The sequence below is a fragment of the Rana temporaria genome, chromosome 2, assembly GCF_905171775.1.
Source record: "Rana temporaria chromosome 2, aRanTem1.1, whole genome shotgun sequence".
Taxonomy (NCBI): domain Eukaryota; kingdom Metazoa; phylum Chordata; class Amphibia; order Anura; family Ranidae; genus Rana; species Rana temporaria.
The window spans coordinates 379,048,835-379,193,013 of record NC_053490.1 but is presented as its reverse complement, the minus strand read 5'-3'; the positions used below and the strand labels follow the sequence as shown (position 1 = coordinate 379,193,013).

At 45.2% G+C, this 144,179-nt stretch overlaps 1 protein-coding gene across 3 annotated transcripts; it reads right to left on the bottom strand.

The window, feature by feature from the left end:
- Positions 1-49,250: 49,250 nt before the first annotated feature.
- ADIPOR1 (adiponectin receptor 1) lies at positions 49,251-94,630 on the bottom strand. 3 transcript variants are annotated; one of them, XM_040337832.1, is made up of 9 exons: positions 94,525-94,616; positions 84,033-84,090; positions 81,055-81,269; positions 74,364-74,489; positions 63,784-63,955; positions 63,040-63,226; positions 53,785-53,972; positions 50,250-50,443; positions 49,251-49,994 (listed from the first exon to the last, which is right to left on the bottom strand). In XM_040337832.1, exons 3-9 carry the CDS (start codon positions 81,190-81,192, stop codon positions 49,866-49,868), a joined length of 1,134 nt encoding a protein of 377 aa, XP_040193766.1. In that variant the 5' UTR covers positions 81,193-81,269; positions 84,033-84,090; positions 94,525-94,616; the 3' UTR covers positions 49,251-49,865. The 3 variants fall into 3 exon arrangements, with proteins under 3 accessions (XP_040193766.1, XP_040193767.1, XP_040193765.1); XM_040337833.1 differs by lacking the exon at positions 84,033-84,090 and adding an exon at positions 85,750-85,755 and having other exon boundaries at positions 81,055-81,230; positions 94,518-94,612; XM_040337831.1 differs by lacking the exon at positions 84,033-84,090 and having other exon boundaries at positions 94,525-94,630.
- Positions 94,631-144,179: the final 49,549 nt, after the last annotated feature.

Genomic DNA, 144,179 nt, shown 5'->3' with positions numbered 1-144,179 from the left:
CAGAATTCCGCCCTGTAACGGTCTTGAATGAAACTGGGCGTAAGGGACAGCCTCGAATGAGGCTACCATCTTTTCCAATAATCTCATGCATAGACGGATGGAAGGCCTTCTTTTTGCCTTTACCACTCGGACCATGTCTCCTATGGCTTTTGTCTTTGGATTGGGAAGTAATACCTTGCTTAGGGACATGTCTATAATCGTGCCCAAGTACTCTAGCCTTTTTTGAGGCTGCAAGGAAGATTTCTTCAGATTGAGGACCCAGCCTAGGTATTCTAAATATTCCACTGTGCTGTGCACATTGTGGCCCAAGTGTGCGGCGGACTGATCTATGATCAATAGATCGTCCAGGTAGGCTGTTACTGCTATGCATAGGCGTTCGCACAGGGTGTGCCAGGTGTGCCCAGGCACACCCTAATCACCCTGTGCAGAACAGATTCCCCCTACTGACATGGCTCCCCTTCCTTTCCCCCACAGCACTGCCAGCTTCCCCCCTCTCCCACCGGTTGTTGCTGTAGATGTTTTAGGATGAGTGGGGGAAGGGGCCAGTAAATATGCCATTTACCGGCCCCCTTCCCTTTTTTGAATGAGCATCATGAGTGATTAGTAGAGTTTAAGCTTTGGGGTGCACACCCTAATGCCAAGGGCTGCACACACCTATGCCTCGTGCCCTTAGCCTTGCTAGGGCCGGGGTCAGTATTTTTGTGAACAATCGAGGTGCTGTAGCAGGCCGAAAGGAAGGGCCACAAAACTGAAATTGGCGCTGATCCACCGCAAACCTTCGAAACCTTTGGTGAGTGGGAAATATTGGCACATGTAGATACAGTGCCTTGCGAAAGTATTCGGCCCCCTTGAACTTTGCGACCTTTTGCCACATTTCAGGCTTCAAACATAAAGATATGAAACTGTATTTTTTTTTTTTTAAGAATCAACAACAAGTGAGATACGATCCTAAAGTGAAACGAAATTTATTGGATATTCCAAACTTTTTTAACAAATAAAAAACTGAAAAATTGGGCGTGCAAAATTATTCAGCCCCTTTACTTTCAGTGCAGCAAACTCTCTCCAGAAGTTGTGAGGATCTCTGAATGATCCAATGTTGACCTAAATGACTAATGATGATAAATAGAATCCACCTGTGTGTAATCAAGTCCTCCGTATAAAATGCACCTGCACTGTGATAGTCTCAGAGGTCCATTTAAAGAGCAGAGAGCTTCATGAAGAACAAGGAACACACCAGGCAGGTCCGAGATACTGTTGTGGAGAATTTTAAAGCCAGATTTGGATACAAAAAGATTTCCCAAGCTTTAAACATCCCAAGGAGCACAGTGCAAGCGATAATATTACAATGGAAGGAGTATCAGACCACTGCAAATCTACGAAGACCTGGCCGTCCCTCTAAACTTTCAGCTCATACAAGGAGAAGACTGATCAGAGATGCAGCCAAGAGGCCCATGATCACTCTGGATGAACTGCAATGATCTACAGCTGAGGTGGGAGACTCTGTCCATAGGACAACAATTAGTCGTATACTGCACAAATCTGGCCTTTATGGAACAGTGGCAAGAGAAAGCCATTTCTTATGCCGCGTACACACCATCACTTTATGTGATGAAAAAAACAACACTTTCTGTGAAGTAAAAAATGATGTTTTTGAAACTTCAATTTTCAAAGACGAAGTTGCCTACACACCATCGTTTTCTCACAATGATCTTGCAAAGTGAGGTTACGTTCCACCACGTTTTTCCATTGAAGCTCGCTTCATAAGTATCTTCTGGGCATGCGTGGATGAAAAAACGTCTTAGAAAACGACGTTTTTTGCTACACACGGTCAATTTCTGTGAAGTAAAAAGTGCACTTTTGAAAAACGACACATAAAATTGAAGCATGCTTCAATTTTTTTTGGTCGTTTTTTAGAAGACATAAAACAACGTTTTCCCCCACACACGGTCAATTAAAGTGACGTTTTTAAAAACGTCATTTTTTTTCATCACATAAAGTGATGGTGTGTATGCGGCATTAGATATCCATAAAAAGTGTTGTTTAAAGTTTGCCACAAGCCACCTGGGAGACACACCAAACATGTGGAAGAAGGTGCTCTGGTCAGATGAAACCAAAATTGAACTTTTTGGCAACAATGCAAAATGTTATGTTTGGCGTAAAAGCAACACAGCTCATCACCCTGAACACACCATCCCCACTGTCAAACATGGTGGTGGCAGCATCATGGTTTGGGCCTGCTTTTCTTCAGCAGGGACAGGGAAGATGGTTAAAATTGATGGGAAGATGGAGCCAAATGGAAGAAAACCTGATGGAGTCTGCAAAAGACCTGAGACTGGGACGGAGATTTGTCTTCCAACAAGACAATGATCCAAAACATAAAGCAAAATCTACAATGGAATGGTTCACAAATAAACATATCCAGGTGTTAGAATGGCCAAGTCAAAGTCCAGACCTGAATCTGTGGAAAGAACTGAAAACTGCTGTTCACAAACGCTCCCCATCCAACCTCGCTGAGCTCGAGCTGTTTTGCAAGGAGGAATGGGCAAAAATGTCAGTCTCTCGATGTGCAAAACTGATAGAGACATACCCCAAGCGACTTACAGCTGTAATCGCAGCAAAAGGTGGCGCTACAAAGTATTAACTTAAGGGGGCTTAATAATTTTGCACGCCCAATTTTTTAGTTTTTTATTTGTTTAAAAAAGTTTGACATATCCAATAAATTTCGTTCCACTTCATGATTGTGTCCCACTTGTTGATTCTTCAAAAGAAATTACAGTTTTACATCTTTATGTTTGAAGCCTGAAATGTGGCAAAAGGTCACAAAGTTCAAGGGGGCCGAATACTTTCGCAAGGCACTGTATGCATCTCTGATGTCTACTGATGCCAGGAATTATCCTCCCTGAAGGGTGTAAACAACTAAACAGACATACTCCATGCGGAAGGAGCGAATGTTCAGAAACTGATTCAGACTTTTTAGATCTAGGATTTTTCTGACATCCCTGTTTGGTTTTGGAACTGTAAACGGGTTTGAATAGAATGGCAAAAGGTTGTACTGCGCTAATTCAAAAACCTAAATGAAGCGGCAACAGGAAGTGTTATACAACACCAATGAACAATTTATAAAAAGAAACGGCTGCGCTATAAATTAACCTTTATGACATTGACTACCCTACGTCAATGGATAAACTTATAAACAAGTGAAAGTGAAAAAAATGAATATTGAAAAAGGTATGTGTATAACACATATCCAGTGATCAAATAGATCAGTGTAACTTGTTCTGTGTAACTGTGAATATAGTAAACAAAACAAATGATAATGACTAACTCCAGGACCGGTGAGGTCAGAGAAATATAAAAAAAAAAATATTATGTAAATAAATAAATATGCATATATGAATTCAGTCAATGCGAAAAAATGAAAAATTTGAAATCATAAAAAAAGTAAATAATAAAATATGTAGAAAACAATCCTCCGTGTTCTCAAATAGCAGTCAATGATGATGACAAGAAAAGTCCATAAATCATTAATGGTGCAAAACCTAATCCACAACTTAAGAAAGGAGTGATGATAGAAAAGTGCCTCCACCTGGGTATACACTGCCGCTTACCAGATAGGTGTGATCTCTTGTTACAGGAGATCAATAATCGCATAGGCTGATAACCCAGCCTAGTGTCTCTTTATTATGCAGTAAACACTTCAGCTCCCATAGATGTATGTCTTGACCAGCATAACGAATCCAGGGTATCACCACATAAGGACAAGATAAGCGAATAAAGCATAAAACCCTCTAAAGTTTATTTAAGTAACAGAAAGGTGCGCACTTACAGTTACGACGTGTTAAAACGGCATAAAAAAAAAACAATCGGGGGAGCTGCGGTGGCTCAACGCGATTGGCACTGCGCTGATAAGCCATTCACCTCTGCAGCTAGGGGTTCGGATCCCGGTCTCGGCTACATGTGAATTGAGTTTGGTGGTCTCAGCCCGTCTCCCGGTGGGTGTGCTATGCGAGGTAAGCCTGCGCTTAGTACGCCCACCCCCTCCCACAAAAACCACCACACTTACACGCACTCGAAATTGGGTTAACATGCACGCACTTAGTCCTTCGCCTCTTTTTTAGAGACCGCGTGATCAAACGGGGCTGGTTGAGCGGGCAAATTCTCTTACTCCCTTATAGGGAGTCCCTCTGCCCCGTTGGGCTTCAAAGCGGAGCAGGTAGGGCGGGCTGTGTGGGAGGACCCCCTCACACACCCGCCATTGCCACCCGGGGCATGGAGAAAGGTGGCAGATTGCCTCTGGGGGAGGCCTGCCTACTCACAACTCCTGCAGTCCGGCTCCTCTCTCGAGTACACGCACAAAAAAATACACTTAAAAAAAAAAAAAAAATCCAGCCGGCCGGCTCTTCGATTAGCAGCCCGTATCTTCTGGGTCTAGCGCGCAACGCAGTGACGTCAGAACATCGTTTCCTCCCAACGTTTTGTCACTAAAGGGACGTGGTCACGTATGTTTTTTATGCTGTTTTAACACATCGTAACTAGTGCGCACCTTTGTTACTTGAATAAACTTTAAAGGGTTTTATGCTATATTAGTTTATCTTGTCCTTATGTGGTGATACCCTGGATTCATACATCTATGCGAGACATACATCTATGGGAGCTGAGGTGTTTACTGCATAATACAGAGACCCTAGGCTGGGTTATCAGCCTATGCGATTATTGGTCTCCTGTAACAAGAGATCACACCTATCTGGTAAGCGGCAGTGTGTACCCAGTTGGAGGCACTTTTCTATCATTACTCCTTTCTTAAGTTCTGGATTAAGTTTTGCACCGTGGATGATTTATGGACTTTTCTTGTCATCATCATTGACTGCTATTTGAGATATATTTTTTTATATTATTTACTTTTTTATTGTTTCAAATTTTTCAAATGTTTTATTTTTTCGCATATATGCTTATTTATTTATTTATATACATTTTTTTTCTATCTTTCTCTGACCTCACCGGTCCTGGAGTTAGTCATTATCACTTGTTTTGTTTACTATATTCACAGTTACACAGAACAAGTTACACTGATCTATTTGATCACTGGATATGTGTTATATACATACCTTTTTCAATATTGATTTTTTCACTTTCACTTGTTTATAAGTTTATCCATTGACATATGGTAGTCAATGTCATATAGATTCATTTATAGGTTTGAATAGAATCCTGACCCCCTGATCCTCTGGGGCGAGCGCCAAGATTACCCCTTGGGACACAGGTGTTCTAAGGCCATCAGTAAAGGCCTTATTTTTTCTGGATCTTTGGCAACTCTTGATCTCAGAAAACTGGGTGGTGGAAGTTCTCTGAACTCTAGCTTGTAGCCTGAGGACACTGTGGCGATGACCCACTTGTCCTGAACTTTGTTCCGCCAGGTGTTTGCAAAATGCAACAGCCTTTCCCACATTTGGCCGAGCGGGGGCAATTAGGGAAGTTTTTGGGGTCTCTTTAGACTTTGAAGCTCAAGTTCTCTTCTGCTCGTGGGTTTGGCTCTGGGCTTTTCCCCCTAGTGTTAGACTAGGGAGGTTGTCGCCACTGCCTGGAGACTGAGTTTCCAGGGGCTGGAGAAAGAGTATGTTTAAATGTGGGACAATTACTCTTCTTCGTAACCAGCAACAGAGTAGACTTGCCTCCGGTAATCTTTTGGATATATTTATCCAGCTCATCCCCAAACAGGCGTTCTCCCCAAAGGGGAAGGCTGCCAAGTATTTCTTGCAAGAAGCCTCGGCTTTCCAATGTTTTAACCAAAGAGACCTGCACCTGCAGGAGATTCAAGCGAGATGCTTGTTGAACAGAGTCCATAATCGCATCAATCGCAAAGCACAAGGCCTTAGAAAGGTCCTCATAAACCTCAATCTCCTCTGTAGGGAGGAGGTTAATCATCTGCTTCATTTGTTCCTTGAGGAACTGACATACACCAATGGCTGCAACTGCAGGTTGTACTACAGCACCAGCCATGGAAGAGGAGGCTTTTAGTAGGGACTCCAGCTTTTTATCAGTTGGATCCTTAAAACCCTGCACGTTGTCTAAAGGACAGGTCAGGTTTTTGTTTGCACAAGAAATAGCTGCATCAATAGCAGGTACCCCCCATTTTTTAGTGAAACCTTCCTCCATAGGATAAAGGAGGGAAAACTGCCTAGGAGGAGACAACTGTTTATCTGGGCGAACCCAGTCATCATACATCAGTTTATCCAGCAAGGGATAAACTGGAAAGGTGCATGCAGCCTGCAGGGATTTCCGGGATCCCAAAGAGGAAACAGAGGGCCTAGAAGCTTCAACAGGAGGCAATTTGTAAGTGGCACGCACCATCTCTGCATAATATTGCACCTGCATCTTTAGCGACTGAGAAGTCGTAGGAATCCTCTCATCTTCTGAGTCCTCAGACTGCACATGATCCTCATCTCCAGAAAGGGATTTTTCACCCTCAGAAGGCTCATCTGAAAAAAAGAGACAGAGCAGATGAAGAGGATCTACCCCGTTTTCTGCTATCTCTCAATGAGGTTGCGACAATATTAGCGATCCTTCCTTCTAAGCCATCCAAAGCAACTTTTAAAGCATTCTCAGTGACGTATACAGAAGCTGCCATAAGAGAAGCTGCAAAACCAGACTGGGGCTCATCCTGTTAGGCTGCTATCAGACTGACAGAGGGGGATGGTAAACTGCAGGCAAGCTCAGAATCCTTAGCCGTACGCAGGGATTTTCTGGTGCCTCTTTTACTTGCCCTAGACCAGGCATGCCCAAAGTCCGGCCCGGGGGCCAAATGCGGCCCTCCTGTTGATTTAATATGGCCCCCCTGGGGATTTGGATATATGTATTGTTTGTGGCCCCCAGGGCCACAAAAGATATATACTGTATTTATTGGCGCTGCCTTGGAGGGGACAGGGAGGGGGCAGGACGAGCGCCATCAGATTACATGAAGAGAATCTCCTGTTTACTCAGCAGCGTCTCTATTGGAAGTCCCGTCTCCTGGGATGCCATTGGACGACTGTTCTGTCTATCATAGGAGGCGGGACTTTGTATAAAAGAGGCCACAGGGTAAACAAGAGATTCTCCTGTTTGTAATCTGTCGGCACTCTTCCCGCCCCCCCTCCCTCTGCCCTCCGAGGCTGCAGATGGGCATCGTTCAGGCTGCACTGATGGCAATGGTAAGGCTGCATTCATGGCACATGTGAGGCTGCATTTATGGCACATGTGAGGCTGCATTGATTGCAATGCTAAGGCTGCATTCATGGCACATATAACACGCCCAAGTTCATCCTTAGTCCTAAGCAGCGCTCTGGGATTCGTTGGGGCCACAAAAGAAATATATACAGTATATCCAAATAACACGCCCAAGCTCATCTCTTCACCACACACAGCCACAAAGGCAAGAGAATTCTTGTTGGCCAGTGTATTAGTGCTCAGACGAACACACTTAGACCGAATTTTAATGGTTCAAAGAATGTCAGGCAAAATAGTCAGCCCTCACGCATGTTCACTTAATCAAATCTGGCCCTCTTTGAAAAAAGTTTGGACACCCCTGCCCTAGACCCTCTTCTCTGGGACATAGTCCTTACTGCAAAGCAAAGGTACTATCCACAAATACAAATGCAATTACTGTTGTGCTATAGTCTTACAATACAAAAAATATCATCTCACTGCACAACCTGATGCCGAGTAGGAGTCTTAGATTTGCCTGCTTCAATTCACAGGGATGTTTACAGCCCACATGTGTCCATGCCGCTTACAGAAGGCTCTGGCATGCTGGACTTTTGAACCAACCTCTTGGCGCCTGCACACAGGTGTCCTGTGTTGCGCATGGATCACTAGCAACCACTTGGCCCTCCATGTCTCATTAGACAGCAAAAGCGCGCTCCCGGTGACGAGGAAGAGGGGGGAGAGATTACTGGGGGGGGGGGGGCATCATTGTGGACCCCTGTATGCGTATTGTGGCAGAGCCTGCAGCGGAAGGAGGTGAGTTGTGTTATATTTGACCGACTTCACTGAGCATGTATTCTGAAAGGCTATGTAAGAAAAACACCAGGTTTGCACTTATTCCCTCCAGTGGTGAGAACCAGGAAAGACATCCTACTCAAAAGAAGATAATACATAAATAAAATTATCCTTTTCTTACCTTATCCACGCCGCAGGAAAGCTACTAAAAGTAGTTTCAGCTTTCACCCATCACGGCAGGCAAGTTTTGCCAACCTTCAGGTTTACCAAGGGTTTTATTAGAGAAAACCTCATACCTGGACCTGTAGAAGACTCTCCTAGAAACTTTTCGTGCCACAGATGTATTGGTACACCAAAGTCTGAATCCCAGATTCTAGACCTCGGCAGAGAGACATTACAGGCAAACTTTGTTTCTTCTTACACAAGGCCCGGGCACCAACCATCTTAGGCCTTTGATATTAGCCCGAGGAATGGATCCGGTTATAGCTCATAGGTCTCCGCAGCCAGACTATCAAAAGAGCATTTTTCTTGGGGGCGTGGCCAGGCCGACAGAGAAGATGGACGTGTAGCTCCACAGCTCCTGTCACCTCAGACAAGCACACTGGCTTGAGCGACAGGAACCGCAACTTTTCGGAGCAGAGGACACCTCACCCACCTGGGACACCCTCCCTGCTTGTGCCCACGGAAAACCGGACCAAAGGGACGCAGCCCGAGACCGCCGCGGACGTATTTCCCGGACCGGGGGAGACGCCCTGGGAAAGACCGCGGCTTCGGCCTAGTTGTGGAGCGGCGGCCATATTGGTCGCGGGGACGGCGCTCAGCGGCTACAACGGAGCTCCTTCTCTCCTCACCGCCCCACTACCTTCCGGTCCGGAGACCGAGTGGCCTGGGGACACTGGAACTGCCCACCGCTCCCTGCATTAGCTGCCTGAGGGACCGTGAAACCAGCCTGGACACTGGGTCGGCGGCCATCTTGGGCCTCCCAGCAGCAGCCACCGGCGGAGATATCGGCTCCCCCTCACCCCAAAACACCTCACCACCTTCTGGACTGGGGATTGAACGGCCTTATAACGCCACGGAGGTACAACACAGCGGGCATTACTCTACTTGAGGGGTTGTGAAGGGGGTTTGAACTGATTCTCGGCGGCCATCTTGGTCCTCTCTGTGAGGGCTCCAAACGGTCATTTAGGCTCCCCCTGTGCTCCTTAACACCCCATCTCCTCACAGAGTGGATATCAATAGACCTAGAGACAGTACTGAAGATCATTACAGCCAGTAATTAGCGGCCCCGGTGGTAACAATTCCAGTTTATGCCCTGTATCGATAGCCATACTGGTCCTCTCAGAAGTTGCCCCTGGCTCCTATTCTTGCTCACTTAGATCCTTTAAACCTTGCAGGGAGATCTAGACGGCAAGGAGATGCTACAGTTATATGCCGCTCCTGGTTTGAACTGTGGAAAAAAAAAAAAAAAAAACAATCCGCAAGGTATACCCAGAGCCTAAGCTTGACTACCACTTTGGCCCACCCAAAGATAATATAAATTGTCTCTGGCGAACTTGGCAGACTCATATACATTGCAGCAACACTCCCTCCCATAACCTACTGTAAGTAGAGACGACAGTATACAGTTTACAGATTGCCCAATAAGTTACCTGTCGGGTGTTGGATAGTATGGTGACGTCATCTCGCTCCTCCTCAGCCTCTCGCTCCCGGTCCCCCAGAGAAAATACCAGAGGGTCAGTGCCTAACAACATGGACCAGCCCCGTGCCCCCCGCGGGAACTCGGCACCCACCCGCAGGAGCTCTTCTCAGAGTACATCCCAGGTACCCTCACAAAACGCCGCAGACATTGTGCTAACGGCTCCGGAACCGGAGATACCCCCCCAACTGACAAGGGGAATGGCAGATACGGGGAGTGCTGTATTACCACAGCTTAGCATATTAGATTTAAGAGCAGTGGCCGCAGACATCTAGGACACTCTTGCTGCAGCAATAGCTGAACTACGCATAGATCTGCGCTCCCTTGCTGATAGGGTGTCTTCCACTGAACAGATAACAGAGGAACATGAAGTAACCCTCCAAAAATCTACCAGAAAGATAGATGACCATACCCTCCAACTGAGGGAAGTTAACCGGCAGCTGGAAGACCTAGACAACAGAGGCCGACGCCGAAATCTTCGTGTGAGGGGAGTGCCTGAGATAATTGAAGGCGACCAGATCCAAAAGGAGGTCACTATCCTATTCAACTCCATTTTGGGTAAACCCCCTCAAACCTTTATTGATTTTGAGAGAATACACCGGGCCCTGCGCCCAAGGGGTAGAGATACAGATCCCCCTAGGGACATAATATGCTGTTTAACAAATTTCAAATTAAAAGAAGAAATTCTGAACCGGGCCAGGGGACAGAGATTGCATTGCGGTGAAGCTCAGGTCCAGTTGTACCAAGATCTTTCAGGGATTACCCTGCAACACAGGCGTGATCTTAAACCATTGTTGGAAGCCTTGCGGTCAAGAGACATTAGGTACAAGTGGAAATTTCCCTTTTGTTTGTCAGCTACCAACCAAGGCCGCAATGCATCTTTAAGAGTACCAGAAGACCTGCCTAAATTTTGTGAAACTCTTGGTCTGCCACCGATCTCAGTGCCCGATTGGTATGCACCCTACCGCAGGTCCGTCGGGAGAAGAGGGAAGCCACCTGAGACGCCCATGGAAACTCAGGCTACCAGGTTCCGCAGGATGAGGTCACCCTCCAACTCGAGAATTCCGCAAAATTCCCCCGGAGCAAGAAGAGAGCAAGAGTACATCACCCCACCGGAGGCCAGAAGGGCCAGAAGAGACCATAATGAGTGAGCGGGTTGACACACATACTCATATCTAACAGACCTCATACGTTTTATTGATCCCGGTTTGAGGGGTTATGTTTTCCCATTTTTCTGAGTTCATATTAGACGCCCGCATCCCCAGGCCAGGAAGCTGTATGGTCTCCACAACGGTCCCACCGCTGAAGGACGTGTTTCCATTTCCGGGTAACACCGCATCACTCAACTCCTGAGGGACACAGAGTCTGATGGCCATGGAAACTGACCCCGAGTACTGGGTTGGTCTAAAAACTTTTAGCTGATCACTATACTTGGATGCCTTGACACCCAGGAGTAATTATGGTGGTAGGTGGGGGATCTTGCTGAGCGGTTTGGTATCACACCTATGCTAATGTTAAACTCTCCAGATGGGTGGTTGCCAAACATTATAGTCTAATACTTAGATAGTGGGGATAATGTTAGTACTAAGAGTGAACAGATAGTAATTGTCTAATAGTTGAAAAGTTTTTCGATTTAACCTGTCTTGTTATACAGTATAAGTATAGATTCTTGAAGTGACAGAAATGGGAGATCCACACTGAGAGTCCTTATACTATCTACCTTTATCTAGTCCTCACGTTCCACATTTGGACAAATGGCGTTTTTGACATAAGAGGCGTCTTAATCAGTCACCCTGTCTTCTCTCAGTCTGAATCTACTCTGGGGTGTCACGGCTAAATTAGTCACATTTCATTTCCTCACTAAGAAACTTAGATATAGTGGTATAGATTTAACTTGATTTATAGCGTTCTGTTTTCCTGTGTTGGTTCTGGCCAACCCCACAACAGTGGTGTACTGGTACTTCTAGGGCTCTGTTAAGGCCCTGGGGGTCTGGTGCCCACTGTACCTTTCCGATTGTCCTCTGTAAATAGAAAGTGAGCGAAGTATACTTCATCACTTAATCGGTATTTAGTTATATCAAGCTTTGTTGCCTTGCGCCAACAGTGTTGTGCTTTGCCCCGTAAACCAATTCGGAGGTTTGTAATCTTTTTATAGCGACCTTTTTCCGAGCATACACCTCTTTCTTTCCGTATCGGGTAAAGCTCCCAACAGATATGACACAGGCAACATCCCCCTTACCCACCTCTCAGAGGAGGGGACCTTTAAACCACATTAAATTATACTCCTTAAATATCAGGGGACTGAATATCCCTGAGAAGCGTTCACGCTTACTTTTCGCGCTACACAAAGAAAAAGTACACATAGCCCTCATTCAAGAGACACATTTCCGTGCGGACGGAATCCCCAAACTGACTGACAAGAATTTCCCAGTAGTATTCCACGCCCCGAATATCGAGGCGAAATCTAAAGGAGTCTCTGTTTTAATTTCGAAACATTGTCCTTTTCAAGTCACGGATGTCCAGAGGGACCCACAGGGACGATATATATTTCTACGTGGTACCATACACAATGTAGTGTACACGATAGCTAATATATTTGCTCCTAACACAAAACAAGTTTCCTTTTTTAGTTCAACCCTCTACCAATTAACATCATTCCAAAAGGGCTCCCTTGTTTTAGGCGGAGATTTTAATGTTCCTCTACAACCAGACCTTGACACTTCCAATGGTTCTACCTGTTTGAAATTTAGCGCTTTAAAAGCGATAAAGTCCGCCCTCTCCACTTTGACCTTACATGATACTTGGAGAACCCTTCATCCAAATGTGAAAGATTTCACCTACTTTTCACCACTTCACAAAAAGTACTCTCGAATAGACCACTTCTTTCTTACACAAAAGGACCTTACCTCCCTAGCTGACGCCACGATCGACCCAATGCTATTGTCAGACCATCACCCGATCACGATTCGGCTCTCGATCCCCACTAGTCGTCCTAGATCGTCCATCTGGAGACTAGACGACTCCATTTTGCTGGACAATATTAATACCACTGAAATCTCTACAGTCCTGTCGAATTATTTTTCTGAAAACATAACTGAAGACACCTCTGCACCATTAGTCTGGGCTGCCCATAAGTGCGTGGTTAGGGGACATTTTATTTCAATAATGGCCAAACGAGCCAAGTTGCGGAAAGCACGCATTCTTGAGTTGTCAGATAAAGTTAAGGCCCTGGAACAAACACATAAACAAACGTTAGCTACCCAAACACATGAGGATTTACTGAAAGCCCGTGAAGAACTCCTAGGGGAAATCAAGAAAGGGCTTGCCCGCAAACACACACTCACCAGTAAGCTTTTCTATGAATATGGGAATAAGTCAGGTAAACTTTTGGCAACGGCCTTGCAAAAAAAAAAGGCATCCCACACCATCAATAATGTTACTGCCACGTCTGGGGAGTCTATTGTTACCAACAATGGAATCGCAGACCAATTTGTAAAATACCTTTCGGGGCTATACAATCTGCAAAAACCATGTCAACCAGATACTGCCCCTGACAGGAAGACCTTAATAGAAGAATTCTTGTCAGAATTCTGCCCATCGTATTCTACCCCTGAGGACATTGCAGACCTGGGCTCCCCAATCACCACTGAGGAAGCTACTTTAGCATTAAGTCAACTTAAACCGAGGAAAAGTCCTGGTCCTGACGGCTTGCCAGTTAGCTACTACAAAACCTTTTCTGACACTTTAATCCCCAACTTCCTCTCAACCTTTAACACTCTTCCGGATTCTCCTTCACGCACTAAAGATTTTTTAGAGGCCCACATATCGCTGATTCCCAAACCCGGCAAAGATGCCACGCTGGTTTCCAACTATAGGCCAATATCGTTACTAAATGTAGACATTAAATTATATGCCAAAATAATCTCCAACCGTGTTCTCCCATTGCTCCCCAAACTTATCACAACCGATCAAGTTGGGTTTGTCCCTGGCAGGGAAGCAAGGGACAATACCATTAAAGCCCTCAACATACATCATTGGCTGTCCTCCTCAAAAACAAGTGGCTTTTTTCTGTCACTGGATGCTGAGAAGGCGTTCGATAGAGTGGCCTGGGATTATATGCTGGCAGTTTTAACTAAATTGGGCTTACCACCACGCCTCACCCAAATGATCCAATTGCTTTACTCTGTTCCCACTGCCCAGGTTAGGGTTAATGGCCACCTATCGAACGCCTTCTCCATAGCCAATGGAACCCGTCAGGGTTGCCCCCTATCCCCCCTTATTTTCATCCTCACGATGGAACCCTTTCTCAGAAAGCTTCGGGCGAATGAAGCCATTAAGGGCGTCGAGATCCGGGGAAGGCAGTACAAGACAGCGGCTTACGCGGATGATGTTCTGCTGTTCCTATCGGATCCGATAACCACAATCCCCAACCTTTTGAAAGACTTCAAACTGTTTAAGACCCTGTCTAATTTACAAATTAATTTTGACAAATCGCTAGCCCTAAATATCTCTTTATCATCTTCAGTAGTCAACTTATGTAAACAAAACTTCCCTTTTAGGTGGGAACCTGATTACGTTACTTACCTGGGTATTAAGATCCCTAAAGACCTGAGTAAGTTGTTTGCTCTAAATTTCCTACCGGTTCTTTCAAAGATTAAGTCTGACCTATCAGACTGGAACAACGGCAGATTTTCATGGTTTGGTAGATCAGCTATCCTCAAGATGAACATCCTCCCGAGGGTCTTATACCTTCTTCAGGCGGTCCCGATCACAATCCCACAGACCTTTTTTGCAACATTTAAAAAACATTGTAGAACATTCCTATGGGCGGGCCAAGCCCCCAGACTGAGCTGGTCCAAACTGATCCAACCAAAACACAGGGGAGGCTTGGGAATACCTGACCTAGCCCTATATCACAAGGCCTGTTTACTCACAAGGTTGGTAGACTGGCATCTACACTGTTGTAACAAGGACTGGATTGCCCTGGAGAACGCATTCATCCCCTTTCCAATTACCCATTTATCATGGATAGAATACCATTCGATACCTATAGAATGTCTGAACCACCCTTTAATAGGCCCGACGCTTAAAAATTTCAAGATAATATGTCGATCACTTAAAATAACTCCCTCCCCGGGCCCGTTGACTCCTTTATCCCATAATCCGGATTTCATACCAAACATATCCTACAAACATCCAGTATTGGATCCCAATTCTCAGGCTATTCGAGCTCATCAATTTTTCCACAATGGTATCTTATTAACCTATCCGGAACTAACTAAATCTCTCCCTCAGGTGAACATGTCCGTATTCAAATATCTCCTGATTAAGCATATTTTAGGCCCTATCCAGACACATCGGAAATGGTGCAGAGATCTCTCCTCCCTAGAACAAATATGTACAGCGGGTGAACCAAAGCGCCATCTGATATCCACATTGCACACACTACTGACGCCGGAGCTTGCTCCATCGTCAAATACTCGTTCAGCCTGGGATAGGGATCTTTCCATATCCTTATCTGACGATGATTGGGACCGGATCTGGGACCACACACATAAGGGTTCGATTAATGTCTCAGCACAAGAAAATCGATACAAGCTCTGTACTAGGTGGTACCGAACACCAGAGAAACTTCATAAAATCTTTCCGGCAGTTTCATCATCTTGTTGGAGGTGTGATGAAGCAGAAGGATCACTTTTACATATCTGGTGGGAATGCCCTCATTTAGCCCGATTTTGGAAAGAGGTGCATGAACGTATTGTACAAATAACAACAATGCCAATTAACCTTGATCCAGCACAGTTCTTACTACACCACACGCCCATTCCTAGAATGCAATATCGGAAATCACTTACTCTCCACCTTGTGAATGCAGCCACCCAATGTATCCCCAGGTGGTGGAAATCTAAATCGGTTCCAACAGTTGAGGATTGGCATGCTCGTGTTGACAGGGTGGAGGAAATGGAGCGCCTAATCCATCAAGCCAAAGATACGCACGAGAATTACAGACAAACATGGTCAAGCTGGGCACGGTATAGAGATCCCCCTACATAAGCAATACCCGGTACCTAGAGAATTTCTAACATAACATCAGGGGGTATACTCACTAAGAAACCTAACAATTAGATAATTTTGACCCCCCCTTCTCTCATACAGGGTCATATACTTCCTTAAAGATATAGAATCCGATTGACCTCAGTTAGCGGGGAAATGTGGGACTAAAGCCATTTGTGGTATGCCAAATATTCGCTGTTGCCTCTCTTGCCTTTTTTTTTTTTTTTTTTTCTCACTTTTGGGAGTTAAACCTATTCCGCTCCGACCTCCACCCGTCCTCTCTCTGTGCTGCCCACAGAAAGTCCCCGTTAAGGGGTGGGTAGGGCAGAGGGGGGCCCCTGACGCAGATGTCTGGTGGAGGGTTACGGAGCCCGCATTCCTCTGCTAGGGTGGGACTTGAGGGTTGCTCCGCGACGCTTGAGCTCTCGTCCTGATTCACTCATTTATAGTTAACGATGTTGTTGTAATGTCGCATAGGAAAGTATATGTTCGTGTAGGATAATTTGTTAATATAAGATTCTGTCAAGAAAATATTTGTAACATGTCTGAAGTATTTATGGCCTGGATTACGCTGTACTGTTGAAAATATTCAATAAAATGTTTATTCAAAAGAGCATTTTTCTTCTTAGCACATGTTGAACGTGACCAACCACCTTAAACACTGGCGAAAAAACTCAGGTGCTCTCCATTTGGGAGGGGGTTATATAGGGGAGGAACTCAATTTTAATTGGGTTTGCCAGTGTCCAATCACCTGTGGTGATCACGCAATTGTCATTTAAAGTGTGAGAGCGCTGAAAGCTGAAAATTAGCCTGGGCAGGAAGGGGGTTTAGGTGCTTATTGAGCAAGTGGTTAATAGATTAGTCTGGCACGAACGATTCTTTATGAATCTATTTATGTGATCTCTCATGGTGTGGTGATCACGCAATTGTCATTTAAAGTGTGAGAGCGCTGAAAGCTGAAAATTAGCCTGGGCAGGAATGTTGAGCCCATTGAATATATTTTTTTTTCCCAAGTGATTGAATAATGACAAAAAAAGTTGTCACTAAATGATATATTGCTCACACATGCCATGGTTATATGTGGAGTTGCACCCCAAAATACATTTTGCTGCTTCTCCTGAGTACGGGGATACCACGTGTGTGGGACTTTTTGGGAGCCTAGCCGCGTATGGGAGCCCAAAAACCAAGTACTGCCTTCAGGATTTCTAAGGGCGCAAATTTTTGATTTCACTCCTCGCTACCTATCACAGTTTCGAAAGCATAAAATGCCAAAATAGCACAACCCCCCCCCCCCCCCCAAATGACTTCATTTTAGAAAGTAGACACCCCAAGCTATTTGCTGAGAGGCATGGTGAGTATTTTACAGCTCTCATTTGTTTTTGAAAATGAAGAAAGCAAAGAAAACATTTATTTTTTCAATTTTCAAAACTTTGTGACAAGAAGCGAGATCTGCAAAATACTCATCATACCTCTCAGCAAATAGCTTGGGGTGTCTACTTTCCAAAATTGAATAATTTTGAGGGGGGGGGGGTGCCATCTGCATTCCATGGCCTCTGAAACTGTGATAGGCAGTGAGGAGTGAAATCTAAAATTTACACCCTTCTTAGGATGTCCTAGGTGGGAAGGGTTAATCTTATAAAGATGATTTTCATGCCCCAGCTCTTATATCTCCTGCACAACACACCTCTGGTTATCCCTCTAAAAATGTTCAGGATTATTAATTCTCTTTTTAGGGCCTTCATATGGCAAGACAAGTCTGGAACAGCTACAAAAGCCCAAGGCAGCGGGTGGCCCTGCCCTCCCTAACACTTGGGTCTATTATTTGGCGGCTCAGGCGCAGCATATTGCCCGGGCTATGCCGGAAGAGAAGGATCTTGAGGGGGCAGCATGCAATCAGACCCCATTAGTGCCCTAATGTGTTACGCCACTGGCCTTGACAGCGTACCCACTGGTATGGAGGCCTTGGGGTATGCAATGTCCAACAAACGATTTCCCACGTATGTATTGATGCAAAGAATTTGGAATAAACATAGGCAGCTGCAGGAGGTAGAGGGATTCACTGGTTACAGCCCAATATGGGACACTGGGTACTATGAGGAGCTGCTCTTATTGGATTGCGGAGCGTGGTGGAGGAGATACGGTATCACACATATTAGACATATTTTCGCAGCAGGTAAACTGATCCCCTTCCCAGAACTGAAGGAGCAATTTCACCTCCCACAGTCCATGCTCTTCTATTACATGCAGTTGTAACATGCAGTTGCAACATGCAGTGAGGGCACAGGCAGGGGGGGACCCCGTGGGTTCTTTCTCAGACACCAATATTCAAATATATGGCTGAAGTGTCTCAGTTTAAGGGCTTAATTTCTAGAACCTACTCCATGATTCTCAATGTATACCTGGAGTGTTTTCCCCTTACAGCTTCCAACAAATGGGAGAGGAATGTGGGGACATTCGAGGATGAATAGTGGGAGGAGGCACTCCAGGCAGTGCAACTTTGCTCCTTAAACGTGGCCCAACGGTTATCACAACTGTACATTGTTCTTAGAGTACATTATACACCCAACAGATTGTTTAGGATGGGAGTGAGACCGGGCTTCAACTGCCCCCAGATGTGCGAGAGATCATGGGGACCTAATCCATTTGCTGTGGCGGTGTCCCAAACTTCATTTCTTCTGGTCAGGGGTGTTAGGCTGTGGGAACCTTGGTTGGATACCCCTGGCCTGTCCCCGGCTGATCTGGTAATGGATAGGCTGTTTAGATAGGTGGTGGGTGAGTGGTTGAGATAGAGCGAGGGCGGGGAATATGATCTATTAAATATATGCATTTCAGATGGTAAGGCGGACCTTTGAAGGAGCGGCTCCTTTAGAAGCATTTTTTGACATGTAATTTGTGATGGCCAAGGAAGATGTGCATACTGTCTTGTGACGGTATTACAATGATATCCCCGTCAACGTTCCCTTCTTCCCATAACGAAAATCACCCCAATATTCCACGAGGAGGAATATTCCTGGAGTCGCCCAGAAAGCCACACATGAGACAAGCTTACTGCTGGAACAACACAGACTTTAATGGTTTTCTTCTCAGCTTTTTATACAGTCCAAGACATTGAAGCAACAATGAAATCTCCACCCCCCCCCTAATCACACACTAAGGCTAATTACTAAAACATTCTAGACAGGTCGGCACCGACTGATAATCATCATGTCTAATCACTGCACATTCCTTAAACAGCATAACAACAAACCACCTTCACACCCTTGAGTTTCTTAGGCAGACGTTTCGTCTGCATCCAGTTTGACACCTAGTAACACCTCTGAGCATCATTAGGTTGTAGACAGCGTTGTCACACAATTAAAGGCCTTTCAAAAGCTAGCCTTATTTAACATATGAACAGTCTTTACAGAAAGAGATGAATCACACATGAAAACACCGGTTACCTCTAACCCACAGCATTAAATTAGCAGGGAGAATTAAACTGGAGCATATATAGGCAATTGCATCACAATTCCCCCCCTTTTTCTCCCTGCTCCGGCAAACCCGGTTGGACCTTTCCTGGTCCAGTAGGGTTGACGGGTTCAGAGCTTTCAGTCCGAGGTTAACGTGACTGACCTCCCTTGGCAACTGCTTCCGACTTAGGTATGTCACAGGGTCGTCAGATCACACGCCGGTCAGTCCCCAAGTCTTTGTGCGATCTGCAGAGTCACCAGAAGTCAGTGTGAAGACGGCGAATGGGTCTGTGCGCCGCCGTCTAGGTGTCCCGCTATGGGAGGGGGGGGGATCAGTGCCCCATAGGGTCAGCCACCCTCTGCTCCCTCCGCAGCCGCCGGTTCTCCTCTTTGAGCTTCTCCAGCTCCATCTCCAGTTCATGGAGCCTGGGGGGGTCAGCCTGCTGTGACCTCAGATGGTTGTTCTCCTCCTCCATGCGGCTTATGCACTCCTCCAGCTCCATGTACTCACGGATCAGCTCCTGCTTGCTCATGTCCTGCAGGCTCTCCACGTAATCCTTCATCATTAGGAACTGGGTGGTGGTGTAAGGGGCCACCGGTGGGCCCTTGGCGAACATCTCGGCCCGCATCTGGGACGCCCGCTGCGACTCCCTCTCCTCCAGTCGCTTCTTCTCCTCCCAGGTCAGCTTGTTATACGGCTTCCAGGACCTCTTCTTCTTGGAGGGTGGCTGGCGGTGCCTCTTTCTGCCCAGCTCCCTCCAGGGCCCCTCCGGCTCAGGGCTGGCGCCCATGACCAGCTGACAATGGTGTTCCCTGTTGTCCGTAATAACAGATTGTACCATGAGGGCTTCGTAAGGGGTGCCCAATGGTTCTTCCCGACCCAGCTCCTGGGGATCCCAAGCCGAGTCTACACAATGGGCTGCTGCTGGTGGGCGGTACCCAGGTTGAGACCAATTTGACCTGGTGTTGTCATTCATGAGGCAATTCTGCTTGAAGTGACCCAGCTGTTTGCACCGGAAGCAGCGTTGTTCGTTGTCCTCCTGGCGTGGATAGCGAGGGCTAGATGTCACCGGTCTGTTAGGAGGTTGGTATCTAGCGGTTGGTGGGTGTGAGGGCACCGTTGGTCATGGAGGTTGTTCCTGTGGTGTGACCTGGTTCGTCTTGCGAGTATCCGCATATTCATCCGCCAACTTAGCGGCCTCTGGTAGAGTCATGGGCCTGCGATCTCTCACCCAGTCTTTGACGTCCGTCTGGATGTGATTGTAAAATTGCTCCAGGAGCATTAGTTGCAAAATGTCCTCTGTGGTGGTGGCCTGGCTGCTGTTAGCCCAGTTAGAGGCCGACAGGGACAACTGGCATGCCCATTCCGCGTAAGAGTCTTTCGTGGTTTTGCGTGAGTCCCTGAACTTCTGTCGGTGGGACTCTGGGGTTACTGCATAACGAGCCAGGAGCACTTCTTTAACCCGGGCGTAGCTATGGATATCCTGATCTGGCACGGTCCGGAAAGCATCAGAAGCTTTGCCTGACAGTTTGCCTGACAATATTGCGACCCACTCTCTTCTAGCTATTCGGTGCAGGTTACATTGTCGCTCAAAATCTGCCAGGTAGTTATCAATCTCACAGTCCTTTTCATCAAAAGCTTTAAAAGCGCTAAACGGAATCTTCCTTGTGTCTGCTGTGCTGTACTCACTGTTTGGAGAATGTGCGGCTGCTTGTTGGACTGCTGCCAGTTTTAACTGTAGCTCTGCGTCTCTTATTTGTTTAGCCTCCTGTAGTTCTGCGTCTCTTATTTGTTTATCCTTCTGTAGTTCTGCGTTTCTTATTTGTTTAGCCTCCTGTAGTTCTGCGTCTCTTATTTGTTTAGCCTCCTCCGCTAACAGGTCCATCACTTTCAGTAACACATCCGCCGTTGGGTTCGGACCGAACCATGCTAGCTTCTCTCTCATTACTTTGTTGGCTGGCGATTCCTCCTCCTGAATCACTGGTGTCTCCATCTCTTGTACTGCTGGCGTTGCTGCAATCCCGTCCTCCTGGTCTAGCTCCATTAATTCTGCTATGATGACCCGCTTGGTTTTGTTGCTAGCAATCCTTCCACGAACTTCCAGTAGTTCTTCCAGTGTCTGCTTGGAATCCGGGTGTAAAGGGGAATAGAAGGGAAAATCCCGCTGCTGCCAACCAGTTGTGACGGTATTACAATGATATCCCCGTCAACGTTCCCTTCTTCCCATAACGAAAATCACCCCAATATTCCACGAGGAGGAATATTCCTGGAGTCGCCCAGAAAGCCACACATGAGACACGCTTACTGCTGGAACAACACAGACTTTAATGGTTTTCTTCTCAGCTTTTTATACAGTCCAAGACATTGAAGCAACAATGAAATCTCCACCCCCCCCTAATCACACACTAAGGCTAATTACTAAAACATTCTAGACAGGTCGGCACCGACTGATAATCATCATGTCTAATCACTGCACATTCCTTAAACAGCATAACAACAAACCACCTTCACACCCTTGAGTTTCTTAGGCAGACGTTTCGTCTGCATCCAGTTTGACACCTAGTAACACCTCTGAGCATCACTAGGTTGTAGACAGCGTTGTCACACAATTAAAGGCCTTTCAAAAGCTAGCCTTATTTAACATATGAACAGTCTTTACAGAAAGAGATGAATCACACATGAAAACACCTGTTACCTCTAACCCACAGCATTAAATTAGCAGGGAGAATTAAACTGGAGCATATATAGGCAATTGCATCACATGTCTGAATGTACCTTTTGAGCTGTAGATCTTAGCCATTACTTTTGGTCCCTTAAAAAGTGGGAGGCACATATATAAACTGTTGCAATTTCTACACTGTTCACCTGATTTGAATGTAAATACCCTCAAATTAAAGCTGAAAGTCTGCAGTTAAAGCACATCTTGTTTGTTTCATTTCAAATCCATTGTGGTGGTGTATAGAGCCAAAAAGATTAGAATTCTGTCGATGTCCCAATATTTATGGACCTGACTGTATATATCTTATATTACAGGCCTCAAAATTTCAAGTCCTGAGCTACTAGCCAGGCCTTAAGAGTTTCTCGCCACCTTTTGCCCCACCCAAACCCTATCTTGCTCCGCCCCTAAACACGCCCCTGCAACGCCTCCCCCCGTACACCTCTACCTGCAACGCCGCCCCCCAGTACACCTCTATCTGCAACGCCGCCCCCCAGTACACCTCTACCTGCAACACCTCCCCCCAGTACACCTCTACCTGCAACGCCTCCCCCCCAGTAAACCTCTACCTGCAAAGCCTCCCCCCAGTACACCTCTACCTGCAACGCCTCCCCCCCAGTACACCTCTACCTGCAACGCCTCCCCCCAGTACACCTCTACCTGCAACGCCTCCTCCCCAGTACACCTCTACCTGCAACGCCTCCCCCCAGTACACCTCTACCTGAAACGCCTCCCCACAGTAAACCTCTACCTGGAACGCCTCCCCCCAGTACACCTCTACCTGCAACGCCTCCCCCCAGTACACCTTTACCTGCAACGCCTCCCCCCAGTACACCTCTACCTGCAACGCCTCCCACCAGTACACCTCTACCTGCAACGCCTCCCCCCAGTACACCTCTACCTGCAACGCCTCCCCCCAGTACACCTCTACCTGCAACGCCTCCCACATTGCACCTAGTCTTCCAACCTCCCCTCACCAGCGTACCTATGCCTCCAATTCTGCCCCCCCTCCCCCATTCTATCATACCTTCATACCTATGCCTCCAATTCCGCCACCCTCCCCCCATTCTATCATACCTTCATATCAATGCCTCATATTCCGCCACCCTCCCCCCATTTTATCATAGCTATGCCTCCAATTCCACTGCCCCCCCCATCTATCATATGGTATGATAGATGGGGGGGGCCGAATTGGAGGCATAGGTATGAAGGTATGATAGAATGGGGGGAGGGGGGGGGGCAGAATTGGGGGCATAGGTATAATGGGTTGTGGGGGGGGGTGATTCAGACCTATGCCTCCCCCCACCAATCCAGCACATATGTTCTCTCAATTCCCCCTTACGCCCACCAAACGTCTTGTTCAATCCCCCAATGCCTCCAGAACATCACAACAGACTGTCACATTATCACATATGATTGTCCTGCAGCCAGGGGGGTCAGGCATCAGTGCACTCCTTGGATGTGTGGAGAGGGGCGGTCCCAAGTGGCTGGTACACTTGTTGCAAAGCTGTTAGCCTGTGGGAGGTGGAGAGGGGCAGTCCCAAACGGCGGGCTGTTCTATAGGAGCTGTTTCTGAAGCACATGTTGAAAGACAGTTAAGGACTGTTGCATAGGTACTGGTCCGGAAACACAGGTTGGGAAGCGACACGCGCTTAGACCGTTATGGACTGTTCCATAGAAGCTGTTTCTAAAGCACATGTTGAAAAACACAATACGTTAAGACAGTTAAGGACTGTTCCAGAGGTACTGGTTCAGAAACACGTTGGGCGGTAAGACCATATGGACTGTTCAATATTAGCTATGTCCCTTTAGGCGCAAAGTGGCATATGTTGGAGGGCAACATGGTCTAATGTTTTATTTCTGAAGTTTCTACACATCTGTTTTTACAACCAAGATTAGCCATGCTGACACTTGCAGTCCCATGGTTTTAAAAGGTACAGAGGAATTTGGCACCAGGCAGAATCTGCATAGCAGGGGGGCCTGGCTCATGTGTGTGTAAAACAATACCATTCTACAAGCAAGCTTGAGAAAGACTGCCCTGTGAACACTGATTGGTCCAGAAGCAAAGGGGGTTGGCAATGGGGGGGGGGAGTTTAAATGAGTCTGAGTTTTGTAAAAATGAGTGTTTGGGAGTGCTCTGTCTCTTTTTTTTTTGCTGCAAGCCTGTGCATGAGCCTGATAGCTTGGGCCTAAACTATGAGGCCCAGACTCTCTTGGGGCTAAGCCATGTGGCCCAGACCTTTCTCTTTTCCATATGAGCTCCATATGAGCTCAGCCAGCAAGGTTTACCTAGAGGAGGGGATAAGTATCTTTTATTATTATCATTATTGTTATAGGCTTTATAGATATCTGTTGTTAGTATATGATATTCCTATTTTTAAAGGAAATAAATGTTAATTACTTAGGTTATGTAGTCACCACAGGTGATTGGACACTCGCAAACCCAATTAGAATTTAATTCCTCCCCTATATAACCCCTCTCAAATGGAGAGTACCTCAGTTTTTTCTCCAGTGTCTAAGGTGGTTGGTCACGTTGAACATGTACTAAAGAGGAGTTCCACCTAAAAATGGACCTCCGCTTAACCCACTCCTCGCCCCCTTACATGCCACATGTAATTTTTTTTGGGGGGGAGAAGGGGACTTCCTGTCCCACTTCCTCTGTCCGCCGAGGGGTTGGAAAGGCGATTAGCTTAATCGCCTTTTCACAGCCTCTCCCTGTAGGCGAGCGCCTGTCCAACCTTAAGAAGAAAAAGCTCTTTTGATGGTCTTCTGCGGGGGGCCTAGGAGATATAACCATATCCATACCTCAGACCGATATCAAAGGCCAAAGATGGGTGGTATCCTGGCCTTGTGTAAAGAAGAAAACTGAAAATTGTATACTCACCTTTCCGTAATGTTCCTTTACTGATGCATCTTTATGGCAGCACACACTGGGTTGTGACTCCGCCCCCACAACCTGACAGGATTGGTTAGCTATAAATTTGAAGGGGAGACGCCCCGCATCATTCTCTGTATTTATCATCTTTGTGTGCTGCCATGAAGATGCGTCAGGAAAGGAAAATTACGGAAAGGTGAGTATACAATTTTCCGTTTTCCTGACGCATTTATGGAAGCACACACTGGGAAATAACTCGCCAGTCCGGAGGGTGCAAGAAAACAATTTTATTCCTTATAGTGCTGAGGAATTGGCTCTAACAAGTGATCTACCGAAGTCGGCTGTAGCCAAGTGAGAGGAGTCCACTCTGTAGTGGGAGATGAAGGTATGTCTGGAAGACCAAGTTGCTGCTCTGCATATGGTCTCTGGTGAAATCCCACAATATGCCGCCCATGAGGTAGCCACTGCCCTGGTCGAGTGAGCCCTAATGCCCTCCAGAACCGTTAGCTGCTGAATGGAATAGGCCTTTTTGATAGATTTGACTAGCCAGGAGGCTATGGTATGGGAAGTAGCTGCTTGGCCTCGTCTGCTCCCGTGTGGGATAACCATGAGGGAATCCGTCTTCCTAAGGTGAGTTGTGGCTGTCAGGTAACTGGAGATGGTTTATTTGACATCCAAGGCATGAGGCTCGCCCCTTTCATTAGTGAAGGATGGGAGGACGATGTACCTTTGGTATAAATCGGTCTGAAGGTTTCAGCACTACTCTGTCGGGAAAAAAAGACTAAGTAGGGTTCCGTAGCCATAAGTGCTTGTATTTCTGACACCCTTCTTGCTCATGTAATTGCTATGAGGAAAGCCATTTTCAGAGTTATAGGTAGATTCAGTAAGAGTTAGGCCGACTTATCAGTAGATAAGTCCACCTAACTCAGAATCTACGCCGACCTATGTTTAAGCGTATGCTCAAACAGAGATGCGCTTAAACATATCTAAGATACGACGGCTTGCGCCGTCCTATCTTAGATTGCAATATTTCGGATGGCCGCTAGGTGGCGGCTCCATTGCGGTCGGCGTAGAATATGTAAATGAGGAGATACGCCGATTCACGAACGTACGCCCGGCCGACGCAGTACTTTTACACCGTTTACGTAAGAGATAGGCCGCGTAAAGTTAGAGCTGGGCCCTAGTTGGAATAGTAATGTCAAGTATGGCCGCCGTTCCCGCCGCGAAATTCGAAATTTTTACGTCGTTTGCGTAAGTCGTCCGCGAATTCGGGATTTACGTCGTTTACGTCCACGTCGAAATCAATAGGCCCGTGCCGCAATGCACATTGGGAAATGTAGGCGCCCGGCGCATGCGCAGTAACAAAGAAGCGTCAAAAACGTAAGGTCAAGCCTCATTACCATTAAACACGCCCCCTAACACACATTTGAATTCAGCGCCCTTACGCCCGCCCGCTTTAGGCTACGCCGCCGTATATTAGCAGGCAAGTACATTGAGAATCATTACTTGCCTAGCTAACTTACGGCGGCGTAGCCTAAACACGCTAAGCTACACCGCCGTAACTTTAGTCCATTGTACCTGAATCTAGCTATTAGATTCCACAGCGAAACTGAATCAAATGGAAAAAAGAGTGGATTGGAAAAGGCCTCTAGTACTACTGAGAGATCCCATGCAGGAAAGGTTGGTTTCCTAGGGGGTCTGATCTTCATGCAGGCTTTCAGAAATTGGGTGACCAGAGGATGAAGAGCCCATCTAGTACCTGTCTTAGCCGACAGGGCGGACACCTGAACCTTCAGGGTACTCGAGCTTAGACCTTTGTCGAGGCCTGACTGAAGGAATTCTAGAATTTGAGATGGTTCTGGTGAGATAGGATTCCAATCTCTTTGTTGTGTGATCAAGATTCTTGTGTAGGTGGTATTAGTGGTGCTTTTTCTGGCTTGCATTAGGGTCGATATTACTTCCTGGGAACATCCTTGCTCCCTTAGCCTAACCCTCTCAACTTCCATGCTGTCAGATGCAGCTTCTCTGGAGCTGGATGGAAGAATTGACCTTGATATAGATGATCCCTGGTTACTGGTAGATGAATTGGAGGTTGAGTACCGAGTTGTAACAGGGTCGCAAACCACGGTCTTCTCGGTCACCGTGGTTAAGGATTTCCAAGCCGGGACAGGAACCTCGCGATTAAGGGAGTTGGAGGAAAAATGTACCCCAGCTCGAAATTCCATGGGTGGACTAGGCAGTCTGTTCCCTCGGCTGAATGAAAGGGGGCCCTGGACAGGAACCTCTGACATCTCGTGGCTCAGGTAGTCGGCCAACATATTCTGTGCTGCCGAGACGTACACTGCCCTCAGATCTAATAGATGCGTTTGGGCCCATTCCAATATGGGGCGAACTTCCTCCAGAAGCGTGCGACTTCTGGTACCTCCCTGTCTCTGGATATAGGATACCGCTACTTTGTTGTCCGTTTGGATAAGGACACTCTTCCCCCTCTAGAAGAGGTGCAAATGCTATGAGAGCCTGAAAGGCTGCCCTGAGCTCTAATATATTTGACAATATGCCCTGAGCTTGGAAGGGCCATAGGTCTTGGGCTGCTTGGTCCAGATAATGTGCTCCCCATCCCCTCTGGCTGGCATCCGATGTTACTACTTCTGGACTTGGGGGAACTATCGGTCTGAATTTCATGAGGTTGGATGAGTGTGTCCACCACCATACCGATTGTTTCACCCAACTGGGAATAAGAATGGTCTGAAGCACTGACTTTCCATTCCATTGCCCGAGAAAGGAATTCTGTAGAATTCTCATGTGCCATTGGGACTACTGTACCATGGGTATGGTCGCAGACATGGAACCCAGGACACTGAGACATGCCCTGGCCGGTAGGCGTCTGGATGATAACAGATTCCGCATCTTCTGGACTAAGGGTCTCACTTTCTCCTGAGGAAGCTGTACCCTGTTCAGCTTGGTATTCAACTCTGCCCCTAGGAACACCATGACTTGTGTGGGTTGAAGACTGCTCTTTTTCCAGTTCACGACCCTTCAAGACTTTGGCTGGTTAGTCAGCAAGATCTTCCGATGATGGATCAAGGTTTCCTGATTTTCTGCTAAGAGGAGAATATCGTCCAAATATATGTGTACTCGCAACCCATTCTCCCTGAGGAGTGCGATCAGGGGTAGGAGAAGTTTGGTGAACGTTCTGGGTGCTGAGGAGATGCCGAATGGGAGGCACCAGAATTGGAAATGGCACTGGTTGATTGAGAAGCGGAGAAACTTCTGGAAAGCAGGATGGATCGGGACGTGAAGATAAGCGTCCGATAAATCTACCGATAGCATCCAGTCTCCCAAGTTCACCGCCAACAAAATGGACTGGAGGCTTTCCATTTTGAAGGCCTCTACCTTGATCTACTTGTTGAGCCTTTTTAAGTCCAAGACTGGACGTAGGTTTTCTTTCGTACTAAAAATAAAGGGGAATAGAACCCCTCCCTTTTTGGTGCGACAATACTTCTATGATTGCCCCCTTTTGTTTTAATTCTGTGACGTATTGCAGAAGTAACCTTCTCTTGTCTGGAGAAGATGGTATTTTGGTAGGCTGGAAAACGTTCCCTGGCAATGTGCCCATGAATCTCTATCTGTGGCAGAGTTTGATAGTGGATAATGTCCATGGATCTATTATGTGATTTGATTTTGATGCCGCGTCAGCTATCCAGGGCTTCAGCCATAAGGCTCTTCCTGCCATAACTGAGGCTAGCATTGTTCTTGCTAAGGATCTGATGATGTCGACTGAAGCCCCTGCCATGAAGTCGCCGGCCAATTTGATTTCCTGCAAAGAGGAAATTATTTTTTCCTGGTCAGTTCTGTCTGGAAGGGACCTCTCAATGTTATGTCAAAATGGTACTACAGCTCTACTACTAAATAATTCAAGAAAAAATATATACAACAAATAAATAAATAATATAGCGGCAAACACAAAAGTGTACAAAACCAATGTGAGAAGTGAAAAAATAGGTGCTGCGCTGATATTAACTTGTTATAAATATACAATAGTGCATACGAGATCCCCAAATAGATATAGGGGCATCAAGGTGCAAATAAACATTGATAAAAATGAATATAATTGAAGAAATAGTGAATGCTAGTGCCAGATAATATAACAGTCCCGTGAAAGGATCAGCATAAAGACTTCCTTGGAAAAAAACACTGCACAATCACTGTGGAAAAAAAGAGACAAAAACAATCCTGTGAGAAGAGAAGAGAAACCAAATATGGTGCAAATAACGTTTTTAGAGAGATAAATAAATAATGCAATACAGCGATTGCACTCACGATACTTCTAGTCAAACAGGCTCAGCTGTAGAGTCAAACGCCGCTCAGTGCTTGCGATCTCCTCACTGGGACGATTCTCCCATCAATCGCGTCACTTAGGCTCCTCCCCCACGCGTATCGTCACTGGACACGTGACTTATTCATGGGTTGCCATGTGACCATGTCAGCTGTCTATTTATACACGCTGGCGATGGAGGCAAGAGCGGAGGATAGATCTTTCACATCATTGTCGGCTAACTTCCACAGTATATGACAAATTGTAAAACATTACAAACTTTTAATATTACAACATGTGAAAAAACTTTTAAAATACCAAATAGGCTATGTTATACATTGAAACACTTCTTTAATATGCTAAACCAAGCAATGTATGTATACTGCCTCAAGTGGTAAAAAACCATATCCAAAGAAGCAAAAATCTATTTGGTAGATACACACCACCACCTAGTGGATAACTATAGTAATGCATATATTATATTAAGAGGACATACATTGTATAAAAAAATTATATATACATGTGGATAAAATCCTAATACATGGATCATTCATGGTTCTGCCCAATCCATATTGGGAGCCACTCATATAATAACCAAGAATTCCAAAAATCATTATATTTACATAAAAGGATACATATTCCCATATCCCAAGTAAAATATATAAAAATATAAAATTTTAAAAATTCTAAAATATCAAAAATTACTCCAAAAAACAATATATAGTAGCCTATACTCAGAAATCAGCAATGAAGCAATTGAGATCGAACTCAATATTGAGGCCATTGGGGGACAGGGTAGCCATCTCATGTATCCACCGAGATTCGCATTTGCTAAGCTCCCTGACTTTATGACTCCCCCTCCAATGAGGTGTATATTTGTCAATGGCCCAAAATTGGAGTCCTTTGGGGTCTTTCTGGTGGCACTTTTCAAAATGTCGTGAGACATTGTGCTCCAAAAAACCTTTCTCAATGTTTTGTATGTGCTCCCTTATTCGCTTCCACATCGGTCTTTTTGTGCGTCCCACGTACTGCAAAGAACATGGGCACTGGAGCACATAAACAACTCCCTCAGTTTTACAGGTTATACGATTTTTTATTTTATACTCTTTTTTAGTTGTATTAGATGAAAAACTGGAACACTTTTGTCCGTTTTGATTTGTTTTTCTGCACGCATAACAGCGTTTGCAAGGATAGAAACCTTTTCCTTGCCAGAAAGTCAAAACATCCGCTTTGTTGGGTGGATCAGGGACACTTTTTGCCACCAAATCTCTTAATGTGGGGGCTCTTCGGTATACCACCCTAGGCACATTGGGTAATATACTCTGAAGTTGTCTATCAGCTTTAAGTATCGGCCAATATTTTTTGAATATCGACTCAAGTTGCCTATGTTGTACATTGTAGTTCAGGATGATAGGTACTTCCTGTTCTAATTTAGCAATCTTCTTTTTATCTAGGATAAGGTTCTCCCTTGGGATATTATGAACTTCCTTAATTTTTTCTTGAATAAATTCATTACTATAGCCTTTTTGTATGAACTTGGCACCAATAAGATTTGCCTGATCAAGGAACGTTTGAGTGTCCAAACAATTTCTCCTAATTCGTGTCATTTGTCCTTTTGGTATATTTATCAGCCATGGATCGTAATGACAGCTATCTGTAGGGATGTAGCTGTTACGATCCACTGGCTTAAAGAACGTTTTGGTACTTAACCTTTGACTCTCCAATGAGATTTCTAAATCTAGAAATTTAATGGTCTTGTCACTTATTATATAAGTGAGCTTTATGTTTTTTCCATTCTCATTTAGTTTGTCAAAGAATTGTTTAAATGAGGGCTCATCACCTTTCCATAGTACTTTGCAGTCATCAATAAATCTTTTGTACATCACCAACGATTCTGGTGTGTTGGTATATATGGCCGTCTCCTCCCACTCTGACATATAGATATTGGCGATACTGGGTGAATATTTTGCGCCCATAGCTATTCCGTTTAGCTGTCTAAAATACTGTGATTTATGCCAAAAATAGTTGTGTTGCAACCCATAGGCTAGGCTTCTCAAAATGAAGCATTTTTGCTTTGAGACCAGTTTACTGAAACTGTTTAGAGCCCATTTGGACGCATCAATGGCCTCCTTGTGGTTAATCACTGTATACAGTGAAGCCACATTGCTGTGGCTAGCAGATATGTATCACAAGTATCTATATTGATTGTTTCCAAAATCTGTATAAGATGTTTTGTATCCCTCAGATATGCTCGAGTTTGGGGAACCAATGGTTGCATGAAACGATCCACGTATTCACCCAACCTGGAATTAATGGATTGTATTCCATTTATGATTGGTCACCTGGGAGGTTTTTGGGCATCTTTGTGAATCTTCGGTATTGTATATATGATGGGCACCCTGCATGTATCTGGTACCAAGTAATTATATTATTTTTTGTTCAGGACTCCTTTCATTCTTCCACTGAAAATCAAGTCGGATAATTCTTCTTTATATTTTCCTGTTGGATTACATCTCAACTTGATATACGTATTGGTATCTTCCAATTGGTTGTCCAGTTCTGCATAATAGTAGTTTTTTGATAGAACCACAATGGCCCCACCTTTGTCGGCGGGCCTTATAATAATTTCTTTATTCTTCTCTAATTCTTTGATCCCTTTATGTATGTTCCTTGGGTCAGGTACTCGTTTAACCTTTAAATTTTCCAAATCCTTCAGTACCATTTTGCTAAAAACCTCTACGTGCTGATTGTTCCGCACCTGCGGGTTAAACAGGGATTTATTTTTAAGAGTACTATATTGGACTCTACCTTCATCCATATTCCTGTTGGCTTGATTCCTTATAGGCTGATTCAGCATATATTTTTTGATGTTTAGTTTGCGCACAAATTTCCGAACATCAACATATGCATCAAATGTATTTAAATTCCTTTTAGGAGCAAATTTTAAACCCTTATCCAGTGTCATTAGTTCCGTTGGGGTAAGGTCAATTCCACTTAAATTATAAATTCCTTCTCCTATTGTACTTTTTGCCTTTTTGGCCTTCTGTCCCCCTCGGCATCCCCGTGTTCGTTGGGGCTTCGGGCGTAATTCATCTGTTCGTACCGGGGTGGAGTTTTGTCGCTCCTGCGGTAGTCTAAAAAAGAGCGTGAGTCTGTTTCATTTCTATAAGTACTGAGTGGTACTTTGGGCCATTGACAAATATACACCTCATTGGAGGGGGAGTCATAAAGTCAGGGAGCTTAGCAAATACGAATCTCGGTGGATACATGAGATGGCTACCCTGTCCCCCAATGGCCTCAATATTGAGTTTGATCTCAATTGCTTCATTGCTGATTTCTGAGTATAGGCTACTATATATTGTTTTTTGGAGTAATTTTTTTAATTTTAGAATTTTTTTAATTTAATATTTTTATATATGGGATATGGGAATATGTATCCTTTTATGTAAATATAATGATTTTTGGAATTCTTGGTTATTATATGAGTGGCCCCCAATATGGATTGGGCAGAACCATGAATGATCCATGTATTAGGATTTTATCCACATGTATATATAATTTTTTATACAATGTATGTCCTCTTAATATAATATATGCATTACTATAGTTATCCACTAGGTGGTGGTGTGTATCTACCAAATAGATTTTTGCTTCTTTGGATATGGTTTTTTACCATTTGATGCAGTATACATACATTGCTTGGTTTAGCATATTAAAGAAGTGTTTCAATGTATAACATAGCCTATTTGGTATTTTAAAAGTTTTTTCACATGTTGTAATATTAAAAGTTTGTAATGTTTTACAATTTGTCATATACTGTGGATGTCAGCCGACAATGATGTGAAAGATCTATCCTCCGCTCTTGCCTCCATCGCCAGCGTGTATAAATAGACAGCTGACATGGTCACATGGCGACCCATGAATAAGTCACGTGTCCAGTGACGATACGCGTGGGGGAGGAGCCTAAGTGACGCGATTGATGGGAGAATCGTCCCAGTGAGGAGATCGCAAGCACTGAGCGGCGTTTGACTCTACAGCTGAGCCTGTTTGACTAGAAGTATCGTGAGTGCAATCGCTGTATTGCATTATTTATTTATCTCTCTAAAAACGTTATTTGCACCATATTTGGTTTCTCTTTTTTTCTCCCTTTATGAGCGGTATTGTGCTGAAGGAAAAAGGAAACCTAGGGGGTGAAGTATAAACATATTGAATTGTCTGCTACAGGATTCCTTATCACAGGATTGTTTTTGTCTCTTTTTTTCCACAGTGATTGTGCAGTGTTTTTTTCCAAGGAAGTCTTTATGCTGATCCTTTCACGGGACTGTTATATTATCTGGCACTAGCATTCACTATTTCCTCAATTATATTCATTTTTATCAATGTTAATTTGCACCTTGATGCCCCTATATCTATTTGGCGATCTATTATGCACTATTGTATATTTATAACAAGTTAATATCAGAGCAGCACCTATTTTTTCACTTTGACCTCTCAATGTTAGCCGCCAATGCAGAGATGGCTTTAGCTACTGCGGCTGTGGTGATAGCCGGCCTACAAGCGCCTCCTGCCATGGAATAAGCCTTTTTTAATTCTAGATCAATTTTAAGATCGAGTACGTTCCGAAAGGTAACTGCGTCTTCGATCAGTAGAGTAACGTGTCTGGCAAGACGCATTAAGGATGAGTGCGTTAATCAGGGAATTGATCTTAGACTCCTTTAAGGGATACATATTTGCAAGTTTGTTGCTAAGACTAGGTTGTTTATCTGATCTCTCCCATTCGTCTTTTATGCGGTCTTCCAGTTCTTCGATAAGGGGAAACGATTCGGGATCCCTCTTTAGTTCTGGAAAGTATTTCCGAATCTTTTGAGGTTCCTCCTTATCCTCTTCCCAGCCGATCGCTTCTTTGACTGAACGGGCGAACGGTTCAACTAAGCAGAAGTCGAATCCTGATGCCACCTCACGCTCTTCGTTTTCAGAGTGGGTTTCTGAAACCTAGGCGTAATGACAGGGTGCTGGTGAAGTGCTTGGGGTAGGGTTGTCTATTAAAGGAGCCGTTGTTTCCGAAATTGACTCCCGCACTGACTCCCTTATGAGCTCTGTAGCTACTGGCGTCCGATTCCTTCTCCTTGGTTGCTTCGTTGCAGCAAGAACGGCAGGCCAATTTACCTGGCAAGGCTGGAGCCCCTCATACCCAGCAAGCATTTGCTGCGGGTGGGTATGGTAGCTCTGTTCACGATGAGATGAAGTGACCGTCTGCGGTGGGACCGACTATACCGGGAACGGCTGTGACGCGAGCGGCTATGTCTTGATCGATGATAGCGGGAGGGTGACCTTGAGCGGCTTCTGCGTGATCTTCTGCTTGAAGCATGACTTGATCTCCCTCTATGCCGTGAACTTGCGTCTCTTGACCTGATAGGGCTGCCAGAAACGCAGTGTTAGTGGTCAGGCTCTCTTTTTTTGTCTCTTCTCTACTTACCTATTTGTTTTGGACAGCCTCTTACCTAGTTTGCTGGTGGTGGTCTGCGAGGGCAGTGGTCTCCATGAAGGGTGCCGGAGGACAGCTTCATAGAGTCTGGAGGGAGAGGAGGAGAGAGGAAAAAAAAAAGGGAGAGCCAGTTATAAACAGACAGTGGAGACTGGTCAGGGGGAGAATGGGCTGGGATATAAACCTACTTATGCATAAATTCCTCTAATTTTGATGCAGAGCAGCCGCCTGTAAGCCCAAACAATAGGGCTGTGCTTTTAAATTTGGCGCCGCCGTTGCGGTGCTGATGTCGCGCACGTGCAGAAGCATACCGCGCGTCCCGGCGCCATCTTGTATAAGGGTAGAGGACTGCCGACGTCATCATCCTGCTGCGCGCATTCGCAGAGCGGCGGAAAGAGATGCGGCGGCGCTGGAAACATAGCAGGGAAGCTCCTCGAGGACAGCAAGGCTCAGAAAGACCACAAAGTGGTCTAAGGAAACAAATTAGAAATATTTGAACACAGGGCATAATGTGAGAAAGAAAAATAAGTAAAAGTGGGACCACTGCAATAATTTTAAGCTTCTTTAAAGCTTGTTCAACAATGCCAGAAGAGGTTGCTCCTTAAGCCCCGAGACCACCATAGAAGCTCCTTTAGAGACTGTACAGGAGGGACTTCCAAACAGGAGAGGCTTGAATCTGCTGGGGCTATTGCGGTAAGAGGCATGCTGTTGTCCGTCCAATCTGTCAGATGAGGATAAAAAAAAGAGAATGATGCGGGGCGTCTCCCCTTCAAATTTATAGCTAACCAATCCTGTCAGGTTGTGGGGGCGGAGTCACAACCCAATGTGTGCTGCCATGAATGCGTCAGGAAACAAGGTTTGCCTGTAATGTCTCTCTGCGGAGGTCTGGGCTCTGGGATTCAGGCTTTGGTGTACTAATGCAACTGTGGCACAAAAAGTTACTGGCAGAGTCTTCTACAGGTCCAGGTGTGAGGCTCCTCCAAGTAGGAACCCATGGAAACCTGAAGGTTGGCACAACATACCCACCGTGATGGGTGAAGGCTGGATCTACTATTTTTTAGTAGCTTTCCTGCGGCAGAGATAAAGGTAAGAGAGGATCATTTTTAAACAAATGTTATCTTCTGTGAGTAGGATGTCTTACCTGGTTTTCACCACTAGAGGGAGTAAGTACATACCTGGTGTATTCTTACAAAGCCATCCAGGACACGCTCAGTGAAATCGGTCAGAGCCACTCACCTCCTCCCAGGCTCTGCCACAAAAACACATACAGAGGTCCCCTGAAGAAGCCCCAAGTGATCTGCTCTCCTCCCTCTTTCGCCTTAGGGTGCCGCCATGACGGTCGGCGCACGCTTATCACTGTCGATAGGCAGGTGGAGAGGGGGAGGGCGGTGGTTGCTCGTGCCCGGCGCACCTGTGTGCAGGCCCCAAGGGGCTTGTTTAAAAGGCCCAGCACGCCAGAGCCTTCTCTAAAGCGGCATGGACACAGAGCTGTGGGCTGTAAGCATTCCTGTGGATTGAACCAGGCAAACCTAAGACTCCTACTCGGCATCAGGTTGTGTAGTGAGCCAATATTTGTGTATTGTAAGACTATAGCACAACAGTGATTGCATTTTTGTGATAGTACCTCTGCTTTGCAGTAAGGATAGTGTCCCCCAGAAGAGGTACAAGGGCTAGTAAAAGAGGCACTAGGAAATCCCCGCTTATGGCTAAGGATTCTGAGCATGCCTGCAGTTTACCATCCCCCTCTGTCAGTCTGGTAGCAGCCTCACATGATGATCACGTGCCCGTCTGGTTTTGCAGCTTCTCCTATGGCAGCTCCTGTATACATCACTGAGGACGCTTTAAAAGTTGCTTTTGATGGCCAAGGAAGGAGGGATTGCTACTATAAATCGCAACCTCCTTAAAAGGTGGCAGAAAACGGGGAAGATCCCCTTCATCTGCTCTGGCTCTCTCATCAGATGAGCATTTTGAGGGCGAAAAATCCCTCTCTGGAGATGAGGATCAGGTGCAGTCTGAGGACTCAAGAGGATGAAAGGATTCCTTCTACCTCTCGGTCGCTAAAGATGCAGGTGCAATATTATGCAGAGATGGTGCGTGCCACTTACAAATTGCCTCCTGTTGAAGCTTCTATGTCCTCTGGGATCCCGGAAATCCCCACAGGCTGCATGCTCCTTTTCAGTTCATCCCTTGCTGGATAAACTGATGTATGATGACTGGGTTCACTCAGATAAACTGTTTTCTCCTCCTAAGCAGTTTTCCCTCCTTTATCCTATGGAGGAAGGTTTCACTAAGAAATTAAAGGTACCTGCTATAGACAGGGCCGTCTTTACCGCAGGGCAAATGGGGAAGGTGCCCTGGGCCCTGTCACTGTTGGGGGCCCAAAGCAACCCCCCAGGGCCCCAGATGGCAACCCCCCAATGTTTTATTTATTTTTTAATATATTTTTATTTTTTGTTAAAGGGACAATTTTTTAGGGGCCCCCAGGGCCCCAGATGGCAACGCCCCTTTTTTTATGTATTTTTAAATAAAAAAATATTTTTTTTAATATATTTTTATTTTATTTTTTATTAAAGGGCCATTTTTTTTTAGAGGTCTGGGGGTCCCCAGGGGCCCGTAGTTCCCCAGGGCCCCGGATGACAACCCCCCCTTTTTTTTATATATATATATATATATATATATATATTATATAAATGTTATTATTATTATTAAAGGACCCAGAGGTCTCCAGGGCCCCCCGGATGACAACCCCCCTTTTTTTTCTAAAAAAAATATTTTTTTATATATTTCTTTATTTCTTATATATATATTTATATATATATATATATATATATATATATATATATATATATAAAAAATATAATATAAATGTTATTATTATTAAAGGACCCAGAGGTCTCCAGGGCCCCCGGATGGCAACCCCCCTTTTTTTTTATAAAAAACATTTTTTTTTAAAAAAATTTCTTATATATATATATATATATATATATTATATATATAATTTTTTTATTAAAGGGCTCAGAGGTCCCCAGGGCCCCATGTGGCAAACACCCTTTATTTAATTTATTTTTTTTATAAATGTTTATTTTTTTATTTTTGTATATATATTTTTTTTATTGAAGGGCCCAGAGGTCCCCAGGGCCCTGGATGGCAACCCCCCTTTTTTTAATTTGTTTTATAAATGTTTCTTTTTTATATATTTTTTATTAAAGGGCCCAGAGGTCCCGGATGGCAACCCCCTTTTTTTTGTAATTTATTTTTATTAAAAAAAAAATTATTAAAGGGCCCAGAGGTCCCCATGGCCCCAGATTGCAACCCCCTTTTTAAAATATATTTTTTATTTCTTTTTATTAAAGGGCCCAGATGGCTACACCCCTTTTTTTATATATATTTTTGTTTATTTTTTTTGTAAAGGGCCCCCGCTTCTAAATTCGCGGCAGCCACCCCCCCTGCTTCTCAATTTCAGGCGGCAGCACCCCCCCATCCCGGTTCTCTGCTCCAGGGGGCCCATGCCTGAAGATGTGTAAGTGGCCCCCTAATTCCTGATGGCGGCCCTGCTGCCCACAAATCAGGCTGAAAATCATCAGCGGCACGCAGCCATTGACAGTACTGCTTACCTTCCCAGTGTTTTAAAATGTACAGCACCCCTGGCTTCCCTTTAGACGTGCACTTCTCCCTTCCTGCCACTGGGTGCTGCTTTAATATAAAAGTGAATTAGAATGTGATTTTATAACATCCCCAGTTTGCTCTTCCCGAGGCTGACTTCTTCATGTCCTGCTCCTCAAGGTATGTCACGGTTTGCTAATCTATATTGTAAATATAAGTTTTCTGTAGAGTGTGCCCAAAGTCTTTATAATATTTGATGATTCACTGCAGGTCTGGTCAGTGATTTAAAAAGTGCCTCTATTTTACACATGGCATGGCATGGGGGTCACAGCACCATCTGTCCATTCTGCTTTAGCACCATGGGACCCCATGCCATGCCATGTGTAAAATAGAGGAACTCTTTAAATCACAGACCAGACCTGCAGTCCAGGCTGAGTAAGGCCTCAGAGCACATGGCATTACTGTCTGTATTTAACTGCTTGATGGGCTTATTTTGGGCCTGGCTGGTTCACATGTATGTGTTTTGGCGGCCCACATTTGCGCAGGCATAGCAGTCCATTCATTTGAATGGGCCGCCATGCCTGCGTTTCCTGCAAAGAAAAGCGCATGCCTCATGTAATAGGCACGCCTATGCCCATCAAGCACTGAAATACAGCACTGTCTGTCCATTCTGCTGTCTGCTGTGACTTATCTGCAGTTCCCGCACTGTCAAACTTGCTGCATTTTTAGACGTTTAGGTCACGCTTTTAAAAACACAGTGCGTTTGTGTGTGCAAGAACTGCAGGTAAGTAGCATGGTGCAAAAGCAGAATGGATTTCAAGGCAACTGTATTTTTAAAATGCTGAATGCACCTTTTTTCTGCAGGAAACAAAGGCATGGCGGCCCATTCAAATCAATGGACTGCTGTCCCTGCACGAATGAGGACCGCCAAAACATACATGTGAACCAGCCAGGCCCAAAATAAGCTGGAGGGGGGGCCCAAAAAAAATGTTTGCCCAGGGCCCAAACCATATTAAAGACGGCCCTGGCTATAGATGCAGCTATTTCTTGTGCAAACAAAAGCCTGATCTGTCCTATAGACTATATATAGGTCCTATGCTCAGGGCTTTAAGGATCCAACTGATAAAAAGCTAGAATCTTTATTGAAAGCCTCCTCCTCTATGGCCGGTGCTGTAGTACAACCTGCAGTTGCCGCGATTGGCATGTGTCATTTCCTCAAGGAACAAATTAAGCAGATGGTCCCTACAGAGGAGATTGAGGTTTATGCAGACCTTCTTAAGGCCCTGTGTTTTACGATTGATGCGATTATGGACTCTGTTGAGTAAGCATCCCGCTTGAATCTCCTGCTGGTACACATGCGCAGGTCCCTTTGGTTGAAACATTGGGAAGCCGAGGTTTCTTGCAAAAGATACTTGGCGGCGTTCCCCTGTTTGGGGATGATTTGGATAAATACATTCAAAAGATTACCAGAGGCAAGTATACTCGGTTGCCGGTTAAAAAGAAGAGTAAAACGTCCTTCATTTAAGCGTTCTCTTTCCCCATGCCCTGGAACCTCATTCTCCAGGCCGTGGCAATGGCCTCCCCAGTCTAACACTAGGGGAAAGGCCCAAAGCCAAGCCCAAGGGCAGAAAAGGACTTGGGGTACAAAATCTTCCAAGCAGAACCCCAAAACTTTCCTATGAAGGGACGCCCCCCACTCGGCCGAGTGGGGGGGAAGGCTGCTGCAATTTGCAAGCGCCTGGCGAGAAGAAGTTCAGGACAAGTGTGTCATCTCCTCAGGCTACAAGCTGGAATTCAGAGAACTTCCGCCACCCCGTTTTTTGAGATTAAGAATTGCCAAAGATCTGGAAAAGAGGCGGCCTTTGTTTTTGGTCTTGGATTGCATGTTGTGCCAAGTGGTATTCATAGAGTTAGACCCAGAAGATCAGGGATCAGAGTTTTACTCAAACCTTTTCACAGTTCCAAAACGGGGACGTCAGACCTATTCTAGATCTGAAAAGCCTGAATCAGTTTCTGAACATCCGTTCCTTTCACATGGCGTCTGTCCGTTCAGTTGTCTCCATCCTCCAGGGAGGAGAATTCCAGGCATCAGAGATGCATATCTACATGTGCCAATGTTCCCCACTCACCCACGATTTCTGAGGTTTGCGGTGGATCAGCGCCACTTTGTTTGTGGCCCTTTCGTTCGGGTTGGCTACTGCACTTTGAGGATTCACGAAAATACTTGCCTCGGCCCTGGCAAGGCTGAGGGCACGGAGCATAGCAGTAACAGCCTATCTGGACGATCTGTTGCTCATAGATCAGTCCGCTGCACTCTTGGGCCACAATGTGCGCAGCTCAGGAGTATTTAGAGTACCTAGGCTGTGTCCTCAATCTGAAAAAATCCTCCTTACAGCCTCAGGAAAGGCTGGAATATTTGGGCATGATTATAGACACATCCCAAAGCAAGGTATTACTTTCCAAGCCAAAGGCAAAAGCCATACGAAACTTGGTCTAAATGATAAGAGCAAAAAGAAGGCCTTCCATCCATCTATGCATGAAATTATTGGGAAAGATGGTAGCCTCATTCGAGGATGTCCCTTATGCCCAGTTTCACTCAAGGTTGTTATTGGGCAGAATTCTGTCCGCTTGGAACAAAGATGTTCAGGCCCTGGACCTTCCTATGATCTTATATCCAAAGGTTCGCCAGAGCCTGAATTGGTGGTTGCTCCCCCAAAATCTATCAAAAGGAAGATCCTTTACTCCGGTTACCTGGAAAATGGTAACCACAGACGCCAGCCTTCTAGGCTGGGGGGCAGTTCTGGAAGGAGGCATCTGCCCAGGGGAAGTGGTCCGGAGCCGAAAAGCTCCTACCCATCAACATTCTGGAGATTCGAGCAATTCATCTGGCCCTCAGAGTCTGGTCTTACAGACTGCAGGGTTGTCCTGTTTGGATACAGTCCGACAATGCTACAGCTGTGGCCTATATCAATTGCCGAGGGGGCACCAGAAGTCTGGATGCCCAAAGAGGTGAATCACATCCTGTCCTGGGCAGAAAGGCATATTCCTTGCCTGTCTGCGGTCTTCATTCCAGGGGTAGAAAATTGGCAGGTGGATTTTTTAAGCCACCAGCAACTGAGTCCAGGAGAATGGTCTCTACACCCCGACATATTTCAAATCATATGTCAGAGATGGGGTACCCCAGATGTGGACCTGTTGGCTTCCAGGTTCAACACAAAACTGGACAACTTTGTGTCAAGGACAAGAGATCCTTTTGCTCAAGGGTCGGATGCCCTGACAATTTCATGCGATCAATATTCTCTGATTTATGCATTCCCTCCAGTTCTGCTTCTCCCACGATTCCTTCAGAGTCAAGAGGGAAGGAAAGTCAGTGATTTTGGTTGCCCCGGCTTGGCCCAGGAGACCCTGGCACGCAGAAATCGTAAGGATGGCAGAAGGAAGACCTTGGGTTCTCCCACTACGCTTAGACCTACTATCGCAGGGTCCAATATTGTATGGACTGAAGACCAATATTTCATCCTGCCTTACAAAGTCTAAATTTGACAGTTTGGCTGTTGAGACCAACATTCTGAGAAAATGTGGGCTCTCAGGCTCAGTCCTATACACTCTGGTTAATGCTAGGAAGCTGGCCTCCAGGCTCATCTACTACAGAATCTTGAAGGCATATGTTTCCTGGTGTGAACCCAGAAGATGGCATCCTAGGAAGTATGTCATTAATAGGATTCTTGCCTTTCTTCAGTTGGGCTTAAATGTGAAGTTGGCCCTGAGCACAATCAAGGGCCATATCTCGGCCTTTTCGGTATCCTTTCAAAGACCACTTGCCTCATTACCTAGTCCGGGCCTTTGTTCAGGGAGCACTGCGCTTGAATCTGCCGGTTAAGTCTCCCGTGTGCCCAAGGGATTTGAATTTGGTATTGTCTGTTTTACAGAAACTACCTTTTGAACCATTGCACCATGCTGCTTTAAGTCTTTGGACAAAGAAACTGTTTTTTCTCATAGCCATATCCTCAGTAAGGAGGGCATCGGAATTGGCAGCTCTTTCGTGAAAAGAACCGTATATGATTATTCATGATGACAGGGTGGTGCTGCGTCCTCACCTGACTTTTTTACCTAAGGTGGTTTCAGGATTTCATCTGAATCAAGATATAGTCCTACTGTGTTTTTTTCCAGATCCGCAGTCTGCGGAAGAAGAGAGTCTACACTCTCTAGATGTTGTAAGAGTGGTAAAAGTTTATCTGCAAGCTACGGCTCGGATACAAAAGACTGATTTGTCTATTCATTCTGCCACAGGGCTCAAGGAAGGGCCAGGCAGTGTCGAAATCTATTGCATGTTGGATTCGACAAGTCATTATTCAGGCCTATGGTTTAGAAAAGAAGATTCCTCCTTTTCAGGTGAAAGCGCACTCGACTAAAACAGTTGATGCTTCATGGGTAGTGCATCACCAGGCCTCCATGGCTCAGACCTGTAAGGCTGCTACTTGGTCTTCAGTCCATACATTTACTAAGTTCTACCAGGTAGATGCGAGAGGGTACGAGGATGCCGCCTTTGGGCGTAGTGTACTGCAGGAAGCAGTTTAGATCCTCTAGCCCAATGGCGGTCTTATTTCTGATCTGTGTCTCCCTTCCCTCAATTTAAGCATTGCTATGGAACATCCCATTAAAGCGGTTGTAAACCGCATAAACTTTTTTTTTTTTCCCCAAACCTGCAATGCAAAAGGCATAATAGGCTAGTATGCACCACATACTAGCCTATTATGAAATACTTACCTCGGAACGAGGTGTGTACCACTTACCTGGTCCACGCCGAGCAGGATGTCATCTTGCTCCGGCGTGTCTTCCGGGTATCGCCGCTCCAGCGCTGTGATTGGCTGGAGCGGCGATGACGTCACTCCCGCGCGTGCGCGCGGGAGATTTAAAATCGGCAGGGTCCGGCGGATGCCGGTCCTTCAGCCGTGGATTCCCCCCTGCGCATGTGCCGCCCGCATTGCGGGGGTAATATCTCCTAAACCGTGCAGGTTTAGGAGATATTCTCCTTACCTACAGGTAAGCCTTGTTGTAGGCTTACCTGTAGGTAAAAGTCCAAATAGTGGGTTTACAACCACTTAAGTAATTAAGGCTCCGTGTCCTGCGATGCATGAGCAAGAAAATAGGATTTTTATTACAGCTTACCTGTAAAATCCTTTTCTTGGGAATACATCATGGGACACAGAGCTCCTGCCCCTCTTCAGAGTTAAAAACATGGGTCACTTATTGCTTTGCTACAAAACTGAGGTACTCTCCATTTGGGAGGGGTTATATAGGGAAGGAACTCAATTCTAATTGGGTTTGCCAGTGTCCAATCACCTGTGGTGACTACATAACCCATTAAGTAATTAAGGCTCTGTGTCCTGTGATGTATTCCAAAACAAAAGGATTTTTACCGGTAAGATGTATTAAAAAATTCTATTTTTTTTTCCTTCAATACAGCCAGGTTCCTCGTGCCTTCTTGATTGATATACGGCACCATGTTTGGCATTGTCTCACTGCACTGATTAAGTATCCCTCCAGAAGCAGGATCCTGTGCTGCTGGGACAACCTGACTTCTCTGAACTCCAGGGTGTTGATGGGGAGCTTGGTTTTCTCTCTTGACCATGTTCCTTAAACTGTCAAGGATTAGGACACTCCTGCCTAGCCTGACAGACTTGCATCTGTTTGGGATGTATCCAGAGCTAGACCCAAGTATTCTGGGTGAAGAGAAGGTTGGAGAGAAGATTTCCCTAAATTGATTACCCAGCCAAAAATCTGGAGCAACTGAAATCGTCCTATGTATTTTGTTTTTGACAACTGATCTGGAGAGTATTTCAGAAGGAGTTCATCTAGACAGCCTGTGACTTGAATTCCCTGGGTTCCGAGCAGGGTCAGCAGAGGTGCTAAGATGTGAGAGCGATGATGAGAAAAACTGGAACTGTCACTGCAAAAAGCAGAAAATGCAGATGAGATGGGTAAATGGGAAACAGAGATCAGCATCTTTGATATCTATTGATGTCAGATGTTCCCTTGTCTCAGAGAGGCAATTATTGCCTTTGTTGAGTCCATGCAGAATTTGGGAGTTTGAATTAATCGGTTGAGGGATTTTATGTTTTATGTTGCTTGAGTAGAAACCTTTGAACCTGTCTTGTGGGAATACTAGCACAACAACTCTCTGGGGAAATAGGTGTTCAAGGGCCTTCTGCAAATCTAACTGCTTGGGCAATCTTTGGATGATCTGAAAGAAGAAAGTGGTGATGGTGCAGGTTTGAACTCTATTTTGTACCCTCTTGAATCTACCTATTGAATCCACCAGTCTGGGATGTCTGTGACTCAGAGAAAGGCAGACTGTAAGTGAAGTCCACCCACTTAGGAGTGAGGGTGCCCTTTTGTTGTGAAGATGGGCTTTGGGGAAGGCTCTGTGGCTTTTGTGGACCATGTCTTGTGCTGAAAGGAATGGCATAGCTTAGGCTTGGAGGCTGAAATTTGTCATGGAATGCACATCTTATCAGTTCTTAAACAGGGATTTGTTTGTAAGATATTGCAGGACTCTAACCAAAAAGAGGGAAACAGCGAGACGGAGGAGTTAGGTTGCATAATTCCAAGGCTTTTGCAGACAAAATGCAAAAAGGTTCTCAGTGTTAGAAAGCATGTTGTGTGAAAATCCCTCTTTAACATAATAGCAGTTTATTGAAGAAAAAACTTCCACAGCTTCGGGAGTAAGAGTAGAGGCAGGGGATTTATAAGCCCTGGACATGGCCGTATTAAAGCGGGGGTTCACCCGAAAAACACATTTTTAACATTAGATTGAGGCGAATTGTGGGAAGCACAATCGGGTGTTTTTTTTTTTAAATCAATGCAGTACTTACCGTTTTAGAGATAATGTTCTCCGCCGCTTCCGGGTATGGTCTGCGGGACTGGGCGTTCCTATTTGATTGACAGCCTTCCGACCGTCGCATACAGCGCGTCACGAGTTGCCGAAAGTCGGAAGGCTGTCAATCAAATAGGAACGCCCAGTCCCGAAGACCATACCCGGAAGCGGCGGAGAACATCTCTCTCTAAAACGGTAGGTACTGCATCGATTTAAAAAAAAAAAAACACCGATTGTGCTTCCCACAATTAGCCTCAATCTAATGTCAAAATTTTTTTTTCCGGGTGAACCCCCGCTTTAAGGACACAATCTTTCCAATGAATTGTGACATAGATGCAGGAAATTCTGCTTTTGTTAGGGAGGCTGCATGTTGTGAGCCTGAAACAGAGCTAGAATCAGATGCAGACATCTGTGTTGGAACCAGGTCCTGCTTTGGTGAAAGGCAAGCATCGTCATTTTGAAGGTCAGTGTTGTGCAGGCCTTCTGCAGAGCGAATGTTTGCCTGTATTTTTGAATTGGCTCCCTTTCACCTGGCCTTCGCTATAGTTACAAGTAAGGGTATTCTCCTGGGGAAATACTTCTGAAGTACAGGAGTGGGGATGAGGCGTGTAGTAGTAATCCAGATGTAGACAGTCCTGTAATGAATCTTCATGGCAAAAGGGTGGGAGGCAGAGTCATTTATGAGGGCTCTGGATGGAAGTCGCATTCAAGTGGTCGACCAGTGGTGTCATGCAACACCTTGTCATCCAAGACTAAGCTCCGAGAGCTTAAAAATTTAGCACAAAGTTTTTACAGTAACCGTCAGTGATACAGGCTGGCTCTGTCCTACCTGGTGCTGGGCTGCATATAAAGCCCAGACTTTGCCCATCATACCCCCAAAAGGGTCGTCAGGGATTGGGTTCCATAGCGATGGACCGCAGCCCTGGACCTGTAAAGAACCTTGTGGTCGACTAAGAACCAGGTGCTAGGGTGAACAACCATGCAGGATCAAGCGCCAGAAGCAAGATTAAAGGCCATCCCCACAGCATGGGGCTTGAGTACAGCTGTCAAGATTTTACCAAGGTTTCAGCGATCAAGTTACACTGTTTCTGTGTAGACATTAGAAGACAGTGAAGTGTGGACAGTAAGATTCAAAGAAAATAATAAACTAGTGAAGCCAATTTCTCTGTCAAGCAGAAGAGGTCCACCATCACATTCAGACCCTAGTAAGGAGTCACGGGATGGGGGTAGGATTATAGGGGAGTTGCCCCAGGAAGGTGTCCTCAAAAAAAAGCTTGCCAATGTCCAGTCACCTGAAGGCACAAGCCTATATCTCATGGTGTATGAATATGTTGCCTGCGCCATGTACTGTATAAATAAAGATACCTCCTTCCTGGATTACCTATAGGCTTTGTAGCTTCTCCTCTGCTGTTTACTTTCAAGTACAAAGCAGTATATAGCCCAGAGTACCTTTCTGCCGGCAAGCTGTGATTTCTGAAAAAATTCCACCTCCTGAAACTTCCGGCAGGCTCTTTGAAATGTGTGACACAGCAGTACCTACCCACAGGGCACAGCAAATATATGTCATAGAATTCAAGTTATTACATTTGTGGGATCTTCACAGTTTACAAACGTCAAGATCATTCAGATTAATAGGAGTAGGCTAGAACAAATTGAAATGCAATACTATCAAGAAATAAGGTTCATAGTAAAGCAGCTGGGAACAATAACAGAGAAATCCTTGTAAGGCTATGGAACTTGCATGAAGGAAGGTACACAATGAATTAAACTAAATTGGACAGTTACAGAGTCCATATATGAAAAGGTACATGCTTCTCAACACCAGGCAGCAAGTGTCTTAGAGACAAAGGAGGCCAAAGAAAAAGACAAGGACTCCAGGCAGCCAGTTGCTAGCAGTAGTAGTCTTACAGTGAATCTCCAGATTTAGTAGTATGATGCAAAACTGCGAAGGGAGCCCCTTTAACTAGCACAGAAAGAGCAACGACAGTCTGCATCGACTGTAAAATAACCAGTAGGCGATATTGTTAAAAATCTTCTTTAGAAGTCTCTTTACAAAGCACAAAAACAGTCTGCCACATCGAACCTCTAGAACACTAACTTGCAACTGGGGTTTAACTCCTTGTTCTAGAAAAGTATAGCCCAAGGGAAGGAGAAACGTTTTAATCACCGTCAATCCTTCTAACCACTGTGTAGTCCAATAAACTATAAGAGAAAACTACTTTCTGGCAAGCACCACAACAATGACTAAAATGATGTTGACATTAGAATTTCCATTATATTTAATTAAATTACGTTTTTGCTGCATGGAAAAAAGTCTATTCAAGCTACGTTTTCTACTAAGCTACAGCGTTCGTACAGAGGTGCATCATAGTATCCAGAACTAAAGACATCTGCAATCACTGATGCCTTGTACACACGATCGGAATTTCCAAAGGAAAAAGTCAGACAGACTTTTTCCATCGGAAATTCCGATCGTGTGTATGTCACATCAGATTTTTTCCATCGAAAAATCAGAGGAATTCCATTGGAGTTTAGATAGAACAAAAGTCCGACCATGTGTACGGGGCTTAAGGAGTTTACTCACACACATGAACATTCTGGGTGAGGTTAACAAGTGCAGTAATTATCAAGTTCTAGGATTTATTTGCAAGCCTGAGAGGTATGTGCCAACAGACCACCAAGCCAGAGGGTACACTGCAATAAGTCACCATAAAATGATCCTGTGAATATACCAATATGACCACACATTCACACTGGTCTTCTATATTTGATTTATTTTAACACAAGAGAAATTGTTGGGGGAGGAATAAACAAACTTTATTCATCCCAGATCAAGTTCTCCTGCCTTTAAATGTACGTGAATTTCTGTGTTTAAACATGTTCCGAGTATCTAATCTGCCCCTGGATGCAAAGAGTTCAATTTTCTTAGCTAGATTCCGGTAGGGCGGCTTATCTATCAGGCGGCGTAGCGTATCGTATTTACGCTACGCCGCCGTAAGTCAGAGAGGCAAGTGCTGTATTCACAAAGCACTTGCCTCCTAAGTTACGGCGGCGTAGCGTAAATGGGGCCGGCGTAAGCGCGCCCAATTCAAATGAGGATGGTGTGTTTTATGTAAATGGTTGGTGACCCGACGTGATTGACGTTTTTTACGAACGGCGCAAGCGCCGTCCGTGTACATATCCCAGTGTGCATTGCTCCAAAGTACGCCGCAAGGACGTATTGGTTTCGACGTGAACGTAAATTACGTCCAGCCCCATTCACGGACGACTTATGCAAACGACTTAAAAATGTCAAATTTCGGCGCAGGAATGACGGCCATACATAACATTGACTAGGCCAGCTATTTGTTCGACTAACTTTACGCCGGAAAAGGCCATACGTAAACGACGTAAAAAAAAAATGCGCCGGGCGCACGTACGTTTCTGAATCGGCGTATCTAGTCATTTGCATATTCTACACCAATCTCAACGGAAGCGCCACCTAGCGGCCAGCGTAAATATTGCATCCTAGGATACGACGGCGTAGGAGACTTGCGCCACTCGTATCTTAGCCTAATTTAAGCATATCTGGTTTCCAGAATACGCTTAAATTTAGGACGGCGTAGATTCAGAGTTACGTCAGCGTATCTACTGATACGCTGGCGTAAAGCTATCTGAATCCAGCTATCTCTAAACACAGCTAAAATGAATGCACCTAAACATGGTGTGAAATTAACCATTTAAAATAATTTCCTGCATTTAGAAATGTCCTACAAATGCATATAGGTCGTTGAATGAGGTGTTGGCTCCATCACGTCATCCTGATCCAGATTCAGTAAATTACGGATCTAGGACAAGCATATGGGAAAATAAAAAAAACGACTATCCTGCACTCCTGTGGGGGATGAAATTAGGGGCGGAGAGCTGCTATTTGAGCAGAAGACGCTTGTAAAACGCTCAAGTCTGGCGTTTTTATTGAAGTCTATGTGACCAAAAACTATTGTAATCTGCCAAAAAGAAGCTCATGTACTTTTCTGAGCTTCAAGCGAAAGAACGCTCAGATGTGAACAGGAGCCATTGAAATGAATGGGATTTGGCTTGTCGAGTGTCTACAAGCTTTAAGCAGAAAATCTCTCAGGTGTGAATGCAGCCTAAACTTCTGACATAACCAAGGTATTTGAACACATTAAATGCACCTCTGAAATAAATATCGAAAAACAATTATATTTCCTTTTCACAATGTTAAACTTTATTTCTTAACTTCTTGTTTAGCCTTTACCAAGGTAACAAGTTTTGACATAAGTAAATATACATGAACATTTGTATGTATTTATGTAATACCGTAGGTGTGAATATTTAATATCCCACCATGAAGTCATAATCTGAAGGCAATAGGGGCCCAGTATTCCTGGGTCCACTAATGCTTTACACATATTGTACAGTACTGTCATTAGTACAATACGATAAGAAATCCTGTAGAATGTGATGACTTAGTATGTTCCATTTCTAACTGATTCCAGATGAATAAAAGACCCAGATGGTGGGAGGATGTGACCTAATAGAAGAGACCTTAATATAAAACAAATTAAAACAGCTAGTGCCCCTTCTTCTTTAAGATATAAGGCAATTAAAGGTTATGGTCAAAATACATCTTAGCTCCTTGTGTACGTCTTATACTTGCTTGACTCTGGTATTCCAAACGAGGAGGTAACAGTGACCATTGCCTTGTAACTGAGGTCTTTTGCATTGTCTAAATACAGATGAGTAATAAACCAGTTTAAACGTCCTCTAAACACACCCTTGTACATGTCCCAATGCAGAGTCTAATTTCATCACAAACACTACAGGAGGGAATCATCTGTGCAACCGCCCTCCAGTCCATAACGGAATTCTTGCAAGTTGGATACTCCATAGAAATGGATAAAAGCTGCTGCCACTACTAGAACATGGAAGATTTGATGAGACTGGAACTGAAAGAAAAAAGAAAAGGAGTTGGGGCACATGGCAGAAAAACACTAATGAGCACTTATCTTCGATTAGATTTTTAGCACTTATCGAGTTTACACAGATATTGCATCTAAAACATCTGTCCTGGGGCCACAAACCCTTTCCAAGTGGCAACCTATGTAAATAAAGCATTAAATGTAGACTCTGTCTCAGAATGTTAGATTCACTATTTTTCACAACAGTAACAAACCATATTCAGAACAGCGTACAACACTTACCCATATATCAAATTTGCCAGGGAAGAAACGTTCAGGAATCCTTGCTGCATACAGCCCAGCTCCTGTTATGTACATTACAGCCATTAAGAAGAACCAGCCCATCTGACCCACTGTAGTTGCTTTAACAAAACCCTCTGCAATGGTGAAATGGAGGGTTGGAACAATGCCACTCAGACCAAGACCAAGAAACACACCTAAAAATAAGGCATAAAAGACCACCAGGATTTAGAAATGCATATAAGAAACTAGACAATTTTTTTTACAAAAACATGCAGATAGGGAAAAATACTAGAAACCTTCACACAGACAACACCACTCACATTTCTACTGTTAAAAAAGTCTCTAAATATTATGTGTGCTGTATTAGCAGTTTTAACACAGATAACATTAACAGAATCGGGGAAAATACGGGGAAAACTTCCTGGTAAAATCGCAGCACGGCAAACTGCATCGTCTTAGAGACAATACAGTTTGCCGTGCTGCGATTTTACCAGGAAGTGGGTATCTGTTAAAACCAGGTACCCGCCCCCCCAAAAAAAGTGCCACATGTGGCAGTGGAAGGGGGGTGGGGAGCAAAGCGTCCGCTTTAAATAACCTCATAATATTTAAGTCACCCAAAGTGCTACATAAATACAAGAAAAAAGTACTTATAAAAAGATAAAGGCACATAAAATGGAAGTGGACCAAAAACATATCCATGATTCTCCAGAGGTAGGAATAGATGTACATAATAAACACAGACGCGTTTCAACTTTTCAAAATACGTCTTCCTCAGGGGGTGGCATCAAAGAACATGAGACCTCCACCACTCTTGGTGATAGTATTTGTGACTGGGTGCCTTTAGTAATACGGCACCCTGGTGGGAGAAGGCCCAACCACCATGCCGCATCTTCTTGGGCACCGAGATGTAGAGGAGATCTCTGCCGGTAGATCTGAGTGATCTGACAAGAACTCGTTTATGAAAACGAGAGCAGAGCTAGCTAGGGGCCAGGCCTCTCATAATCTTAAACATGATACATCCTGCCTTAAATAAGGTGCGATAGTGGACCGGCAGCCAATGCAAGGCACAGAGGACAAGGGCGATATGATCCCTCAATGGGACATCCATGAGTAACCTTACAGCAGCATATTGAATAAGTTAAAGCTTCTGCACTAACATCTTTGGCAATCCCAGATAAAGAGAGTTGCAGTAGTCTAGGCAGCTACCTATCGTGGCACAGATGACAGTTTTTCTGTCTGACATATCCAGATATTTAAACAGCTCCCTCAGGATTTTTAGCTGCCAGTGACACGCACTGACAACCTTTTTTACCTGAGGAGCCAGGGTTAAATCTGAATCTAGGATGAATCCCAGATCACGGACCTGGGAGGCCACCTCCAGAGCAGGCCCAAATGAGGGAGGCCAAGGTGGGGGGGGGGGGGGTGTCTCAGATCGCTGATCACCTCAGTTTTTCCCCCATTACGTTTTAGGAAGTTGGCAGACATCTATGTGTTGATGGCCTCCAAACAGCTGGCAAGGGTGGCATCAGCTATCTGGTTCCTAGGAAATTTTCAGGTAGACCTGGGTGTCGTATATGGCATAAACATGGTACTGGACGACATGGGACAGCAAGGGGCCTCATATAGATATTAAACAACAGGGGTGACAAAGCAGAGCTCTGTGGCACTTTGCAGTCCAGGGCGGTGTACTTAGAGTAAAAGGGGCCAGTCTTGACTCCCTGAACTCTACCCTCTAAAAAAAGGAGGCCAGCCATGCCAAAGCCGACCTGCTCATACCCAAAATAGATCTCATCTGCTCCAGTAAGATTCCATGATTTATGGTATCAAACGTGGCAGACAGATCCAAGAAAACCAGAGCTACTGAGTCACCCCTGTCCAAGCTATGAAGGACATCAATAATAAACACAGATGAGGCTCATCTCTGTTCCATGTCCAGGTCGTAATCCGGACTGGAATTTGTCCAAGAGATGGAGACTCGAGGTAAGCCTGTAGCTGGAGAACCTCCAAGCGCTCCATCACCTTTGCCACAAAAGGCAAGATGGAAATTGGCCTGTAGTTGCCCAATATGTCCAGGCCCAAGGTCGGTTTCTTCAGCAGGGCCAAGACCACGTCCAGCTTCAGAGTACACGGGACGATACCTGTCCTGAAGAAGCAATTGATTATCTCCCCCGATAAAGGGGGCCAAAAGGGCAGTAGATTTTTTTAACCGGCAGGACATGCATATAATGGAGAGGAAGATGGTTTCAAAGAGGCAATTACCTCAACCACCTGTATAACCGTAACCGATTTAAAACCGGGTAATCCAAGGGCCATCACTGTGTGGCCGATGTCCTTTTGCACAGTCTCCGGTCTGGGAATGTTGTCTCCAATGGTCTTAACTTTAGAGACAAAGAAGTCAGCGAGCTCCTGGCACCAGTCCTGTGACTCCTTGGGAGTGCTGTTGGCTGCCTTCCTGATTCGCTCCCAGAAGTAGGTCTTTTTAGTCTCCCTTATAGCCCTCTTATAAAGATAAAGATAGAGGGCCAACAGATGCAGCTCTTTGTCAGCTTCCAGAAGGAACTTCCGCCAGCGTCTCTCTCCCTGGTTGCCTACCCCTGATCTATGGGCTGCCTTAAAATGGTGGGACACAAACTGCTAAAGCAATGCAAGTTAAAAGTCAGACAACTTTTAGGGCAATAAAGAAAACAGTGAGTAAAGTTAACACTGCCTTTATAAGAGAACTGTAAATGTAACCGTTTTGAAGGCAACAGCATTCTTGTTAAATCATGTATAGAGAATAACTACTGTGGATTTTTACATTTGTTTATTTTTGGCGACTACATGAGCAGTTACATTGAAGGCTTTTTTTTACATCTGTTTACGTAGCCATAACTTGAACAGTTACATTGAAGGCCAAGTCTCTCTTTCTAAGCATGTTTCATGTCACATCAATATTTCAATATTTAGGGTGCACCATGGTCAGATTGTACAGCCCCCCACCCCACCCTTTCAGAAATTGGGGATTCTTCCCCCAACAGCTCCTGGCAAATTTGAGCACAAGAGTGGTGACATCACCAAACTTGTAGCTTACTGACACTTCCTCCGACATTGTAAATGAAGGGCCGTACCTCAGTACAGATCAGCGGTTGGAAAAACCATAGCACTGCACCTACGATACACTGATAGCTAGGCCTCTATGCATAAAAAAAAATAAATGCACATTTTTATAATATGGGTGCATTTATTTATTTTTTTACTTTTACAAATAGTGGCCTTAGCCTTTATTCTAGATATGTATTTTTCAAATACAGCATTTTTAAATCTGTATGTTATTTTCCACTTGCCTCCATGACCAAGTAAAAATTTTAATATGACTCAACAGAAGGAGGTTTCATTACAGTTAAATTGCCATACAACCAATATAAGCTAATCTTTGTGAAAGCGCTCAGAACATCTAAAAAGGTATACTCCAAGTTACAAGTGCTTGCCAGAAAAAAAAATACATTTGTGATAAAAATAAAAATGGCAGAAAACAAAACAGGCAGTAAATGTTTACCTGCGCGTGTTGGTCTATGCTTTGGCGTTGAAAAGCGGTCCCATTGTGCTACAACAATTGCTGTGATTCCTAGCACGCAGACGATGGACAAATATATGAGCCGTGGCTGAGGGGAGCAATAGAATGAGTAGTACAGCCAGGGCACAAAGCTTCCCATGATCAACAGCGCAATCCCCGAGTAATCGAGCCTGTAAAACACAAAATGACTCATCTGTTTCTATAACTGCATCTGGCTGAAACACACAGTACATTTTCACGGAGCACATAGCGGTAACACATTGCAGTGTTTACATAGCAGTCATTTTACATGCCATATCTTCAAAGTTTGTTATCGTATTACATACAGGTAGAATACCAGCCACACAGGGAACCCGTGTGTTTTTAGCGAGTTGGCCGACTTGCAACGTGACAAGGTGTAAAGCACAAACATGGTGCAACACTGCAAAGTAAGCTTTTTGCAGTGCATTTTTAGTTAAAAGTGATTTTTTGTACTCAACGTAAAATCCTTTTCTCCGAGTCCATGGATGGACACAGCTCCAGGAGAGGACTAGGCAAAAAAATGTTAGATAATTAAATACATGTTACATTAACAGTTGAACAGCCCCGCCCAGGGGGTGGTCCCTCGAGACATAACCCTCCTCACTGCAGCCTCAGTTCGTAACAAGCAGAACAAACCTAAAAAGGAGGGGTGGGTGCTGTGTCCGTCCATGGACTCAGAGAAAAGAATTTTTACGGCGAGTACAAAAAAATCCTATTTTCTCTTATCGTCCATGGACGGACACAGCTCCTTAAATCTTGACAAGTGGGACGTCCCCAAGCAGTGTCAAAAACGAGGGGTGGGAAATATATCAGTAAAACCAATTTTAACTTCACGCCAAAACAAGCAGAGCTCCTCAACGGAGGAGGTGCAACTTTAAACAGCCGCCGGCAAAAACTAGCGGCCGAAAAAAGCATCAGAAGATGCACTCACAGCAACCATGTAAATTCTGGAAAAAGCGCGAACGGACGAGTGAGTCGCCGCCTCGCACACCTGTGAGACCGATGCATGATGTAAAAAAAAAAATTAAAAAAAAGGAAGCACCAATTGCCCTGGTCGAAAGTGCCGTGACCAGGAAGGGGGGCCCGCCCCTTAAGAGCATAGGCCTATTTGACACCCTGCCTGATCCACGAAAAATGGTGGTCGACGAGACCGCCAGGCCCTTTTGTGGACCAGACACCAACACAAAAGACAGATAGAACTCCAAAACGGAGCCGTAGCAGGCTGGTACAGCCGCAAAGCGCGTACCACGCCCAAAGTATGAAAAATGTAACCTCCGTAGGATGCGCCGGCCAAGGACAGAAGGATGGAAGAACAATGTCCTTATTGCAGTGAAAGGCTGAAACCACCTTCGGAAGAAGGGAAGTTCGCGGGCGCACCACCACCTAATCCTTATGGAGGATCAAGCATGGCGGCTTGCAAGACAAGACCGCCAACTCAGAAACCCCTCTAACGGAGGTAAAGGCCACTAAAGGGGCCACCTTCCGAGACAGTGTCAAGAGAAAATCTCTCTGATGTTTCCAAAAGGAAGGTTCCTAAAGAACCGAGAGCACCAGAATCAAAACTCATGGGGGGAGAGATGGGCCAAGAGGGGAAAGTATATGACAAACCCCCTACACACAAAAAGGGACCCACCAGGGAACGGGCCCCAAACGGTGCTTTAAGCAATTTTTAGATCCACTCCAAGATGTAAAAACAGCAGGACCCTGGACACTGAGTACGTCCGTGGACGTCACGCCATCCCTTCGCCCAAAGAGATGTAGGCCTACCAGGTGTGACGATAGATCCTCTGGAAGAAGACTACCGTGTCCTCAGCATTGTTGAGATGACCGAGTTGGACAGACCCCCGGTCACTTAAAGTCTGGCTTCCAATAGCCATGTTGACTGTACAACAGGAAGAAGTATGGGACCTCGAGACAGAGGGACCTCCCGCCCTGGCAACCGCCAGGGTACCTCTGCTACCAGGCGCCCGATATCAGCGTACCAAGGACGTCAAGGTCAATCTGGAGCGATTAGAATCATTGGGATCTCCTCAGCCTCCACTCTGTGGAGCAGCCGAGGAAGCAACTACAATTAGGAACGGCAAAAAGTCGCCGATACAGACCCCACGGGGCCACCAGCGCGACTTACGCGTCTGTACCAGATCACTAGACCTGGCCACTAACTTCGACACCCTTGCAGTGGAGACGAGCGGCCAGGAGATCCATGCCCTGTGACGCTCACCTCCTGCAAGGGAGCCAAAACACCCCAAGCACAAAGACCAGTCGCCCTGGTCCAGCATTTGGCGACTCCAGTAGTCCGCCTGCTGGTATACCTGATGGTAGACCGAAGACACGGCCGTGGCGTTGTCGGGCTGAAACCAGATCGGACGACCTTGCAACCTCCTCGACCACGAGGAGAAGCATAGCCTGATCGCCTAAAATAGTAGGACAATGAATAGTAGACAGCACCTGGTATTCCCACTAGCCAGGCCCGACCCTGGGTAGCTACCGAGACCAGACCAGGTTCACAACCTGTAAGGCTGGCATCCGTCGTAAACACTGACCACTGGAAGGAAGAAACAACTTCCCAGACTGAAGAGTTCGGGATCTCCATCACCAACTCAGAGAGACTCCGACTAGGTGGCGCACCGGAATCTGATGATTTCAGAGACAAGAGATTTTTACCACCTGGACAGTATTTCCTGTGGAAAACCAGAGTGTGGAACTGGGCATACAGTACTGCCTCGCAGGAGGCAACCCACGGGCCCCGGACCAGCAGGCGCCCGGAGAGAAGACAGATTGTGTGCTGCCAATACATGCCAAGGCAGACCGACGGGCCAGGAGAGGAAGACACGAGGAAAGAACTTTGTTCTGTGGATAGGAGGAAACCCTATCTAGTACTTCGAAGAGACCACCTCACAGACCCACTGGTCGGAGAGCAGGGAGGTTTCACCGAATTGTGAACCTGCAAGCCACCCCTCCCACCTACAGACAGGGAGGGAAGGCTACATAGATTGGCAGGATTTGGGTGCCGGCGTGATCGGCTTACGCACCCAGGGATGGATTAGTCCACCAGCTGGGCCTTTGACGGCCTGGGAGGGTTGCCCCCTAAATAATACACACACACACACACACACACACACACACACACACACACATAGGGCTAGATTCAGATAGCCCGCCGTAACTTTGTGCGGGCGTAGTGTATCTCAGATACGCTACGCCGCCGTAACTTAGTGAAGTAGGTTCTGTATTCACCAAGAACCTGCGCCCTAAGTTACGGCGGCGTAGCGTAAATCTGTCGGCGTAAGCACGCCTAATTTAAATTGTGAAGAGGTGGGCGTGTTTTATGTAAATAAAACATGACCCCACGTAAATGACGTTTTTGACTAACGGCGCATGCGCCGTCCGTGAACGTAACCCAGTGCGCATGCTCTAAATTAACCCGCAAAAAGCCAATGCTTTCGACGTGAACGTAAATTACGCAAAGCCCTATTCGCGAACGACTTACGCAAACAACGTAATCTACGGAAAATTCGATGCTGCCCCGACGTCCATACTTAACATAGGATACGCCTCATATAGCAGGGGTAACTTTACGCCGGAAAAAGCCCAACGTAAACAACGTAAAAAAATGCGCCGGGCGGACGTACGTTTCTGAATCGGCGTATCTACCTAATTTGCATAGTCCTCGCATAAATCGACGGGAAGCACCACCTAGTGGCCAGCGTAAATATGCAACTAAGATACGATGGCGTAAGAGACTTACGCCAGTCGGATCTTAGCCAAATTCCGGCGTATCTTGTTTTATGAATACAGAAAAAAGATACGCCGGAGCATCCTAGAAGTTACGCGGCATATCAATAGATACGCCAGCGTAACTTCTTTCTGAATCTACCCCATAGTGTGTATGTATATTATGTAGGTGTATGCACACATGCCTTTGGAGGAAAACGGAGTACCCGGAAGAACCCATGCAGACACAGGGAGCAACAATGCAAGCTCCAGGCAGATTAGCGTTAGTGTCCGGATTCGAACCAATGACTCTCTTGCTGCCAAGTAATGGAATTAACCACTACACCACCGTGTGCATAAAACCATTCTGAAACAGAAGCCCTGGATAACAAGGGCGCAGCATTCAATGAAGCATCACAGACCTATATGAGGCCCTGGACCAGCTGGTCCACTAGCCTAATAACTTCGGTAGAGAGTCAGTGCTCACCAGACAGACGGCCGAGAGCGGAGACGTCACCAACAGCTCACTTCCCTAATGCGTATCGTGGCTGTGCATCATAGATACCCTATGATTAAGTGGCGTGCACAGCCACGATACGCGTGAGGGAAGTGAGCCGTTGGTGACGTTGTCTCCGCTCTCGGCCGGGAGTGGAGATACTACTGTGTTTGATGTCTGATGTTTCAGATCCTTAACTGAAATGTGAGTGTTTATTATGTCTATATTAAAATTATGCTGACGTTTTTACACTATTGTGAGCATTATTCCTTCCATATGTGCCTTATGGGGAGTCATTGATTCAAATGAAGAGGGGCTTGTACACTGGCCAAGCGCTGCCTTTGTGGAGTGAAGTTGATCTGCAACGCTGCTGCATTTGGAGGGAAAGAGGAGCTGCCATTGGGATTTCACACAAGGCTTATTTTAAGCCTCTTAGAGGTAAGAGGCTGGTGAGACTGGGCACGTGGGGAGTGAAGCACTTTCTGAGCTAGTTCTGAGCACTGCACATTTGGAAAACGTTGTGGACTTTACTTTTTACATATTTTTTTGCATGTTTGGATTTTTGATCCGGAATTTTGCACTTTTAATGCGTTTTTGCACAATTGCATGAAGATATTTATTTTTATTGTTTATATTGGACTCATTTTGCACATCCAGTGCCGTTTGCTGAATTTAGTTTCAATGTATGGATGCACCCGATTAGCACTTATTACCTATCACGCACCTTAGTGCTGCACATTTTTGATGTATTTTGTCATGCACTTAGTGCACGGAAATTGCATGGGATTTTTCATTCTGGGATTTTAGATTATTTATTTACTAAATTATTATTCTTAATTAGCGAGCGCCTCAACACATTATATATATATATATATATATATAATCTCTCTGTAATACTTGCACATTTCCCTGTGTTTTATCTCCTTAACCCCTTTCTGACCCTTAAACTCTTTCACTGCCAGAGATGTTTTTGCATTTTTCGCACACGTTTAAAGAATCATTTTAGGCCTGAAGACTACAGGGAGTGCAGAATTATTAGGCAAGTTGTATTTTTGAGGATTAATTGTATTATTGAACAACAACCATGTTCTCAATGAACCCAAAAAACTCATTAATATCAAAGCTGAATATTTTTGGAAGTAGTTTTTAGTTTTAGCTATTTTAGGGGGATATCTGTGTGTGCAGGTGACTATTACTGTGCATAATTATTAGGCAACTTAACAAAAAAAAAATATATACCCATTTCAATTATTTATTTTTACCAGTGAAACCAATATAACATCTCAACATTCACAAATATACATTTCTGACATTCAAAAACAAAACAAAAACAAATCAGTGACCAATATAGCCACCTTTCTTTGCAAGGACACTCAAAAGCCTGCCATCCATGGATTCTGTCAGTGTTTTGATCTGTTCACCATCAACATTGCATGCAGCAGCAACCACAGCCTCCCAGACACTGTTCAGAGAGGTGTACTGTTTTCCCTCCTTGTAAATCTCACATTTGATGATGGACCACAGGTTCTCAATGGGGTTCAGATCAGGTGAACAAGGAGGCCATGTCATTAGTTTTTCTTCTTTTATACCCTTTCTTGCCAGCCACGCTGTGGAGTACTTGGACGCGTGTGATGGAGCATTGTCCTGCATGAAAATCATGTTTTTCTTGAAGGATGCAGACTTCTTCCTGTACCACTGCTTGAAGAAGGTGTCTTCCAGAAAATGGCAGTAGGACTGGGAGTTGAGCTTGACTCCATCCTCAACCCGAAAAGGCCCCACAAGCTCATCTTTGATGATACCAGCCCAAACCAGTACTCCACCTCCACCTTGCTGGCGTCTGAGTCGGACTGGAGCTCTCTGCCCTTTACCAATCCAGCCACGGGCCCATCCATCTGGCCCATCAAGACTCACTCTCATTTCATCAGTCCATAAAACCTTAGAAAAATCAGTCTTGAGATATTTCTTGGCCCAGTCTTGACGTTTCAGCTTGTGTGTCTTGTTCAGTGGTGGTCGTCTTTCAGCCTTTCTTACCTTGGCCATGTCTCTGAGTATTGCACACCTTGTGCTTTTGGGCACTCCAGTGATGTTGCAGCTCTGAAATATGGCCAAACTGGTGGCAAGTGGCATCTTGGCAGCTGCACGCTTGACTTTTCTCAGTTCATGGGCAGTTATTTTGCGCCTTGGTTTTTCCACACGCTTCTTGCGACCCTGTTGACTATTTTGAATGAAACGCTTGATTGTTCGATGATCACGCTTCAGAAGCTTTGCAATTTTAAGAGTGCTGCATCCCTCTGCAAGATATCTCACTATTTTTGACTTTTCTGAGCCTGTCAAGTCCTTCTTTTGACCCATTTTGCCAAAGGAAAGGAAGTTGCCTAATAATTATGCACACCTGATATAGGGTGTTGATGTCATTAGACCACACACCTTCTCATTACAGAGATGCACATCACCTAATATGCTTAATTGGTAGTAGGCTTTCGAGCCTATACAGCTTGGAGTAAGACAACATGCATAAAGAGGATGATGTGGTCAAAATACTCATTTGCCTAATAATTCTGCACTCCCTGTATATAAACCCCCTAAAACATTATAAACATTATATTTTCCTGAAAGCAGGCAACCCTAGAGCAGTGTTTCTCAAACCTTTTACCTTTGAGGAACCCCTTGCAAAAAGTTTGAGATCTCGAGTGAACCCTTAAAATAATGTTTACATCTACAGCTCATGGAACATTGGTATGATTAGTAAACTGTTGATAACAAAAAATATTTGTAGAAATAGCATTAAAAAAAAAATTATAATAATAATACAAAAAACATACCTATTTTATGTGAAACTTCTGCTTTCTTTTTTTGCATGGGACAGGGCACATTTGGGTGTGAAGAAGCAATTGGGCGGCAAGTGCAGCCACCTGAATGCTTCAACCTGACAGGCAGGTGTCTGTCAGATTTTCACACAATCCTGCCTGTAAAACCTTACTGCTGTCTGGTCCGCAGAGAAAGAAGCTTACTTTGCAGTGGTACACCATAGTTGTGCTTTACACCTTGTCACGTTGCAATGCCGGGAGTCGAGCATTTCGATCATGTGATCACTGTGATAGAATGCTTTCCGGAGCCTGCTGGTTATGGTGTTGAGTGCGCGCAGGGACCCTGCACTCAACACAGCAACAGGTTTACATAGGGCCGCATTTATAGGGCCTCTTGGCGAGTTGGGAAGAGGTTAAAGACCCCTGCAAATAGGGAAAAATACCCGTTGATCTGCCAGAAATGCACCCAGCTCCTTATCTCTCCCAGCTGTATAAAATGTCACCGATATATAAATTACTGTAATAAATAAATAAATAAATACATACATACATTTGAAGTCACAGTCCTGAAGGAGTAAGCACTCCACCCTGGTTCATAGGGTAGTTTTTAAAGCAATACCTTTTTGCAAACCATATATTTGAATTTATATGTGAAAAGAGTCAAACTAATTATATATGTACTAAAAACACGGTGGGGGTTATTTACGAAAGGCAAATCCACTTTGCACTACAAGTGCACTTGGAAGTGCAGTCGCTGTAAATCTGAGTGGTTGATCCGAAATTTGGGGAAGCTCTGCTGATTTTTATCATCCAATCATGTGCAAGCTAAAATGCATTTTTTTATTTTCCTTGCATGTCCCCCTCGGATCTACAGTGGCTGCACTTCCAAGTGCACTTTGCACTTGTAGTGCAAAGGGGGATTTGTCTTTCGTAAAAAAAAAAAAAAAAAAAAAAAAAAAAAAAACCAGCTGCTAGCACTACTCACATCCCCATATGCATGTGCGCAAAAATCAATATATAGGAGTCCAGCGTTGAATCAGGAAATATAAGCAAATATCAAAAATCATTGAATCAAAACGTATAAAGTGCGTAATTAAATGTCCATGCAATGAAGTGCAAAAAAGTCCATATTAAAACAGGGAAAATTCCACAAATGGATGGTGATTGATGAACAACTAAAAATATATTGTAATCCAGGGGTTGACAAATTTGCTTGGAATCTAGGAGCCAGCTAAAAAAGTTAGGAGCCAGAAGACGCACCCCGTCCCGACGAGCTTGCGCGCAGAAGCGAACACATACGTGAGCAGCGCCCGCATATGTAAACGGTGTTCAAACGCAATTTTGAAGCGTGACATGTTGGGTATGAATTTACTCGGCGTAACATTATCTTTCATAATATTAAAAAAAATGGGGATAACTTTACTGTTGTCTTATTTTTTAATTAAAAAAAGTGTAATTTTTTCCCCAAAAAAGTGCGCTTGTAAGACCGCCATTTTATTCTCTAGGGTGTTAGGATAAAGAATATATATAATGTTTGGGGGTTCTAATTAGAGGGAAGAAGATGGCAGTGAAAATAGTGAAAAATTACATTGGAATTGCTGTTTAACTTGTAATGCTCAACTTGTAATACCAACGGCCACCACCAGATGGCGCCAGCTCACATCTGGTGGTAATAACTTGTAATACCAACGGCTCACCACCAGATGGCACCAGCTCACAAAAAAAAAAAAAAAAAGAAGTTTTTGTTTTTTTTGCCCACCTTCCAAGCCAAGTCGCCAGGACACTATTTCTAGTCGCCATGGCGACCTGGCGTCCGGGATTTGTCGATCCCTGTTGTAATCCTCACTCACTCGTGCTGCCCCCCAAAGGGTATAGGCTCACCCTCAACTAAGCAGGGTCAAAAACGCACTATTGGAGTCTTTTTTTCTGCATATGCACTGCCGCTTACATACTGAGGAGGAGATCTTGGGAGAAGTTTAGGAGCCAGCTGAGTTGTGTATCTCACCGAGTCCTGAGGTGGCTCACAGGTGTTTTTGACCCTGCTTAGTTGGGGAGGGGGTCGCACTCCCAGAGGCGAGCCTGTTGTCACACACCACAAGGTTTCCATCAGGATCTTTATGGCTCGAGTAAGGTTAAGTTTCACAAATGATTATCAAATCACACTTTTTTACTCTCACATTAGAATTATCACATACTCACTTTGAAAATGTGCGGGATACTTTTTCTGAATGGCAATACACTGTGTGGAAAAGCCACGAGAAACTTAGACATAAGACAGCTCCGAGAAAAAACATTCCAAAGACCACTTTCTCTTGGAGGGGAGCCATGAAGTACATGTTAGGTCTAAGCATAGTCAGGACCCCCAGGAAAAGGAACAGCACAAAACCTGCACGGTTAGAAAAAAAAAATAGCAAGTATGTCATTTATGGAAAACCAATAAAAGAACGTTATAGGTCTATGTCGACAAGTAAAAAAACAAAAACAAACTGGGGCTTCTTCATAACATGTACTAATTAACCCAATTTAGCAACTTGTTACTTTACAATGCTCATTAAAGTGGAACTACAGGCAAAATGTTTTTTCCCCCCCATTTTGAACAGAGCAAGGGAGGGTTATAACCTCTGACAGTTCAGTTTTTGCCATCTGTATCCCATTGAGGAGGTTTCTATTTACTTCCTGTCCCATAGACACAACAGAAAGTGAGAGCGTCTCCTTTAAGGACCCCCAGGTCACCAGAACTAGTGTCCCCAATGTAAGATTTCCCCTGTATTACTTTTCTGGAGACAAACCCCTTTCACTGTAAACAGTAAACAGGACAAATTGAGAGGGTGGGCACAGACCGTGATAAAAACAAACAGGTGTTCTATAATCCATCTCCACTTTGTCCAAAAAAAAAAAAAAGGGGGGGGGGGGAAGTTTTCCCAAATATTTTGGATTACTTACCTAATAAATGGGTCCAAATGTTTCCAGTCTCAGTGTGTATTCGGAAAATACTCCTGAAGCAGGCACGGAATGATGGCATTGGGGGACGGTGTCCATGAAGAAGATAGTCATTGTCTTTAAGCCAATCAGGAAGTATATCATATGGAATGACTCTCCACCGCCCTTCCCACACCTTTAAACCAAAGGAATAAAGAGAAAATGATAATGCAAATATCTGGATTGTGCGCACTGTGCAAAAAGGCCCCCCGAATAAATAGAATTTGGTTGGGTACAGAATAAGCAGGAAAGAAGATCTATTGATCGTGACCACCATGTACAGTCATGGTGTAATCAATTCCATTGTTCACTAAAATTATTTAAAATCTGGAAGTGGCCGAACCTGTAAAATCTGGCAACAAACTTTGCCTCCTGCTTTAAAAAAGCCATTGCCTCTTGCTTTAAAAATTTGGCAGTACAAGTTAAAAGTGACCCTATCACTAGGGTGACAAACTTTAAGGGTTAGTTCACCTTTACCAAAAAACTTCCTATGCGGATAAGTGTTGTCTGTAGCTAAAAATCAAACGATGCAGCTTTGATTAAGATGAATAATGTTCTTGCTGTACACGTAGGCCAATTACATAACTCATACCTGACCTGAAACCTCCCAGGACGTTGTCAAGAAAGGCCTAACTATTAGACCTCATGCACACTGGACATTCTAAAAAAGACAGTAGCGTTAGCGGTAGCTGTAGAATGAGTTTCAGTGTTTTTGCAGCAGTTTTTCTGCATTTTTTAGATGTAGCGTTTCTTAACAAAATGATACTCCCATAAAAGTTTATGGGCTCAAAAACACTGATAAACGCAGTTTAGCCACGTTTTTCAGGTGAAAAAATTCCTCTCAAAACCCACTAGTTCTGGGGGGGGGGGGGGGGGGGCACCGGGCACCCCTGCCAAAATCTGCTAATAACACCCTATTTGTGCATGGACACAAAGGATAAACATGCTGGAGAGTTTATTGGCTGCAGAAAAAAAAACATCTGAAGGCAAAAACAGCAGCTGTCAAAACGTCCAGTGTGCATGAGGCCCTATGCTGCGTACACACGAGCGTTTTTCATGACGTGAAAAATGACATTTTTTTAAATGGTCATTAAAAATGATTGTGTGTAGGCACCAGAGCATTTTCCTCGACGTGAAAAATGGGTATTAAAAATTTAGAACATGCTCTTATTTTTCGCGTCATTTTTTCACGTCGTGAAAATCGGTCGTGTGTAGGCTTTAACGACGTGAAAAAAAACGTGCATGCTCAGAAGCAAGTTATGAGTCTCTCTTTTTTATAATTTTTAACCTGCATGGTCACCCGGCTCTTCCTGTGGAGACCATAAAAATCATTGGTTTTTCTCAACGCACTTTTTCCGTTGTAACCATCAGGAAGGCCATCCTGATCAGTGATATGCAGCTGCTGAAGAGCATCCAATTGTTTATGATGCACAGTACTTAAAGTGTCAACCAGTTATAATTTATATTTACTTCAATCCCCATTAAATATATTATACAATAAAACTTTAAAACTTTGGCATGTCCTTATGTGACGGTGGCGGGACATCCACTTCTTCTAATTGGGTCGCAAGGCCTTCCTTCCGCTATCTGTGGTTGAAATGAAAAGGAGAAATATAATTTTGCCCCTGTACAAATCATTAGTAAGACCTCATCTGGAATATGGAGTTCAGTTTTGGGCACCAGTTCTCAAAAAGGATAATCGGGAAAATGGAGAAAGTGCAGAGAAGTGCAACCAAACTGAAAAGAGGCATGGAGGAGCTATGCGGAAAGATTAGAGGAACTGCATTTATTATTTCTTGAGAAGAGATTAAGAGGGATATGATCAACATGTACAAATACATAAGTGGTCCACATAGTGAACTTGGTGTTGATTTATTCACTCTAATGTCATCACAGAGGACAAGGGGCACTCTTTATGCCTAGAGGAAAAGAGATTTCATCTCCAAATACGGAAAGGTTTATTCACAGTGCTGGTAAAATGTGGATCAAACTCCCTACAGAGGCGGTTCTGGCCAGCTCAGTAGATTGGTTTTAAAAAAAAAAAGGCCTGGATTCTTTCCTAAATGTACATAATATAACTGGGTAATAACTTTTAAAGGTAAAGTTGATCCAGGGAATATCCAAGTGCCTCTCAGAGGATCAGGAAGGAATTTTTTCCCCTGCTGGAGCATAATGGATCATGCTAGGCTGGGTTTTTCCCTTCCTCTTGATCAACTGTGGGTATAGGATTGTGTATATGGGATTGGATGTTTTTTTATTTTTGGTTCAACTAGATGAACGTGTGTCTTTTTTCAACTTGACTAACTATGTAACTATGACTTAAAGCAGGGGTCTCCAAACTTTTCAACAGGAGGGCCACATTGAAGATTTTACAAGTATTTGGGGGCCGGAAAAAAAAATCAGTTATGTATTAAATTAAATGTATATATTTTACATGGATCGTTTTTGTAATCAGCATGATATGACTGAGAACAAAAGAGAAAAAACTTTAGCAAAACAACGCAAAGACATTCAAAATAAACTTGGGCCTTTAATTTTAGTCGAAGTAAAATAAAATCAGTCTGCAACTTTCAACACAGATCTGGCAATTTTGTGTAAACAGCAAAACATAATGTAAAGAATTTTGTGCTTCAGGTTCACAAAAAAAAAAACATGTTTACAAATTCAATGTGAACGATGGAGCTGATTTTTTAACTTCAAAATGTCACTGTACTGAGGTTTCAGGCTTGAGGAGCCAATTATTAGGATGGACTTCAAATGATCATCCGATAAATTTGCTCGATATTTGGACTTGACATACTTCATTTTTGAAAATGTTTGTTCGCACAGGTATGTTGTACCAAAGACTGACACAAGTCTACGAGCAAATTGCTTCAAATTTGGAAACTGCTCAGGCTGCAAAGATTTATAAAATTGGATCAAATTTCCTTCTTTATATTTGTCTTTCAGCATGTCATCTGATTGTAGGTCAATAATTTCCAATTGAAACTGACTTGGGAGTGTTTCAACATTGCAGTCAAATGGATTTTGAAACAGTTTTATATCATCTGCTCTACCATCAAGATCAGAAAATCGCTCCCGAAATTGTTTTTGCAAGCCCTGAATGATTACAGTTGCAAATGAAGAAGGAAATTCTGTTTTGCTCTCTTTATGAAATTTTTCACAACATGGGAAATGAACCAAATTATGGTCTTTCACCTGTCCTTCAAAAAGCATGAGTTTTGCCCTGAATGACTTGACATGCACAAATAGGTCACAAATCAAATTGGTTTCACCTTGCAATTTCAGATTCAGTTGATTCATATGGTCTGTCAAATCTGCAAAAAATGCCAATTTCCAAAGCCAGTCAGTGTTTGACAAAAGTGGGTCGGGTCGATTTTTTTCTGTTAGAAATGAATTAATTTCTTCTCTGAGGTGAAAGAAGCGTGATAGAACTGTTCCACAACTAAGCCATCGAACTGCTGTGTAGTAAGTCAAGTCAATGTACTTTGAGTCAATTTCTTTTAGAAAATCACGAAACTGGCGATGATTAAGCCCATGAGATCGAATAAAATTTACTACTGAAACAACAGGTTTCAGAACACAAGACATATCCAGATATTTTCCACACAATGCTTGCTGATGGATAATGCAATGCAGGAACATGGGCTTTGAGAATCCACCAACCTCGCAAGTTTTCATTATTTGTCCAACTAAACCTTTCTTCGCCCCAGACATGTTTTTTCCTCCATCAATTGTCACACATTGCAGTTTATTCCACTCCAGGTTATATTCCGTCACAGTTTTTTGCAGTTCTTTGAAGATGTCTTCTCCAGTTACTGTGCTGTGCATGCTATGCACTGATGCTAACTCTTGTGTGACATCAAATTCGCTGTCGACACCACGAATGAACACTAAAAGTTGTGATGTATCACACACATCAGTTGACTCATCAAGTGCGAGAGAATACACAAGAACATTTTTTGCTTTTTCTGCAATTTGATTAACTATATTGCTTCCTATATCGTCAATTCTACGAGCAATAGTATTAGGTGCAAGACTTATAGTTTTGAACAAATTAGCTTTTTCTGGGCATAACTCTTCCACTGCTTCCATCATACACTCCTTAATAAGATCTCCGTCCGTGAATGGTTTTCCTCTTTTAGCCAAGGCATAAGCAACTTTATAACTGGCCCGAGTTAAAGCTTCATTTTCACTTTTCTTTTGCGTAAATAGAGCTTTTTGGGAAAGCAAATTGCGTTGCATCAATTGAAATTTTTCCGAACGCTGTTTTCCTGTGAATTTAGAATAACTTTGCTCGTGTTTTGTCTCATAGTGCCGACGCAAATTGTACTCCTTCAAAACTGCAACATTTTCATTGCATATGAGACACGAGGCTTTATCGCCCGCTTGTACAAAAAAGTACTTTAGGTTCCATTGTTCATTAAATATGCGGCATTCGCTGTCCACTTTTCTTTTCTTTTTTCCTTCCATAACTGAAGGAGATATCTGAACAAGGAAAAGATTTGAGAGTTTACGCTTACATCAGAGTCCTCATCATAGTCCCCCCTTATGTCTGTGCCATCCTCCAGATCCCCATTATATATGTATCTCAGATCACATCTGTGTCCCCATCAGAGTCTTCCACACGTCTGCGACCTCATCATAGCCTTCCACACGCCTGTGTCCCCATCAGAGCCTTCCACACGTCTGCGACCTCATCAGAGCCTCCCACACGTCTGCGACCTCATCATAGCCTTGCACGCGCCTGTGTCCCCATCAGAGCCTTCCACACGTCTGCGACCTCATCAGAGCCTTGCAAATGCCTGTGTCCCCATCAGAGCCTTGCACACGCCTGTGTCCCCATCAGAGCCTTGCACATGTCTGCGACCTCGTCATAGCCTTCCACACGCCTGTGTCCCCATCAGAGCCTTCCACACGTCTGCGACCTCATCATAGTCTTCCACACGTCTGCGACCTCATCATAGCCTTTCACACATCTGTGTCCCCTTCAGAGCCTTCCACACATCTGCGACCTCATCATAGCCTTCCACACGTCTGTGTCCCCATCAGAGCCTTCCACACGCCTGTGTCCCCATCAGAGCCTTCCACACGCCTGTGTCCCCATCATAGCCTTCCACACGCCTGTGTACCCATCAGAGCCTTCCACACGTCTGCGACCTCATCATAGCCTTCCACACGCCTGTGTGTCCCCATCAGAGCCTTCCACACGCCTGTGTCCCCAACAGAGCCTTCCACACGCCTGTGTCCCCATCAGAGCCTTCCACACGCCTGTGTCCCCATCATAGCCTTCCACACGCCTGTGTACCCATCAGAGCCTTCCACACGTCTGCGACCTCATCATAGCCTTCCACACGCCTGTGTGTCCCCATCAGAGCCTTCCACACGCCTGTGTCCCCAACAGAGCCTTGCACACGCCTGTGTCCCCATCAGAGCCTTGCACATGTCTGCGACCTCGTCATAGCCTTCCACACGCCTGTGTCCCCATCAGAGCCTTCCACACGTCTGCGACCTCATCATAGTCTTCCACACGTCTGCGACCTCATCATAGCCTTTCACACATCTGTGTCCCCTTCAGAGCCTTCCACACATCTGCGACCTCATCATAGCCTTCCACACGTCTGTGTCCCCATCAGAGCCTTCCACACGCCTGTGTCCCCATCAGAGCCTTCCACACGCCTGTGTCCCCATCATAGCCTTCCACACGCCTGTGTACCCATCAGAGCCTTCCACACGTCTGCGACCTCATCAGAGCCTTCCACACGCCTGTGTGTCCCCATCAGAGCCTTCCACACGCCTGTGTCCCCAACAGAGCCTTCCACACGCCTGTGTCCCCATCAGAGCCTTCCACACGCCTGTGTCCCCATCATAGCCTTCCACACGCCTGTGTACCCATCAGAGCCTTCCACACGTCTGCGACCTCATCATAGCCTTCCACACGCCTGTGTGTCCCCATCAGAGCCTTCCACACGCCTGTGTCCCCAACAGAGCCTTCCACACGCCTGTGTCCCCATCAGAGCCTTCCACACGCCTGTGTCCCCATCAGAGCCTTCCACACGCCTGTGACCTCATCATAGCCTTCCACACGTCTGTCCTCATCGGAGCCTTCCACACGTCTGTCCTCATCGGAGCCTTCCACACGCCTGTCCCCATCGGAGCCTTCCACACGCCTCTGTCCCCACCGGAGCCTTCCACACGCCTGTGTCCCCATCAGAGCCTTCCACACGCCTGTGTCCCCATCAGAGCCTTCCACACGCCTGTGACCTCATCATAGCCTTCCACACGTCTGTCCTCATCGGAGCCTTCCACACGTCTGTCCTCATCGGAGCCTTCCACACGCCTGTCCCCATCGGAGCCTTCCACACGCCTCTGTCCCCACCGGAGCCTTCCACACGTCTGTGTTCCCATCGGAGCCTTCCACACGTCTGTGTCCCTCATTAGAGACTCCCCATCATCTGTGTCCCCATCAGCAGCGTCCCCAGCAATATCCCCGTCGCCACAGCCATGTCCCCATCACCACAGCCATGTCCCCATCACCACAGCCGTGTCCCCATCCCCACAGCCATGTCCCCATCACCACAGCCGTGTCCCCATCCCCACAGCAGTGTCCACAGCAATATCCCCATCAGAACAGCAATGTCCCCATCATCGCTGATGGGGACACCGCTGATGGGGACACCCGTGTTCCTATCAGCGGTGTCCCCATCAGCACAGCGGTGTCCCCATCAGCACAGCAATGTCCCCATCAGCACAGCAATGTCCCCATCAGCACAGCAATGTCCCCATCAGCATCGCTGATGGGGATGCCGCTGATGGGGACATTGCTGTGCTGATGGGGACATTGCTGTGCTGATGGGGACACCATTGATGGGGACACCCGTATCCCCATCAGCACAGCAATGTCCCCATCAGAACAGCAATTTCAGCATCAGCACAGCAATGTCCCCATCAGCGGTGTCCCCATTAGAAGCTGATGGGGACGCCGCTGATGGGGACATTGCTGTGCTGATGGGGACACCGCTGATGGGGACACCATTGATGGGGACACCCGTGTCCCCATCAGCACAGCAATGTCCTTATCAGAACAGCAATGTCAGCATCAGCACAGCAATGTCCCCATCAGCGGAGTCCCCATCAGCAGTGTCCCCATTAGCAGCTGATTGGAACACCACTGTGTCCCTATCAGCGGTGTCCCCATCAGAAAAACAATATTCCCATCAGAAAAACAATATTCCAATCAGAAAAACAATATTCCCATCAGAAAAACAATGTCCCCATCAGCGGAGTCCCTATCATCGCTGATAGGGACACTGCTGAAGGGGACGCTGCTGTTGGGGACATTGCTGTGCTGATGGGGACACCGCTGATGGGGACACCATTGATGGGGACACCCGTGTCCCTATCAGCGGTGTCCCCATCAGCACAGCGGTGTCCCCATCAGCACAGCAATGTCCCCATCAGCACAGCAATGTCCCCATCAGCACAGCAATGTCCCCATCAGCACAGCAATGTCCCCATCAGCACAGCAATGTCCCCATCAGCACAGCAATGTCCCCATCAGCACAGCAATGTCCCCATCAGCACAACAATGTCCCCATCAGCACAGCAATGTCCCCATCAGCACAGCAATGTCCCCATCAGCACAGCAATGTCCCCATCAGCACAGCAATGTCCCCATCAGCACAGCAATGTCCCCATCAGCACAGCAATGTCCCCATCAGCACAGCAATGTCAGCATCAGCACAGCAATGTCCCCATCAGCACAACAATGTCCCCATCAGCACAGCAATGTCCCCATCAGCACAGCAATGTCCCCATCAGCACAGCAATGTCCCCATCAGCACAGCAATGTCCCCATCAGCACAGCAATGTCCCCATCAGCACAGCAATGTCCCCATCAGCACAGCAATGTCAGCATCAGCACAGCAATGTCAGCATCAGCACAGCAATGTCCCCATCAGCATCTGATGGGGACATTGCTGTGCTGATGGGGACACCGCTGATGGGGACACCCGTGTCACCCTTAAGCACAGCAATGTCCCCATCAACGATGTCCCCATCAGAACAGCAATGTCCCCATCAGCGGAGTCCCCATTAGCAGCTGATAGGGGCCACCACTGAAGGGGACACTGCTGTTGGGGACGCGGCTGATGGGGACACCATTGATGGGGACACCCGTGTCCCTATCAGCGGTGTCCCCATCAGAACAGCAATGGCCAAATCAGAACAGCAATGTCCCCATCAGAAAAGCAATATTCCCATAAAAAAAAAAATATTCCCATCAAAAAAACAATATTCCCATCAGAAAAACAATATTCCCATCATGGGGACACCCACTGATGGGGACGCTGCTGTTGGGGACATTGCTGTGCTGATGGGGACACCACTGATGGGGACGCTGCTGTTGGGGACATTGCTGTGCTGATGGGGACACCACTGATGGGGACACCATTGATGGGGACACCCGTGTCCCTATCAGCGTTGTCCCCATCAGCACAGCAATGTCCCCATCAGCGGTGTCCCCATCAGCACAGCAATGTCCCCATCAGCGGTGTCCCCATCAGCACAGCAATGTCCCCATCAGAACAGCAATGTCAGCATCAGCACAGCAATGTCCCCATTAATGATGTCCCCATCAGAACAGCAATGTCCCCATCAGCGGAGTCCCCATTAGCAGCTGATGGGGACACCACTGATGGGGACACTGCCTTTGGGGACGCGGTTGATGGGGACACCCGTGTCCCTATCAGTGGTGTCCCCATCAGAACAGCAATGTCCCCATCAGAATGGGGAAGCTGATGGGGACATTGCTGTACTGATGGGGACACCATTGATGGGGACACCTTTGTCCCCATCAGCAGTGTGCCAATCAGCGGTGTCCTCAGCAATGTCCCCATCAGCACAGCAATGTTCACATCAGCAGTTTCCACATTAGCAGCGTCCCCATCATTGCTGATGGGGACGCCGCTGTGCTGATGTGGAAACCGATGATGGGTCACCGCTGATGGGGATACCCATGTCCCCATCAGCGGTGTCCCCAGCAATGTCCCATCAGAACAGCAATGTCCCCATCAGCAGTGTCCACCGCAACATCCCCATCAGCACAGCAATGTCCCTGTCAGCGGTGTCCCCAGCAGCATGTGTCCCCATCACCGCTGATGGGGACACCTCTGATGGGGACATTGCTGTGCTGATGGGGACATCGATTATGGGGTTACCGCTGATGGGGACATTGCTATCCTGATGGGGACACCATTGATGTGGACACCCATGTCCCCATCAGCAGTGTGCCAAACAGCGGTGTCCCCATCAGAACAGAATTGTCCCCATCAGCAGTGTGCCCATCATCGCTGATGGGGACACCTCTGATGGGGACATTGCTGTGCTGATGGGGACACCATTGATGGGGACACCCGTGTCCTCATCAACGGTGTCCCCATCAGAACAGCAGTGTCCCCAGCAGCACAGCAATATCCCCATCAGTATGTGTCCTCAGCAGCTTGTGTCCCCATCAGCGCAGCACAGCAATGTCAGCGTTCCCCATTGTGTCCCCATCAGCGTTGTGCAACACTTGCCTCCGCTGTAGCCGGCTTCTGCTCCTCTTCTTTTTTTTTTCTTCTTGGACTCCTGAGTCCCGACTCCCGCCCGCTGCTACACACGTGGATTTGTTATTTCAAACAGCGGGCGGGAAGAGGGGAGGTGCCGCACCTGTGACGTCACTGGTTGCCGGGACATCGGCGGTCCCAGCAGCCAATCAAAAAGCACAGCGTGACAGCATGGGCGGTTTTGCGGCTTTCGTTCCTGCAACCTGTCAGCTGCGGGCGGGCGCGGAATCGAACACACAACACAAGCGTGACAGCATGGGCGGTTGTGCGGATTTGGTTCCTGCAACCTGCCAGCTGCGGGCGGGCCGGATCGAACGCACAAGCGGGCCGGATGTGGCCCGCGGGCCGGGGTTTGGAGACCCCTGACTTAAAGTATAGTTTGGCTCTGAAACTCTATTTTGCAGTTTAGTTAATGATGGCTCATTGAGCTTTTGCACTCTTTTGCTTTCAATCAGTGAAGTCAATGGGGCTTCTTGTTTAAATAAATTGTTCGAATATCATTGCTGTACTATGCATTTCATGTGTAAACAGCTATGTTTTTTGAGAACATGGAGTGTCTTCTGTTTTTCTTTAATGTAAGTGCCTTTTGTATGTGAAGGACTATGGCTTTGTATCTCTCATGCAATACTTTATAATGTTATGTACTTTTTATTTCTTCAAAAAAGTTCACACATCTGCGAATTGGGTGCGTTTAAACCACATCCAATTCGTATACGACATGTGAATGTGACTGGCTCTCAATGGAGCCGGTTCACACATGTCTGGGGGGGCCACAATGCGGTTAAAAAAAAGGGTCCTGTGCGTTTTTGGGTCTGGATCATGTGCAAATTTAGGCAAAAATCTGCTCCAGAATCGCACCTCAGTGAACAAAAACGCACCGGACCCCGTACATGTGTGAACCTGGCCTAACCGTTTAATAAAAAAAAAATGACTGTTTACCTTGTATACAAATTCCTCCATTTTCTCCATGGCATGGTGTGCTTGTAAAGGAAGAGTCAATACTCTCACCTCCTCCTCCTCCTCCTCTTCTTCCTGTGGTCCCTTGACTTGCTGGCTTTCATTTCCCTGCAGAAAAACAATAGAGAGCATTTAAAAATTGTACGGTTAAATGCTAAATAGGACAAGGGACAGGTGTGCTAAAAGACTGGGAGTGTGAATCAAATATTGCCTCTACTGCAATAAAGTATCACAAAGACAAATAAAACCTGCCCTTGGTCACTTCTCTACTGTGCGTGTATTTTGAGTGAAAGAAAATCTGTCTCATCTCCAGTAGCAATACCGTATCAGACCTTTGTCAAATTGTTTTAGCTAAATGCTCAAGAATTGTGGCATAGGGGGTTACACATAAAATAATTGAACTGTTGCATATACATTTTTCTGATATGTTGGCATTCTATCTTTCACTTGGATGTTATGCTGCGTACACACGACCGTTTTTTCATGACGTGAAAAATGCCATTTAATTTTAAAATGGTCATTAAAAATGATCGTGCGTGGGCTCCAGAGCATTTTTCTCGACGTGAAAAATGGGCATTAAAAATTTAGAACATGCTCTAATTTTTCTCTTCGTTTTTCACGTCGTGAAAAACGGTTCTGTGTAGGCATTAACGACGGGAAAAAACGCGCATGCTCAGAAGCAAGTTATGAGACGGGAGCACTCATTCCGGTAAAACTAGTGTTTGTAATGGAGATAGCACATTCGTCACACTGTAACAGACTGAAAAGCACAAAGACTGAAAAGCGCGAATGGTCTCTCAAACTTTTACGAACACGAAATCAGCAAAAGCAGCCCAAAGGGTGGCGCCATCCGAATGGAACTTCCCCTTTATAGTGCCGTTGTAGGTCACCGCGCTTTGCTCCAGCATTTTTTTTTTCACGATCGTGTGTATGCAAGGCAGCTTGACAAGAATCACGTTGAGAAAAACTTCATTTTTTTTTTAGGACATTAACCACTTAACGCCCGCCGCACGACTATTTACGTCCGCAAAATGGCACTGACAGGCAGAAGGGCGTATATATACGTCCTTGCCTTCTAGCGGGTGGGGGGTCTGATCGCGACCCCCCCGCTGCGTGCGACCGCTCCCTGGAGCTGAAGAACGGGGAGAGCCGTATGTAAACACGGCTTCCCCGTGCTTCACTGTGGCGGCGTATCGATCGAGTGATCCCTTTTATAGGGAGACACAATCGATGACGTCATTCCTACAGCCACACCCCCCTACAGTTATAAACACACACTAGGTGAACCCTAACTCCTACAGCGCCCCCTGTGGTTAACTCCCAAACTGCAACTGTCATTTTCACAATAAACAATGCAATTTAAATGCATTTTTTGCTGTGAAAAATTACAATGGTCCCAAAAATGTGTCAAAATTGTCTGAAGTGTCCGCCATAATGTCGCAGTCACGAAAAAAAATCGCTGATCGCCGCCAATAGTAGTAAAAAAAAAAAAATTAATAAAAATGCAAAAAAACTATCCCCTATTTTGTAAACGCTATAAATTTTGCGCAAACCAATCGATAAACACTTATTGCGATTTTTTTTACCAAAAATAGGTAGAAGAATACATATCGGCCTAAACTGAGGAAAAAAAATGTTTTTATATATGTTTTTGGGGGATAGTTATTATAGCAAAAAGTAAAAAATATTGAATTTTTTTTCAAAATTGTCGCTTTATTCTTGTTTATAGCGCAAAAAATAAAAACTGCAGGAGGTGATCAAATACCACCAAAAGAAAGCTCTATTTGTGGGAAAAAAAGGACGCCAATTTTGTTTGGGAACCACGTCGCACGACCGCGCAATTGTCTGTTAAAGCGACGCAGTGCCGAATTGTAAAAACGCCTTTGGGCATTTAGCAGCATATTGGTCCGGGGCTTAAGTGGTTTAAAATGGTCGTGTGTACGCGGCTTTAGAAGTTGCACTAATAAATACAGTACAGCTGGACAAAACAATAACTGTGCCTGTCTTCATTTCAGGCAGCAAAGCCAAAAAATGTGATTATTAAAACAAAAAAAAGGGGGGGGGGTGTGGTGATTATTTTCTATACCCACACTATATAAAATGTATTATTTATATACAAGGTGGTATCAAAAAGTTTAGAGACTAGCTCTGTTTAACTACTTGCCGACGGCGGCAGGTTGGCTCTGCTGGGCGAGATCACGTAGATCTACGTGCGCGCCCCCCCTGATCCCGACGCGTGTGCCCGGCGGGTGCGATCACCGCCGGGCACACGCGATCGCTCGTTACAGAGCGAGAACCGGGAGCTGTGTGTGTAAACACACGGCTCTCGGTCCTATCAGGGGGGAAATGACCTATCGTCTGTTCATACAATGTATGAACAGCGATTTGTCATTTCCCCATGTCAGTCCACCCCCCCTTTAGTTAGAACACACCCAGGGAAAATGATTAACCCCTTCCTTGCCCCCTAGTGTTAACCCATTCACTGCCAGTGGCATTTTTATAGTAATCAATGCATTTTTATAGCACTGATCACTATAAAAATGCCAATGGTTCCAAAAATGTGTCAAAAGTTTTTTTTAAGTGTCCGCCATAAGGTCGCAGTACCGATAAAAATCTGATCGCCGCCATTACTAGTAAAAAAAAATTAATAAAAATGCCATAAAACTATACCCTATTTTGTAAACGCTACAACTTTTGCACAAACCAATCAATAAATGCTTATTGCGAATAAAAAATATGTAGAAGAATACGTATCGGCCTAAACTGAGCGTTTTTTTTTTTCATGACTGCCACATTATGGTGGACACATCGGACAATTTTGACACGTTTTTGGGACCATTGTAATTTTCACAGCGAAAAGTGCTATACAAATGCACCGATCACTATGAAAATGACAATTGCAGTTTAAAAGTTAACCACTAGGGGGGCGCTGAAGGGGTTAAAACGAGAATACCTTGGGGTGTATGCTTTCTAAAAAAAAAAGGGTTTTCATGCTATTCTGTGATTTTTATTTCAACAGAGGGTAAGGGAAACTTTTTATATTGAACTTCAAAATGTTTTAACTTTCTTTTTATAGAAAAAAAAACCCATCAGTTATTAAATGCCACCAAAAGAAAGCTATATCTGTCTCAAAATAGTTTTATAAAACTCAATAAAGAAAAAAAAAAAAAAAAGGTTTATCGTTGTATGACAGAGTAATTGTTGGTCTAACTATCACAGAAAAATTGCCTGGTAATGAACAGATATTACAGGCTGGTACTCACGTGGTTAATGGACATAACAAGTGATTCAATTGCACAAAAAAAGATTTTATGACTGGTTGGAAATACTTGTGTACGCACCCAGCAAATAAAAAAAATAAACCATTTCACTCCATAGGTCCGACAACTTAGAGGTCTCCTGTCCTCCCAGTAAGTGATCAAAGAAATCTTTTCTGTCTAATTAAAAGAGGAAAGTATATTGTCACGTAGGAAGATGGAGCGCACTGGGTCCAAGTGTATTTGTAGATGAGCATTTGCTGTTTTTAGGGGGACCACTGCCTGTCTGTGGGCAAAATAAATAAATTGCCAAAAGCTTATCTGTGGCAGTTTGCTTTGGCACTCTTTGGATACAAGGTATTTAGCAAGTCTGGTATTTATTTACAGATACTGATTTGTAGCAATAAAATTATTTTCCATTATCTACCACCAACAAATTGCCAGTCTGTGCAGACAGTTTGAGAAGTACCGCACCTATATGTACCTACCAGCACAACCAAAGCTCCTCTTGCTGGAACTGCAGTCCTCAAACCTGAAAGTTGTATTTCCAGTGATCATCAACGAGGATCTCCCAGCAGCCAGCAGGTTCCAGGAATTAGTCGGCCCCTGATGCTGGCTGTTGGGAGGGTATTTAACTTTCCATAGCATTCTGTCCTGTGTGCCACACATCCTGTTATCCTTGAACTAGTGATCTTGATTAAATCTGTACATGCTGGAGCTGTGGTGGATCAACGCGATTGGCATTGTGCCGACAAGCCATTGGTAAGCCTGCGCTTAGTACGTCCACCCCCCTCCCACAAAAACCACCACACTTACAGGCACTCGAAATTGGGTTAACATGCACGCACTTTGACCACGCGGTCTCTAAAAAAAAAAAAAAAAGAGAGGCAAAGGACTAAACGGGGCTGGTTGAGCGGGCTAGATCCTCTCACTCCCTTATAGGGAGTCCCTCTGCCCCGTTGGGCTTCAAAGCGGAGCAGGTAGGGCGGGCTGTGTGGGAGGACCCCCTCACACACCCGCCATTGCCACCCGGGGCATGGAGAAAGGTGGCAGATTGCCTCTGGGGGAGGCCTGCCTACTCCCAACTCCTGCAGTCCGGCTCCTCTCTCGAGTACACGCACAAAATACACTTTAAAAAAATAAATAAATCTGTAAATGCTAACCTAAAACTGTTCTGCCTTGAACCCGTTACCATGATCCTGCTCTATCTGTTCCCCCTCATACTGGATCCCCACTTTGGCACCTTTCCTGACCTGTCTCACCTGCTGTTGCTTGCATCATTACCTGATATTTTCTTACCCGATCTTCCCCTTGCTTTCTATATAGTGTTTCATACACCTTTTGTAAAAGGTAATATTTCACTAGGTTTACTAGTCACATGTGCTTCACTATAAGTTGTACACGGTTTGTGGTAGATCATTTGATAGTAGAGGTAGACCGGTATGAGAGAGAGAGCGCGAGCGAGAAAGAGGTGTTGGGGTGGGCGGGACCCAGCAGCTAAATTACACCAGCCAATGATTGGGCTGCTTTAGAAAGGGGGCGGGGCCACATAACGTAGCGGCCTGCCCAGATACCATCCCATTGGCTGGTGTAATATAGCTGCTGGGTCCCGCCCACCCCAGCCGGGTCCCGTCCACCCCTGACATCGAGCTGACAGCTCCTCTCCGTTACTTGTCAGTTTCACACTCAGCGTGGCGCTTAATGCTGACAGAGCTGCCGAGTGTGGAGAAGGGAGGAGGAACGGCAGTCAGTGTAAAATAATCGGCCTCATTTGGATAATAATCGACCGATTTATCAAAAATGGCCAAATATCGGCCGATATATCGGTCTACCTCTATTTGATAGTTTTAGGAGGGCAGTTTCTGTGGAGTGTTGAGGGTGAAATCCAGACTGAAGGGGACCAAGAAGGTTATTATTGGCAAGGTGGTCAGTTGTAGACCAGATGTTTAAGGAGTTTGGATAAAAAGGGGAGCAAGAATTATAAGATTAAAATGGAGAATTTCTTATATTCTTTCTAGTACTGATGAAGGGGGCGCTCTTGGACCCCTGAAACATGTTGGCCACTTTCTAGAACGTCCCCTTGATTTTAAAAGTAAAATTAAAGATAAGGTTTTTTTCTAGACCTCTTATTAGTGGTGAAGCGCTTCAATTTCTCACACATTACACTACAAGCCACAGAGAGACTGCAGATACTCTGGGGTGTAGAATCTGTCTGCCCGGGAACAAGATCATTTACATAAACAGCAATACTTTAAGATAACAATATCAACAAGATAACCCTACAGGTCCAGTGCTAGCTTTTCACTTTCCTCAAATACGCAGAACAGTTACTAGTGACCAGGCTACCTACCCAGATGCGGAGTGTCCTAATACAGTGAGACATCCTGGTGTCGGGGTACCTATGCTGTTTAAAGATCACTGTGCTGAATTTTCAAATGAACCATGATATCCCAGTGTTGGGATACCCATTGCTTTGATGGATTTGGACTTGGAAAGTCAAGTTTCATGTGCAGTGGTGAATTTGGTTGGCAGAGCAACCAGTCTGCCACTAAAACCCACTAGTAGGGGACCCAGCCTGTTGCCAGACCAGGTGGAAAGGGCATCCAACATGGCTCTGCACTCAGACAGTGGGAAATCCTCTGGACATGTATGAGGTCAAGACTTCTCTTTAATTATATGTACTACAGGAGAGGGGAACTTGCAAGAGCTGTATGGACAAGAACTATTGATTTGTACTTTACCAATAACTTGGCAAAGACTGTCAGCTTTTCCATTATCATGTGAACTTTTGTGCCCAAGACATATAGGAGCGTACTGGAGCCTCTGCTTTGAAAAAAGGGGGAACGGTCAGAAAAATAAAACACCTGCTTATGGCACTGTGGTCCTTAGGCTCTATGTCTAAAACATCCTGTTCCTCTTTAACTAGTGATCCTGCTTCTGTATCTGCTACTTTTACCCTTGCTGCCTTGAACCTGTTACCCTGATCCTGCTGCCTTTACCTGCGTACCTGATCACTGCTTTGGTCCCCTTCCTGACCCTTTACCTGCGTACCTGATCACTGCTCTGGTTCCCTTCCTGACCACCTCACCTACTGTTGCTTGCACCTTCCACATGATCGTTCCTTAGTCAGTCTCTTTCTTTGCTTTGTACATAGCGTATGGCAATTTTGTTAGTTTTTCCACTAGATTTTACTTGTGACGTGCGAGCCAAGTGTGCTTCACTATTACTTGTATATGGTTTGTAATTTTGGATGGTTTTTGCTATGTCAGTAAACCTTATAATTGCACTTAGTTTGGGTCCAGTCCTTCAGGTACAGCTACAGCTTTTGCTGGATATGGGCACCTGGCAACCTTACAGTATTGTTACTTTCATATGTTATGTCTTTTATAATATCAGAAAGTAGTTTGTTTACTCACACAGCCTGGAGTCTGCCCAATTCTTTCTCTTCCTGTTTCCAGGAGTGGTCCCAGTTCTGTCAGCTCCAAATCGTCAGCATCAGCTCTAGGGCTGCTGGTCAAGCCACCTTCTTGTCCTAAAGCTTTGCAAGTGGCCATGAGGCCTGTTTATGAAGGGGTGGTGGAGAACTTTGCTGGTTGTCACTTATTTTCCTCTCTATGTATGGACTGCTAACCTAAAAAGGCACAAAAACAAAATTAGAAGTGTTACTTATTTAATGTATATGCAAAATAGGGATCAATAACTGGCCAGGCAGCTGATACACATCATTTTTCAGTAAACTTAAGAGACAAAAAAATAATAATATAGCAAGAACACCAATTATTGCAGAGCCTTGAAAGATGTCTCGTAGGATGAAATGTGTAGGAAGGAGTTTAGCAGTGACATCATCACGTACAGAGGACTTGTGGGTACCTGTAATATGCTTGCATCTTTTCTCTGTTTGTGAGAATATTAGAGGTCGACCGATATGGGTTTTTCTCTGGCCGATTTCAGTATATAGAATTTGGGGCGGCGAATGGCCGATATATGATGCCGATTTTTGTGGCCGATATTTTAGGCGGATTAAAAAACAAAACAAAAAAAAAAACAACACACACACACACACACACACCCCTCACCCACTCCACTCCTTCCTGCTTGCTCCTGTCACTCTAGCACACACTTGATGTCCTGAGTACAGATGGCACTGGCAGGGGGGGACTGGTTTGCAACTGGCAGGGGGGGACTGGTTTGAAACTGGCAGGGGGGGACTGGTTTGAAACTGGCAGGGGGGGACTGGTTTGAAACTGGCAGGGGGGGACTGGTTTGCAACTGGCAGGGGGGGATTGGTTTGCAACTGGCAGGGGGGGACTGGTTTGCAACTGGCAGGGGGGGGGGGGGGGACTGGTTTGCAACTGGCAGGGGGGGGGGGGGGGGACTGGTTTGCAACTGGCAGGGGGGGGGGGGGACTGGTTTGCAACTGGCAGGGGGGGGGGGGACTGGTTTGCAACTGGCAGGGGGGGGGGGACTGGTTTGCAACTGGCAGGGGGGGGGGGGGACTGGTTTGGAACTGGCAGGGGGGGGGGGGGGACTGGTTTGGCAGGTGACACTGGCTGGCAGTGGTAGGCAGGTGACACTGGCTGGCAGTGGTAGGCAGGTGACACTGGCTGGCAGTGGTAGGCAGGTGACACTGGCTGGCAGTGGTAGGCAGGTGACACTGGCTGGCAGTGGTAGGCAGGTGACACTGGCTGGCAGTGGTAGGCAGGTGACACTGGCTGGCAGTGGTAGGCAGGTGACACTGGCTGGCAGTGGTAGGCAGGTGACACTGGCTGGCAGTGGTAGGCAGGTGACACTGGCTGGCAGTGGTAGGCAGGTGACACTGGCTGGCAGGTGACACTGGCTGGCAGTGGCAGGTGGCACTCCCTGGCACTGGCAGGTGGCACTGATTGGCGGTAGCACTGGTTGGCACTGCCGGATGGCACCGATTGGCACTGGCTGGTGGCGCTGGCAGGTTTCACACTGAGCCGAGTGTAACTGTGTGAAACTGACAAGTAACAGAGGAGAGAGAGTGCTGTCAGAATTGAGCTCGATGTGGGGGTGGGCGGCAGGAGAGTCTGGACGCTCTCTACGTTGCAGATAGAGAAAGGAGCTGTGTGTTAGTGGGTGTCCTCACTCTCCTGTAGTCCGAAGGGAGGGGGCGAGCACGACACTCCATACCAGGGAGAAAGCCTTGCATTACTGTGTGGAGTTACAGACAGAAGAACAGGAAGTGAGGATTTCTCAGAAGAAATAAGGACATTTAAAAGCAAAATGGAAGGATGAGGTAAGTGAAGGAGGACTGCACTAAGGTAAAGGAAGCTATTTAGGGAAAAAATTACCTTTACAACCCCTTTAGGCTGGCTATACATTATACAATTGTCCTATTCAATTTCCTTTAGATTTAGCTTCAACTATGTAGTGCAAGGTCCTGCCTGATTGCATACAAATTGAAAATGTTTAGGTATGACCTCATGGTTTTGTTACATCTAACAGGAAAATTGTACAAGAAAATTGTATAACATAAGGCTAGCCTTATGCCGCGTACACACACGATCATTTTTCGGCATGAAAAAAACGACGTTTTAAAAAAAATGTAATTTAAAATGATGGTTTGTGGGCTTCACATCATTTTTCGGGTTCTGAAAAACTACAATTTTTTTCCCAGAGCATACTGCATTTTTTAACAACGTTTTAAATTATGTCGTTTTTCGGGTTGTAAAAAATGATCGTGTGTGGGCTAAAACGATGTTAAAAACCTGCGCATGCTCAGAAGCAAGATATGAGATGGGAGCGCTCGTTCTGGTAAAACTACCATTCGAAATGGAGTAAGCATATTCATCACGCTGTAACAGACAGAAAAGCGCGAATCGTCTTTTACTAACAGGAAATCAGCTAAAGCAGCCCCAAGGGTGGCGTCATCCGCATGGAACTTCCCCTTTATAGTGCCGTTGTACGTCACCGCGCTTTGCATTTTTTTTAAACGATGGTGTGTGGGCAACGTCGTTTTAATGATGAAGTTGGAAAAAAAAAACCTATGTTTTTTCTACATGCCGAAAAATGATCGTGTGTACGCGGCATTACTCTTCAACTCTAATGAAGTTGTGTCACCAACCTGGCTGTGCTGCCTGGCAGAAGTGTATGAATCCCCAAAATGGCTGGACAATTACAAATCCTATGGCCAATAAAAAACAGTTCATATACCTACATTTAGTCATTTGCCTGGAGTTCATTTTTAAATAGTTCAGGCAAGTAACTTTTTCAAGGTCATATACAGGACATCAGCCATAACGTATAACGATAAAAACAGGCAGCTCAAATAAAATGTGTTCAATATTCAATTTTCACAATTTATTTAGGTCAGACGGTGAAAACGATTATATTGGTTTATGTGTAACTGGTATATCAACATTTTTCTAACCTTGCTTCAAGCTCCACCTTTTTTCTTGTTAAAAATTGTTGGAAAAAACATTTGTGAACTAAAAAGTAAGAACGATCGATATATGGTTAAATAACAGTTCATTATATTTTTAATTAAATTGTAAATAATTTTTAAAGAGATCATAAATCAAATTAATATAAAAAATAAATAAAATGAAGACTATTGCAGTCATTAAAGGGGTTGTAAAGTAAAGATTTTTTTCTCTTAACACATTTTATGCAAGATAAAAAGCCTTATGTGTGCAGCAGCCTCTCTCAGCCCCTCCTGGTACTTACCAGAGCTCCAGCAATGTCCACTTGTGTCTTGGCCATCCGAGACTCTCCCCCCTAATTGGCTGGGACACAGCAGCAGCACCATTGGCTCCTGCTGCTGTCAATCAAAGTTAGTCAGGAGAGATGGGACATGGCCCCATGTCTGAATGGATACACGGAGCTGTGACTCAGCTCTGGTGCCCCATAGCAAGCTGCTTGGTGTGGGGGCACTCAACAGAAGGGAGGAACCAGGATCACAGAAGAGGGACCTGAAAAGAGGAGGATCTGGGCTGCTCTGTGCAAATCCACTGCACAGAGCAGGCAAGTATGACAGGTTTCTTATTTTTATATATAAAAAAAAAATAGACTTTACAATAACTTGAAATACTAGTGTTTTGTCTACAAGTAAGGTACAGAGCTGCAATTAGTCTAGTGGACTGTAAAGCGATTTAAAATGGGTATAAAGTTAAAAGTTTTTTTTACCTTAATGCATTCTATGTATTAAAGGTAAAAAAAAAAACACACAAAAAAAAAAAACACAACCTTTCAATAGCCGTTCTTCCTCCCCCTTCCCTAAATACTTACACTTCTCACATCGATCCAGCGATGCAACGTTTGCAGGTCTTCTCCTCCCTCTCTTACAGGCTTGGCTAATGCGGCGTACACACCATCTGATTTTCCGTCTGAAAAACCTTGGGCGGTTTTTCCAACGGAATCCCACTCAAGCTTGGCTTGCATACACACGGTCACACAAAATTTCTCTAAACTTTCGTCAGTCAAGAATGCGGTCACATACAACACTACGCCGAGCAAATGAAGTTTATTACTTCCGAGCATGTGTCGGAATTTTGCGCGCCAGAAATGCCACAGACGAGGAATTTTTCCGTCTGAAAATTTGAGAACCAGCTCTCAATCTTTTGTTGGTGGAAATTCTGACAGCAAAAGTCTGATGGAGCATACACACGGTCGGAATTTCTGATCGTGTGTCCGGGGCATTAGAGCAGCAGGCACTATTGACTACCATAGGAAGTGGCTTTCTATGGTGGTATATTGAGAGGAGACAGCACCCTGGCAGATGCTCTGTGCTATACCTTTGCACAGAGCAGGCAAGTGTAACTTTTTCCAGAGAAACCTATCCTACCCTGAACCTAATAAATGTACTTTTATTTTCTTCATCAGCATATCCCCCACAGTTATTACCTTTTGTATCACTTGGCCCTCCGATTCCTCCTGTATGGAATTGTAAGGTGTGGTCTGCCTGGACTAGGAAAAATAAGTGTGGCAGTATGCACTAGGAGTTAATACTTGCTATTCCTGGTGCCTATCCATGGCAGCATACTAATGATGGAGCTCCACCTTTATCTCCACCCACAGGACCAGTATAAATCGATAAGATATGCCCTCACAGGCCACTTTATTATTAGGTACACCTTGCTAGTACAGAGTTGGACCTCCTTTTGCCTTCAAAATGGTCTTAATTCTTCATGGCATAGATTCAACAATGTTGGAAGTGTTGTGCATTCAGAGACGGTATTCTGCATACCTTGGTTGTAATGAACTCTGACATCAACAAGGCATTTTTGGCCACACAGCTCCTGCTCACTGGATATTTTCACTTTTTCTGACCATTCTCTGTAAACCCTAGAGATGGTTGTGCGTAAAGCTCCCAGCAGATCAGCAGTTTTGAAATGCTCAGACCAGTTCAAACTCACTTAAATACCATTTCTTCCCCATTCTAAATTCTCAGTTTGAACTTCAGCAAGTAGTCTTCATCCTGTCTAGATACCTAAATGCATGGAGTTGCTGCCATGTGATTGGTCGATTAGAAAATTGTGTTACCTAACAATTGAACAGGTGTACCCAACAAAGTGGCCAGTGAGCGTAGACCTTCAAGTCATTCACCTGAGGCTAAAGATAGTAAGAAAGAAGAAAGCCCCTTACCTACCAAATAGTTCGGTGGCCATCTGGGTTGTGCCCCTCTCAGGTGCAGTCCCGCATCTTAGGTTGCTAAACGGACCAACAAAAGGTAGGGAGCCCTCTCTGAGGGTCTTTAGCCGAGGTGTTGTCCTTTCATATTGTGCTCTGTTGCAGCAAGAGATTTTATGGGTTTGTGTAGATCTCCCCCTTCCCCCCCCCCCCATCTTGGCTGCCATTTTATCCCCCCCCCATCCCGCCCCAATTTGCTCCTCTGTGTGAATGCAGTGGCATGATTTTGCCTCTGTGTCGGGTCACCTTGTAGACCAGCATGTCTCTGCGGCTTCAAGCAGCCATTTTTGATTTGTGAGTTTTTCAGATGACATTGGCGTGTCTCAGCAGTCCACACGTGCATAGTCTGTCTGGGTACTCGGGAGGCCATCTTTGTTAAGAGAAAAGGTTCTTCCCAGTTTCCCTGGCAAGGAGTCAGTTTTATCTGGTGCCCCATTTAAGGTGTAGGCTTTTTGTCCATTTGGGGAAAGCACACCCTACCTCCCGCATACTGCCAACAGTTCTTGCACTTTGCCTCAAAGCGGGGGATTTTTTTTCCCCCATTTACTTGGTCACTGTTCAGTGGAGGTACTGTTATGAAGTCTGCTTCCTTACACCAATATGAGATTTTCATCCAACGAACAAGACCCTCCACTGCTTAGCAAAGGGACCATCTCTAAAAGGTAAGTAGGGAAAAAGTGTATTCTCATGACATGGTATTTCTTCAAGACTTGCCCGCTCTCATTCTCACTCTAATGCCGCTTAAAGGCGGTCGTTTTTTTTTATGAAAAAAAAATGAAATTTTTTGTGAAGTAAAAAAACTACGTTTTTGAAACTTCATTTTCAAAAACGACGTTGCCTACACACCATCGTTTTTTCAAAATGCTCGGTTACGTTATTGGGTCTTCCTCAGCTGGATTTATCGGATTTCCCAATCAACCACAGGATAGCCGGGTTTCTTTAGTGCCACCTTTACTGGCTGGCAAAGGGCACAGGTTCTCTAACTCAACCATTGGATTGTTGCCTAGCCTAGGTTTCCTCCTTGGAGGACGCCACGTGGCATCTCATGACAAAACGTTTAAAACAGGGCACAAAAAATAAACAAAAATGTATTGGTGTGAATGCTCTCTTATGCCGCGTACACACGACTGTTTTTCCATGACATGAAAAATGGCAATTTTTTTAAATTAGTCATTAAAAACGATCGTGTGTAGGCTCCAGAGCATTTTTCTTGACGTGAAAAATGGGCATTAAAAATTTAGAACATGCTCCAATTTTTCTCGTCGTTTTTCACGTTGTCGTGAAAAAACAGTCGTGTGTAGGCTTTAACGACTGGAAAAAAACACGCATGCTCAGAAGCAAGTTATGAGACGGGAGCACTCGTTACTGGTAAAACTAGCGTTTGTAATGGAGATAGCACATTCGTCACGCTGTAACAGACTGACAAGCACAAAGACTGAAAAGCGCAAATCGTCTCTCACCAAACTTTTACTAACACGAAATCAGCAAAAGCTGCCCAAAGGGTTGAATAGAACTTCCCCTTTATAGTGCCGTCATACGTGTTGTACGTCACCGATCGTGTGTATGCAAGGCAGGCTTGACAAGAATCACGTCGAGAAAAACTTTGTTTTTTCTAGGACATTAAAAATGGTCGCATGTACTGTATGCGGCTTTACTCCAGGAGTTGTTTTGTTAGTTTTGCATACAGTATACTGGGCAGAGTTCAGAATTTGCCTTTGAAAACACTGGCGTTTATGATCTTAGCTAACATACAAAATACTGCCTGCCCTCCTGAACCCAATTTATGCTCTTAATGCATTTAACCCTTTTGCACTTCACGTAAACTCAGATGACCAATTTTTGCAAACTTTCAATTGTTTTTTTATTTTTCACCTAGAGGATTTCAGAGTTTGGTAAAGACCTCCCCCCTCCTTCAAACATACATTTTCTGAAAGCATAGGACCAGTAGAATAAAAGGAAGATGCAGATTTTTTAGGCCCCATGATATTTGCACAAATGTTTATCAAAACTACACTAAAATCATAATTAACAGATACAAAAATGATGCTAAATTCCTACTAAAGCCTTGTTCAAATGTGGTACTAACTAATGCCGCGTACACACGATGGACTTTTTCTATCGGATAATCCTATCGTGTGTAGCCCCATCTGAGTTTTTTCATCGGAAATTCTGATTTCATCGGAGTTTAGATATAGAACATGTTCTATTTTTCTCCCTTGCGATTTAGCCGGGCAAAAGTCCGATCGTGTGTACGCGGCATGAAGCAGTGTTTAGTCTCATGGGGATGCACAGGTGATCTATGCATCCCCTTGTAGGCAGTCCCATTGATGGCAACTGGGAAGCATGGACACAGCTGCTGCTCCAAATCTGACATCTGTATAGGTGTAGCCCTGAATGCAAGCCGTGCAAGTTTGAGGGCACTCGCCTGCACCCACACGGACGTCAAGCTGGGAACAGCGGCTGTGCCAATGCACCTGCTGCATCCCAATTGACATTAATGGGACTGCCCGTACAAGGATGCAAGATGTGTATTCCCATGCAATATTTTAATTTTTTACAGCCCTGTTGGGGGGCTTTGGTGAGATATCAGGGGTCTAAACAGGCCCATGGTGTCTTTTTTGAGACAGAGAAAGGGACAAAGGACATATAGTCCTCAGTGTCTTTCTCTGCACCCTCATCTGCGCTGGATAGTGACTGAATGGGGAGTGCTGTGTGCTAAACAGCTTCCTGTTCATTCACAAACTGAAGCATAGTAAACACAATTTACTATGCTTCATGCATGAACACAGGAGTGATAGCTCACGGTGTTCATTCAAAATAAAATTGTTGTCTTCTGTATGTATGGCCAAACACTGTACATTCAATATTGTACTCTATGAAAGTGCATTTTACTATTAAAAACACTGAACTGTGCAATATTCACTGCTCTGACCAATAGTCCAGAAATTCCAAATCATGTTTCATGTTACAAACACCTCTAGAAATATCAACCCTATTACAGACCTTTGTATCATCAGAATAAAATTGTCTACCTCAACCAACCAAATCTTTGGTTATATCACTTACAGATTGTTAATATTTTTGTATTAATGAAGTGTGTTTACAAGCATATGACTATAAAACACCTCAAAATGGTATTAAAGAGGTTGTAAAGGTTTGTTTTTTTATTTTCTAAATAGATTCCTTTAAGCTAATGCATTGTTGGTTCACTTACCTTTTCCTTAGATTTCCCTCCTAAATGTTTAGTCAGCCAGAACAGATTACTGAGGAGAAACAGGAAGTGAGAAATTCAGACAAAGAAAAAAAAACATTTAGATGGGAAATCCAAGCACTAGCTCAAAGGAACCCATTTAGAAAATAAAAAACAAACCTTTACAACCCCTTTAACAGGATGAATAGTTTTACTTATGGCTCATTCCCACCATTCCACATGCTAAACCATGTGTGGGTTGGCGTCTGTTAGATAGGGTGCTTTGTGTTGCTACAACGCATTTCATTAAAAAAAGCACAGCATGCAAACATAGTGGAAAGCACATAAACACACTGCAAATTCATGTAAATTTAACTCAGTAAAAACCATAAACAAACAAAAAAAAAAAACACAGCACAAACACATTAACTGCTTGCCGACCAGCGCATGATTATATATAGCGACAGCATGGCACGGACAGGCAGAAGGATATATGCGTCTAGGGCTTCCTTCAAAAACAAATCATTTTAAGAACGTTAAATCGACGTTCTATTTTAACCACAGTGATGGAAAAATTTAGAAATAGAAAACTTCTTGGTGAAAGGAAATTTCAGACCATGTATGTGGTTTTCATTCAGCGAATGTACAAAGATTTTTTGTATCAATTTTAACAGTAGTGATTATTTGCTCTTTTTGTACTATAAAGGGCCAATTTTTTTTTTTTAACCCCATTATGTCACTGGCCGATCAATCGATTATGAAAATAGTAATCGATTATGAAATTTGTCGATTACTTGATTAGTTGTTTCGGCCCTATATATATGTCCCCTTTAAGAAGCCGGCATTGTGGGTGCGCGGCCGCCGGAGACTCTGTCCGCGGACATACCCGTGATCGTGTCACGATGAGGAAGAAGGGGGAAACGCTTATGTAAACAAGCTTTTCCCCAGTCTTCCTAGTGACAGGACAGTGTACACAGCTTCCTGTAATCGGAAGCTGTGATCACTGTAGTGTCACAGTAAGCCCATCCCCCCTACAGTTAGAACAAGTCCCTAGGCATGCTTAACCCCTTCAGCGCCACCTAGTGGTTAACCCCTTCACTGCCAGTGTCATTTTTTACAGTAATCAGTGCATTTTTATAGCATTGATCTCTGTAAAAATGACAATGGTGTCAAAAGTGTCCGATGAGTCCGCCATGTCGCAGTCACGATAAAAAAAAAAAAAAAAAGCGCCGATCTCCACCACTAGTAAGATTAAATGCCATAAAACTATCCCCTATTTTGTAGACACTGTAACTTTTGCGCAAACCGATCAATAAACGCTTATTGTGATTTTTTTTTTACCAAAAATATGAGAATACGCATCAGCCTAAACTGAGGAAAAAAATGTTTATTTATTTATTTTTTTTATACATTTTTTTTGGGATATTTATTAAAATAAAAACCATAGGTGATCAAATACCACCGAAAGAAAGCTCTATTTGTGGGAAAAAAATATGTCAATTTTATTTGGGAGCGACGTCGCACAATTGTCAGTTAAAGCGACGCAATGCCAAATTGCAAAAAGTGGCCCGGTCATTGACCAGCAAAATGGTCCGGGGCTTAAGTAGTTAAAAACAATAACAAATGCATGTAAACAAGCCCCAAAACTTTCTGATATTAACACAGCAAAGGTTCCCCCTTCCCGGGCTTACTGTTTAACTGGCTTACCTGGGAAATGATCTAACAGAGGCAGTGAGAGACTAGAGCGTCTTTTTTTTTTGATCTTTTGCTTGTAAAGGTAAAGAAGAGATTTGGGGTCTTTTTGACCCAGGATCTTTCAATAAAGAGGACTTGTCATCCTTCTTTTTATTACAAAGGATGTTTAGATTCCTTGGCAAAAAAAAATAAAGTGATAGAATAAAAAAAAAAAAAAAAAAAAAAAAAAAAAATGAAAGTACCCCCTTCCCAGTGAACACATACAAAAGTCGCACATGCATATGTATATGGTGTTCGCACCACACATGTAAGGAATCGCCGCAAACATCAGAGCAAGAGCAATAATTCTAGCACTAGACCTCTGTAAATCTAAACAGGTAACCTGTAAAGGCGTTTACCTTTTACAACATTTTAAGTACCGTAGTTTGTCACCATTCCACGAGCATGCGCAATTTTTCTTTCCCTAAACAGCTTCCTTTACCTTAGTGCAGTCCTCCTTTACTTACCTCATCCTTTGATTTTAAATGTCCTTATTTCTTCTGAGAAATCCTCACTTCCTGTTCTTCTGTCTGTAACTCCACACAGTAATGCAAGGCTTTTTCCCTGGTGTGGAGTCAGTGTTGTGCTCGCCCCCTCCCTTGGACTACAGGAGAGTCAGGATGCCCACAAGCACACAGCTCCTTTCTCTATCAGCAATGTAGAGAGCGTCCTGACTCTCCTGTAGTCCAAGGGAGGGGGCAAGCATGACACTCCACACCAGGGAGAAAGCCTCACATTATTGTGTGTAGTAACAGACAGAAGAACAGGAAGTGAGGATTTCTCAGAAGAAATAAGGACATTTAAAAGCAAAATCGAAGGATGAGGTAAGTGAAGGAGGACTGCACTAAGGTAAAGGAAGTTATTTAGGGGAAAAAAATTGTACCTTTACAACCCCTTTAAAGCGTGACATGTTAGGTAACTATTGACTCTGCATAACATCATCTTTCACATTATATGAAAACATTGAAGTATATATTTTTTTTTCTCCCATTCATTAAAATGTATTTTTTCCCCCAAAAAATTGCATTTGGAAAAACCGCTGCGCAAATACCGTGTGACATTTTTTCACAACGATCACCATTTTATTACCTAGGGTCTCTGCTAAAAATAAATATATAATGTTTGGGGGTTATACATAATTTTCACAAAAAATACAAAAAATACTGATTTAAAACTTGTAAACAAAAAGTTCCAGAAAAGACTTCAGGTGGTTAAAAAATGCAGGGTTGAACTGCGTTTTCAGCACCTTCAAACCAGCTCTCTTAAGCTGCAAATGGCAGCACGGAGGGGATACTTATGTGCCATGGTCGCGATTAAGGATGAGCTCCGGCGTGTTCGCATAGAACACGTGCAGAGCCCGCCAGGAAGTCGGCACCCGCTCTGCGCTAATCACAGCCAGGCAGACATTTCCCGATCTCTGCAGCCGAGCATCGGACAATGTCTCCCTGGCTGTGATTAGCGCAGCGCGGGTGCCGACTTCCTGGCGGGCTCTGCACCCGATTGGGTCGCAGCTAGGAGTCGACTGATTATCGGCGCGGCCGATATTCACTTTTTTTTTTTAAGAATCAGTATAGGAAACAAATTTACCGATATTGCTTCAAGTGCTTGTATCGGGATGATGCGTGCAGCAGCAGGCATCACTCCGGTATTATTCTTTAAAGCGGATGGCCAGCTTTCTTGTAAAAACAACCGATGAGGCTTGCCCGTTGTCACAAGTAGCGGGAGGGGACGCTCCCCCCGTCACCCCGGATCTCCCATGCCACCAGGAGGCCCAAATGATCAGCCGGAATGTCCACCCGTTGGCCAGAGACCCGAACAAAGCCGATTGCTTTGTTTGGGTCTCAGATCTAGTAACCCGGAGGCGATGTCATGACATCACACCCATCCTAAACACATAGAAAGTATTCAAGAACGCAGATCTTGATGTTCTGAATACTTTTAAGTGTAGTGGAGGGGTTTAGGGTCTTATAGACCCCAGATCACTCCATAAAGAGCATAGAATACTAGCTCATTATAAATTACTTACCTGAGAATGAAGCCCCCGCAGCGGTCCTTGGACACCTCCTCCGTCGCCACCATGATACCCAGAGTGACTTCCAGGTATCGCTGCTCCGGCGCTGTGACTGGCCGGAGCAGCAATGATGTCACTCACGCGCGGGAGCCGCCACCAAAGGCATGATGCCATTAGTAGTGGCACGTTCAGTGCGCCTGCATGCCATTTTCTACGTAGACATCGGTGCCGTCTTTCTTGGAAATATCTCCTTAACCGTGTAGGTTAAGGAGACATTTCTTGCACCTACAGGTAAGCCTTAATCTAGGCTAACCTGTAGGTCAAAGTGGTCCGTAAGGGTTTAAAACCACTTTAAGGGCCGGTTCCCACTGGTGCGATGTCCGACATGGGATGTGATTTGCACCACACTGCAAATCACATCAGATGTCGGTGCAATGCGATTTCAGACATACAGATAGTATGGCTGAATTTGCATCGCTTTCGAACCAAACTCGCACAGGACCCTTTTTTTTTGGTCCAAAGCAGAATCAAAAATCGCATGGGTGTTCACACCTATGCGATCCAATACCTGTCTGAATTTTACACTTCACACTGCGATATGCAAACTGATTTGGGGGCGCCATTAACTTTTAATTGACACTAACCAGCAGTTTGCATAGTGCAGTGTGAACTGCCGCCGGGAGACATGCGATGCCGTGGATTCGCAGGATTCCCACATCGCTGCAGTTTGAACTGAGCCTAAAGGCAGTCGAAAAAAATAAAAATCGGTCTTGAAAAAAACGATATCGGTGGACCCCTTGTCGCAGCACACTTTGGGGGCCAAATAGGGGGATAAAAACAGGGGGTGACACACCGCCTATCAACTGCTTCTGAAAACCATTCTAAACGCGGATCACACTTCGGAGGAGAGGCAGATTTAGATGCATTTCTAAATCCACTCTCAATGGCACATTGTAAATAAGAAGTCTAAAATAAACATGTCTAGAATAAAATGGTGGTGATACGTCATCAGCAACCCAGAAACAATAACAAATGCCTGACAGCAGGCTACAACATTCAGTTATACATAGAACGAGGTCAAATCAACGCAAAAACAAGTCAACACAAAGAATCTATAGGAGTGCAGTGCATAATCAGCCCTCCGGTAACCTGCAGACAGCAGCATACTACAATGACAACATTACTCCTCAGCACAGCCCTCACACCCGTACTATCAGCCGTTCCAACAGTCATTCACCCCGCACACGCAAAACCCTTGCGGTTTATATTCAATAAAAGCTGTAGAATAGAGCTGTTTACCTAACGCAAATGTCTCCGGAACAACCACTGCCTAGGAAATGACAACATGTTACAGCTACTTCCGGTGCAGCACTGGAGAGTCCGCCCACCCCACGGTGCTTCGCTAGGGGGGGCCGCCGCTCTGACACGGCAGCTGTGACAGGAGGCGGGGCTGAGTCTCTCTAACCCCGCCCTGACCGCTCTTCTCAGCCCTGACAGGGGACTGAGACATGTCAATGGAGCACGGCGATGGTTTCATAAAGCGCCATTGTCCTAGTCAAGATTAGTTCTGTGTAGCTCTACATACTAATAAGAGAAGTCTTCCTCAAACAGGGCCCCAGGCAGGCTTACAGCTTTACAACCCCCCTCCCCCATTTACCACTGATGTGCTGCGTAAACGCACACAGGTTAAAGCGGAGGTTCACCCATAGCTTACACATTTTCCCCATAGATGGATGCTCGTTTTGTCTAGGGGAATCGGCTATTTGTTTTAAAATATGATCCGTACTTACCCGTTTACGAGATGCATCTTCTCCGCCGCTTCCGGGTATGGGCTGCGGGACTGGGCGTTCCTTCTTGATTGACAGTCTTCCGAGAGGCTTCCTACGGTCGCATCCATCGCGTCACGATATTCCGAAAGAAGCCGAACGTCGGTGCGCAGGCGCAGTATAGAGCCGCACCCACGTTCGGCTTCTTTCGGCTACGAGTGACGCGATGGATGCGACCGTCGGAAGCCTCTCGGAAGACTGTCTATCAAGAAGGAACGCCCGCTCCCGAAGACCCATACCCGGAAGCGACGGAGAAGATGCATCTCGAAAACGGGTAAGTACGGATCATATTTTAAAACAACTAGCCGATTCCCCTAGACACAACGAGCAGGAATCTAAGGGGAAAATAGAAAAAAAAAAGGAATTGGGTGAACTCCCGCTTTAATGCGTGTTTGTTTGTGCGTTAACGGCAAGTTCATGCATGAGGTGATTGCAGCCGTAGCACCAAAATGAAAATTTCAGGTCCAAAACCAAAAATGCAAGATGCCAAAAACAAAATTGAGGGTTTTTAAAAAAAAAATAAAAATCTATATATATATATTTTATTTATAATTATACTAAATTCGACTTTTTAATTAATATCATGAATTAAAAAAAAATATGAATACATTTTCTGCTGCTACACTGAGCAGTTTTTGAAGCGCTTTTGTGTTAAAAAAAGCTCAAGCAAAAATGCATTGCTTTAAATTCTTATGTATGTCTTCACACTTGTCTGTCGCGCTTCCATCGCGGTGTTAAAAATCCTGGGCCAGATTCACGTAGAGCGGCGCAAATTAAGTTACTCCAAACCTATGTCATTTAAGTTAGGGTGCCTTAATTTTCTGTCGTAAGTGCCGTATCCACAGCGCAATTGCGCCCAAATTTGCGCCAGCGTAACTTAAATCCCGAGGCGTAAGGCGGGGTTATTGCAAGTGGGAAGGAAGTGGGCGTGCTCCATTGAAATAAGCCGTGACCCCATGCAAATGAAGGGCCTGCCGTACTGCGCATGCGCGCACAAATCTGCACCTCACTGGGCATGTGCAGAACTCGGCTCGGCGCAATCAGTGAGATAGGAAAAAGGCCAAGAGTACTGTGCTTAAATAGCCCCAGACAAACGCACTTCCCTTGCAAAAGTACATCCCTTTGTTCCCCTTCCTAAAGCAAGTGTCTTTTGCTCTGTTGTCTGTGGCTGTTTGTTGGTAAGTGTAGTGTAATAGTAAAGATTTATTGTAGTAGGAGGTTGTAGTAGGTGTGTGTATTTTCGGAGTGTTTTTAGTGTCTGTTTCTTCTGTGTTTTTTGTTTGAATTTGTATTAGCTGTCTGCTTGTGTTTTTGTTTTTTTGCTGTCTGGTTTTTGTGTGTGTCTTTTTGGCTGTGTGTTCTGTGTCTTTTTGTCTGTTGGTTCTGTGTGTTTTTGTGTTTGTTTGTTCTGTTTGAATTTAGTGTCTGTTTGTTGCTGAGTCGTGTTTGTTGAGATGGCACCGAAAAGAAGAAAATACAACTTCTCGATGCGAGAGAAGCACTTGCTGGCCAGGGCGATCACTCAATTTGGGAGATATTTGCATGGCCCTGACAGCCAGGACGTCCCCCCGGCCAGGAAGAGGGCAATAATCCAAGAGATTACTGATCGGATCAATGCGGAGGGGGGGGGGGGAGACAAGGACCCCAAGTGGGATTAAGAAGAAGATCAATGATCTGAGGAGTTTGGTCCGTGAGAAGATGGCCAAGCAAGCAGCCCATGCCAGGGGCACTGGAGGAGGCCCACCCTGCTCCGTAAGGTGGACTGAGGAGGAACTTGCGGTGGCCCGTTGCTTCCACAGCCAGCAAGTGGTGGGCCTGCCTGGCTTTCAATTAGATGATCCTGTGAGGACAGGTAATTTTTTTTTTGGATTTCCATCTGGTGAGTAGCATGTGTGGGTGGGGGAAGGGAATATGTGTCAAGTGTGTGGATCCTCCAACCTGTGTATGTTTTGTGTCCTCCACAGATGGCCAGGAGATTGCTGGGCCATCAGGCCAGGCTGCACCACCCCCAGGACAACAGGCTGCTGAGGAGCCCCAAGAAAGGCAGGAGTCCCCAGGGGAGGGGAGTGGCCACAACTCCCCTCATGAGGAGGTTCAGGGGGAGGAGGATGAAGGGGGGGGGGTGAGGATGATCCGATGGAGCTGGCCCGCGAAGTGATGGTGCGTTGGGATGAGGATTCCCTTGTGGCTGACAGCAGTCAGCCCACCATCAGGGGTAGTCCCTCCCACTCCTCCCCCAACATGGCTGCCCCCCCCAGTGGGATCCCCTGCTCCCAGGCCACAAGCCTCAGCTGGAGGCAGTCAGGCCACCATCAGGGGTAGCCCCTCCCACTCCTCCCCCAACAGGGCTGCCCCCCCCAGGGGGCTCCCCTCCTCCCAGGCCACAAGCCTAAACTGCAGGCAGGAAGGCCACCCAGAAGACCAGGGGGGTGGCCGAGTTCCTGCCTGCAAATCTGCAGAGGGACCAGGCCCTTCAGACCCGCTATCTGGGTCAGGTCAGCCGGACTTTGGGCCAGATAGAGGAGAGCCTGGCCTCCATCAATGAGTCTGTGAGTGAGGTCAGCACTAATTCTTTGGCATTTATTAACTGCTTTTCTGAGCTGCAGGCCACGACAACAGGCGTGGCCCTTCAGGTCACTGGCCTGACCCAGGCTGTCCAGGACAACACCCGGGCTGTCCAGGCCAATACGGCAGCCCTCACTCTGGCCCTCAACAGGATCGCTGTGGCCTTGGAGGGCAGGCCAGCAGGTGGGCAGCCACCCGGGGAGGCTCCTCCTTCCCCTGCCTCCCCCCCCATGAGGATCCTCCTGCCCCTGCCTCCCCCCATGAGTCTCCCCTGGTTGGCCGTGCCCGTGGCAGGCCCAGGCGTAGCTCACGGCGCCGCCGTTAATTTTTGGGATACTTTTGTTTTTTTATTTTTATTCTTTATTTTATTATACTGTACTTATGATTTGTTTTATGTGTGTGAATGATGTATGAATGTGGGGGTGGCATTCCTGATTAAATAAGGGTGTCACCCTCAGTTTTGGTGGATTAGGGATCCCCAGGACCAGGGAGAAGTGATCCCAGGTCCGTGTGAAAGGTGTATGAATGCACAGTGACATAATTGGAGCCGTGGCGTGGCATTACTGCTCCCAAGTACCATTGGGGGTACTTGGATCTAATCCAATTAGATGTGCATGTGATGTGTCTGTGCTAGGGACCACAGTGGGTGTGCAGGCATGCATTCTCATTGTGCCATGATTAATGTGTGTGTTTACTGTGCAAAGATGCATTCTGCGAGGCGTCTCCTGGCTGCTGTTCCCTCAGAAGAGGGGGTACCCTCGGTTACTAAAGTCACTAGTATAGCTATGAGCATGGATGCCCCTGGCATGGTGGCATACAGATTGTTGTCCTGCAAGTGTGTGTGCTCAACTCTTCCTTAATGGTGTTGCTTTAGCTGACATTTACACGGCTGGAGCAAAGTTAGGGCTGCTTTTATAAAGTGTAACTTTACTCCATGAAACTAACAGAAGCGCACAGGGCGTAATCTACGCCGCACACACTTAATTTTGTGGATCGCCTTATCTCCCTCATTTGCATCTTTGCCTATCAAAACAGCGGTGTGTCTAGCGTATTTTGCGCTCGAAGAAGCGCCGGTGTAATTTTTTTAGGTAGGCCGGAAAAAACAGGATTTCAGGCGTATCTCATTTTGAGGCTACGGCGCAAAGATACGCGCGGCGCATTTTTTCAATTACGCCGTGCATCTCGAGTTAAGTCGGCGTGAGTGCTTTGTGAATCTGGTCCCCTGTGCATATTTGGTCAGTTAAAAAAGAAAACGCACCAAAAACACACCTCCCCATTGAAATGCATTGAAAACGCAGCAAAAACATTAAAAACAATTAGGGCCAGATTCACAAAGTAACTCCGAATCTAAGCCCGTCGTATGTTTAAATGTATTCTCAAACTGAGATACACTTAAACATGCCTAAGATACGCTAGGTGGCGCTTCCATTGCGGTCGGTGTAGAATATGCAAATGAGTCGTTACGCCGATTCACGAACGTACGCTTGCCCGTCGCAGTAAATTTACGCCGTTTCCGTAAGAGATACGCGGCGTAAAGATAAACATGCCCCCTAGGTGGCGTATCCTATGTTAAGTATGGCCGTCGTTCCCGTGTCGAAATTTTGAAATTTAGCGTAGTTTGCGTAACTCGTCTGTGAATAGGGCTGGACGTCAATTACGCTCAGGTCGAAACCAATGACGTCCTTGCGACGTCATTTAGCGCAATGCACGTCGGGAAATTTAAGGGACGGCTCATGCGCAGTAGGTTCGGCGCGGGAACACGCCTAATTTAAATGATCCACGCCCCCTACCCGGATCATTTGAATTAGGCGGGCTTGCGCCGGGGAATTTACGCTACGCCGCCGCAACTTTACAGGCAAGTGCTTTGTGAATCAAGCACTTGCCCGTAAAACTTGCGGCGGCGTAACGTAAATGTGATACGTTACGCCGCCGCAGATCTACGTGAATCTGGCCCACAGTTTTTTGAGTCACTTGACCTAAGAAAAACGCACCATAATTACTATCGGCAAAATGCTGGTAACTCTATTTTCGACTGATAGTTTGCAGTGGTGGAAATTTTGGTGCATCGTTGACAGTAGAACAGATTTGGGGGCAGAAAATATGCTGCGTTCAGATGCATACAGTGCCTTGAAAAAGTATTCATACCCTGTAAATTTTCCAAATTTTTACAAACAAAACCATAAATGTATTTTATTGGGATTTTATGTGATAGACCAACACAAAATGGCACATACTTGTGAAGTGGGAGAAGAATAATAAATGGTTTTCTAATTTTTTACAAATAAATATGTGAAAAGTGTGGCGTGCATTTGTATCCAGCCCCCTTTACTCTGATACCCCTAACTGAAATCTAGTGGAAACAATTGCCTTCAGAAGTCACCTAAGTAGTAAATAGAGTCCACCTGTGTGCAATTTAATCTCAGTATAAATACAGCTGTTCTGTGAAGCCCTCAGAACCTTAGTGAACAAACAGCTTCATGAAGGCCAAGGAACACACCAGACAGGTAAGGGGTAAAGTTATGGAGAAGTTTAACCACTTCCCGCCTGGAAATATAGCATATTGACGTCCGGGAAGTGGTTTCATTATTCTGACTGGACGTCTATTGACGTCCTGTAGGATAACAGCCGCCGCGCGCCCGAACAGTTCAGAGTTTACACCCCAGCTCTATGATATTGCGGGAGATACCTGCTGTGTGTAATCAAGGCACTGGCGAGGCTGCAGATGGGCACAGTAAGGCTGCAGATAGGCACAGTGAGGCTGCAAATAGGCACAGTGGTGCTGCATTGATGGGCACTGACAAGGCTGCATATGGGCACAGTGAGGCTGCATTGATGGGCACGTTGAGGCTGCAGATGGGCACAGTGATTCTGCTTAGCTCTGTACAGTGAGGCTGCAGATGGGCACAATGAGGCTGCAGATGGGCACAGTGATGATGCTTAGATGGGTACACTTAGGCCTGCAAATGGGCACAGTGATGCTGCTAGGATTGGCACAGTGAGGCTGCATTGATGGGCACTGACAAGGCTGCAGATGGGCACAGTGAGGCTGCATTGATGGACACAGTAGGGTTGCATTGATTGGCACAGTGAGGCTGCATTTGTTGAGCACTGGTGAGGCTGCATCGATCTCTTGTATCATGTCTGCAGTCTCTGACTATCTCCTGTATCATGTCTGCAGTCTCTGACTATCTCCAGTACCATGTCTGCAGTCTCTGACCATCTCCTGTAGTATGTCCACAGCCTCTGACCATCTCCTGTATAATGTCTGCAGTCTCTGAGGGAGTCTGGAGAGGAGTCAAGAGGGGGCGTGCCGCCAGGATGGGGAAGTCAGACATGTGTGGACTGTGGAGAGGAGACTATAGGATAAAACCAGAGCCACCAACCTGGAGCCGTCTTACTGAACCCTGCACGGTGCACTTAAAAGGAGGTCAGTGACAACGCCACCAGGCCAGTCTGGGGGGGCACTGATGTAAGGGGGGAGTGAATACAATAATGTAAGAGAGCACTGATATAAAAGTTCCCCCCTTATATCAGTAAACCCCACCCCCTTACCGTAGTGTATTCTTTCTGCGGAAGGTGGTCTCTGTGCTTTAAAATGTATGTTTTTTCCCTTTTAGGAACAAGAAAATAATGAAGTTTGCTGTTGGGCTGGTATAATAATGCTATGGGGCTGGTGTGAAATGTTTTCCAGGGCTGCAAGATGCCCATGGTAACTCTGGGAGAGCTGCAGAGATCCACAGCTCAGGTGGGAGAATCTGTCTACAGGACAACTATTAGTCGGACACTCCACAAATCTGGCCTTTATGTGGCAAGAAGAAGGCCATTGTTGAAAGAAAACCATAAGAAGTCCCATTTGCAGTTTGCGAGAATCAATGTGGGGGACACAGCAAATATGTGGAAGAAGGTGTGCCGGTCAGATGAGCCCAAAATTGAACTTTTTGGCCTAAAAGCAAAAATAACAATGCACATCACCCTTAACACACTAACCCCACCATGAAACATGGTGGTGGCAGCATCATGTTGTGGGGATGCTTCTCTTTAGCAGGGACAGGGAAGCTGGTCAGAGTTGATGGGAAGATGGATTAAGCCAAATACAGGACAATCATAGAAGGAAACCTGAGTCTGCAAAAGACTTGAGACTGGGGTGGAGGTTCACCTTCCAGCAGGACAACGACCCTAAACATGCATCGAAGCCCACTTGCCTGGAAGCAACTTTCCTGGGATCTTGAATGGATCTCCAGAACTTAATCTACAGAGGTCCTCAGGCCTACCGTTTTGTTCCGGACCCACACGCATCAAGCTGAGAATTCGTAAGGCCACAACGCGGTGCTTCTCCACCTCGGGTCAATTGTCCCGGCTCAACCCTTGTGGGGTAACCCCCGGACTCCATCACCTACGTACCATACAGGATCCACAGCTCTGGGTATGGTATGGGATTAAAACTATTGGGGACATTATGCTCACAGGTACTCTGTTAAGCTTTTTCCATCTATTTCAGGCCGCGTACACACGACCGGTTGATCCGATGAGAATGGTCCGACGGACCGTTTTCATTGGTTCACCGCTAAAGCGGCCTGATGTGCGTACACACCATCAGTTCAAAATCCGATTGGGTCAGAACGCGGTGACGTAAAACACAACAACGTGCTGAAAAAAACGAAGTTCAATGCTTCCAAGCATGCGTCGACTTGATTCTGAGCATGCGCGGGTTTTGAACCGATGCTTTTGTGTACTAACCATCGGTTTGGACCGATCGGTCAGCCGTCCATCGGTTTGATTTTAAAGCAAGTTCTCTAACTTTTGTCCGAAGGACAACAGACCGATGGGGCGTACACACGGACGGTTTGGACCGATGAAACTGAACTTCGGTCCGTTTTCATCGGTTTGAACCGATCGTTCAACCTAAGAGGTTCGGAATGCCCGGCTGGATGCTATTTCCAACTGCGCCATGCTGTTAGGGCTCAGTTACCTAGGCCCCCCCCACTATTAAAATGGACCCCATAGAAGAAATGCTGACCTCGGGTGACCTAGACAAGCCACTATTATCCCTCTATGGTGCCCTCCTGTGCACCGATATACCTAGGATGAGGAAATTATAGGATTACTGGAAGGAAGACATCCCCTCACTGGACAGGGAAGGCTGGGAGGATAGCTTGGAACAGGGTGCGAAACTTGTTATTTCCTCCAGAGATAAGTTGATTCAAGTTAAATTTCTCCACGAGTGTACTATATCCCCGAGAAACTGCATATATTGCTCCCTGAGAGAGACCCCATGTCAGGGAACTCCTGTAAGACGTTTTGCACATAGACGTGCGCAAGCGCATAGCTTTTGCCATAGAATGGCTCACAAGCGCGCGCATGTGCGCCGGAGCCCGCAATTGTGGGCACGCATACGCACAGATACGGACACGCGCGCACATGTACGAGCCTAATTCAGTTTGGCGCCAGACAGCCTATTTAAAGGGTGTCTGGGCTCTTGCGCCTTGCTGACTGATCTTCAGCTTGTTCCTGAATCCTGCTCTGATCCTGTATGTCTTCCCAGTATTCTGACCCGGCTTGCTCTTGACCTTGGCTCTGTGTTCTGTTCCTGTACTGATGTCCATCCCTGACCCGGCTCCGTTCCTGACTCGGGAAATTTCGAGACGGAGCATGCGCAGTACGATCGGCGCGGGAACGCGCCTAATTTAAATAATCCACGCCCCCTACCTGGATCATTTGAATTAGGCGGGCTTGCGCCGGTGGACTTTACGCTATGCCGCCGCAACTTTACAGGCAAGTGCTTTGTGAATCAAGCACTTGCCTGTAAAACTTGCGGTGGTGTAACGTAAAGGAGATACGTTACGCCACCGGAGATCTATGTGAATCTGGCCCAGAGTCTTTTCATTTTGGCTTAAAGTAGAACTAAAGGGAGGGCTGAGGGAGCATTTGCCATAGTGCAAATCATACTTGCCCACTATGGTAAACTTACCTGTGATTTTGTCCTTCTCTAGCAATGACAGCTCTGTGCTCTCCATCACTGTGATCTTCTCCAATGTTTTTTTCCCCCACCTGGTATCTTACCTATTGGGTAGCCAGTGATTAAGCAAGTCTCCTAGGATAGCATTATCGCTAAGCATGTCTCAGCTCTTGAGCATGCCGAGAGTATACACTGCACTGGGCATGGGCCACAGGCAGTGTGCAATAAAAAAAAAGTTGCTATATTTTTCTCCATGCCCACCAATCAATGAGCACCATAGCATTTTTTTAATTGTATACCTTCTTTAGCCCACATGAATCTGTCCCTAAATGGTTAGCTGGTTGTGTCTGGCCTTCCCCAGACAAAGGCCTCCAGTCTTCCCCTGGCTGCAGGGCTGATCCTAGGGTCACAGGCGCCTGGGTGCAGAAATATTTCTGGGGCCCCCACATGGGCGTGGTCATTTTTATCAACTCCTCCCCTTGTGGCAAATGTGGTAATGACTCAACCACAGAGATGCTCCCCCACAAAGTCTTCATTACCCTGGGATCCTTACATGATCTCTTAACAATAAACACAATACAGGAAGAGAAGCAGAGTACTTTATTGGGACCTGGAAGGGGGCCTCTCTGATGGACACAGAAAGGGGTTCTGTTGGAGAGTCTGTTAGAAAGAGCCCCCAGAAAAACTACAGACATGATACAGGAGATGGTCAGAGACTACAGACATGATACAGTAGATGGTCAGAGACTGCAGACTTGGTACAGGAGATGGTCAGAGACTGCAGACATAATACAGGAGATGGTCAGAGACTACAGACACAGTACAGGAGATGATCAGAGACTGCAGATATAGTACAGGAGACGGTCAGAGACTGCAGACATGGTAAAGGAGATGGCCAGAGACTGCAGACTTGGTACAGGAGATGGTCAGAGACTGCAGACTTGGTACAGGAGATGGTCAGAGACTGCAGACATAATACAGGAGATGGTCAGAGACTGCAGACACAGTACAGGAGATGATCAGAGACTGCAGATATAGTACAGGAGACGGTCAGAGACTGCAGACATGGTACAGGAGATGATCAGAGACTGCAGACATAGTACAGGAGATGGTCAGAGCCTGCAGACATAATACAGGAGACGGTCAGAGACTGCAGACTTCGTACAGGAGATGGTCAGAGACTGCAGACATAATACAGGAGACGGTCAGAGACGGCAGACTTTGTACAGGAGACGGTCAGAGACTGCAGACATAATACAGGAGACGGTCAGAGACTGCAGACTTGATACAGGAGATGGTCAGAGACCATTTGGAAAGCTGTCCTGAGCATCATTTTGCAGCCTTCGGTGAAGTGCATACATGTAAATAATAGGAAGAGGCTACAAAAAGGCTGAAGGAGCTCAGTGCTGAGATGCAACACAGGATGAAAAAATGTGAAAATATGTGTGTGTGTTTTAAGAACACTTGTTAATGAATTGCAGTGGTTTAGCAAACTTAATGTCATTTAGTTTGGGGTTGTATCTACTTTATATATGTACAGGTTTTCCAGCATGCAGTTTCGCAGGCATCAAACATCCAATAATTAATTAGGAAATTAAGATAGTAAGAAAATATAAACAAGATCACTTTAATTTATTTTTTTATTTCATATATTTCCATATCATAAAAATGTTCATCTTTCTTATAGGCTGCACCGTTTACCAGAAGATTATATTGATTTTCCCAGAAATAATAATAAACCGAAAGGACCAGCATGTGAAGTCTGTAGGTCATTTAACACACTAATGCCTCGTACACACGACTGTTTTTCGGGTTCTAAAAAATGACATTTTTAAGGGTCTAGAAAAAACTTTTTTTTAACCCGATCATTAAAAACGGCCTTGCATACACACGATCGTGAAAAAAAATGCTCTAGCAAAGCACGGTGACGTACAACACGTACGACGGCACTATAAAGGGGAAGTTCCTTTCGGATGGCGCCACCCGATTCGCGCTTTTCTGTCTGTTACAGCGTGATGAATGTGCTTACTCCATTACGAGCGGTAGTTTTACCAGAACAAGCTCTCCCGTCTCATAACTTGCTTCTGAGCATGCGCGTTTTTTTCACGTCGTTAAAGCCCACACACGACCTTAAAAACAACAACGTTAAAAACGTTGTGAAAAAAAAGAGCATGTTCGAATTTTTTTTGCCCATTTTTTAGATCGTGAAAAATGCTCTGAAGCCCACACACGATCGTTTTTAATGACATTAAAAAAACTTCATTTTTTTAGAACCCGAAAAACGGTCGTGTGTACGCGGCATAACACCACATGTAGATTTATAGTGTATGCAAGAAACACTGCATGCATTTTTATTTAACATTGAAGCCCTCTTAGATATTAGGTAAATATTGAATCCACTACTGAATAAAACAAGCTATAGTTATTTTGGTATTCTGGTTTATTAATGATACGTAGATTTTTTTTACATCATCAGTATTTAATTTATTTGAAAATACAACAATGCCTAAACTCATGAGATGCAAGACATACAGTGCCTTGAAAAATAATTCTTACCCCTTGAAATTTTCCACATCTTGTCATGTTCCAACCAAAAACATAAACATATTTTATTGGGATTTTATGTGATAGACCAACACAAAGTGGCACATAATTGTGAAGTGGAAGGAAAATGATAAATGTTTTTCAATTTTTTTTTTTATAAATAAATATCTGAAAAATGTGGAGTGCATTTGTATTCAGCCCCCTTTACTCTGATACCTCTAACTAAAATATAGTGAAACCAATTGCCTTCAGAAGTCACCAAATTAGTAAACAGAGTCCACCTGTGTGTAATTTAATCTCAGAATAAACACAACTGTTCTGTAAAGTCCTCAGAGGTTTGTTGGAGAACCTTAGTGAACAAAAAGCATCACGAAGGCCAAGGAACACACCAGACAGGTCAGGGATAAAGTTGTGGAGACGTTTAAAGCAGGGTTAGGTTATAACAAAATATCCCAAGCTTTGAACATTTCACAGAGCACTGTTCAATCCATCATCCGAAAATGAAAAGAGTACAGCACAACTGCAAGCCTACCAAGACATGGCGGTCCACCTAAACTGACAGGCCGGGCAAGGAGAGCATTAATCAGAGAAGCAGCCAAGAGGTCCATTGTAACTCTAGAGGAGCTGCAGAGATCCACAGCTCAGGTGGGAAAATCTGTCCATAGGACAACTATTATGCCGCGTAAACACGCGGTCGTTTTTTGTCTTGGAAAAAAACGTTGTTTTTTATCATGAAAAAACTTCAAACTTCACTTTTAAAAACGACATTGCCCACACACCATCGTTTTCTGAAAATTCTCTAGCAAAGCGCGGTTACGTACAACACGTACAACGGCACTCTGTTCCATTCAAGCTCCTGTCTCATAACTTGCTGCTGAGCATGCGCGGTTTTAAAACGTCGTTTTAGCCCACACACGATCATTTTTTATGACACAAAAAACGACATTTTCAAAAACGACATAAAAAATTGAAGCATGTTCGAATTTTTTTTTGGTCGTTTTTTTTAAGACAAAAAACGATGTGAAGCCCACACACGATCATTTTAAATGACGTTTTTAAAAACGTTGTTTTATTTCATCACAAAAAACAACCGTGTGTACGCGGCATAAGTCGTACACTCCACAAATCTGGCCTTTTATGGAAGAGTGGCAAGAAGAAAGCCATTATTGAAAGAAAGCCATAAGAAGTCCTGTTTGCAGTTTGCGAGAAGCCATGTGGGGGACACAGCAAACATGTGGAAGAGGGTGCTCTGGTCAGATGAGACCAACATTTTACTTTTTGGCCTAAAAGAAAAACGCTATGTGTGGCGAAAAACTAAGGCCGCGTACACACGGTCGGTCAAAACCGATGGAAACGGACTGAAGGACTTTTTCATCGGTCCAAACCGACCGTGTGTGGGCCCCATCGGTCAGTTATCCTTCGGTCCAAAAATTTAGAACTTGCTTTAAAATTCAACCGATGGACGCCTAACCGATAGGTCAAAACCGATGGTTAGTACGCAAAAGCATTGGTTAAAAACCCGCGCATGCTCAGAATCAAGTCGACGCATGCTTGGAAGCATTGAACTTAATTTTTCTCTGCACGTCGTTGTGTTTTACGTCACCGCGTTGGACTCGATCGGTTTTTTAACTGATGGTGTGTAGGCACATCAGACCATCAGTCAGCTTTATCGGTTAACCGATGAGAACGGTCCTTCGGACCATTCTCATCGGATGGACTGATCGTGTGTACAGGGCTTTACACTGCACATTAGCCCGAACACACCATCCCCACTGTGAAACATTGTGGTGGTAGTATCATGTTGTGGGGATGCTTTTCTTCAGCAGGGATAGGAAAGCTGGTCAGAGTTGATGGTAAGATGGATGGAGCCAAATACAGGGCAGGCTTAGAAGAAAACCTGTTAGGCCTCATACACACGGTCGGACCAAACCGATGAGAATGGTCCGACGGACCGTTTTCATCGGTTCACCACTGAAGTGGCCTGATGGTCTGATGTGTGTACACACCATCGTTCCAAAAACCGATCGGGTCAGAACGCGGTGATGTCAAACACACGACGTGCTGAATAAAACAAAGTTCAATGCTTCCAAGCATGCGTCGACCTGATTCTGAGCATGCGCAGGTTTTGAACCAATGCTTTCTGTACTAACCATCGGTTTGGACCGATCGGGCAGCGGTCCATTGGTTCGGTTTTGAAGCATGTTTTAAAATGTTGGAACGAAGGAAAACAGACCGATGGGCTATACACACGGTCGGTTTGGACCGATGAAACTGAACCTCGGTCCATTCTCATCGGGTTTTGTCCGACCGTGTGTACGGGGCCTTAGAGTCTGCAAAAGACTTGAGACTGGGGCAAAGGTTCACCTTCTAGCAAGACAACAACCCTAAACATATAGCCAGAGCTACAGTGCAATGGTTTACATCAAAGCCTATTCATGTGTTGGAATGGCCCAGTCAAAGACCAGACCTAAATCCAATTGAGAATCTGTGGCAAGACTCGAAAATTGCTGTTCACAATATGACTTATGAGCTTGAGCTATTTTGAAAGAAGATTGGGCAAAAATGTCACTCTCTAGATGTGCAAAGCTGGTAGAGACATCCCTAAAAAGACTTTCAGCTGTAATTGCAGCGAAAGGTGATTCTACAAAGTATTGACTCATGGGGGCTGAATACTAATGCACGCCACACTTTTCAGATATTTATTTGTAAAAGAAAAAATTGAAAAAAAATTATAATTTTTCTTTTCACTTCACAGTTATGTGCCACTTTGTGTTGGTCTATCACATAACATCCCAATAAAATACATTTAAGTTTTTGGTTGTGACATGACAAAATGTGAAAAATGTCAAGGGGTATGAATACTTTTTCAAGGCACTGTATGTCAAGGATGTTAGCAGGTTGGATCACCCCCTAGATTTGATATCTTTGGTATGCCTTCATCATCTACTATAAATATTCAATCCACAAGGATGTCATTTGAAGAATTACAAATGAATAATAGTGTACTTCGGTTACATCTGTGGCTATCAGAGGGAATCTGGTAATTGGAGGTTTCTGGTGGAGTCGCTGGGAGATGTAATAAGCTAGGGGGTGAATTAATCTACTGGCATTTTCCTAGAAGTAAAATATAAATACTGGATGAATTGCTACCTTAGCCCCCGTTCACATGGCTTTGAAATTGCACCACCTCAGCAAGATTTCAAAGCCTCATCAGTGCGATTTGCACTGCCCATTTCATTGCTGCTTGCGGCTTCATACAACAGAAGTCTATGCAATTCCCAATTTGAACGGTTCCATTGCCGATAATGGGGTGCGACTTGTCATGTGATTTGGAACTGTCAGATCGCATAAACGGTGTGAACGGGGGCTTAGGGAGTTTTTTTGTTGTTAGTAAACAAAACTCATATTTTCATCATATCCTAAAAGGTCCAGACTGGGTTTGCAGGCCAATTTTATCATGGCGGGTGGTCCACATAGCAGAATGAAGGTGTCGTCAGCTGGTGATGGTAGATGCTCTTGGATCATATTTGAATCAATGAAACCTTTACCGTATTCCCAATCTTAACACAATCAAAGCAAAAGCAGACAATAGTGAATTAGTCATTGGTAAGACTTGGAACATAAAAAAAGACAAATACACACATTTTCAGGTGTGTGACACTTCAAGGCAGATTTCATTACTATGTTTTTATCACTATGTTTATTGCACATCTAAAATGACTGTATTGCATTATGCATTTTTCTAGCTAACATACCTAACTTTGGACCTGACAACAAGACAGTAAATTTGACAGTAAAACCTTGAATTGCTAGCATAATTCGTTCCGGAAGCATGCTTGTAATCCAAAGCACTTGTATATCAAAGCGAATTTCACTATAAGAAATAATGGAATTTTGTGGTTCGTTCCACAACCATTTATTCATAGATCCTTCGGTTTATAGTCCATATAAAAAGATTATAGCAATGTGATAGGTTGTGTAACCATAAAATATCCATCCACAAATGGAAGCCTCCAGAAGGGGATTAGAAGCAAAATCCAGCAGGAGCTACAGAGTATAAAAGAGAAGAGAGGTGCCTCTAATACCCTGTACACACAATCGTTTTTTCCGTCGGAATAAACTCCAACGGGTTTTTCCAATGGAATGCCGCTCAAGCTGTCTTGCATACACACGGTCACACCAAATTTCGACCGTCAAAAACACGGTGACGTACAACATGTACGACGAGCCGAGAAAAATTAAGTTCAATGCTTCCAAGCATGCATGTTTTTTTTCTCCGTCAGAATTCCATACAGACGAACGGAAAATTTTCAGAATTTCCGACGGAAAAAGTCAGAGGGGGCACACACATGGTTGGAATATCCAATGAAAAAATTCTGTCTGACTTTTTTCATCGGAAATTCCGATCGTGTGTACGAGGCATAAGTGTAGCAATATGGTTACATTTAATGAAGGTACAACATTTAGCAACTCACATAGTTGATGATTAACCACTTAAGGACCGTCTTACGCCGATATACGTCGGCAGAATGGCACGGCTGGGCACAATCACGTACCTGTACGTGATTGTTTAAAGCCCACCGTGGGTCGCGGGCGCGCGTCCGCGACCCGGTCCGAAGCTCCGTGACCTCGTCCGCGGGACTCGTGGACCCGATCGCAGCTGGAGTCCCGCAATCAGTCATCGGAGCTGAAGAACGGGGAGAGCTTCCCCGTTCTTCACTGTGGCGCCGTCATCGATCGCGTGTTTCCTAATATAGGGACACACAATCAATGACGTCAGACCTACAGCCACACCCCCCTACAGTTAGAAACACAGATGAGGTCACACTTAACCCCTTCAGCGCCCCCTTGTGGTTAACTCCCAAACTGCAATTGTTTTTTTTACAGTAAACAATGCATTTTTTATGCATTTTTTTGCTATGAAAATGACAATGGTCCCAAAAATGTGTCAAAATTGTCCGATGTGTCCGCCATAATGTCGCAGTCACGAAAAAAATTGCTGATCGCCGCCATTAGTAGTAAAAAAAAAAAAATTAATAAAAATGCAATAAAACTATCCCCTATTTTGTAAACACTATAAATTTTGCGCAAACCAATCGATAAACGCTTATTGCGATTTTTTTTACCAAAAATATGTAGAAGAATACGTATCGGTCTAAATTGAGGAATTTTTTATATATATATATATATATATATATATATATTTGGGGGATATTTATTATAGCAACAAGTAAAAAATATTGCATTTTTTTCAAAATTATCGCTCTATTTTTGTTTATAGCGCAAAAAATAAAAACTGCAGAGGTGATCAAATATCACCAAAAGAAAGCTCTATTTGTGGGAAAAAAAGGACGCCAATTTTGTTTGGAAACCACGTCGCACGACTGCGCAATTGTCAGTTAAAGCGACGCAGTGCCGAATTGCAAAAAGGGGCCTGGTCCTTTACCTGCATTTTGGTCTGGGTCGTAAGTGGTTAAAAGAGGCACATCTACTGTAAGTATACAGGCATCTGGGGTAAAGCTGTCCACATAGGCCAGCCCAACCTCCTCCGGATTTCACCGTTGTCAGTCTGTAATCGTGACCGGAAAGTCTACCCTGCAGTAGAGCGATCTGAAAGCGAAGCTTGAATCACTCATGGAGCACAGCGTGGAAAGGACGGCATCAAAAGCAGTGAGGAGGATGATCTATGTGGACAGCTTTACCCTGGATGCCTGCATACTTAGATGTGCCTCTTTTAATCATCAACCACTTGAGTTTCTAAATGTTGTACCTTCATTAAATGTAACCATATTGCTACAATTAGAGACCACTTTCTTCTCTTTATACTCAGTTGTGACATGACGCTACTTGTATATCAAGACATCGCTTGTATATCAAGTCAAAAATTATTACACATTTTTGCTTGTCTTGCAAACCGCTCTCAAACCAAGGTTTTACTGTACTTTAAAGCAATATTAAACCCAAAACCAACAAGGTAATACAGGTATATTGCAGCTTGTTAAAACATAAAAAAAAGTTCCATTCTCTATTGCCCACTGTGCACATGCAGGGGTGCTGTATATACAGTATTTAACTTTATTGCTTCATCCGAATAGTGAATATAGTGCCCCACATGGATTTTCACTCACCAAAAATTATATGACCAACTAGTGCTAGTATGGTCAAATGCGCTCGTGGGGCATGTCGACCTTTAAGTCCAGTGTCTCTTGTGCTAGATCTACTCGATGTTGACAACCCGATCATGCTAGTACTCAGAGGGAAATTATAAGAGGAAACCCTCTGTTAAGGCGAAGTTCCATCCAAAAATGTAACTTCTGCTTTTCTGGTTCCTCCTCCCCCTCCGGTGTCACATTTGGCACCTTTCAGGGGGGAGCTGATACCTGTTTAATATAGGTATTCCCACTTCTGGGCATAGATAGCCGAGCTACCCAGGGCTATCTATGCCACGTCCGGCGCCACCTCCGTTCCCCACCCCCGATGTCTTCTGGGAGACTCACAGGTCCCAGAAGATAGCAGGGACCAGTGGGATCGCGCGAGTTGCGTATGCGCAGTAGGGAACCAGGCTGTGAAGCCGCAAGGCTTCACTTCCTGATTCCCTTACCGAAGATGGCGGCGGCAGCATCTGAGTGCCGAGGGACAGATCGGCTTTGGGTCCTGACATTGCGGGCACCCTGGACAGGTAAGTGTCCTTATTTTAAAAGTCAGCAGCTGCAGTATTTGTAGCTGCTGACTTTAAAAAAAAAAATATTTGGCGGAACTCCTCTTTAAAGTGGATGTAAACCCTCCATACACCCAGTGAAGTGAACAGCCTCAGATGATACACAGAGATTAACTAAATCTCCCCACACAGGTTTTATGTGTATATTTGCTGTGTTCACATTTATATACTGTTTAGAAAGTTCAGATCGTGTTAGGAGATTTTCTCTTCCTGGTTAACACAGAGTGTGATGTCTGGGCATACAGCCAAGATAGCTGAAATTGCTGATTGGAGGAAAGGCACACATCCCCTCTCATCATAGGCAGAGACTCTCAGAGCTGTTTTGTAATATGAGCTGCTCTCTGCTACTCTATTTTAGCCGCCTTCTTTGACAAAAGATTCAGGCTACTTTTGTCTAAAAAGTAAAAAAATATGTCAGGAGTTCTCAGGCTGATAACAGGGTAACTGTTCAGAAGAGAGCTATAATAAGACTTAGCTCATTGAAAAGAGATAACAAAATACTGCAGATATATGTGCCCAGCTCAAATTTCATGAATCGAGTTTACATCCACTTTAAGCACTGTATATGGTAGGTAGAGGTGTTTAAATGATTGATAGTTGTGACTAGAGCAGTTGATTATCAATTGATAGCCAAATTCTGTTCATACGGGTACACATTACAACTGCGGCTGTCATATATTTTTACATTATTTTCTTTTTTTTCATAAATCACTTAATTAATTCTAAACACAATTTACATCCTAGTCACTGAAGTGTGTGCTAGGAGTAGTGTAGGTTATGTTAGAGTAGGTACATATTAGTTAGCTCAGGGCTAAGCATGAGCTGTTGAATCTGGGTCAGGGTTCAGTGAGTCAGGGCTAGATGACTCATCCAGACAGCTCCTCTGGTGCCTCCCCCTGTTTCTGGGACATTGGAGAATGTTCTAAAGCTAGTGGGTGGAGGTTATGAGGAGCTGACTCAGCTAATTCCCAGTAGTGGGCTTGCAGGGGGCAGAGCTTACCTCATAAATAGGCATTAGCCATGCCAGCAGGGCCTCCTCAGGCCTAATGGTGACCTCCAGAGAGGGTCAGCTGACATCCTTCTGTGTAGAGTGGCTTACAAGACATGGTGGGTGTAATGCAAGGTGGGTTGATGGGCGCCAGACACTTCTTGAATGCAAGGAGATTTATTGTCTCTTAAACAGAACTGTGGGAGAGAGGGTTGGGGCCAGGACACTCTTAAGTAGATGCAATGCTAATTGTCAGACTCTGAGACTTCTATAGGCAGACAGCTATGCAGGGAAAGGTATCCAGCTAGACACCACGTCTGCATGAGTAGGAACGCTATCTCCTATGGCAAAAATCGTGTAACATTTTCTAACAAAGGTTGCAATGAACTCCTTCACTTCTTCTACAGTCTCCTATTGTAGAACTTCACTCCACTGAGCTCCCAGTCTTTCACTAGACTTCCTGATCCACTTGCCACTGGATCCCCTGAGCTCTTTCAATCTTTTCACTCAGTCTTTTCCTCAATCGTCAACCCCGCGTCCTTGCTGGGTCCCTATGTTGGCACTCACAGCTACTCCTCAAGCGTCATCCCACTGGCCTGCTTGATCCCTGGCTTGGCACACAATAATGCTTTGCAAGCGTCACCTCCACTGGCTGGGTCCCTGGCTTGGCACTTGCTGAAGTTTCCTCACTTCTTCACTGACCCCGGCTGGTGAGAATACTACTCTTGTACTTGCTTCAGCTACTCACAGTAGTCCCCAGTAACAAGGTGGATGGTACCTTATTGGCAGTATCCCCTTCTGCCTCCGACCACGACAGATTTGGTTGGACTACAAGCCTGCAGTCCAAACCCTACGCTGCTTCTTGCTTCTCGATAGGCCCTTAGACAATCTAGCAGCCGATTGTCCCCAGGATAGGCCTCAAGTTTCTGGCCTAGAACCCCCGGAGCAATACAGCACACGCCCACCCTGACAGCCGTCCAGGTGGCACAGAACCCAAAACACCTGACTCTACCCAAATAAATAGGCTCTCCCAGCAGGCCAAGGGACCCAAGAAAATCCCTGCCAATTGGCTAAAATACCCCATTCATTCCTAATCTGTCCTTGCAATACCCTTGTCTAATCTAATGTCACCAGATACCCAGCCATCTAGCGACAGAAGAGAAAGTGCAGGCAATTCCAGAATTAGGGTGAAATCAAATGACCTCCTGACAATTAGCCAAGGTAACTATCACTTGCCAAATAACTGTAAAAGCAACCCTGTCTAAACGTCAGGGCGCTACAAATGTAACGACCCCTGTCAGTGTAAATGGTTTGTCTCAACCGTCTAACTGTTACATCTGCAAGATAGCTTGTTCTGTTGAAAAAGGATAGGCTTGTCAGGGGATAATAAAGGAAAAAAGCCTGAAAAAGGAAAATAATGCATTCACCACTTTTACGACTTGGTCATATAATAATTGCAATATAATAAAGGCTTTCTTTTGGGTTTAATACTGCTTTAATAGAATAGTGACTTTATAATTTTAGTATTCTTGAAGCAGTTTTACTTACCAAGTCTTTATCAAATGTTAGCCAGTTGTCTATTTGCTATTCTGACCTGTGACATATACAGCAATTGCTGTTACTAAAGCAGTTAAGACATCATTTGGTTCTAATGGTCTCTGGCGAGCCAACTGTTTTATATAATTTGAGGCTCTCCAAGCAGCAAGAAGTACCAGTTCCCCTGCTTTACTCCATGTAATGTAAAATAAAAGTAAAAATTCAAAAAGATAATAGTAGTATAGCAATATAGGCACCTGACAAAGGCACTTGCTTACCTTGAGGGGCATTATCTACAGTAAACCAGAGGGTGAAGCGCTCTGAGTGCTCTTTTTGTAAGTTTTCAAGCTCATGCCGCAATATTATGTCTTGTTCTGACTGAAAAGAGAGATACATTGTTTTCAGCTTTCTGGATCGTGTTGTACCGTAGCTACAGATACAGTATTTGTCTCACTTAAAGTGAAACTTTAGTCAGAAAATAAAGGCCTGCTAGATCACTTCAGGCAAAACATTAAATAAAAGTGCATATACTGTATACAATCCAGTGATATGCTGTTTCACATTGCTCTGCACATGCTCAGTTGGTCTCTATTTTTAGGCACTGTCCTGAATTTGCATAGCCCGAGAGCCTAAAGATTTACCAGAGGCTCTGGGCTTCATCAAAATGGTATCCCCTAGCAAAAAGAAACAAGAACAATGATGGAGGCAATTTACAGCACGCACTCATTTTGGTAGAATAATTAATAATGTGGAATGTATGTTTCTTGCTATTTTTTTTTTTTATCAAGCTGTTAAGGGTAAAGTTCCACTTCAAATATTTAAAGCCCAATTCCAGCCAAAACGTATTTTTCTGTTTTGGAAGGAGTGGGTAACAGGTTAGAATTTCAGTCTGGTGTTTGCTTCTGGGTTCTGGGCCCCTATTGGGGTTTCAGTAGGATTGCTTTAGTGAAAATATAATTTACCTTTACTCCAATGTGATATTCATATGGATGCAAGTGTAGATCCTACAGCAGAATACAGTAGTAATAACACAGACTCCCTCTTTGTTTAACCCAAATTGAATCTGGTATTGCCGCACAACCATGTTACAAAAAAAAGCATAAATGGTTTTTTTTGGGGTTAATGTGATAGACCAACACAAAATGGCACATAATTGCGAAGTGTTCTTCTGGAAGGTGAATGCCGCGTACACACGATTGGAATTTCCGACAACAAATGTTCGATGGGAGTTTGTTGTTAGAAATTCTGACCGTATATAGGCTCCATTGGACATTTGCTGTCGGAATTTCCAACAACAAAAATTTGAGAGCTGGTTCCGATCGTCTGTACAAAATTCAGACGCACAAAATTCAACGCATGATCGGAATCAAGCAGAAGTGCCGCACTTGCTATTGAACTTCATTTTTCTCGGCTGATCATACGCCTTGTACGTCACCGCATTCTTGACGTTTTCGGAATTTCCGAAAACATTTTTGTAACCGTGTGTATGCAAGACAAGTATGAGCCAACATCCGTCAGAAAAAAAATCAACGGTTTTGATTTCGGAATGTCCGATCGTCTGTACGCGGCATAACAGGTTTTCTTCTAAGATTGCCCTGTATTTGGCTCCATCCATCCTTCCCATCAACTCTGACCAGCTTCCCTGTCCCTGCAGAAGAAAAGCATCCCCACAACATGATGCTGCCACCACCATGTTTCACGGTGGGGATGGTGTGTTCTGGGTGATGTGCAGCGTTCGTTTTCCACCATATATATATATTTTGCTTTCAGGCGAAAAAGTTACAATTTGGTTTTATCTGACCAGAGCACCTTCTTCCACATGTTTTCGGTGTTCGCAAACTGCAAACGGGACTTCTTATGGCTTTCTTTCAACAATGGCTTTCTTCTTGCCACTTCTATACAGGCCAGATTTGTGGAGTGCACAGATAATAGTTTTCCTGTGGACAGATTCTCCCACCTGAGCTGTGGATCTCTGCAGCTCATCCAGAGTTACCATCGGCCTCTTGGCTGCTTCTCTGATTAAAGCGGAGGTTCCACGGTTTCTCACTTTTTTCTATTAAGATTCAATAACTAGTGTTACATATATCATTATAAGCCTCACTTGTTAGCCGCTTGTCAAACGATCCCATCGGTTTCCGTGTGAAAGAACAACTTATAAAAAATCAGTCAGGCGTTTTCCATCTTGCTTGTGGGCATTCTGAAGCCCACAAGCAAAGACTTCCGGGAAGCGGTGATGTCGAGTCACGTGACTCGCTTGTCGAGTCACGTGACGAGGGACATAACGCGAGAATTCTATTGCTACAGGTACAGATCGTCTCCTGGGAATCATGACAAAGAACTCCCAGGAGACATTGCGCACAGTTCCCTGCACACTCTGGGGCGTCAGGGAGAGGGATAGATACGCCCACTCCCGCGGGGAACAGTACACGGAAGCAAGATTCAATCCCTATAAATTAAGGTAATAGGATGATGACGAAAAAAAACCCTGTGGATTTTAAATGTATTAAGGCTGCAGATCTTATTCAGACAAATAGGTGGATTCAGAAAGACCGCCGCATCTTTAAGGCGGCGTAGCGTATCGTATTTACGCTACGCCGCCTTAAGTTAGGCAAGTACTGTATTCACAAAGGGCCAAATCCACAGCCAGCGGCGCAAAATAAGTTTTTAAAAACTTATGTCATTTAAGTTACGGCACCCTAAGTTGGTGTCGTAAGTGCCGTATCCACAGCGCATTTGCGCACAAAATTGCGCCTGCCGTAACCTAAATTCGGAGGCGTAAGGCGGGGTTATGGCAAGTGGGAAGGAAGTGGGCGTGCTTCATTGTAATGAGCCGTGACCCCATGCAAATGAAGGTCGGGCCGTACTGCGCATGCGCGCAGGAATCTGCTGCTCACTGCGCATGTGCAGAACTTTGCTTGGCGCAATCAGTGAGATAGGTAAAAGGCCAAGTGTACTTAGTTTGAGGATCGCCCTGTGCTTAACTAGCTCCATTCAAACACACTTCATTTGCAAAAGTATTTCCCTGTGTTCCCTTCCATGAGCAATTTGCTTCTGCTCTTAGTTTGTCAGTGTTTGTTGTTAAGTTGTGTGTGATAGAGAAGTGTTGGAGGAGTAGTAGATAGTAGTTGTTGTTTGTTTGTGATAAGTGTATTTTTTGTTTGATTGTTTCTGCTAAGTTTATCTTTTTTTTTTTCTGCTTGGATTTTGTGTTTGGTTTTTGTGTGTTTGTATTTGACTTTGTAGTAGCTGTCTGCTTGTGTGTGTATTTTTGTGTATTTGTTTGGTGTGTATTTTTGTGTGTTTGTCCTGTTTGTTTTCTTGTTGCTGTGTGGTGTTTGTGATGGCTCCCAAACGCAGGAAGCTGAATTTTTCCCATGTTGAAAAGCAAATCCTTGCCAGGTATATCATCCAATATGGAAGATATTTACATGGGCCTGATAGCCGGAACACCTCCCCGGCCCAAAGGAAGAGGATATATGCAAAAATTACAGATCACATAAATGCGGCGGGGGGAGGGGAGACGAGGACCCCCGCTGGCATTAAGAAAAAGATCAATGATCTGAGGAGCGTGGTCCGCAATAAGGTGGCCAAGCTCACTGCGCATAGGAGGGGCACTGGAGGAGGGGGACCATGCCCCATCCGGCTGACTGAGGAGGAATGGGCAGTGGCCCGGTGTTTCGAGCCAGAGCAGGTGGTGGGCCTGCCTGGTTATCAATCTGATGTTCCTGTGATGCCAGGTAAGGTTTTTGTTTTTCTATTTGGTGATTAGCATGTGTGGGTGGGGGAAGGGAACATGTGCCAGGTGTGTGGATCCTCAAACCTGTGATTGTTTGGTGTCTTCCACAGATGACCAGGAGATTGCTGGGCCATCAGGCCAGGCTGCTGCACCACCCCAAAGACAGGAGGCTGTTGAGGAGTCCCCAGGGGAGGGGAGTGGCCAAACCTCCCCTCATGAGGAGGCTGAGGGGGAGGAGGATGAGGGGGAGGAGGATGAGGGGGAGGAGGAAGAAGATCTCCAGATTGGCCGGGAAATCATTATTGCCACTGATCTCATGACATTTGACGATACCCTTGAGGCTAGCCTTGAGGCTCCCCTTGAGGCTCCCCCAGAGGCTACCCCAGAGGCTCCCCCAGAGGTTACCCCAGACGCTACCCCAGAGGCTACCCCAGAGGCTGGCACCAGTCAGGCCACCATCAGGGGTAGCCCCTCCCACTCCTCCCACAACATGCCGCATTCCACAAGGGTCACTCTATCCCCTCCTACCTGGCCACAAGCCTCAGGGGCAGGCAGGATGGTGACCCAGGAGACCAGGGGGGGTCTGAGCATCTGCCGGCCAGTCTGCTGAGGGACAATGCCCAGCAGACCCGCAGTCTGGGTGACATCAAAAAAACTATGGCCAAGATGGAGCACAGCCTGGATGTAATGAGGGAGTCACTCAGTGATGTGGCCACCAATTCATTGGGCGTCATCACCTGTTTGTGGTCCCTGCATACCGCCACAACAGGCGTGGGCCAGGAGGTGACTGCCCTCACCCGGGCTGTGCAGGACAACACCCGGGCTGTGCAGGACAACACCCGGGCTGGCCAGGCCAATACGGCTGCCATCACTGTGTGCCTGAACAGGATAGCAGTGGCCTTGGAGGGCAGGCCAGCCGGAGGTCAGACACCAGGGGAGGCTCCTCCCTCCCCTGCTCCCCCCCATGAAGATACTCCCTCCCCTGCTCCCCCCCCCCATGAAGATACTCCCTCCCCTGCTCCCCCCCCAATGAAGATACTCCCTCCCCTGCTCCCCCCCGGTGAAGATCCTCCAGGTGCCCGTGGCCGTGCCCGTGCCCCTGCCCGTGGGCAGCCCAGACGGAGTACTCGCCGCCGGACTTAAATACCAGGGGTACTTTTTTTTTATTTTTTTTTGGTTTTATAATTTTGTTTATTATACTGTACTTATGATTTGGTTTATGTGTGTGAATGATGTGTGAATGTGGGGGGGTGGCATTCCTGACAAAATAAGGGTGTCACCCTCAGTTTTGGTGGAGAAGGGATCCCCAGGACCAGGGAGAAGTGATCCTAGGTTCCTGAATGGTGTATGAATGCACAGTGACATAATTGGAGCCGTGGCGTGGCGTTACTGCTCCCAAGTACCAAAGGGGGGGGGGGTACTTGGATCTAATCCAATTCGATGTGCATGTGATGTGTCTGTGCTAGGGACCACAGTGGTGTGCATTCATGCATTCTCATTGTGACATAAATCATGTGCGTTTCCAGAGACAAAAACATTCTCAATGTGTCATTATTCATGTGCGTTTACTGTGCAAAGCAACATTCTCATTGTCACATAATTCATGTGCGTTTGGAGTGAAAACAAATAATATCATTGTGACATAATTCATGTGCGTTTGCAGTGAAAACAAATAATATCATTGTGACATGATTTATGGCCATTTACTGTGAAAAGATGCCTTCTGCGAGGCGTCTCCTGGCTACTGTGCCCTCAGTAGACCGGGTAGAGTGGGCTAGGGGGGGATTGCCTAGGTGGGGGGTCAGGTCAGCACGTAAGTTAATCTCCAGTCCCCTTCTCATTGCAAAGTTGTGAAGAATACAACAAGCCCCTATTATTTGGCACACAAAGTCTGGGGAATACAACAGTGTACCCCCAGTCTTGTCCAGGCATCTGAAGCGGGACTTCAGCAGCCCAAATGTGCGCTCCACTACTGCCCGGGTGCGAATATGAGCCTCGTTGTAGCGTTGCTCTCCTGGGGTTTGGGGGTTCCTGAAGGGGGTCATCATGTGAGGTCCCAGGGCATATCCAGAGTCAACTGGAAGGGAAAAGACAGGAGGATATTAGTCATGCATGTGCCCCTTGTGATGTCTGCATCATGGGGGGGGACAGTCATACCTGACACCCATGTCACTCACCAACCAGCCAGCTGTCTCCATACACGTTCTGCTCCAATTCACGTGATATGTTGGTCTGCCTGAAGATATAGCTGTCATGGCACGAACCCGGAAATTTGGCACAGACATGCCAGATGAGGCCATGGGCATCTACGATTACCTGCACATTTATGGAATGCCAGTTTTTGCGATTCCTGAACAGGTGCTCTGTATCATGGGGGGGCTGTAGTGCCACATGGGTACAGTCAATGGCCCCGATGGTCCGTGGGAATCGGGCAATCTGATAAAAGTCGGCCATGATCTTCATTCGCTGGTCCTCCTGGGTGGGCTTTTCAAATTGACTGCCCATGCGTCTCAGTATTGCAGGGACAACCTGGTGCACACACCTGCTCATCGAGGACTGTACCATCCCAGCCAGACCTCCACATGTTCTTTGAAAAGACCCAGTGGCAAGAAAATGCAGGGTGGCCATAACTTTGATGTGAGCTGGCAGGGCATGGGATCGTTGGGTTGGGGTGTTCAGATCATCCTGCAGGATCCTGGTTAATTCCAGGATGGCTTCCTGGTTAAATCTGAATTTGCCAATGACCTCAGACGCAGTCATGCCAAAGAGATCTTGGCGTGGGCGGTATACCCTCTCCTGTGCCCTCCTCCTCCTCCTCTGTGCCCTCCTCCTTCTCTGCGCCTGTAAAGTTGCGAGTGCCGTTATAATCATGGATGGGCCGGGCATTTTGGCAGTCACAATGAAGTCCAGCAAAGAAGTGTTGGCAGCTCTTCCTCAATGGTGTTGCTTCAGCAGACCTTTACAGGGCTGGTGTAAAATTAGGGCTGCTTTTATAAAGTCTAATTTTGCTCCAGAAAACTAACAGGTGCATACAGGGCGTTATCTACGGCGCACAGGGCGTAATCTACGGCGCACACACTTAATTTTGAGGATCGCCCTATCTTCCTCATTTGCATCTTTGCCTATCAAATAAAGCGGCGTGACTAGCGTAATTTGCGTCATAGGATGCGCCGGAGTAATTATTTTAGGTAGGACGGAAAAACCGGATTTTTCGTTTTGAGGATCGGGCGCAAAGATACACGCGGAGTAAAATTAGAAATCTCGAGTTAAGTCGGCGCATCTGATTTGTGGATTTGGCCCAAAGTACTTGCCTCCTAACTTACGGCGGCGTAGCGTAAATGTGGCCGGCGTAAGCGCGCCTAATTCAAATTAGGCTGAGGGGGCGTGTTTTATGTTAATGGGGGGTGACATGACGTGATTGACATTTTTTACGAACGGTGCATGCGCCGTCCGTGTACATATCCCAGTGTGCATTGCGACAAAGTACGCCGCAAGGACTTATTGGTTTCGACGTGGACGTAAATTACGTCCAGCCCTATTCACGGACGACTTACGCAAACGATGTAAAATTTTTAAATTTCGACGGGGGAACGACGGCCATACTTAACATTACTAGTCCAGCTATTTGATGGAATAACGTTACGCCTGAAAATGCCTTATGTAAACGGCGTATCTTTACTGCGACGGGCGCACGTACGTTCATGAATCGGCGTATCTATGCATTTACATATTCTATGCCGAACTCAACGGAAGCGCCACCTAGCGGCCAGCCTAAATATTGCACCCTAAGATACGACGGCGCAAGCCGTCGTATCTTAGATAGGTTTAAGTGTATCTCAGTTTGAGAATACACTTAAACTTAGGACGGTGCAGATTCCGAGTTAGGTCAGCGTATCTACTGATACGCCGGCCTAACTCTTTCTGAATCCACCTAAAAGTTTATATTGTGGGTGAACCTCAGCTTTAATGCTTTCCTTGCCTGGCCTGTCAGTTTAGGTGGATGGCCATGTCTTGGTAGGTTTGCAGTTGTGCCATACTCTTTCCTTTTAAAGATGATGGATTGAACAGTGCTCTGTGAGATGTTCAAAGCTTGGGATATTTTTTCATAACCTAACCCTGCTTTAAACTTCTCCACAACTTTATCCTTGACATGTCTTGGCCTTTACGATGCTGTTTGTTCACTAAAGTTCCCTAACAAACCTCTGAGGGCTTCACAGAACAGCTGTGTCTATACTGAGATTAAACACACACAGGTGGACTTTTTACTAATTAGGTGACTTCTGAAGTCAATTGGTTCCACTGGATTTTAGTTGGGGGTATCAGAATAAAGGGGGCTAAATTCAAATGCACGGCAAACTTTTCAGATATTTATTTGCAAAAAATTTTGAAAACCGTTATTAATTTTCCTTCCACTTCCCAATTATTTACCACTTTGTGTTGGTCTAAATCCCAATAAAATACATTACGTATACATTAGGATCATGAATACTTTTTCAAGGCACTGTATTTAATGGTTGTACTTGATTGATATTAACACAACATTTCCACAGATCATATTTTAGTGTTTGATAGCATGTTTTTATCTCTTTTTTTTCTTTTCAATTTTTTGGAACATTGACAGAGGAACACTTTTATAATGCCTTTGTGTTACATAAAGCATGTTGATCCTGCATTGATCTCCTGACTGGAATTCATACTGTATATTACAGAATATGCTTAGTTTCTTGCATAAAGAAACTATTGGTACTTACCACCATGTACCAGAAAATAACGGTTTTATGTTTTACTATATCATCATTCAATAATGCATTCCTATAAGAAGCATAACAATGAACCCAAAAATCTCCCATTTTTTTTATTTTGGCCGGAACTCCTCTTTAAAGTGGTTGTACACGCTGTACAGCCACTTTTACCTACAGGTAAGCCTAGATTAAGGCTTACCTGTAGGTGCTAGAAATATCTCCTAAACCTAAACGGTTTAGGAGATGTTTACAATAGAGACTTGCGCCGATGTCTACGGCACATGCGCTATAGACAACGGCGCAGGCACACTTTAGAAACGGCGATCGTGCTGTTTCTAATGGAGGTCATGCCGTGACTGCCGGCTCCAGTGCACATACTATGCATACTAGCTCATTATGCCTTTGTCTTGCAGGTGTTAGTTTTTTTTTTTAAAAGTGGGTTTACAACCACTTTAAAACTAGCACTATAACTAACCTCAGTGCTCAGCGATGTCTGTGTTTCACTGATTGGAGACAATGATGCTGTTATTAGTTATTGCTATGGCTAAATATTCAACTATGGAGCAACAAGGTCTACACTGCTGGTTTGCCTTTGCTATGGACAAGGAGCATCAGAGTACAAAGTACAGTAAAACCTTGGCTTAATTTGTTCCAGAACCATGCTTGTAATCCGAAGAGCTTGTATATCAAAGCAATTTTTTTTACAGGGTATAAAAGAGAATAGAGGCACCTCTAAGTGTAGCAATAAGTTGCTAAATGTTGTACCTTCATTAAATGTAACCATAATGCTACACTTAGAGGCTCCTCTCTTCTCTTTTATACTCAGTTGTGACATGACGCTACTTATATATCAAAACATCGCTTGTATATCAAGGCAAAATTCATTAAAACATTTTGCTTGTCTTGCAAAACGCTCTCAAACCAAGTTACTCTCAAACCAAGGTTTTACTGTATCCTGATGGAGCAAAAGGTTGGACCTTTTCCCTCTTTAGCCTCTGGCAACAACTGTCACAATCCCAATTCTTGCATCATGCAATTCAAGTAAAGATTATATCCATCCTCTTACTCATCTAATAAAGTACTCACTTTATTGGCAAACAGTAAGAAACATTTTGTTTCATCTTCTAGGTCTTTTAGTATAGTTTGGATTAACTGCAGCATTGGAGTCAAGCCTGAAAAGCGATAAAACACAGTTAAAAAACCTAAACAAAAACATTACATTGGACACTTATGATTATGAATATAAATCTGTGCAAACATCTCATACAACTCCAATTCCCAAAAAGTTGGGACGCTGTGTAAAATCCACATAAAAACAGAATGCAATCATTTACAAATCACATAAACCCATATTTTATTTATAATAGAAACAGATCAAATATTTTAACTGAGAAAATGTGCTATTTAAAAAGAAAAAAGAGAGAATTTTTAAATTGATGGCAGCAACATGTCTCAAAAAGGTTGGGACAGGTCAACAAAAGGCTGCCAAAGTAAGTGGCATGCTAACAACATTTTTCAACCAATTAGGTTAATTGGCAACAGGTCAGTAACATGATTAGATATACAAAGAGCATCTTAAGCCTAGTACACACTGCTAGTTTTTTTTTCCCCGTTCAGAGAGTCAGGCCCCGTACACACGTCCGAGGAACTCGACGCGCCAAACACATCGAGTTCCTCGTCGAGTTCAGTGTTGAAGCCGCCGAGGATCTCGGCGGGCAGACTTTCCTCATCGAACAACGAGGAAATAGAGAACATGTTCTCTATTTGGCCCGACGAGTTCCTCGTCGGCTTCCTCACTGAAAAGTGTACATATGACCGAGTTTCTCGGCAGAATCCATCCGATCGAGTTTCTGGCTGAATTCTGCCGAGAAACTCGGTCGTGTGTACGGGGTCTCAGAGTGTCTCGGAAGTGAAGATGGGCAGAGGCTCACCAATCTGTGAAAAGCTGCATCTAAAAATTGTTGAACAATTTTAGAATAACGTAAAATTACAAAGACTAAATATTTAATCTAAAGTAGGTAACATCATAAAAAGATTCTAAGAATCAGGAGAAATATCGCTGTACAATAAGGTGACCAGATTTTTAAAATGAATTCCGGGGACATGTTTTTTTTACTAGTAATGGTGGCAATCAGCAATTCTCTGCCCATCGCCACTGCCCGCCTCACAAGTCCCACTCTCCGGGCCCCAGCTACTACTGGGTGGGGAGCAGAGAAAGATCACTCTGCCAGGGAAGCAAGGAGATAAGCAGGCAGGGGGCTGGCCGGGACTTGAGCCATGGCAGAAGAACATGCGAGCCGGAGCGGAACGGGCATGCGCCCGAAACTGAAGAAATATTCCCTCTGCTCCGACCAGCACACGATCATCAGAAAGGGGCATGGATAATAGAAAAAATACACCCCCATAAATGAATAGGTGCAGTGGAACACGGGGGTGTAATTCAGTTTTTAATTCTGCACTGACTGTCTTTGAAATTGCCACAGCCCCTGTTCAAATCCAATCCGGGGACAAAACCGGGAACAGACTTGGTCTGGGGCCAGTGTCCTCAATTCGGGGACTGTCCCCAGAAACCAGGGATGTCTGGTCACCCTACTGTACAAGGGACAAGGTTGAAGCATAATATTGGATGCCTGTGATCTTTGGGTCAGATAACACTGCATTAAAAACAGGCATGATTCTGTGATGGACATCACTGCATGGGCTGAGGAGTACTTCCAAAAATCACTGTCTGTTTATATAGTTCGCCAGGTGCTTAACTAACCTGTCTCCAGACCTTTCACCAATTGAAAATGTTTGGCGCATCCTAAAAGGAAAAATAGGACAAAAAAGACCCAGAACTGTTGAGCAGTGAGAATCCTAGATTAGGCAAGAATGGGACAACCTTCCTCTCCCAAAACTCCAGAAACTGGTCTCAGTTCCCAGACATTTACAGAGTGCTGTTAGAAGTAGAAAGAATGTTACACCATGGTAAACATGGCCCTGTCCCATATTTTTTGAGACCTGCTGGCAACTGCTGGTCACATGACTGAAGTTGCTGGAGAGAGGATCAATCAATTGTCATTTCTCCTCCGCCCGGCTTGCAGTGAGGTTGGTAGCACCTGCTGCTGGAGGAAGGTTAGGCAGGTAAGCTCACGGCATCCAAGCTCCCAGCTCCCAGGATCAGGATCAAGCTCCCAGCTCTCCTTTTACGGATCCTCCACACACAGCCTCCAGCCTATGGTCCCTGGCCTCATCTGGCTTCACCTCCCCCCATCCCCCCTCATCATTTCACAAACCATACTACTGCATCTACCTGGGAAAGCCTCCTAGCACAGCAAAGAGACTACCCTCCCCTGCTTACCCCTTTCTTTGCCCCTCCAGCCCAAGCAATCAATTCACTGGCCAATTTTTCACTCCACAAGTCGCTCGGTCGCAGAACATAGGACAAGCAGGATCACCAATCTGCAGCTCTAACGGGTAAGAACCCACGCTCCACCGCCATAGTTCAGTTGATTCAGGGTTTTATCCGATCATCCCTGAGGGATCAGGAAGGAATTTTTTCCCCTGTCGCTGCTGATTGGCATTGCACAGCTAGTTTTTTTTTGCCTTCCTCTGGATCAAACGGGGAGGGATGGTTTAGCAAGTTGGGGACCCACCTGAAAATCTTCCTTCCCATCATCATTGAATACCTCCCTGATCAACATTTAACCACTATCACCATCCCCGGCGTTTCTGTGATTATGGCTAATCTGAGATACTCTGTAAAAACCATTTGGGGTCTAAAGCCATCCGCCTCAATATTACCAGCCGTCACCAAAAAAGCTCTAAGGAGTGAGCAACTGGTAAGAATCGATCAACGATCGACAGTAAAAAATTACACGTATTCACCCCAGCCAAAGCACATATCATGCGCTTTGGTCAACACAAGATTGGCAGTAAAACACCGACAATAAATCCATGATTTCATCCTACAACACGATTTAGACTGCCTCTTTATCACAGAAAGCTGGCTAACAGCCGACTGTAACACCATTCTAGGAGAACTGGTGCCAGAGAATTATCGCATTCTAACAGAAAACAGAGTGGGGCAAAGAGGAGGAGGCAGGTGAGAAAGCCGCCGCTCCAGGTGAGCACCTCCAGGTAATCACTGTCTGCTCAGGAACCAAATAGGTGCTGGCAATGCACAGGACATGCGGATAGAGAAATAGATGGACAGCCGGACTCCAAAAAGTCTTAAAAAAGACGTGCTCTTTATTAATGGGAAAAATGCACAGCATACAATCAGCATACAGTGGGGAAAATAGCTGACGCGTTTTGCATTGACTTTCAATGCTTAATCATAGCTGGAGGAGGAGGAGGCCTGGCGGTGATCTACAAGGCTCACCTCTCGATCACTAAACCAGACCATCAGAACTCACTTCTATTCATGGAAACCCTCACTCTGCAACTGCAAACAAATCCCCAGGACACCGTTCACATACTTCTCTGCTATAGACCACCTGGTCCAAAAACACACCTTCTCACATCATTGACAGAGTTCATCTCCACCTATACCCTAAACATCAAACACCTCCTGCTGCTCGGGGATTTCAACCTCTGGGCCAACTCCTCACAGGACCCCGTCGCCGACGCCTGCATTGACCATTTGGAAGGATTACAGTAGGAGAACCCGATTTTGTGTCAATCTCGCTCTCTTTCTCGGCGAGATTGAGCACCTACGAGCCCCATCGCGGGAGCCAGCGCCGAGCTGGCTTGCCGCGATGGAGACAGAGCCGTCATAGTAGCGACGGGAGATCCGACTTGGATTCCCGCCAATTCTACACGTGTGCGGCGTTTGTTATGAATCCTGAGGGGGAAGTCCCCGCCGGATTTTAAATAAAAATCCGGCATGGGTCCCCCCCTCAGGAGCATACCGGGCCCTTAGGTCTGTTATGGGTTGTAAGGAGAGCCCCCCTACGCCGAAAAAAACGGCGTAGGGGGTCCCCCTACAATCCATACCAGACCCGTATCCAAAGCACGCTACCCGGCCAGCCAGGAAGGGAGTGGGGACGAGCGAGCGCCCCCCCTCCTGAGCCGTACCAGGCTGCATGCCCTCAACATGGGGGGGGTTGGGTGCTCTGGGGCAGGGGGGCGCACTGCGGCCCCCCCACCTCAGAGCACCCTGTCCCCATGTTGATGAGGACAGGGCCCCTTCTCGACAACCCTGGCCGTTGGTTGTCGGGGTATGCGGGCGGGAGGCTTATCGGAATCTGGGAGCCCCCTTTAATAAGGGGGCCCCCAGATACCGGCCCCCCACCCTAAGTGAATGAGTATGGGGTACATCGTACCCCTACCCATTCACCTGCAAGAAAAGTGGTAAAAACACAAATAAACCACACAGGGTATTAAAATATTTTATTAGTCTGCTCCGGAGGCCGCCCCCTGTCTTCTTTATTAGCTCTTTTACCAGGGGGAGCTTCTTCTTTGACGTCTTCGGGTGGGTGGGGGCCGCCGTCTGGTTCTCTTCCACCGCCGGGGTTCTCTTCCACCACGTGGGTAGGTATCACATGGGTAGGTACAGAGCATGATGGGACTGTGAGGCCTATATAGGTCCGATGCAAGCCGCGCACACGTCATTGCAGCGAGAAGGACCGGCGTGTCAACATCGGGAGAAGAAGAGAAGTGAAGAACATGACGTCACAGCACGGAAGAAGAACTCACAGCACGGAAGAAGACGTACAGCACGGAAGAAGGGACCGGACAGCGAGACGAAGAACCGGGGTGCGACGAGTCAACAGCGGAGAGCGGCGAACATAGAAGGAGACCCCCCGGATAGCGGAGAAGACCCATCGGGATAGCGGAAGAAGAAGAGCCCCGCCGAAGACGCCGGAGGAAACCCGCCGGGGGGGTGGGGGCTTTTTTAAAAGCCACCCCCCCCGGCGGTGGAAGAGAACCAGACGGCGGCCCCCACCTACCCGAAGACGTCAAAGAAGAAGCTCCCCCTGGTAAAAGAGCTAATAAAGAAGACAGGGGGCGGCCTCCGGAGCAGACTAATAAAATATTTTAATACCCTGTGTGGTTTATTTGTGTTTTTACCACTTTTCTTGCAGGTGAATGGGTAGGGGTACGATGTACCCCATACTCATTCACTTAGGGTGGGGGGCCGGTATCTGGGGGCCCCCTTATTAAAGGGGGCTCCCAGATTCCGATAAGCCTCCTGCCCGCATACCCCGACAACCAACGGCCAGGGTTGTCGAGAAGGGGCCCTGTCCTCATCAACATGGGGACAGGGTGCTCTGAGGTGGGGGGGGGCCGCAGTGCGCCCCCCTGCCCCAGAGCACCCAACCCCCCCCATGTTGAGGGCATGCAGCCTGGTACGGCTCAGGAGGGGGGGGGGCGCTTGCTCGTCCCCACTCCCTTCCTGGCTGGCCGGGTAGCGTGCTTTGGAAACGGGTCTGGTATGGATTGTAGGGGGACCCCCTACGCCGTTTTTTTCGGCGTAGGGGGGCTCTCCTTACAACCCATAACAGACCTAAGGGCCCGGTATGCTCCTGAGGGGGGGACCCATGCCGGATTTTTATTTAAAATCCGGCGGGGACTTCCCCCTCAGGATTCATAACAAACGCCGCACACGTGTAGAATTGGCGGGAATCCAAGTCGGATCTCCCGTCGCTTCTATGACGCGCTTGCTGGGATGTGCTGTCACTATTCCAGTGAGTGCGAGATCTCGGCACCATGTCGCCGAGTATCAGCGCGACGCTGTCGTGCTAAAAACACAATATCACAAACACCTACTGTAGGTCTGCAGCAACTAGTATGTGGGCCCACACATCCTTCAGGTCACACGCTCAATCTCATTTTCTGAAGAGATTTGGAAATTAACATTCTGAAAAATGAGCCACTACCATGGACAGATCACCATGCAATTAAATTCATAATTAATAAAAATGCCCCCTCAAAAAAAACGACAACACACTGGACTAGATCTCAGAAGAAGCTCCACTCTTCAAAACTACATTAGGGAACAGAATAAAAACAATCCAACAACATCAAACAGCCACAGAAACACTTTACGCCATCAACAAGGCTCTACTACAGTCAGCAGACTTAGTAGCGCCAAAACGCAAAACGTGCATCCGGGAAAACAACTCCAGCTGGTTTAACGACCAGCTGTCGTTGTTGAAGCAAGAGCTCAGAAGAGAGGAAGCAGCTTGGAAAAGAAGCTCTTCAGAGGAAAACCATACTATTTACAAGGTAATAACTAAGAAATACCATAAAGAAATCTTTAAAGCCAAAACATTTTTTTTTTTCCAATATCATCGCAAATGCCCTAAACCACCCGCGCAAACTCTTCAATCTAGTCACCCAGGCCATGAACCCAGTCTGTCTAGACTCTAGAGGCCCCGAATTCTTATTCACAAGAATTTTGCAACGAATTATCAGATTATTTCATTAACAAAATTGAAAAAATCTGTGAAAGTATTCAGCATAATAGAACCTTCATCAACCCCCCCCCTAAATCACAAACCTAATACCCACATAAATCCGCCGCAATCAACTAATTTCACTCTAAAACCCATTTCCATCGATGCCACTAAAATATCATCGGTACTCTGCGAAATAGCACAGCGCCTAATGATATCATCCCCACTAAACTGATGAAAGAATGTGCCGATATTTTGCCACCAGCTATCACGCAGCTCATAAACCAGTTATTCAAGGAGGGCATGGTGCCAACCTTGCTGAAACAAGGCATAATCAAACCAATTCTAAAAACTCTAAACTCAACGGTTCGAAAACAGTTTCACGCCAATCGAAAGAACTACTACGCAGACTCACTCCCTTTATCCCAAAAGAAGACATAGCAGTCGTGGTGGGAACAATTATCAACTCCAGACTTGACTATGCAAATGCCCTCTATCTCGGACTCCCTAAATACCAAATCACTCGTCTGCAAGTCTTTCAAAATACAGCCGCTCGACTTGTGACTGGAAAAAAACCATGGGAATCAATCTCACCTTCACTGAGATCCCTTCATTGGTTGCCTGTAAAAGACAGAATCACCTTCAAGGCACTCTGTCTAACGCATAAGTGTGTTCAAGGAAATTCCCCCCAATATCTATGCGATAAACTAAAAGCTCACAACCCCAACAGCCATACAATATGTTTAAAACTAAATACAAGTAAATGTGTGCACTGTAATATCCACATCTCCCCACTGTAATATCCACATCTCCCCACTGTAATATCCACATATCCCCCACTGTAATATCCACATCTCCCCACTGTAATATCCACATCTCTCCACTGTAATATCCACATCTCCCCACTGTAATATCCACATATCCCCCACTGTAATATCCACATCTCCCCACTGTAATATCCACATATCCCCCACTGTAATATCCACATCTCTCCACTGTAATATCCACATCTCCCCACTGTAATATCCACATCTCCCCCACTGTAATATCCACATCTCCCCACTGTAATATCCACATCTCTCCCCACTGTAATATCCACATCTCCCCACTGTAATATCTACATCTCCCCCACTGTAATATCCACATCTCCCCCACTGTAATATCCACATCTCCCCCACTGTAATATCCACAGTGGGGGAGATGTGGATCACCTAGGCCGCTCCGGAGCTAGGCCGAAGCCGCAGCCTTTCCTATGGGCTCAATCCGCAGATCGGCACACCACGCAATCCGCGGATTGAGAGGAGAGTACCGATCAAAATAATTTGGATGTGTCTGCGAGCCAGATGCAGCCATCAAAAGAGCCACATCTGGCTCGCGAGCCATAGGTTCCCGAACCCTGCCCTACACCATAAGAATGATCGTAGCAGCTGTTCCGCCGCTTGATCGTTCTTACGAGTTGCGAAAGGGGATGTTTCCCCCTCCCCGGTCTCCGGTGCTTCTACCGACTCACCGCTGCGATCGCTGAGTTGGAGAACGGATCTGCCGGCCTCGGATGCTGATCTTCCCCAGTGTCCCAACTTTTTTTTGGAATGGGGGTTGCACTTACCTTACAATTTTCACGACAGAGAGGTTGAAGGGGTCCTTACACTAAAATACAAGAACCACTTATGTGGCAGCACCCACCCCTGAAATGCTTCCCGCCAACATGATTGAAAAATGACAGACGGGCGGGAACCCTATTGTTCTGGGAGGAGGTCATGACGTCTTCCCAAGAACGGGCCACGTTTCGGTGCGATCTGTCCACCTGAAACCATAATTTTCCTACATCTGGGTTATTTTCACCAAAGAAATGTAGCAGAATACAATTTGGCCTAAATTTATGAAGAAAGATTATTTATTTGCAAGAAAACAGAAACGAAGAAAAATGCATTTTGTGTTTTACATTTTTTGGTCTTTATTTTGTTTATTTAGCAAAAAATTAAAAAAACAAGTGGTGATTAATACCACCAAAAGAAAGCACTTTGTGTGAAAAAATTATAGAAATGTCATATGGGTACAGTGTTGCATGTACGCGCAATTGTCATTTTGTCATTAAAATTGTGACAGCCCTGAAACCTAAAAATTGGCCTGAGCAGGAAGGTGGTAAAAGTACCCAAGTGGTTTTAATACAAAAAGTTAGATTAACACAATTAAAAATGCTCACCTAGGCTAGGTTGACATTACTGAGTCTTCTCATAGGATCCTGTGAAAGGATGAAGATCCCAAATCTTACGAGAATGCACTCCTGCACAGCACTGGAGCATATTCTTGTGCGATTTGGAATACCTTAGATATACGAAGATCCCACTGTGAGACCCAATGACATCAGCAACTGGAAGCATCATAAACTATTGGGATAAGGTAAAGAATCATTTATTTATTTTTTATTGTTTGAATCTGGCATTTTGTTATCAGGTGGTGGGGGGTTGACAATTAAGCAGACCTTGGGCTAGATTCAGCAAGAATTTACGCCGGCGTATCTATTGATACGCCGCGTAAATTCAAAGCTGCGCCGGCGTATCTTCTTTCTGTATTCAGAAAGCAAGATACGCCGAAATTAGGCTAAGATCCGACAAGTCTCTTATGCCGTCGTATCTTAGTTGCATATTTACGCTGGCCGCTAGGTGGCGCTGCCGTTGATTTCAGCATAGAATATGCAAATGAGCTGCATGCGCCCGGCGGATTTTTTTCCGTCAATTGCGTAAGGCTTTTTCCGGCGTAACGTTACTCCTGCTATATGAGGCATAGCCAATGTTAAGTATGGACGTCGTTCCCGCGTCATTTGCGTAAGTCGTTCGCGAATAGGGCTTTGCGTAAATTACGTCCACGTCGAAAGCATTAACTATTTGCCACTTGATTAGGAGCATGCGCACTGGGATACGTTCAAGGACAGCGCATGCGCCGTTCGTGAGAAACGTCATTTACGTGGGGTCATGTTTTATTTACATAAAACACGCCCACCTCTTCAGAATTTGAATTTGGCGCGCTTACGCCGGCAGATGTACGCTACGCCGCCGTAACTTAGGGCGCAGGTTCTTTGTGAACCCAGCCTCACTAAGTTAAGGCGGCGTAGCGTATCTCAGATACGCTACGCCCGCACAAACTTACGGCGGGCTTTATGAATCTAGCCCCTTGTATTTTAGTGCAAGGCCTGCTTTAATCCTAGTTACTGACTACTTGCAGGAATACCGCAATATTCATTATGGTTTGATACTTACTGTACTGTTATGCCGCGTACACACGATCAGTTCGTCTGATGAAAACGGTCTGATGGACCGTTTTCATCAGACGAACCGATCGTGTGTGGGCCCCATCGTTTTTTTATCCATCGGTGAAAAAACTAGGAACTTGTTTTAAAATTATCTGATGGTTAAAAAACCAATAGAAAAAAACGATCGTCTGTGTGCAAGTCCATCGGTTAAAAATCCACGTATGCTCAGAATCAAGTCGACGCATGCTTGGAAGCATTGAACTTCATTTTTCTCAGCACGTCGTTGTGTTTTACGTCACCGCGTTCTGACACGATCGTTTTTTTTAACTGATGGTGTGTAGGCAAGACTGATGAAAGTCAGCTTCATCGGATATCTGATGAAAAAATCCATCAGTCTGTTTTCATCGGATGAACCGATCGTGTGTACAGGGCATAAGATTTTCGAGGTCAACAGTTTTGGGTGGATAGTGGTGCGTGGAATTACTCAACAGCCTTGTGCAGCTCTATGAGGCTTCAGTGGCTCAATTTTCTCATTCTAGTTTGTGTCATCTCACAACACTAAATTAAAGGCGTCACTCTCACATAGCTAGTTTTCCCAGTTCTTTGTTTACTATGCATTATAAAAAATCAACAGGGGAGCCAAGCCTATCATTTGGCTTTGTGAGGCCCAGAACATTTGGGCAATAATAAAAATTGCCTAACCACTTGTCAATATAGGTTGATAGCTAAATCAGACAAACCAAGTAGTATATTTTTTTCTGTTCGTATGTGCTCATATCATATCAGTGGGGTAGATTCAGAGAGAATTTACGCCGGCGTATCCATAGATACGCCGCGTAAATTCAAATCTGCGCCGGCGTATCTACTTTCTGTATTCAGAAAGCTAGATACGCCGACATTAGCCTAAGATACGACTGGCATAAGTCTCTTACGACCGTCGTATCTTAGGGTGCATTCTCATGCTGGCCGCTAGGTGGCGCTCCCGTAGTTTTCAGCGTAGAGTATGCAAATTACCTACTTACGCCGATTCACAAACGTACGTGCGCCCGGCGGTAGTTTTTTACGTCGTTTGCGCAAGTCGTTTTCGTCGTAATGTTGCTCCTGCTATTAGGAGGCGCAGCCAATGTTAAGTATGGATGTCGTTCCCGCGCCGAGTTTTGAATTTTTACGTCGTTTGCGTAAGTCGGTCGCGAATACGGATGGACGTAATTTATGTTCACGCCGAAACCAATGACGTCCTAGCGACGTCATTTGGAGCAATGCACGCTGGGAAATTTAGCCGGCGGCACATGCGCATTTAAATCGGTGCGGGGACGCGCCTGATTTAAATACTACACTCCCCCTAGCTGCGGAATTTGAATTCCGCCGGGGGATTTCCGATCCGCCGGCGCAAGTTTCAAGGTAAGTGCTTTCTGAATACTGCACTAGCCTCTCAAATTTGCGCCGGCGGATCGTAAATCAGATAGATTACGCGGATCTAAAGATCCGCTAATCTATCTGAATCTACCCCAGAGTTCATATGTCTTGCTTGAAAATGATCATACCAGTTGGAACAGGATTCCTGAGTACCAGAAGGTTTGTTATAGAGGATTGCCATCCCTGTGAATTTTTGTTCAGCCTTGCCCGGGAGAATTTATGTATTTTGTTTACCGGTAGTATTTATGTACTGCATGTCCTTTAAACTATGGCCAGCAGGCTTAGAAGAGCCAATTAGGGGGCTTTTCTTTTCGCCAGCCCCCTTCCAAAAAAAGGGGGGTACAGATCAGCCATAATGTCTGTGAATTAGAAGCTGCTGTAGGTAAAGATTTGGAAAAGCTGAAAAACTGCATAGGGAGAGTTTATGATTAATTATGAAACTGTTCTTTAATTCGGATTGCTAGCTTTTTAGACAAACAACCACTTTTTTTTGCCTTTAATATTGTTTTTGTTTGTGTCTTTTTTTAGTTTGTGCATGATTTGAGATCAGATGTCACTTTTAGCTGTTTGTCCATATGCAAACATTTTTTGCCGCAGTTAAAAACATGTAAACGTTCTATGAAATTCAAGGCTCCAGGCACTGTGATTAGCTGCATTTGTACATTTCGCTTACCTGCATTTACGTGCGGTTAAATGCAGCCGCGTTTAGCTGCGGTAGTCATTCCCATAGCAACCCTTTTAATTTTTTTGATTATGATGTGCTTCCTGTTCTATTTATTTTTTCTCACGCTGCTATCCACAGTTGACACAAAAGACTGCGATTACCTGCGGTTATGTTCATATAGCTGCGCTAAATCGCTCCTGGACGCATTCAATTCTATTTTTTCTATTCGCACCAAACCGCATGTAACGAAATCGCAGCTAAACGCTGTGTGTGTGAATGGGGCCATAGGAAAGCATTGTGTGCTTTTAGCTGCGGTAGAAAACTAGAAAATCTGCAGCTAAAAGCACCATTCTATCCATCTGTGTGAATGGGGCCTTAAGCCTTGTGTTTGGTGAGCATTGATCCCCGAGCATGCGTGTTTGTACTTTTGATTTTTGTGCAACGGATTTGTGTACTGACCATCAGAAAATCTGACAACAAACTGTTGTCCGCCAAAAGTTTACTAGCATTTGTTGGCCAAAAGTTGGACAACAATTGTCAAAAGGAGCATACTAACGGTCAGATTTTAGGACAACAGACAATCCCCTGCCAACAATCGGATCGTGTGTACAAGGCTTTACACCAGCTTTGCATACACCAGTTGGACCTATTATCCTTGATTAGACATGGGAAGAGCAGAACATTTTTGTTTAGTTTAGGGGAGATTTATTATGTTACTAATTTTGTTTCATTGATTTGTTTTCAGAATTCGCTTAGTTTCGTTTATTAATTTTTAAACAAATTCAAATTTTTCGGAAAAGATTCAAATTCGGATTGACCGAAAAATGATAGACTGAACTGACTTTTGTGTGAAGAACAGCTGGTTGTTAAAGGAGTTGTAAAGGCAGAAGGTGTTTTATTTTAATGCATTTTATGGTATGGATTTTGTGGTCCCTCCAAAATTCATACCAGACCCTTATCCGAACATGCAGCCTGGCAGTCCAGGAAAGGGGGCTGATGAGCTCCCCCCAAGCACCTTGTCCCCATGTTGACAAGGGCCACTTCCTTACACTACCCTGGGCCAGTGGTTACAGGGGTCTGTGGGTACCGTGTTTCCCCGAAAGTAAGCCCTACCCCGAAAGTAAGCCCTAGCGTGAATTTGGGGACGGGCTGCAATATAAGCCCTACCCCGAAAGTAAGCCCTAGTCAAAGTTCATTAAAAATACATTGCTGCAGTGTTTCCGTTTATTACTGTGTTAAAAAATATGGTACCGTTATGTTTAAAGCCACTGCTGATCCGTCCTTATCTCGCCTCGTCTGCATCCCGTCCCTCTTTACTGTAAGCAGCGGGCTGGCTCTTCTCGTTCCTCCTCTCCTCCCCCCTGACATCTTCAGCCCTTCCCTTCTTACTGCACAGAGCAAGCCGATGACAGGTGACCTTGGCTCTTCTCTCTCCTCTCCTCCCGCCTGACGTCTTCAGCCCATTCCTCCTCAGCACGCGGAGCGCTCTGACGTCAGCGGGATCTCTTCTCTCTCACTCTCTCCTCCCGGATGATGAAAGAAGAGCAAGTGAATACCGGTACACCAGGGAGCTGTATACCCTATGGTAAAAGGTATTTTCTATGGTACTGCACCTTATACAGTGCCAAGATGTATTTCTCAAAATACTGTAATGACTCCTGACCTGACAGTTGGGGGGGGGGGGGGGGTGACAGGGGGACACAGAATCTTTGTAAAATTTTTACATTCCGTAAATAAATAAGCCCTACCCCGAAAGTAAGCCCTAGTGTGTTTTTTGTGGACAAAATTAATATAAGACCCGGTCTTACTTTCGGGGAAACACGGTAGTGGGGGTTAACCCCCACCCCTTTGTTTACCTGTCATTTAGCTGTGTCCCTGGATGGGAACAGTCGTGTTCAGCTTTTTCTTCGTAGGAGGTCAGTGTTTTTTAGGCTTTTTTAATAAAGGGATTGTCAAAAACTCTTGTCATGTTTTTATTAACTTTGACTTTTTTTGGTAAGTGAGTAGGGGGACTGTGTACCCCCTTACTCATTCACATCGGGGGGCAGGGATCTGGGGGCCCTCTTGTTATAGGGGGCTTCCAAATTCCGATAAGTCGCCACCCTGTACTCCCACAACCACTGGGCGAGGGTTGTAGGGAAGAGGCCCTTGCCCCCAACATGGGGACAGGGTGCTTTGGGAGGGGAGCCCTCCTGCCCCAAAGCTCCCCCCCCCAATATTAAGGGCATATGGCTTGGTATGGTTCAGAAGGGGGGGGGGTTGATCGCTCGTCTCTCCCATTTCCTGGTCTGCTGGGGTGCATGCTTGGATAAGGGTCTGGTGTGGATTTTTTTTTTGGGGGGGGGGCACACCATTTTATTATTTTTTTAATTTTACAGTACAATTTAAAGTAATTTAAAGTACAATCAAATCAGCAGCATGTGTTTAATTACACTTGTGGCAAAGACAGACACTCCTCTGAAAAGTGGTCCATGTTTGGAGTGCTTTTTAAAGACATTTGGCCAGTGATGCAGAGGCTATATGTCACTTTCTTACCACCTGTTTTAACCCCATAAAAGGCGCACTACTGCTCTGCGACCGCATTCATTGCAGGCAGTTCAGGGGGGGTTGAATTGTGGCCCCATTCATATGATGTGTACATCCCTGGTTGCTGCTTTTGCAGCTGAAGGAGGAGTGAAAAAAACGTGGCTAAGCCACATGTTTTTACCACCCCCGACCGCAAGTGTAATGAATAAGGCATATTGCCTCCAAAAAAATCCATCAAACAGCACAAAGTCACTTTAGGAACTATTAAAAAGGTCCACTGAGTACTCCTCAATCACATCCACAGTGCTCAAATCCTCAGCCTGAGAAGAGCAGAACATAATTGCACTGTACCTCTAACGCTACCTCTGAAAGTGATTTAGCGCTCTTAGATCTGTTCAGGTTTAGTCCCTGCATATTCTGGCCTGTCCACCACCTATCAAAGCCAAGGGAAGTGGTCTGAAACCCCTCAGCTCTGTGCTACAGGTGGTGGGCAGGTCGGCAAAGAAAGAACCCTGTAGCTTTGGTCGCGGCATGGCGGCAATGCCCATGTCTGTCAGTGAGGCTCAGGAGAAGCCAAAGCTCCCAGCATGCCACCTCAAACACTGTGCCTGGGGCACCTGACCCTTCTGCCCCCTCCCTTGTCCTTGTCCTGCCTCAGCTCCCACTGACCTCTACTGGGTGATACGTGGGTCTTGATCCCTGCACTCTCTACTGTATGCTGTGTGCTACAAAGTAATGACCAAAGTGTTTTTATTTTTTGCTGGTTATTTTGTAACCATTTTAGTTCTTCTTTAGGGTAGACTCAGACAAAGTGTTAGCTCTCTATCCGTTTTCTCTTTTCTTCTTTGAATAATCAATTTTTCCCCACAACTGACTTTGGGGCTTTTTTCCTCCCACTCACCAGCAGTGTAAGGGACCCTATGATACATACGGTAGTCCTTACTGCTGCACTTTGTATACTGTACTGTTGTACATTGCTTTCTAGTTCATACATACACCTAACCCTTGCATGCTGTATATTATGTTGCATATTACATAATCCTGTCTGAGGTGGTTGTCTTTTGCAAACAAGTTTGCAACTAATTAAGTTCTTGCTTACGGTAGGTTTATATATGAGGCTATATTTAACCATGGTTCTTTAGGCCACACCCAATATTCAGCACAATTTAGCGATGCTGATTTTCAGCACAGGGCACGCTGCATGTCTTCATCCCAAACTCTTCCTTTTTCTCAAGCTCCAAAGTTGGAAGGTATATAATTGTGTCAGTATAATACTCATATGCACATCCGCTCTACAGAGCTAAAAAAGTTATTTGGCCCTATTGACCTCTTTGCTAATAATTGATCACTAAGGGTGAGTCCACATATGTTCAAATTGGATGCGGTTTATAGCTGGGTTCACATATCTGTGGTGCGGTTTGCAGTCCGGTGTCCTGTGCGCTTCAGTTCACCGGTTCAAGTGCGATTCAGGTGCAAATTTTTCCCTGAATTCGCACCTGAACCAGACCCAAAAACGCACAGGACCTCCTTTTCAAAACTGCACCGCAGTGTGTGAACCGGCTCCATTGAAAGCCGGGCACACTCAAATGTTATGCGAATTGGATGTAGTGAAAATCTCATCCAATTCACATGATGAATTCAGGAAAAAAATCGGACCTGATTTGCACTTGAACCGGTAAACAGGAACGCACCAGACCTCAGGCTGCAAACCACGGCCCCACATATGAACCCAGCCTAATACTTGGAGATATCAATCAGGAAGCTGCAATTGCCAAAGTTTATTATATATATAAACTGCTACCATGTTCAAATCCATGTACAGTAAAACCTTGGTTTGCAAGTATAATTCGTTCCAGAAACATGCTTGTAATCCAAAGCACTTGTATATCAAAGCAGGGCAGTGCTTTAAGTGGGCCAAAAGAGGTGCCGGTACTCTATTAGGCGCCGGTGCTCCCCCCCCCCCCCAATACTGAACATGAAAATATATATATTTTACAAACCCTCTCTTAGACGAAACCTAACATTTGATTTTGCTGCTAAAATTACATAAACCAGCTGATGATGTCAGAAACTAAAAAAAGAGAAGATAAAATGGGCACAAAGCATGACAAGGGACAGACACCACAGAAAATAGATAGGAGAAGTATAGAATATACATATCAGTCTGTGAGCAGCCATAGCAACAAAACATCACTCACCATTAGTACAGAATCTGTACTTCAGATCCAAAGCAAAGTCCGATGACTGATTTTTCGCTTTGCTGCACCGTCCTAGGAGGGCCAGTCACCCGCTCACATCCACCACGCCGCACTGATCGCTCCTCACAGGCGCGCGGAAAGGAGTTGACGTCATCTAACGTGAGGTCAACTCCCTGCCTGCGCCTGCACCTACGGCTCAAGCCGTACTCTGCACACGGCCCGCCCCCCTCCACTAGCTGATGGCCGGCCCAGCCAATGACTATTATGGAGGAGACGGTGCGCGATGTAATTCGCCCAGCGGCCAGCCACTACAATGCTGTAGCTAGCTCTCCGCCCGGGGGCCGGATTAAAAGGTCCGTCAGGCCGTATCATCATATTCCTGGCCTGGGGCTGCGTTCCGGTACGGGAAACCCACATACTGGGCGCACGGAGAGGTGCTGGTACTCTCCAGGGCCATTTTTGGAAGTGGCGGTACTGAGTACCGCCGCGTTCCGGCCCAGTTAAAGCACTGAAGCAGGGTATAAAAGAGAAGAGAGGCACCTCTAAGCCCCCATTCACATCTAGGCGTTTTCACGCCTGTAGTGCTACGCCGCTGCCGCCAGAGGGATGAAAACACATGTCCCTCTATGGAGATGGTTCACATCTCCACGCCGAACGCCGGACGCCTGCCGCCTGAAAAAAGGTCCCGGACCTTTTTTTCAGGCGGCTTTCGGCGTTCGGCTAGGAGATGGGAACCATCTCCATAGAGGGGGTCAATCTGGGGCACATCTAGGCGGACAATACCAGCGTTTTGTCGCCGCAAATCGCGGTACAAAACGCCGCTATTTGTACCGCGATTTGCGGCGACAAAACGCCGCGAATTTGTCTGCCTAGGTGTGAATGGAGCCTAAGTGTAGCAATAAGTTGCTAAATGTTGTACCTTTATTAAATGTAACCATATTGCTACACTTGATGCCACGTACACACCATCACTTTATGTGATGAAAAAAAACAACGTTTTAAATCATGAAATAAAACAAAGTTTTTGAAACTTCATTTTCAAAAACAACGTTGCCTACACACCATCGTTTTTTCAAAATGCTCTAGCAAAGCACGGTTACGTTCAGCACTCTTTTCCATTGAAGCTAGCTTCCTAACTTGCTTCTGAGCATGTGTGGGTTTAAAAACGTCTTTTAAAATTTCGTTTTGCCCACACACTATCATTTTAATTGACACAAAAAATGACGTTTTGAAAAACGACACAAAAAATTGAAGCATGCTTCAATTTTTTTTTGTCGTTTTTCACAAGACATAAAACAACGTTTTCCCCCACACACGGTCATTTTAATTTACGTTTTTCAAAACGTCGTTTTTTTTCATCACATAAAGTGATGGTGTGTACGCGGCATCAGAGGCTTCTCTCTTCTTTTTTATACTCAGTTGTGACATGACGCTACTCTTATATCAAGACATCGCTTGTATATCAAGGCAACATTTATTAAAAAATGTTGCTCATCTTGCAAAACGCTCTCAAACCAAGGTTTTACTGTATGTTCTAATGACCACATTTAAGTTCTAGTACACTCTGAAATGCTGGCATGTTTTGTTTTTTCTATATTATCTGTTGCTGCCACCTATTGGCCTTTTAATAAAATTACATACAGCATTGCACAATGTTTTATGTGCCTTCTAGAACAAATTACTCTTTTGTACTTTCTGGGGTAACACTGAAATGTGCAGCCCACTCCAATCTGTTCACTGTCACAATTAAAGGGAACCTGTTTTGGCAGAATCATAGTGGATTCTTTTGTCAACCTTTTCTTCCAAAGTTGCTAGTTTCTTGGCTCTCAAGTTGACACTCTGGCCTGGCTCTCATGCTGACCTTCTGGTTCTTATACTTTATTTCACTGATTTGGAATGAGGAACAAATAAGGACTTTTCTCCAACTTTCAAGATCTACATACTTGTTCTTGGTCAGCAATGCTATTGAAGCTGAACTCCTGGCAGATATGAAAACCACAAGTTAAAGCAGAATTCCACCCAAGAGTGCAACTTCTGCTTTAAGCACTCCTCGCCCTGTATTTTTTTTTGGGGGGGAGTGGGGGCTTCGGTAGGAGTGGGACTTCCTGTCCCACTTCCTACTTCCACCTAGGGACCGCCTAGGCGACTCCTCCTCTGCCCCTAGGCGGCCCCTCCCTCTAGGCGATCTCCTGGGACATGTAGGTCCCAGGAGATCGCCTGTCCATTCCAGGAGTGCAGCGCAACTCGTGCATGCGCAGTGCGTGTAGGGTTGCCACCTGTCCAGGAATCACCCGGACAGTTCGGGTTTGGGATCTTGTGTCCGGGTTTCAGTCTGCCTGAAGCCCGGACACATTATTTAGACTGGGCTGTGGCTCCCCAAGTAACTGAGGTAGTCACACAAAAATCTGTTGCCATTCGGGAGATGCGGGCTGCTGTCTGGGGGCAGGTTTGGCATCACTGAGGGGGAGCCATGATGTCAGCAAGAGCAGTTTGGCCACACCCACTGTTTGCCGCAGCGCGCTGCATTACCACTCTCCTTGAGGCACCCAAAGGTGCCCCAGGTCTTTTATAATCCTATTGTGTATACTACGGAAAAAAATGTGCCCTGTGCCGCTAAAGTGTTTGGGTTTGGCTTGAAGAAAAGGTGGCAACTCTAAGTGCTTGCCTGGCCGTGAACCCGAAAGCTGTCATGGCTGGATGCACAGAATGTCAAAGGAGGCGCCGAGGAGAGGAGCGGGGAGAGAGGCGATGCTCTGGGTGGCCGCATCGCTGGACTGTGAGGTAAGTGTCTGTTTATTAAAAGTCAGCAGCTACATTTTTTGGAGCTGCTGACTTTTAATAAACATTAAAAGGCTGGAACTCCGCTTAACCACTTCCCGACGGCCGTACGACTATATACGGCCACAG

Coding starts and splice junctions, on each gene's coding strand:
- ADIPOR1 (XM_040337831.1), bottom strand. CDS start 81,192: ATGGCCACTTGCAAAGCTTTAGGACAAGAAGGTGGCTTGACCAGCAGC. Junction 63,956..74,363: donor TGGAGGAATTTGTATACAAG/GTAAACAGTCAT, acceptor TTTGGTTTAAAG/GTGTGGGAAGGGCGGTGGAG. Junction 53,973..63,039: donor GTATCCCGCACATTTTCAAA/GTGAGTATGTGA, acceptor TGTGTTTTACAG/GCTCGATTACTCGGGGATTG.